This window comes from Cheilinus undulatus, linkage group 7, assembly GCF_018320785.1.
Source record: "Cheilinus undulatus linkage group 7, ASM1832078v1, whole genome shotgun sequence".
In the NCBI taxonomy this organism is placed as follows: Eukaryota; Metazoa; Chordata; class Actinopteri; order Labriformes; family Labridae; genus Cheilinus; species Cheilinus undulatus.
Window position 1 is genome coordinate 5,707,327 of NC_054871.1, and position 114,775 is coordinate 5,822,101.

The following is a 114,775-nucleotide window of genomic DNA, read 5'->3' on the forward strand; positions in this document are numbered from 1 at the left end:
TTTATGAGTTTTTTAATTTTTTTTTTTTAGATTTTAAGTTTAAAAATGGTCAAACGGTGCTCATGGGGTACATGCGACACGAACACAAGGTATCCTGAGAGGCTGGGTGATGGAGTGTATTTTTTACCCTTTCCTAAGCCACATCTAAACGGAGAAAAGTGTCTTCTCTGGATTCAAGTTTCGCAGTAGACCACAACATCAACTCAACGTGGATAAAATTTCTGTTCTAAGGTAAGCCAACATCGTATTTGAGGCAACGTATTGTCACTTTGCTGGAAAGAAATATAAAGTTATATTTAACATCTCTAACGTTAGCTAAAGTTAGCCTAACGTTAGCTCCTAGCTGTGTTGTTTGTTGTGTCATGTTGTTTGTTGGGAGTTCATTGGCATTTTTTGTTCTAGTTTTTGTACTTTGGGGATCGTACATCATTGTTAGCTGTTGTCCAAAGGGCTCTAATTAAACTAACATCAACCTCTGGAGCTTAGCTTCGTTAACTTATCTGTAATAGCTGAGATAACAAAGGTTGGGAAACGTTATGCTGAATGAGTCAATGTAAATATTGTAGCACCAAACTAATGGAGAGACACTTGGTAAAGATGGTAAAAAGGCCGTTAAATTTTTCTCATATTCTGCGTTAAAAACCTTAACTTCAGTGGCACTTTGATGCTGATCCTCTATCTTGTGGTCTGAGATTGTGATGGCAATGAGATGCGGTTCATCACATTGGCACTGGGACCTGTGAATTTGGGCTTGTAACTGAAGCTTTTTATCAACCTTCTCGACAATAAAATGATTAATAGATCCCTCCAATCTGTAGTTTAGACCCTTTTGGTGACTCCTAGATGATATGTGATCTTTCTGTCTCCAGAAATCATTAGTGGCCTCCTGTGAAATGTCTCCTACTGTGACACCTGCCATAGTGCCTGTCACTTAATGTTCATTGTTTGTCCGAGTGAGTGGAGGGGGCGTGGCTTAGCCATAGGTCAATTATGGCGGAAGACATCAGCGTGGATGCTGCTGAAGTGCCAGTTTTTAGAACTTGGCAAATTTACTCATTAAAAGAAGAACAAAGAACAGCAGTGAGTTGTTTTCTTTTAAAAAATGACAAAATTTGTGGGGAGCAGGTGGCCTAGTGGTTAAAGGCACTCCCCATGTACGCGGGCGGCCTGGGTTTGAATCCGACCTAAGGCCCTTTACCGCATGTCTCTCCCCCTCTCTTGACCCTATTTCCGACTCTATCCACTGTCCTTCCCTATCTAATAAAGGCACAAAAACGCCCAAAAATAAATCTAAAAAAAAAAAGACAAAAGTTGTGTACTGACATGTCTACAGTCGCCATGATTTGCGTTATGCAGTTCTCTATGGAATTTACTCCTTGGTAGCGGCTACGTCATGTCTTTTGTTGCTCAGATTTGCCCATAAAGAAGTGACGGACAGAACATTCATCCAATCACCCTCTGAGTTTTATTCAAAGGCTGAGCCCTTTCCCAAACACTGTCTTTGGTCTTTACCAGATGGATGTGCCAGGATCCATCTGAGGTGCCATGTTAGGGACTTCTGAGACCAATATAAACTTGTCTAAAAGGGGTAAAATATGTGACCTTTAAGGTAAGAATGAAAAATCCTTTTTTATATTTAGTCCTATAGAAGACCACAATGGCAATTTAACCCATAGTTCTCAAACTGGTATCATATAAATATAGGGACCACAGCACCTGTCAGCTTTGGGCCAATAAAAACTCAGATATGATTGTGACATATCATGTAAATCTATCCCTCATCACGCATCACTTCATCACCTGATCAAAAGGGAAATTTATTTAGGAGTGATTACATGCAATGAAATGTGGATCTTCCAGTATGATGCTGGGACAAAAGAGCAGTCAATGCATTGGAAAACACCATTATCACCAAGGATAAGGAAAGCACCACAAAGAAAGTCCAAATCCAAGACCACATGGATCATTTTCTTGAAATCAAGGGTATCATTTTGGAGGAGTGGGTTCCAGAAGGGTCAACGAGTCAGCACTATTACAGGTTCTAGAAACACTGAGAAAAGTCAGAAGAAAGAGACCACAGCTGTGGAAAAAAGGCTTCATTCTTCTTTAAGACAGGTCATTCTGAGCTCTCAGTAAATCAGTTTCTGGACCAAAAATAAATCACAGTCATGATCGTCCTCCCTATTTACCTGATCTAACACTGTGTGACTTCTCTTTTTTCGTAAGATCAGATCTGTGCTCAAAGGTTTGGAGTCTGTGTCAGAAGTTAAGAAAAGAACCACAGAGGTTCTGAAACAACTGTCAGAAGAAGACCGGCTGCACTGCACCTACTGTGACATTTCAGTTCTTTCATTTTTAATGCATTTGCACAGATTTCCAGAACTCTGTTTGCACTTCCTCATTATGGGGCATTATGTGGAGTGTAGTTTAATGAGATATATATATATATTTTAATCAACTGTTGCATCAGGTTGCTACTTAAGAAAACAGAACCTAGTGGCAGGGGTCTGAATACTTTCTAATTGCACTGTAACTGTTTATATGCTACATGAAAGTTTTGAATTAAAGTATCTACAAACATGTACATGCAGATGCTCATGCAGCCCTCAGCTCAACAGCGTGTGAGAAATGATGTGAGAAGTGTGTGTAGAGAAGCAGAGCTGCAGGCTCTCTTCTGCTGAGGCGCTACACACATTTAAGTTCCCACAGCAACACATTAGCACTCATCTCTGCCATGGAGGAGCCAGTAAACTAAACGCGTGTGCACTAACTCCTGTCTGCATGAGGACCAATGTGAGATTTAGAAGCTGAAAGAGAAGACAGTTTGGAGAAGTTCAAATATAAGTATGTATCTGGGTTTTAGAGATGGGGAACATGAGGGTATTTTGGAGTTTGAATCATTATCTGTTGGTGCAGACACTTAGAATAAAAGACATTTTTACTGTATAACAATTTTTTTTTTATTTTGAAGAGAATTTTCAGAGAGAGAAAACACTGCTGAGTGAAGATTTTATTTTTCAAAGGAGGACATTTAGTTTGTGACTATGGTGACTATAAACGTGAGGCAGTTTTCAAATTCTTAGAAGCAGAACAAAGCAAGGACATTTTTTGTAATGTGAGGACATTTTTGAAAAAATTAGGATTTCTTTCAATGCAATGACTTTTGCCAAGTGACAACCTTTCTAAGCCAGCTTTTGTTTTAGAGATTCTAGATAGAGAGAAATATGAAGACTTTTTAAAAAGAAGACTAATTTTTGCGGATTCAAGAAATCTAATGATAGTGCCCACTAGTGGACTGTTTTGGAAAGTGTAAGCATTTGCATAAGAATTTATTATTTTTGTAAGTGAGCTGCTGTGAAGTAGCAGGGAAACTGGGGACATTTATGTAAGACGTTTCATGCTTTCAGTAGGATGTTAAATGACTTAGAGGCAGACACGTCTGGCTGCAGATGTTTTGCTGGATTTCCCTATAATTAAGGGCACATTTGGGCAAAAATCCCAAGAGGCCTAGTCGTAATACACACATTTTAAAAAGCTGAGTTCAATTTCACCGGCAACACCCAGGCCTGATAATTGCCAAACTTGTTAAATCCAGAACTCCCTTAAATAGAACCTGTCTGACAAAGAGAAGTAGGCTAAAAGATCTCAAAAAGGAAATTCAAGAACAGATGAGAAACAAAGTTGCTGACATCTATCAGTCTGGAAAGGGTTACAAAGCCATTTCTAAGGCTTTGGGACTCGAGCGAACCACAGTGAGAGCCATTATCCACAAATGCAGAAAGCTGAAAAGTGGTGAGTCTCCCCAGGAATGACCAGCCTACCAAAATGACTCCAGGAGCGGATGGATGACTCAGAAGAACCAAGAACAGCATCTAAAGACCCTGAGTAGAGACACAACATATAGTGGAGCTGGTGGAAGCACTATCATTGGCTAAAACTGAAACCTGCTGGCTCTATTGCTATGACTGAACAAAAACGGATCAAACACGAATCTGGTGGAATTTAGAGGTTAAGTTCAATGTTCATGACTCAGCCATAGGAAAGACACTGGGAAAAAATGGCACCCATGGGAGAGTTCCTGGGCTAAAACCACTGCTGACCAAAAAGAACACAAAGGCTCGTCTCATTTGGCAAAAAACATCTTGATGATCCTGATTACTTTTGGGAAGATATTCTGTGGACTGACAAGACAAAAGCTGAACTTTTAGGAAGGTGTGCATCCCATTCCATCTGGAGTAAAACAGCACTTCATCCCTTAAATATAGAACCTGTATGACAAAATAAGTGGACTAACAGATCTCAAAAAGAAATGCATCATGGTGCAAACTGAAGAAAATCAAGAACAGATGAGAAAAGTCATTGACATCTATCAGTCTGGAAAAAGTTATAAAGTCGTTTCCAAGGCTTTGGGACTCCAGTGAACCACAGTGAGAGCCATTATCCACAAATGCAGAAAACTTTGAATAGTGGTGAACCTTCTCAGAGTAGCCAGCCTACCACAGTTACTCCAAGAGCGCATGGATGACTCATTTAGGACGTCACAAAAGAACCTAGAACCCAGGTCTAAAGACCTGCAGGTCTCCCCTAACTCAGTTAAGGTCAATGCTCATGACTCAACAATAAGAAAGACACTGGGCAAAAAAGGGCATCCATGGGAGAGTTCCAAGGCCAACATCACTGCTGACCAAAAAGAACACAAAGGCTCATCTCACATTTGTAAAAATCTTTATGATCCCCTAGACTTTTGGGAAAATATTCTGTAGATTTACAAGACAAACGTTAAACTTTTTGTTAATTCTGGAGTGAAACATATACCCCTTTCCCACTAGCCGAAAAACCCATTTAAACACGCTAACAGTCTGCTGCTGTCGGCAGTGGGAAAAGCTCTAATCCGCATTCAGACCAGCGTTGACTGACCCTGCAATGGACACTGGTTTTTATTGGCTTGCCTCCGATCAGCTCCAGTGGGAACGTCCCACCCGAGTGAACGTGGGATAACTTTGGCGTACCGCGCCTACGTCATACAATGTTCCTTTGTATCATCAGCGCTCGAATGTTGTTCAGTCTGCGCTGAGTTTGTATATTTTGAAAGAGGGACAAAAGTACAAAGACCGGAAAACAGTTGACCACTGTGTCCATGGCTTCCATGCTCCTTTCCATTGTTTACCTGGCAGTGTTTCGCACTGATGACGCACCAGAGGAAGAAAAAAACAGCCACGCAGCCCGTCTGCTGGCGATCAGACCCGGGTCTGCTGGCAATTGGAAAGGAGTCACTTGCCAATTGTTAGCGGGTTTACCCGCGTTTAAAAAACCCGCTTTTCATCAAAAGAACATCATACTAACAGTCAAACATGGTGGTGGTTGTGAGATGGGCCATGGCTGCTTTGTTGAAGGACCTGGACTGCTTACCAGAATTAATGGGACCATAGATTCTGCTCTCTATCAGAAAATCCTGAAGGAGAGTATCTGGTCATCAGTTCCTGACCTCAAGCTCAAGTATACTTGGGTTATGCAGCAGGACAATGATCCAGCAAGTCCACCTCTGAAAGACTTAGAAAAACAAAATGAAGGTTTTGGAGTGGCCAAGTCAAAGTCCAGACTTAAATCTGATTGAGATGCTGTGGCGTGACCTTAAGCAGGTCATTCATGCTGGAAAACCCTCCAATGTAGCTGAATCAAAACAATGTTGCATAGAAGGGTGAGTCAAAATTCCTCCACAATGATGAGAAAGACTCACTGACCACTATTACAAACGCTTGTTTGCAGTTGTTGCCACAAAGGATGGAAACACCAGTTAGGTTTTGGGGGTAATAACTTTATCTGATAGGGCCAGGTAGGTTTGGAGGGCTTTTCCCCTGTTTGTATTAACTCAGGTTATCTTTGTCTGATATTAACATTAGTTTGTTGATTGAAAACATTTAAGTGTGACAAATATGCAACAAATAAGAAATCAGGAAGGGGTCAATGCTTTTTACTGTATACTTGCATGCACAAAACAACAGAATTGCACGTATTACTTTCTGCACCTCTGAATGGATGAACTAAACATTTTTTCATGCAGTCGACCTTTAGCAACTTCAACACATCCTGCATTTGCCCCACAGTCACTCAGTAATTCTCTTTGAAATGAATTAAAGAATATGTTGACATGGATGTGAATTAAAAATCTGAGAGAATCAGGTGAGTGTGTGTGGATGGAGAGGCGGGCATTTGTGGAATCATGGCTCAAAGTTAATTCACTTTCACCGTTTGCCAAATGAATGAATAAAATATGACGCCCCAGTTTGTGAAGAGGGAGGGGAAGACTCTCTAATTGGAATTTCTGTTGGCTGAACGAGGAGAGTAGTGGGTAGACAAATTATTCACACACACACAAACTGCACATTTAATCAAGTTGCTCCATTAGGCAGCCTGAGGTGTTGGCATTAGTGCCGTCCCTCATGATGCAGGAATAAGAACATCTGCATTGATCGAAATAGGACAAAAACACCCTGTGTAGTCATTTGCTTTTTAAATATTACCCTATTTATACAGATTTCCACAGCTTTTTTCATAATACGCTGTTACTTTGCATCTTATTTTCTCTCCTTTCAATGAGCCTAACAGCTACAGAAATACAGAAAGCCAAACACTCAGCCCGAGGTGATAATTCTCAACAAATACTTGTGAAATATTTCCAAATGTTTGCACAAAATAAAAGCTGACAAACTTCTGGGAAATCAGCGGCACTGCTTCAGTCCTCCACGTCACACAGACACGCAGACAAACACAAGCCCCTGTCCGGTGGAGGTCACATGTGGGCTCACAGCTCATAAAAGTGGTGAGGAGAGGGGCTGCAGCGAGGAGGGGTCTAATATAAGTATACTGTTGCTGTAGCTGGTGACACAGTGACATTGATGGAGATATTTACCCTAACCTCACAGCGGGCTTGGCTGAAGAAGAGAGGATGCTTTTATTTCTTTCCAAGGATAGTCCAGCAGCTCCTCCTTTTCATGAGGACTCCATTCTAGAGGGTAGAAATCCTTTCAACCCTTTACACAATGACCATATTTGATAGAAACAAATGTAGAAAAATGTAGACAATCCTGGTAAAGCTATCACTGTATTCAATGATGGATGGGTACAATTAGCCTGCTAAACAATTAGACTCAGAACCCTCGATCTGCACCCGGACTACTTGTTTGTAATACTTAATATTTTAATCATCTCCAACCCATAGTCCCAGTTCAATGCTCTGTCCAAGCTGTAATGTAGCCAACCACTAGTAGCCTCTGTAGCTCCAGGCCAAGCTACTACAATTCTTTGCAGCCAGGATGTAAACAAACACAGTGAACAGGTAGCATTGATATCACCACTAAGCTGTAATCCTGTTTGGTAGTATTTTGATCTAGAAAATGAGGACATGGGGGGGTGAGTGTTACTGCTCATCAACTGAAAATTTAAGGCAAAGAATTATTCATTTTTTTGCATAATTTGAGGTACGGTTGATCTGATTGGCATGTAGTTGCTGTTTACTAGAAGTCTGGCTCAATCCAAACTGTTTCGATACTTGCCATCATCGCTTGACAATGCCTAATGTTGTGTTAAAAGACTGTTTGCATTAAGAACCACTCACAGTTACATGTTAACTCAATGATTATCCATCTAAAAAGTTTACAAAGAAGGGTAAATTATCATTTATTTGTTCGACTGCATTTAGAGAGCAAGTAACCTTGCATAGCAGATGGATACTGTTTCCGTGTTTCTTACTCGTGGATCCATCTTGCAAAGCCCCCGTCTGAACCGTTTGGGCCCGGTTAGAAAGTGACAGGACCAATCAGGAGTAAGAGGCAGTACTTTCAGGCACGGGGGAGCCGTGACATATGCAAGCAGCAACAAGAGGCCAGTGCCGTTATGGCAGAAAACAGTAGCGTGGATGCTGCTAAAGCGCCAGTTTTATCAGAACTTGATGACATTTCTTCGTCAAAAGACAAAGAACAGCATTTTGTTTGTTTTTTTCAAAAACAACAAAAGTCATGTACTGACATGTCTACAGTTGCCAGGGTTCGCGTTATGCAGAGTTCTGGCAGAGTGATTAATTTTTGGGGTGTGTAATTGTGCTGTCCCTAATGTCTGTGGGTTGAGGATTGAGGGAGCCTTAAAGACCCTGTAAAGTGAAAATCAAAATGTGTGTCTTAACACTCTATATATGTTGGAATATGGTTGCTGTAAACCTGTGAAAACACTGAGATCTACATGAGACTGAATTCTGGATTTAGACTCTTTCCTGGCTGGGTTTCATGTGGGTGGGGCCAAAATGTGGGATCATGAGGTCATGAGCCCACGGTGGGGAATGACCCCGCCCCTCTAACACTACAATATAAAATCACAGAGCAGTTCATCTCAGTCCAGTCTGTTGTTAGCTGATGTCACCGCCTTTATTTAAGGTGAACATTCAGTTAAATGCTTTTTTTTTTTGTTCATTGTGAGGTAAATTTACCAAATCTATTAGCCACAGTGGTCTAGTGATCATTTAAAGCATCATAACAGAGATTCAAGCCAGAAAACAGACTTTATCTCTTCTCTGGCAAAGAGCCAGGCTGCTGGTCATAAGGTCAACATTCAGATTGTAAAATTTTATTAATCTGAGAGGATTGTATTTCTCCTGAGTGGGCGTGGCCTTAGCTTGTATGACCTGTCATACAACAAACCTAAAAACTGATCTATTTTCACATTACAGGGTCTTTAAAGTTTAAAACATAAAGCCCTGTCAGCAGGAAACAGCTAACCTGATATGACAGATCAATTGAATATATTCACAATCATCCGGGAAAGCTCCCATAGAAAGAGTTTGGGAAGTGCACTTCCAAAAGTTTGGGACTTTTCAGAAAATGTGTTCACACAGCGAGCTATAGCTTTCTGCTGACTGGCTTAGATAAGTTCAGAGAGATACAGCGAGCCTGTACAAATGTGACAGTCTTTTTTGGGGGGGTGGGGGGGGGGGGATTGGGGTTTCCCTTTCAAATGTAGAAACCTCCAAAAATAGCTCAATTTTATTCCGACTGTGGAGAATTTTCCATCCTCCCCTGCCGGCTGATAGGGGCATTGTGTTTGTGGGATACAGCTCCTGTATTTCCTGACACATTATACTCTGACCTACATTTTACCTTTTATTGCATTGCTTTTCTTTTCCACCTTATTTCTCCCTCTTACAGCCGCTCTCTCTCTCTGACAGGCCGAGCTGGCAGTACAACTCAGATTGGTGTGAAATCGCCGCCTAACAGGCGGGAAATTGGCTCTGTTATTTTTGGAGCCGAGTCATGGGGGATCGTCGGACCATCATCCTCTCTCTAATGAGCAGGTGATGGAGGCGTAGCTGGGGAGGGAGGAAAGCCTGGCGCCTCATGCACCGCACACGGCAGATGTGTAGATGAGAGCAGAGAGGGAAAACAGTGCTGTGAGAGAGCAGAGGAGAGAGGAAGGGATGAGATGGTGTGATGAGATTTCATGTGGCTAATGTGAATATCAACATCAGATTAGCCAAATATTAATAACCTCTGCTGACATCAGCCTCGGCTGTAAACCAGCGCTAACGGGGCTGGACTTGGCCTGCACACTGAGAGTGTTTATGAGACGATGGATTCTGGGGGTTGGGCCGATGTGGCCAAGAAGCAAATGTCAGGAACGATATCATCTTTAGCCAAAGCAGAAAATTAGCTAGAACAGAATAGGGGGTCAGATGTTCAGTCTCATATTATGGTGCCAAGAGCTTGATACACTCAAAGAAATACATGGAACATTTTCTTTAAAAAGTGAAGCTTTAAATAATTCATTTTAGAAATTAGGGCATGACTTAAAAAAATGCTGCAGAATATGGAAAAAAAACAGATGTAGAAATATTTCACGTAGCTCCACCAACAATTAGAGGTGTTTCCCAGTGGACATTAAACCTCCATCATAAACCTTTTGTACTTTAAAATAGGGCTGAACGATTTGCATAAATAGTCTAATCCCCCCCTAATATTGCGATTGCTTTTTAATATGGGATTATTTTAAGGTCATCATCGTTTATTCAACAATTTCAAGCAATTAATAATTCTATATTGTAACCCAAATTCAGTCAGAAACACCCTCATATATTTTACCATTTTATTGCAAAATGGATGTACAGTTTTACTTGAAATTATTTCATGCGCAATTAATGAATAGTAGCATGACTCTCAATACCAGGGTGCAACAAGCTTTAAGCTATAAAGGAGGCAGCTGGGGTGGAAGAAGCGAAACGTTGCCAGCAGTAGCAGCATGGTGCATCAGCATTAATACAAGCAGGGATTAGTGAGAAGTACGTCATATTTAAATGGAGCCCTGTGTTGAGAGAAAGAGCTGTGATTGGCTGTGGGAGCTGGGATAATTAGTATCAGCTGATCGCAGCTGGGAGTATGAACTAATGCTAAGCTTCATCAGTATTCGAATTAACTAGGGCAGAATGATAAAAACCTCATTGCAATTATTTTTGCTCATGTTGCAAATTTGATATCAACTGCTTTATTTAAGGGGATTATCATTTTTATGTCACTTGTTCTGATTAAGAAAAATATATATAAAACATGAAAAGGAGGATTTTTAAAAACCATTCTAAAAAATGACAGTTGAATGTTTGCATAATGTGCATTAAATCTCTGCTGCTGCAAAAAATTCAAGTATTAATTTGACAGACATGACAAGATGAAAAAATATTGCAACTTCTATGACTTCTAAATTGCAACAGGCCATATTGTGATTTAATCTGATTTGTGAATAATTGCCCAGCCCTACTTTAAAAGACTAGTTTCAAAGTCGAGTTTTAACATGGAGTAGCATCCACAGAGTGCCCCGGTCACCTGCTTGCAGCACTTTGTAGCTCTGGCAGCAGGATGCATCAAGAACAGTGTGTGGCTTTACAGCGCGAGTTCACACACCGGCTTCTAGAGCTGTTTGATACCATGGCTCAGGATAAGACATGAAAGAGGAAGGTAATGAATGAAGCAAAGAAGAGAGGCCTAGCAAGAAGCCAGACAAGGCGACAAGGCATCACTGTAGTTATTGGTTGCGTCATCGTATTTTTTGCAGCTTTACCAGGTGCAGAAAGTCATCTATCTCAAGGTTATGTCTCAGACTCACAAATAGGTAAGTAAATCCACCTTACACCACAAAGTTGTCTCCTTTCTCCTTGATCTTCAGTTAGTTTAATAAGTTTGTAACTTTTCAGACATATCTCAACGAGACACCATCAGACTGGGCACACTAGTCAAACGTCTTGACCATGTCTCTGCTTGATTTTCAGTTTGTTTGCATGTTACCAAGGGCTTTCAGCACCATGTCTCACATGCAAAGAATGCAGAGAATTGAAGTCTTGCCTATTGTTTCTGCAAGCTGTGCACAACTGTCAACCAAAAAAGGCAGGCAAATGATGAATGGAGAGCCATATTTACCTTGCTGTAGCAAAAATGTACGTCCACACTGGTAGATTATGTTTCTTGAGGATGCTGATGAAAGGCATGGGCTAAAACGGAGCTGTTTCATTAAGTTGTTCTCTAAACTTCTACTGTTTTTTAAGCTTTCAGTCTCCACAACGGAAATGTTACCAAAAAGAAAAACACAGTACAAGTACACTTCCTGTTTGTGCTTTTCAAAGTAAAAACCTGGTTTAGCATTTTATTGGAGAAGCTCCCTTCGTTTTTACAAAACACTTATTTTGAAAAGTTACCTGCACGGTTCCACTATGCACAAATCAAGTCACTTATGTGGAACTTTACTGAGGTAAAACTGTAAACAATGGCAGGGCAGTGACAGTGGGAAGACGCGGCCAAGACACGAGATTAGTGTGAAAGCAGCAAAGGCAGGAGCCAGAGTGGACACCGAGGTACACCCACACAGCACCACACACAGCCAGCCTGTAATAGCCATAAGTCAAGCCCTACAGACATCATAGTAACAGCTGAATACAAACATAATCCTCCACATGCAAACAGTTTGCAACAACAGGCTGTAGACACTAGCATAGTCATATTCATACAAAATCCAGTAATAATACTGTACCTTGTCAGCTGACATAGATCTCTGGATTCTCATGTCTTTGCCTCATTCAGCACCCGCTGTCTATGAAGGGGATGCCATGGTTTTGATTTGGTGTGTCGTGAGTTTGTTTAGTTCCTTGTTTTATTGTTATCTTGTAATTTTCTCCTCCTTGTGTTTTCAGTGTTCCTTGAGTGTCTGTTATCTTATTTAGTTCTGCTGTTTTCTATTTTCATACTTTCTTTTAAATCTCCTCTGATCTCTTGTGTGTGAATCATGTTTTCCTCGTTTTTATTTCTAGTATTCAATAAATCATTTTGTCATGCATTTCTTCTCTTGTTGAGTTTCCCAAATTTTCTGTTTATTTATGTAATCCCTTTCCCTTGTGTCAGATTTCTGGCTTGACTTCCTTGTATTTCCCTCCACTGTGATCGTACAGTTAGTCTCCTCTGTGTTTGCTTGTCTTAAATCTGACCTGTGTCTTATTATCCCTGTGTGTATTTAGTCTCTTCGCTCCTACTCTTCTTTTAGTTCCACATACACCTTTACCTGTGTCTCTTTACCAAGCAATGTTTAATCTGAAACATGATACATTATAAATATAAACTGAGGATTTTAGTATGATTCTTTTGCATTTAACACTCATTTCAAACACTAAATACCAAAATTCTCACACAGGTACTTATACAAGTTGAAAAAGTGTGCCATTATTTAACAGCATCAGTTTGAGAGTAAGTGTAGTTGTAATCCCTGCTTTCACTATTTTACTTCATCCATAATCCATCCTTTTCTCATTACAGAGTAACACATGTTGTTTCTGATGACAGCACTGTCTGATCAAGGGACATCATCCACTTTATGTGTTTGTAGTAAGACTTTAATATCCATCACTGGTAATGAAAATATAATTCATTTGGCCTTTTTCTAAAGATGACGTCACACAACAGCAGAGAAATCGCCTTGGGGGGCTAGTAGTGATTTTTGTATTAAGAAACACTACCAAAAAAAAACATGTTTTGAGGTGGTCACCACTACGCCAAGCATTCAGAGTGCAAAAATAAAAACGTTCTTGATTCTTCTGTGTCCCAAAAGTAGCTAAATATTCAGGAAAAACAAGGGGGGCATGCATTTACATTGAGACAAAGAGTATGAGGGGGTTTGGTTTGTCATGGTCAAGCACAGAAGTGTCAGTCACAATCTCATCTTCAGCTAAAGCAGAAAAGAGAAGCATAAAGAGCTGACTATAATATTCAGTCCACTACCATCCCACCAGCACACTGCTGTGATACACCATCATCATTTTTTATTCAGATTCATGTGCAGCTCGTGCAGCGTGAAGCTCTGCAGAGACATCTTCAGTTTGTAAGAGCATTCATTTATTTCATTTGCATATGAATATGCTGTTTCAATTATTTCCAAACTTGAACATTCATGAGACAAGCCATGCATCTTTTTCCTGACTGGCTGCACACAGAGAGGATGCACAGTCCCTGGTTTCCCTGGTTTAACTGGTGCTCTACACATGGCTACTGGAACAAATCACACTGCTGTATGAACTCAGACAAGAATGCACTGACAGATACACTCACATACACAAAAAAAACACACCATACATCCCAGTGATCCTTTGGCAGGAGTCAGTTTTTGCTTTCTAACTGGAGGTGAAGCTGCACAACAGCTAAACACTGCCCCCTACAGACAAATGTTGACTTCTAATTCAATCCAAAAGGAAAGGAGTGATGAATTGACCTGCTTATATCAGTATTAAATCAGTAGGTACTATGCATTCATTTCCCTCTTTCAACATCTCCTATTATGAAAAGCATCATTAATCCCTCTATAATCACAAATAAAAACAAGTTTTATCATCATAAATACATTTGCTGACAGCTTAGAGTTATGGTTTGATTTGGTATCAGTGTATTATTCACTACAACACCAGAAATTAAAAATGATTTTAAAAAATGCCCAAGAAAGACTAAATGAATCATCTTTTATTTCAATGCCTAAAGTGCTTTGTGTATAAGATCTCATAACGTGTTTTTAGACCTCACCATCATTTTAATCCTGTAACAGCATAAGCAAACTGTTTCCTTCATTTTGAAATAGCTGTCCTTATCTTCATGAACCCACCCCGACACTGTTCATGTTGGGTTCTCATTACATTTCACTGATTATTTTGTGTTTTTGTACCAATAAGTCCTCCAGTGTTGGACAGTCTGGTCTGTGTGCAGCTGACATCCAGGGCGTGTTTTTATTTCTTCTCTGTCTCGTGGCGTTCCAAAGCAGGAGGCAGCGTAGTTCCACAGGGGCCATGAAAGTGGAACCTGAATCACACAATAAGAAAGGTTAACTGTGTTTTAAATTTGATGTGTGCTAAAAGGAAATGATACCTTCTTTGGATTGTAACTTACTGGAAGCGCATGGTGGCTGGTGTGTTTTCCATGTTGAATTCAGCCACAGGGACACCTCTGGCTGCCACCTGAGGAGCAAACATGGCCGCTGGATACACAATGGAGGAAGTACCAACCTGCAAAGAGATTTTTATTGACATTTTTGACAAATATTAAAATAAAAAGACATTTTTTAAAGATTTAGCTGGCTCACAGTCTATAAGGGAGCAGCTGCTTAAAACACAGTCTGTTTAGTTTGTTGCATAATTAAATCAAATTTAGTTTGTGTCCACATGGGGACATTTAGAAGTGGATTAAAATGTGTGATGAAAATGCTCTCTAATCTGAATTTCTGAGTCACAAATAAAGGTTAATCTGAAATCTTAAGGCAGTTATTCCCAACCATTTTTCCTTAGGGCTCCCCTACTTGTATCAAAGAAAGGCTAAGCCCCCCAGAACCCTCTCTGACAGATTAGATACCAATTTTAATCCTTTTCATTGACAAAATCTCAACATAATAGGCCTACTTACTTAGTAGGTTCTTGCCATAAAGCCTGTTTAAACTATCCATTATTATGACAGAGTAATAATAGATAGTTAAGTAAAGTAAAGACTTGTTATATTAGCCAAGAGTCATCACATCATCCTTACCATCTGGTCTTAGAGGAGGCATTTCTGAACAGTGGGAAAATCTAACCACAGTTTTTATTTGGTTTCTTGTGTTCTGATTGTAAAAACTGGAATTTTTTTATTTATAATGCCAAGATGTTAGAAGTCTTAATCTTGGAAATTTTGAATTTTTTTCGAGTAAATTTATGACATTTGGAGTTTGGTTTCTTGTAAATGTACAACTTTATATGAAATGCAACCTTCTATGGCTATGTTTAAGCGCTACATCTACCCATAACTCCGCCCTAAAGCTGTGGTTTTTGTTTTGTTTTCATCAGATTATTTTCCCATGCCCTTGGTAATGTCCAGAGCATTACCTAGGTTGTGTCAATCCTCCTTTCTGCTCGATGGGGCCCTCAGGTGGACGTACTCGCCATTACACGCCTTACTTCAGCCTCAAATTTTGGCCCAATTGAGCCCAAGCGGCAACCTTCGGTCCTAAAAAAATGAAGCCAATGCAGAAGTGCAAAAAATTGCTATACCGCGAGTGTCCACTTGAGGCTGGCTGCAGGAACACCAGAAGTTCCGTCTGCACACATGTTAAACAGCCGGTTTTGACACACAAAATAAACTGGTTTACAGCCTGGTTCAAAACACCAAATGGGTCTCATTAGCTAGTGTCTTATTGTGCTCCCACTGTACAGGGGGGGAATTTTTTTCTACCACAATCATTTGGATTATATTTAGGATGAAAGCTGATTGGCGTGTCTCATTTGATTGACAGATAGCTCGGCAGGCAGAGGCTCCGTTTCTGTCAACCAGAATGCTAGCTAGCAGGCTGACAGGAAGTCGCGCTTAGTGGGTGGGCCGTTAGGTTGATCCAAAGTTTGGTTGAGATCGCGATTTCAATATGGAAGCATCCACGGATTGGCTTCAAGAGCCGTTTGAGTCCGCCTAATGTAAGCACACGACTGACGTCACATGGGGTTTGTCCAATTCTTTCTACAGTCTATGAACGTGCCTAAAACTTCTGGACAGTACTGTATTTTTGTTGGAAAAGCCTCAAAAAGTTTATTTTGCATAATACGTGACCTTTAAACCATAGAGTCTTCCAAGGATTGACATTTTAGGTCTGAACTACAATTATAAATTGTATCATTAGCATTGATGGCTGAGATAAATTTGCAAATACTGGCTATATATACCTATATGATAAAGCAGTCTTGCGGAAGACCAGAAAGACCCAGAATCTAAAGTGCTTTAAGTCCAGTGTTTTCAGTTTCCACAGTCAGTGTTGGTTTGAGGTGCTACATCATCTCCTGCTGTTGTTCCTTTGCTTCATCAAGTCCACAGTCAACACTGTCAGATATCCACCAGGAGATTTTATGCACTTCATGCTTTCATCTGCTGAGAAACATTATGGAGATACTAATCTCCTTTACCAGCAGGATTTGGCACCTGAGAGTGAAGCCAAAACTAGCAGAAACTGGTTTGCTGATGGTGGTATTACTGTTTGATTGGCCAGCCAACTGGTCTGATCTGAACCCTGTAAAGAATCTCTGAGGATATGTCAAGAGGAAGATGAGAGGCACCAGACTCAACAATACAGACGAACTGAGGGCTGCTATCAAATTAACCTGGGCCTCACAATACCCCAGCAGTGCCACGGACTGATCGCCTCCATGCCAATTTGTGATAATGCAGTAATTTGTTTACAAAGGAGCCACGACCAAGTACTGAGTATAAATGAACATAATTTCCCAGGAGGTAAACATTTCTGTATTATAAATCCTTTTTTGATTGTTGTTTTTATAATACTTTGAGATAGTGGATTTTTGATTTTCATGAGCTGTAAGCTGTAAACATCAAGCTTTAAAAAACAACAGACTCTTGAAATATTTGGTTTTGTGTGACGACTGAAGAATATATGGAGGTTTCTCTTTTTGAATTGAAATATGAATTGAAATATTTGAATTGTATGCTACATGAGCACGACTGAGCCTTTACACTGCTCATCAGCTCCTGTCGGCTGTTGGCTGTTTGTGTGTATTTGTAGTAATGTGCATGAACAATAAACTTAAAAGAAGTATACAGGAAGTAAAAGGAATATGAAGCAGCTAAAGACTGCCCACTTCCCCACTGTGAACTGCCCATTCAATTACCTGCTACATTCACTCCAACACTCACTCAGACATCACATCGACTTTGTACCACAGGGCTGACAGGATAGAGTTTGTTTAATGTGCGGGTCAGCGGACTCAGACATTTGTGTTCTCACATGAAGCCCCTCTAGGCGATGAACAGGTTCAGGAGTGCAGTGTTAGTGTGAACGGGGCTCCAGTGACCTTGGCAGGTGAGGTTTCTGTGCACTCTATTAGGCACACGCACAAACCGACTCACACATACTAACCACGAGGCACAGGTCACAGCTGTCCAACACTTGTTCTGCTCGGGTGAGGATGTCTGAGTCCAGAGACTCTCCAAACCAAACCACAGCTGGTCTCAAGAGGCCCTGGCATCCTCTCTGCTCACACCTGAAACACACAAACACAGACAGACATTTTTAAAACAAACACCTTCTTTTGAGCAGTGCTATAAAAGAAAACATCTGTGTGTGTTACCTGGGCAGATGTTGCACAGGGATGTTGGCGTCATCTGTTTTTGGGTCTGGAGCTCTACAACAAGCAGTATGGTAAAAATAGTTTGTCACTTTAAAGGACAATTACACCAAATACCCAATAATTAATAATTTACATTTCTTCCTTAATATTGACATTTAATTTAGATACAAAACTGAGTGCATATTGAGAATGGGAAACAATTTTCTTGATTTGTGAACTGAATAAAGCCAAAATGATGTATTTTATTATGTTTACTATTAAATCTGTTATTTACATGTGCTGCACTGCTACACCAGGGTGATCTGAAACCATGACACAGAGCTCAGAGAAAGCTCAAGTGTTCATTCTGTCATATACACACTCATACAACACTGCTATACATTATGGAATATGCAGGAGCGCCATGTACAAAATGACCCACTGACATCTTAGTTAATATGACAGCATTTACACTTTTTAGGAGTTCATGTTCATGTTTGTAAGAATCCATTCACGTTATCTATTAAGCTAAAAGATTTTCTCAAAAAAACATTTCACTTTGACCCTTAAGAGATTCTAAGGACATTTTGTGCTGTTCAGTTTTTTTAAAAGCTATTTTAACTGTGTTGAAAGAATATAGCCTAAATTTGCCAGAGGATATTCATTTTAAAAATGTTTTAGAATTGTAGTCTAAGTTCCTTAAATTAGCCTAAAATGGCTAAGCTACACAAAAATTGACACATTTGTTCCTAAGGACAAAAAAATGTCCCACTGAAAAACAGTGAAAATACCATTTTTGAGCCCACAATTATCTGAACATAAACATATGCATTTCTTTATGTTAAGATTTCATTTTGGACTACCAGCTTTCATTTTTTAAATTTTACATTTTTCCACTAGATGGGGCTACTTTTTCCCATTCAAAGCATGCTGCAAAATATCACACTTTTTACTGTTTTGTGCAAGGGTGCCTTGCTACAGGAACGATGTTTGTTGCTATTGATGTTTGATAATGGTGTGTGTGAATTTTTTTTTTTTCGCTTTTGTTATTTTGTTCTCTTGAAAACAGTGGAGTTGTGTAAACATACTGGCCTTTAAAGGTTTAAAATCACAAAAATATAATTCATATTTGATATGAATATTTCAGGCTGAAGTAGTTTTAGAAGACTGACTTGTTTAAAGTTGAAAAAAATAGGATTATAAAATATTTTTACAGCTGATTTTGGGAGGCGGACACTTTTTGCCCTTAGGGACTACTGCATTAGGTTGTTAAAAGAACTCTTAAGGGCTAAACCAACAGACAGCTCAGTGGCCAAGTCAAAAGTCATCTATACCTTGTGTTATCAAACATGTCATTGTCCTTGATCCACTCGATGTGCCCGATTTTCTTTGAAAGTAAAAACAAGTCTGTATCTAAACAGGAAGTCGGCTACCCTTAAGTATAGCAGTACAAAAATACAAAATGAAACACAAAAACGTTTAAATGTGAAATGGTGAAATTTCAAAATGTCATAGATGGAGGATTAATTATGATTAACTACAGAAACTCTGAGATTAGTCAAAGTTTAAAAATTTTTGTGAGCGGACGTCAAAATAAGCAAAATAAGCTTGATTACGCTACTGTGAAGTCCAGATAACCTGCAAATGAAGCAGTGGGGCATTTCTGCTCCGCCCCACTCCTATTGTCTTCTCTGTTGCATTCTTTGAGATATGCAAGGAGCAAGGTAAGAGAGAGATGAAAGGGTATCAGGATTGTCGAACAGGATTTTTTTTCCACTTTCCTCACTCAGCAGAGTCTTTTTAAAGCTTCTTTTGGTTGAGAATCTTAGCTGAGATAGTTGTGCACTGATAATATCCATGTCTGTGGTTAAAATATTATGCTCTGACTTCTGTTAACATGAAGGCAAAACTATTCAGCTGAAAGCTGTCAAAGACTCATCATCACTGAATACCACACTTCTGCTTCTCTGTGTTCAAAATCAAGTGCTATATAATAAAAAACAATAAAAGTGATGTCAAATTTTACAAGGGGAAAACTGAAATTTGAAGGACAGAGAGTTACATTTTTAGTAGATTAAGAGTGGACGGTGAACATAAAATGCTGCACGATGTGGCAAGATGTCTGACACTCTTATGCTGTCTTGACAGTGTTCAGTTGAGGGCACCCTTGATCTATACAGACTGTATTTTGTTTTCTCTGAGGTACTCCATGACTGCTATACATCTGATCTTTGGTGGCACTTCATGACCTCCATATTTTGACTCCTTGGTGGCACTGCTTGCCCTCCATACCAATCATCCTCTAAACACCTGCACCTGTAAGGTGTTGACAAAAGCCAGAGCCGAGCTACCTGCTCTCTAATACATCAGCTAAAACCAGCTATGTTTGCAGCCACCATTCTTATTTCACTGTTAAACATTACTTTGTAATAAAGACCTGCTTGATGTTGATTGGTTTTTGCTCCTTTGTATTGCTTCCCCTGAACCAGGGTTGTAACAACCTATCTGAATAAAATTCTTGTTAAATTCTGAAAGAAAATAAGGCACTTCTGGTAGATTGAAAGCGAGTTTAACCACAGGAAAAAACTGAAATATCTAGAGACCAATAAATAGGTGAAATATCACAAGGTCCAGACGACTTCTGACTTGTCCACTGAAATGTCTGAGTTTTTAAAGTGAAATGAGACATTAAGGAGCGGTGGTGGATTTATTCTACATCACTGTGAGTGCAGCAAGTGAGTAGTATCCAGCTGCAGTCCTGCTATGGTAGCTTAGCTACTGTGCAACTGAAAGGAAAAAATAGCACAATTAATATACTATCATAAAAATAAGGCTTTAATTTTGAGCTTAAATTGATTATAACACTTCTAGGTTATTTTACATGTTTTACGTGTGTGTACACTTTTTTGAGACATTTAAATCACCTCTAAATCTGGAGAACAGTACTTACTGTGTAGAAGGATCACAGTTTAAATCAATTTACTGCTAACAGGGCCAGTACAGATTAGTTTAAATATGGCATTATCAGTTCTGATCTTTATTTGCATTGTAGCACAGGTCGCATGTCACTCTTTTCCCAGCAGAGACTGAATCAATCAGTGGAACATTTGAGCTATTAAAAACATCCATTTTAAATGTCAGATAAGCAGCGTTTTGAAGTGACATTTCATTTGGGTCACAGTTTTTCCTTTTCACAGCATCGTCAGGTTTTATTAAGCTCCTGACATCTGACACACTGAAACAGGCTTTTCCTTTTACACACTGGCATTTTGTGCTGAAAGGAAAGTGATCAATATCTGTTAGGACACATTTTTATATTGTTGAGAAAAATCGGCCCATTCAGCAAATGACACCAGATGAAGCTCTTACCCTTTGCCCTTCAGAGCGTCACAGATGGGGCTTTTGTAATTGGCGGCTTCATGACTGCAGCTCATGCAGCGTGTTCTAAACAGGCTGCCTGGATTATCAACAACAGAAACGAGAGGTTAGGAGGGCTGAAACAAGAAAAAAATAAAAACAGTTTATACACTTAAAGTATTTTTAACTAAAAAAAATATTCATGATGAACTAGTTGATATAAAAAAAATTGCACATCTTTGTGCATCTTTGTACTCATTTAATGATATTTCCATTAATGGTCAGGAATTTTATCTATAAACAGGGGAAGGGAAGCCTTAAATGACATGGCAAAATTGGCACAAATTAAAGTACAAACAACTTCTTATAAATAAAAAAGGATATATTTAACTTCATATTGTGTGAAAACATTTAATAGAGTCTCTCTTCTACTTGCCGTGGATTTCCAGGAGGTTTTTAGATCCAGCGCGTCGATGAAGCTCGTCGATATTTTGAGTGATGACTGTAACCGTACGTCCTTGTTTGCTCAGTCGCCCCTCACACTCTGCGATGGCGAGGTGGGCGGGGTTTGGATTTTTGGTGAGCATGACCTCACGGCGGTAGTGGTAAAACTCCCAAACACGGGAGGGATTTCTGGAGAAGGCCCCCGGTGAGGCAAGTTCCTACAGGAGAGAGCGGAGCTTATTTTTACCCTGACTGAAAAAAAAAAAAAAGAAAAACAGTGCTGAATGAAAAGTTCCCTTAAAAAAATTATCACTAAATCTGCTGGGAATGTAGGCCAAACCAACACAGCAGTCTTCCACTTCTGCTTCAGAATTGTAATGAAGTTTCAAAGAAATCAGGTATGTCGGTTTCCCCTCTGAGTCATTACTATTTTTAGTCAAAGTTAAACTTTCAGTGCACCTCCCAGGAATGCTTGATGAGAATGGACTTCTCAAGTGTGGTGGAACTAAAGAAAGCATTTCACTGAAAACTTCTCTTTATGAAATATACAATAAAGTTTTTTTTTCTCAAACACTGTGCTGCAGCTTTTTGCACATATTCGAATAAAAAAGAGCAGCAGCTCTTCTCTTGTCTCCCACTGGATGTCTCAACTCCTCACCCTGTCTCTAATGCTGAGCCCAGACACCCTCCAAAGGAAACTCATTTCATGTCCTTGTATCCTCATTCTCATTCTTTCAGTCATGACTCAAAGCTCATGAATGTAAGTGAGGGTTGAAACATAGACTGACTTGTAAATTTAGAAGATTAGCCTGTTGGCTTAGCTCCCTCCTTACCACAATTGTCAGGTACACAATACAACATGCCACGTTCCAAATTATTATGCAAATTGGATTTTAGTGTCATAAACATTCAATTTTTTATTTTTCATTTTAACTCGTGGATGGTATTGTGTCTCAGGGCTCTTTGGAAAACTGAAATCAACCTGTGATCATTAGTTCGCCAGGTGAGCCCAATAAAAGGACAACTACTTAAGAAGGATGTTCCAGATTATTAAGCAGGCCACAGGATTCAGCAATATGGGGAAAAAAAGGATCTCACTGCAACTGAAAAGCCTCAAATAGTGCAATGCCTTGGACAACAAAAACATTGCATATTTTATGAAAACATAAGCGTGATCCTTATATTGTGAACAACTTTGTGGCTGATTCAGAACACAGACGGGTTCATGAAGATAAAGGCATACTGAGGAAGGTTTCTGCCAGACAAATTCATCAGATTAAGAAAGCAGCTGCTAAAATGCCATTACAAAGCAGCAAAGGGTATTTGAAGCTGCTGGTGCCTCTGGAGTCCCACCAACCTCAAGGTGTAGGATCCTCCAGAGGCTTGCAGTTGTGCATAAACCTACTATTCAGCCACCCCTAACCAATGCTCACAAGCAGAAACGGTTGCAGTGGGCCCAGAAATACATGAAGACTCATTTTCAAACAGTCTTGTTTACTGATGAGTGCCGTGCAACCCTGGATGGTCCAGATGGAGGGGTAGTGGATGTCCCAACAAGGCTGCAATGTCAGCAAGGAGGGGGCGGAGTCATGTTTTGGGCCAGGATCATGGGAAGAGAACTGGTAGGCCCCTTTAAGGTCCCTGAAGGTGTGAAAACGACCTCTGCACAGTATACAGAGTTTCTGACTGACTACTTTCTTCCATGGTACAAAAAAAAAGAACAGTGCCTTCAGTAGCAAAATTATCTTCATGCATGACAATGCTCCATCTCATGCTGCAAAGAATCCCTCTGTGTCATTGGCTGCTATGAGCATAAAAGGAGAGAAACTCGTGGTGCGGACCCATCCTCCCCTGACCTCAACCCTATTGAGAACCTCTGGAGCATCCTCAAGCTTAAGATCTTTGAGGGTGGGAAGCAGTTCAAAATAAAACAGCAGCTCTGCCATGCCATGCTCAGCCATGAAAATTCAAGAAAGGTCATGCAGAGACTCACATTTAAGGATTTTTTTCAAAAATTACTCATATTTTAGCTAAATCGCTCCGAATGATTGTGTTTTTATTTTACGTTTAACAATTTTTTTTGCATTTGTTTTTATAAAAATGGGTAAAATATAAAAATTGAATTCATTAAAAAGATTCTGGTTGGTTTTTTTTTTGGAAGGCATCTAGCAACCCCTTCTCAGTTTCTGACAATCTCCAAGGGGGTCCTGACCCCCAGGTTAAGAACCACTAGGCAAGACAATGCTGGGAGCTAGGAGGTGTGAGTAAATCTTGATATTGATGACCTCCACACCAGGCAAATCAGTAAACTGCAGGAAAAAAAATAATTGTTTTGTAAAGCGTAAGAATTGTACTCAATGTATGTAGAATTTTTCTGATGATAATTGCAGCACACAGGTCAATTTAGAGCTTTTAAGTGCTAACTTTCCTCCATTTCTCTTCATTCCTCCTGGCTGTCTCCTACTTCCTGACCCTAAGTGCGTCATCAGAATCATGTGACTGCAAAGAACCTTTAGAGCCCATCTTCCTCATTTGCTACTGATGGTATCAGTGTTTACAGTGACAGCCTATTGTATGTGCTGAAATGGTTCTGCTTTGTGTCACTGCTCAGTGTGATGTAGATTTATTTCTGCGTTACAGTGGGACTACCCGCTGAAGATGTGTTTAATCTGTTTCATTTGTTTTAAGTCCAAGACCATTAAAAGCAGCTGATTGTGGCTCTGACTCGAGCTGCTGCAAATAAAGTCAAAAGTCAATACGTTATCTAATCAACTTCACACAGATTGTAGTTCAGCTAAACCTCAGTTAATTTGATAAACTTGCATTTCATTTCTGACAAGTCCCCCATTATTATGTCATTGAAATGCATTAATTATGAAAAGGCCATATCATTAAATGGGGTGCCTCAGATGTCTGGCAACTCAAACATCTGAAAATACAAATACAGGAGAGAAATGAAGCTTTAAACCAGATTTATTTCTGCGTTACAGTGGGACTACCCGCTGAAGATGTGTTTAATCTGTTTCATTTGTTTTAAGTCCAAGACTATTCAAAGCAGCTGATTGTGGCTCTGACTCGAGCTGCTGCAAATAAAGTCAAAAGTCAATACGGTATCTAATCAACTTCACACAGATTGTAGTTCAGCTAAACCTCAGTTAATTTGATAAACTTGCATTTCATTTCTGACAAGTCCCCCATTATTATGTCATTGAAATGCATTAATTATGAAAAGGCCATATCATTAAATGGGGTGCCTCAGATGTCTGGCAACTCAAACATCTGAAAATACAAATACAGGAGAGAAATGAAGCTTTAAACCAAATCAAAACTCCAACCGTCCTTAAATTAATAAACTAAAATAACCCTTTTCTGTATGGCAGGTAAAAAATACGTGGCTGGTTGATTTTCAAATCCACAGTCACCATGGCACGTTGACAAAACAAAAATGAATTTCCAACACTGGTGGATTCATACCTGTGCCTCCCATTTCCTCCAGTAGCCTCCAGCTCCTCTGAAGGTTGGGACTCCGCTCTCTGCACTCACTCCTGCCCCAGTGAGGATGGCTATATTCTGGGCTTTTGAGAAAATCTCCCTGAAAGCTGCCAGGTCTAAGCACAAATCATGAAACAAAGTATAAATAAAACAAAACCAACTGGATATGCAGAGGAATTTTAAAAAAGCGTAAAGACTACCTGAACTTGGTCTGGACATGTTCTGGGTGCCTGGTGGTCTTTTCCGGCTGGCACACACAACAGAGTTCACTACACCCCGACAGATGAACTGCCGCACAATCATCAGGCTATGAAGACTAAGGAAAAAAAAAAACATGATACTATTACTTTTTCTTGCTGTAATGTATCTGTCCATATAAAGTGTATGTCCCACATGTGTAATTACTGTGTTTAATATTAAACAGTTTGCACCTAGTTTTCTAAAGTAAGATGGCTGTAATTTGGAATTAGGAAAAAACTTTTAGGTACTATGAGTCTTATACTTCGATTTTTCTGGTTGTCATGGATCAAAGGAGGTTTAGCTGTGCAAGGAAATTTACAATGGTAATACTATTATCATACTAGTTTCAAATATAAATACTACAATAAATAAATAGATAAATAAATAATACAGTTATTGTTACACTATTTTTGTTTACATAGCAGCCTACATTGAATTAAGAAGTTATGTGTAAGTCCTGATGATCAATATTTGGTATCCCAAAAAGTTTGTGTCTGGATCAGATATCAAACTTAAAAATTATTCACAAAAAGACAAACAATCTAAATAGATAATGTAGCCTAATCTTGGATTGCATAAATGGATGTACATATCAAAGGCTGTATATTGCTTTTTCTTGGCTGCCTGATGTGTATCTGAATATTATCTACTATAAAGAAATAAAAAAAAGGTCAGTTATAAGTCAAACCCACACTGGTCATAAACCAAATACCACAAAGAAACTGTTGTTAACAACCAGCAATGTCAATATACAAAATATTACATAAAAATTACCTACCCATTTCATTTAAATTATGTAAAAATGATCTTAAAATAACTCAATTGAAGACAAAATCATATATTTAAGGCTCAAAATCTGAAATAAAACAATCAAAACTGTTCAAAACACAAAATTAAAAGTTAAAAGACTTTTTCAAGGTAAATATATGAGAAAAATTGTCAAAATCATGAGTTTTCAAGTTCAAAGTAAAAAACACAAAAACACTGAAACCCCAGAGGTCATAACGTGTATAAAACTGATGTCCAGTGAAAGGTAAGGCTGTGATTAGCCTGAAGTGTGGTGAATTTATTTTAAGGTCGTTGTTAAAGCTATAAGGTCACTTGAGTCAACATAAACACACAAAGCTAGCTTTAACACATTGTGTCTTTAGCACTGGAGTTAGGTTGGATAACTAAAGAGAAACGGCTTTATGACAATAGTTCCCTTCCCGTAGACGAGCATGAATCCTCCTCGTGCGTAGTGAAGAGTCAGTCGCTGGCTGTCTATCTGGCTAAAGCTAACAGGTAGCATGCTAACAGGCTAGCGCTGGTACCCATTGAAACCACTAACGGCTTTATATTACGCAGAGAGGATACCGCTGCATGACAGTTAATACCCAAAAATAATATTTAAGAAGTATTAATGACCACTATCTACCTGTTAGACGGAAGCAAGGATGATAAACTGGAGAGCCAGGAAGTGTTTCGGTGTTTCTGTCGTTCACCAGCTTAATGGTGGTTGGTGGATTAGCCTGGCTGACAGGAAATGAGCCAATCGGGTAAGTCAGCGAGGTAAAAAACAACGCCTCTTATAACGGTAACACCAGCAGAGGGAGTATTTGTACCACAGATGTCTTTTTATAGCATTACAGTTTCTATTTTAAACGCTTTTGTAAAGACGCAACGATGCAATCCTGCTTCTGTTAAAATGATTAAAAAATACAGCAATGCAGACAAACGGAAAAGGGAAAAGATTTTCATCAGACATAACTTTGTTTAAATATAAAAATCGTGCATAATATTCCAGTTTTTGATTGCTTTTCTAATTTAAAATATAACCCCAACTCCAAAAAGCTGGGGCGCTGTGTAAAATATAAATAAAAACAGAAATGATTTACAGATCTCATAAATCCATATTTTATTTAGGCTATTGTTAGTCTTGTCTGATATAGGATTCTGGCTGCTCAACTGGATCCTCTTTGCAGATTTTTTGTTTTATAATCTGAAAGGTTGCAGGCAGGCCAGTTCAACACCTGGACCCTGCCACTGTGAAGCCATGCCGTTGTGATGGATGTGGTTTAGCATTGTTTTGCTGAATATGCAAGGCCTTCCCTGAATAAGATGCTGTCTGGATGGGAGCATATGTTGCTCTTAAACCTCCCTAATTTTCAGCATTGTGTCCTTCCAGATGTGTAAACTGCCTGAGCCATAAGCACCAATGCAACCCCACCATCAGAGATGCACTGATAACAAGCTTGACAGTCCTTTTCCTCTTGTCCACAGGATGTGACAACCCTGATTCCCGAAAAGAATTTAAATTTTGATTCATCTGGTCACAGAACAGTTTTCCATTTTGCCTCAGCCCATTTAAATGAGTTTTGACTCAGAGCAGACATCTTTCTTGAATGTGTCCACATATGGCTCCTTCTTTGCATGATACAGCTTTGACTTTGACTTTGTGGATGGCATGGCCACCTGTGTTCTTGACAGACAATAATATCGGGAGGGTTCCTGAGCGCATGCAGTGATTTCCTCAAGAATCACGCCTGTTTTTACTGTAGTGCTTCCCAATATTTTGCCATGTCCCTTGCACACAAGATTTCTCCAGATTCTCTAAATCTTTTTTTTTTTTAAGTTTTCCTTTTTGGGCTTTTTATGAGGAGGACAGTGGACAGAATCAGAAACAGGGATGAGAGAGCTGGGGAGAGACAGTGCCACACAAGCTGGATTCAAACCTAAGCCGACCATGAATGGGGCTCGCCTTGAACCACTAGTCCACCTGCAACTCGTGGCTCTCTGAATCTTTCGATGAAATTATGGACTGTCAGTGGTGGGATATTCAAAGTCTTCACAATTTTTCCTTGAGGAACATTTTTCTGAAATTGTCCCACAACTTTTAGACACGGTTTTTCACAGATCGGTGAAACTCTGCCAATCTTTACTCCTGAGAGACTCTGCCTTACTAAAGTGCTCCTTTTATACCCAGACATGTTACTGACTTTTTGCCAATAAACCCAATTAGTTGCAAAATGCTCCTCCAGCTGTTTTTTTATTAGTTCTCCTTAATTTCCAGGCTTTTGTTGCACCGTCCCTACTTTTTTGACACGTGTTGATGCCATCAGAATCAAAATGAGCTAATGTTTCTTATTATTGGAAAAATGTCTCACTTTCAAGCAGTGTTCAGTGTTTTGTCGACTAAAACTATGACTAAAACTGTTTGTCGACAGCCTTTTTTTCCATGACAAAAACTAAGCTAAGACCAACAAAAATCGATCTGTGATGACTAAAACTGACAAAAACTGAGTTTAGTTTTTATTAGAATGACTAAAACTAGACTAAAATGATATCTAGTTTTCATGTGACATTCAAAATTCATGATATTTATCTACTGGTGGTAAATCTGTCAAAAACAATGAAGCTGTATCTATTCTGCCTCTTAGGTGTAGAAAGCAGGGACCCCAGGTTTAGCAGGGTGCAGAGAACACACTACCATGATTTGATACCAGATTTAGGCAAGAAAATAAATGCTTGGACTAAAAGTAAAGACTAAAATGTGAGGACTTTTTATGAACTACAACTAGACTAAAACTAAAATAAATTTCATTGAAAGACTAAGACTAAAATTAAAAATAGCTGCCAAAATGAGCACTGCTTTCAACATCTAACCTGTTGTTTATGTTCTATTGTGACTAAAATATACTTTTATGAGATTTTCAAACCATTGCAAATGTTTTATTTTCATTTTACACAGTGTCCCAACTTTTTTGGAACTTTAATTATAAAATTAACTTGCTTTTTCATTGAATTTCCTTTATAAAATTAACAAGAGTGGTTGGAAAACATTATTTTGGAGGGGAAGATCCCCATTACAATGTTGCAACTAAATGAAATGAATCTTTTATGAAGAGTTTTCTTGAAAGTATGCACATTTTTTCATCAATCTCTCAGGCAAGTTGTTCATACAGTATGTGTAGCTGTACTGGCACTAAAATACACATCATGAGCTTTTTTATTTTTGTCATATCCAACCAATAAACCTATGTTTTTGGATGGGAAGTCTTATTGTTATTTTATCTGCTGCGGCAAATTTTATTAAAAAACACTTGGTCTGCAGAGCTGCCCCTCTGATGTGCTCTGTTATAAACACAGGCACATTTCATTTCTCTGTCTCCACTAGAGGCCAGCATTGAATTAAGAGAGTCACCATCAGAAATGTAATAAAATTAATCCTGTGTGTTCAGGGATATTTGGATTGATTTAGATTTCTTTTTGGTTATGCCAACCTCAGCCAGGTCATACTTAAGACAGGGAAGATGTTTAAATATTTTCATTGCTGTAGGTTTTTTTTTCTTACATCAACTTTGCATTACATTTTCATTAAATTTCTTCCTGTTTCAGTTAAGTAAGTAACAAAACTGAAGCTTTAATCCTCTTACTAAGTCTATGTGGTTGTATTCATCAAGCACATAGAGTTATTCTGCAGTAGTTTGCATTTTAAAAGCAGCTACCATGTCTGATATATACATAATACTGACAGTGCTGTTGTAATACCTAGGGCTTCATGGAGTACACTTTTTGAATCATGTTTTCCCATTATAAATTCCATGAGCTATAATTAGAACAGAAACCTTTTGGTTCCTCATTGTTTTTTTGCCCTGCAGCCTAAGCACAGTCAGTCCTGTCATATCTACTTTCTTTGTTTCCCATTCTGAAAAATGTTGGTGTTTTAAAACTTAAACACAACCCAATTGGTGCTTCATGATTGGAGCTGACACACTGATATGCTAGCTTAGGAGTGTGGTAGGAAAACTGGCTGTTTCTGTATTTTTTTTTTTTCAAGCATTTTCCTCTGAGCACAGATGCCTGTGAGGTCTGCTATTTTTGCACCAACAGGCCAACATTGACAAAATATTGCCCAAAATACCCAACTCTTATGTAAACAGGCATGTTCATGCTGCAAAAGGGATGTTTTAACACACAACTGACATTTGTAAATCCAGTTTGAGCTTTTTTTTCTTTGTTAAAGCAATTTAATGTTTCCATGGTGCAAGAAATGACCATTTTCTAACACGAATTTAACTGCAAATTACTGTATTTTGGGTTATTCAGTGACGACTCAGCCTATAAAAACGCAACTTGTAGTAAGAGGGCTATCAGAATCCCCAAACCTTTAAGAGAAATCCTCACATTACATATTATTGCTCATAAAATCCAAGCTGCGCTTAATATAAATAAGATAAATGTAACATATTCTATGATTTTAAAGCTGCAGACACTATCATTCAAAATGTAATGTAATGAAAAATAAAGACTGCAAATAATTACAATTTTTCTGAATTAATCCTCAATAAAACATTTTGGATTACTCGGTTGACTTTCAGTATTTAACATTACAATTATTTAATGGTTTATTTGTTAGAGACAGGTATAGTGAACATAAAAACTGGGAATAGCCTTTTCATGCAAGCACTGCATTTATGCCAAATGCTAATTTGCAACACCAGTCCCTAGAAGGCTCTTGTGAGAAGCAGTAAAAACACATCAAGCATTGACATTGTTACAGAAATTCAGACATGAGTGTAGCTTTGTAGCTGAATTAACCTGGGTTTAGTAGAACTGAGCAGGTAGGATATTGGGTTTTTGCCAATATCCAGCATGCTGATATTTCCACATTCATTTTAGCAGATATTTTCAGGCAGATACATTAAAGTTGTTCAGACAAAAAAAAAAAAAAACTCCATGCTTAAAGCAAATTTTAGAGTTTAAAGGGGACATATTGTACCCTTTTAAGACAAGTTTATATTGGTCTCAGAGGTCCCCAAAACATGCCTGTGGAGTCTGTGGCTGAAAAAACACTCCAGTATTAAATTTTTGCATGTCTAAAAACCCCTCTGTTTCAGCCCTGCTCAGAACAAGCTGTTTCTGTGTCTGTGGCTTTAAATGTTACTGAGCTGTCTTACTCCGCCCCTAACTGGAAATGGATGTGGCCTGATGGATGTGGCTCTCCTGATCCCCCTCTCAGCTGCCAGTTGAGGGGAAGATCAGGAGAGGAGGGTGGAACTTCTTCCAAGCGGGGAAGGCCAACCGAACCTAGGGGCGGGGCTAACTCCCCACATGACATCATGAGGGGAAAATCTGAGAACAGCTTGTTTCAGCACACATTTTCTGACAGGTGGAGAAAGTGGGAGCGAATGGATTTTTCTGGTACTTGAGGGTATGTGGTCAGGCCAGGGGCACATACTTTTGTTAGAAAAGCCTGAAAATGTGATTTTTAAATAATATGTCCCCTTTAAGAAATTAGTATGAATGATAAATACTTTGTCAGCTGTTGTAGGTCTGTCAATTCTACCTAAAGTTCTACAAAATTATAAACAAGCTGTAATGATTTGTGTAATCAGTTGTTTGTAACAGAGCCCAGGAGGTTTATTTGGGGAAACACGAGAGTGAGTGAGGGATCCAGTGAGACGTGAGGGCTAGAGGCGTGAGGAGAGGCGGTGGAGGCTGTGAGAGAGTCCAGTGCGAGAGTGTGGCAGCGTGGCAGAGGCTGGGCAGAGCACTGACGGCATGTGGAGGCACTGGAAAGGCAAGGAGAGATCAGGGTTAGTCACAGGTAACAGGAGCACAGAGCAATCTTGCAAAATGTTTCATGGAGTGTCACAAAGTCACTAGAGAGCCGAGATACCACATGTGAGCAGGAATACTCTGGCGCTGGAGAGAGCTCTGAGCAGAGCTTAAGTGAATGCGGTGATTGCGGTGATTCCGTACAGGTGCATAGGTGCCAGAGACAATCAGTGCAGGTGACGCCCAGCCTCTGTGAAGAGAACCAAAAACACTCCAAGCAGGAAACAGTCCACAGGAACTTGTCAAAATAAAACTGGAAAATATGCTATCACCACACACACAAGACTGATATTTCATCCAATATGTCCGTTTTAAATACTGGCAGAAATTTTTGCATTGCTCATGCTGATGAATAACTTTTAAAGCTTGTATTTGCTGATACTGTCACCCAAATTTTGGAGACCTTTTTGGTCAGTCTGATGTATTTGATAAAAAAAAAATAGTAGAACTCAAGCCTAAGACAGTACAAGACGTGTAACAAAACAATGAAACAGGACAAAACATGCGTGTTTTATAGAGTCTCATAGATAATTTGGCACCATTTTTTTTCCCAGGCACAAAACTGCAACCCACTGAAAAGAGCTTTGTCACCCACTTTCGGGTCCCAACCCACCAGTTGAGAACCACTGGTTGAGCAGACTTTTGTCCAAAGCAATGTACAAATAGCACAGGTGTTCATGGTGTTGTTTGAAGAATGAAACTAACAGTTTCAAGTTATAAAGTTGCTGTCGAGGATCTTCTGCAGCTCCGTAGTCTCTATCTAGGTGCAGATGGACACTCAAATCTTAAAAATTAAAACTCAAATCTTAAACTTTAGAATGTAGCAGTAATAATTTCTCTTTTTTCTTTTTACTCAGGATTTTAAAGCTCCATTGTTGAAGCACTCAGAGGATTTTATTTCTCACTGACCAGGTAGTTAAACCATAGTGTGAAAGTATATATTATTAGGGCTATCTAAAGTTACCGCATGTTAAGGAGAAATCCTAACATCGTTTATTTTTTGGTCATAAAATCTGAAATGCATTTATACAAATAAGATAAAAGCAACACAGTCTGCTATTTAAAAGTGCAATCAAACATTATTTGGCATCCTGATGACACTTTACTACAAGGTATAAAAACGGCATAGTTACTAGGTGAAGATTAGCCATGTTTCATTTTATTTTTTTTTTAATTCAATTTAACCTTTATTAATTCAGGAATAAACTTACTGAGAATGAAAATCTCCCTTTTTGTGTGAAATGACAGCCTACCTATGGAGTATCATCCTTTAAACCATTTTTTAAATTATTATTTTCAGTAATTTTGGGAAGAAGACAAGAAAGAAGAAGTTATTTTAATGTAGATGAAGGTGAGTAGCCTGCAATCTAAAAGATGTGAGAAAAAGAACCATGTATCCAGACGACACTATCCAGAATGCAGTGCACAGTTTAGTTTTGCAATTTTGTTATGTTGCAGGCTGATGGTACAGTCATTTAAATTATCTTTTACACCCAACATGACAAAGATAAAACAACATTTTAGTTGTTTTTTTTTATTTTCCAAATTTATAATGAATTTAAAAGTAAAATAATGAAGCACCACATTGACACAAGTATTCAAAACCCTTTTCAACTTGAAATGTAGCTCAGGTTCCTTCTATTTCTCTTGATCAGTGCTGAGATGTTTCTACGCCTTGACTGGATTCCTGCTGTGGTAAATCAAACTGATTGGACCTGATTTGGAAAGGCACACACCTCTCTCTAAAATATGCATATCAGAATAAAAACCAAGCCGGAAGGTAAAGGGTAAAGGAACTGCCTGCAGAGCTCATAGACAGGATTGCTGCAAGGCACAGATATGGGGAAGGCTACAAAGAAAGTTCTTCTGCTCTGACGTTTCCACAGAGAACAGTGGCCTTCATATTCCCAAATATGGAGGGAACTTTTTGCAAACTCCAATCAGGCTTGTGTGTGTTTTGCACCGAGGAGAGGCTTCTGCCATGAATCTTAGATCGATGGAGGGATGCAGTGATGCTGGTCCATCTGAAACTTTATCCCATCCCGACAGAGGACCTCTGGAGCTCAGTCAGAGGGACCGTCCTGGGTCTTGGTCATGTCTTAACTACTGACAGTTATCAAAGTCAGCCAGCTGTAACCCAGAGGCTCTAACTGTTTTTCTGTTTCAAGTATTTGGAAAAGACAACAGCTGATTTACTGTAGGAGAGAATTTTCCTCACTATAATTACAAATGTCTATTAAAAAACAAAGCAATAGTTGAATACAGGTGCATCTCAAAAAATTAGAATATCATGAAAAAGTTCAAGATGTTTTCATTTCAGAAAGTGAAACCCATATATTATATAGACACATTACACATTGAGTGAAATATTTCAAGCCTTTTGTCTTGAAATGTTGATGATTATGGATTACAGATAATGAAAAAAATTGAATTAAGTTACAGTAATAATTAAGATTTTCCATTTTTTTTACGTTGAAAAGCTTAACAGGTAATATAAAACTATTACGTTTAAATAAATATCTTGTATTTACTGCAGCTCTGACTCTGTTTTCATTTTACAGGTAAAATGACTTTAGAATGTATTTTTAATGCATTTTGGTATAACAGTTTGGTCTCTTTTAACTAAAAACAAAAAGTAAGGAAATTTGTGTTTGGTACATTATTTCTTTGTTGTAACAATGCTTCTTGGTAATAAATCTTATACCGTTGGAAAGCCTGTTTATTACCCTTTTAAATGATGCCACATTTTTAAGGATCTTGCATTTGTGGGATGAGCAGCAGAGCTGAGTATGTGGGTTGTGCCCATGAAAAATGTGCCAAATCTTCTCTGCCAATGCCAAACAGCTTATTTTGCTGTTGCTATTGACTCTTGTTTTAAGCCTCTGGTACCCCCAGGTGCTGATTGGGAGCACCTGTAAGCATGGGCCCTGCTACAGTGGTCAGTAGATATCTGCTTCAAGAATCGGCATGCCACGTTTGACTGATCTAGATAGGGCCCGTCGGTTGGACAACTTCAAGCTGGTGTTCCACAAAACCAAGTTGCGCCATGTTTGGATATACCATATTACGGGGAATATCAGAGACGGGCTGCAAAGTGGGCATCCCAAGAAGACAACAAGAATACTTTTCTCTCACCCTGTCAGTAAGAACTCTGTCCTCCAAGATGACAACGCCCTCCCCCACAGAGTGGGGATTATCAGAGACTACCTCCAGAGCTTGGGAGTGCAGTCAGCAGTCCTGACCTTAACCCCACTGAACACTTGTGGGATCAGCTTGGGCGTGCTGTTCGTGCCAGAGTGACCAACACAACCACGTTGGCTGACTTGTGACAAATGCTGGCTGAAGAACGGGACGCCATCCCACAGCAGTGTGTGACCAGGCTGGTGACCAGCATGTGTTGTGGCTGTGTATGGTTCTTCCACACGCTACTGAGGCTCCTGTTTATTAAATGAATAAACTGTTAAATTGTCAGTATGTCTTGTTTCTTCAAACTTCAATCATCCACCAAACACCAAACAAGAGTCAATGGCAGATTCAGCTGTTTGGCACTGGCAGAGAAGATTTGGCACATTTTTCATGGGCACAACCCACATACTCAGCTCTGCTCCTCATCCCACAAATGCAAGATCCTTACAAATGTGGCATCATTTAAAAGGGTAATAAACAGGCTTTCCAACGGTATAAGATTTATTACCAAGAAGCATTGTTACAACAAAGAAATAATGTACCAAACACAAACTGCCTTAATTTTTGTTTTATGTTTTTCTGTGTTTAATTTTTGCTTTTAACTAAATTAACATTTTACGTTGGAAAAGTTTCCATAAAATATTTAATTAAGGTCAACATGTTATTTTTTTGAGTGTTAGGCCCCTGCCCCTCAGTTTGGCTGGGTGACCAGCTCTTGGAAGAGTCCTGGTTATGCCAGACTTCTTCCATTAGAGACTTATGGAGGCCACTGTGCTCTTTTCAGCCTTCAGTGCAAGATTTGTTTTAACCTTAAGTTTCAAGTTCTTATTTTTATTGTAGGTTTGTTACTCAATCATGACCGAATTTAGTGTAGTTTAACTAGCAGTTGTCCCATGATGAATAAGCAGTAAGATACTCACTTGTTCCCTGATTCACTAGCAGCTTGTTACACATTCATTGCCAAGTAATTTTGCCAGTAAGTGTGGATTAACGTGCAGTTAGTCACCCATTTGTAACTTTGCCAAACAGTGAAGGTTGACCAGCAGTCAGCCTACACCTCATTTGTTCCCCAGCAGCCTTATCGATGCACATTTTTGAGTAGGGCTACCTTACTGTAAACTGTTATGGGCTTGTTTTATTGATAAATGATATTTTATCCCATCACCATTACTGTGTGTAAAGGCTTTATCGTTCCAGCCCTGCTGTGGCTAAAGCGCATAGCCTATAGGGGAGCTGAAATCATGTGTTTGATGTGACTGTGCTTCAGTGCTTTTCATTGGCCGGTGTGTTCAGGTGGAGCTGACTTACTGGAAAGAAACACGAACAAGAAGCTGATCAGACCCCCTCCCTTCTCCGTCTCTCTCCCTCCCCTCCTCCTACCCCTCCATCACCATTACAACAGCCCGCCCCCCTCCTACACCGTCTGCCGGGGAGGGTGCTGCTGCTGCGGCGCTGAGTCTCTCGCAGTCCCGCCGGTCTCCAGTGGACGCTGCCCGGCTGGCCGAACATGGCGGCGGCCCCGGAGGAGGAGGTAGACCGCAGACCGATCCGGAGGGTCCGCTCCAAGAGTGACACGCCTTACATCAACGAGGCGAGGATCTCTTTGCACCTGGAGACAGGTAGGCTGACAGTGACACTGACACCGAGGCTCTGCGCTGCACGTCTGGGTGTATAAGCAGCCTCCACGGGGGGATATTAGGGGGAATCGGCTCTCGCTGTGAGAGGCTTTATGGTGTAGTGACAGTTCCCTCGCACCAGCATGACTTTGGGCTTTCATTGTGCAGCTCTGACGGTACCCATGGTGCTCAGCTGCACCTGGGTGGAGAGTACAGTGAGTCATGCACAGGGAGAGGTTCACGGTCTGGCTTTTATTCCAAATGTGCGTTCATGTGATATGCAAGGCACGGTTTGGCACGGGGAACCTAATCACCCCTATAGGACGATTGATTGCTGGTGCTCCAACCAGACTCCGCCTTGATTGTCGGCTGCAGTGAGATGCTGTGTGCGAACTTGGCTACTCATTGAAAATGCAGGTGTTATTTCTGCATTTGGAGCTAGAATGGTCAAGAAAGGATGTTCCTGCATGCCAATTCGTCCCCAGAATCTGATTTGTCTGCTTGTAAACGGGTTTGATAAGTTGTTGTTTCCTTTGTTGCCATGGCCACGATGGTACGCTGTCACGAAGCCTGGATCTTTGACACCCTGATATGGATTTACAGCTACATCTATGCTACATAAATCTGTGTTTAGGGATAACTACATTGTCCTCTGATCACTGTGGGAGGCTGCTTTAGTATCAGATCAGCGCGGAGCTGTCCACTGCCCCGTGGTGCTGAAAATGCCACCGAGCAGAACATAGCCTGGAGGATGCGCATGGATATCTCTATTTATGATCATTCACATTACATATATGAGAGTGGGGCTCTCCCCTTTTTTCCTATAAGGTACTGCATTGAGGAATGTATGGACCCTCCACCTGGTTTAGCCTGTGTGACAGTCACATGGCGTATAGCAGCATGGTGATCATGACTAGACTGGAGCCTATATTTTCCAGTTCAGACTGATGCCATCTCTAGAAGATTCTCCTGCCCAGCTATTGTTCTGTTTCTCTTTTCTCCAACACTTTCCTGTTTAACATGCAATACATGAGTCAGTTATTATATTCCAACAAGGCTTCACGCTGTTAATACAAATTTGATGCAAATGTTAGTGTGGGGAAGAGCACTAGGGATGTGCAGGTGGGGAGTGGGTACATTCTAAGATACAGCTCCTTAAATGATGTGAGGTTAGGTTTATTTTTTGGGTAACTGAAGATATGGCATGATAAAAGGGTAAATCTTGAATGTATATCTTGAATACTCCCAGAAATTCCTTAGAAATTGATAAATATAAACATGACTGATAAAATTTAACAAAGAAATTATATATTCAGCCTAACTTGAACATACTTTTTGTTCAGCAGTGTTAATTTTGGCAGCTATTTTTAATTTTAGTCATAGTTCTAGTCTTTAAATAGAATGCATTTTAGTTTTAGTCCCATTTTAGTCATTTCTACCCTTTTTAGTTTCTAGTTTTAGTTGACACCAACTCAAAACATTTTAGTCTAGTTTTAGTTCATAAGAAGTCATCACATTTTAGTCTTTACTTTTAGTTCAGGCATTTATTTTCCCTGCCTAAATCTGGTACCAAATCATGGTAGTGTGTTCTCTGCACCCTGCCAAACCTGCAGGTCCCTGCTTTCTACAGCTGAGAAGCAGAATAGATACAGCTGCATTGCATTTTGACAGATTTACCTAAATTGGAGAAATATCACAGATTGTGAATGTCAGATGAAACCTGCATTACATTTTAGTTTAGTTTCAGTCATTTTGACAAAAAACTAAACTCAGTTTTTGTCAGTTTTAGTCATCACGGATCTACTTTTATTAGTTTTAATCTAGTTTTTGTCATGGAAAAAAAGGCTGCAGGCAAATAGTTTTAGTCATAGTTGTAGTTGACAAAATTAACACTATTGTTAAGGATTACAAACTGAGCAATCTATCAGCAGAAAGTGTGAAAATTTAATAGCAATCAAAATCCCCTTCGATTTACATCCCTTTATAAGTCTTATAATATTTCTCCTTGAAGTTATCAGTATGACTGGCCATAGTAAAGATCAAGATCTATGACAAGCAATGGCTTGAGTGATATTGCCTTTAATGTATTTCTAAACATGTGCCATAATATGGATATACAGTGCTTAACAAATGTATTAGACCACCCTAACCCTAGCCAAAGTAAGGTTTATGCCACAGCTGCCCTAAATGAACAGCATTGGTAATTACCAAAATCATTTTTTATGTTTCTGCAATGGTTAATACACCAATACGTAGAAGCTCTTTAACCCAAATGATATTTTTAATGCTAAAATATAGTTATTATTGTTATCCATGAATTTTCAAATTTACTGATTTACCAAAAAAAAAAGAAAAAAATAGTAGAGCACATTATTATTTTTATGAATATGTCAAATTTTAGTTACTTGCATTCCTGAACAGTAAATGAGTTTTAGTGCTTGAATGTTATGCTTGATTCATTTCTGACTTCTCAGAGAAGCCCAGTGAGCCGGCTCAAATTTGGGTAAATTCAGTTTGAAATCCCTCATTCCTGTTCAAAATGGTAAAACGTGGAGAGCTCACTGAAAATGAAAGAGTCCCCATTAAAGCACTTCATGATGCTGGATGGTCTCTGAGACAAATATGACAGGTGGTCTAATAAATTTGTTAAGCACTGTAGTATGCTTATTCAGAGAAATTTAAAGAAACAATCAATAGGAATTTGGTTTGGTGCGCTTTGGCACCTACTGAAAGTCTCTGAATGTAACTGCAGTGTTGGTAAATACTCATACAACCCTCTTCCACCAAGCCAGTTCCAGGGCTGGTTTGGAACCAGTGCTTAATCCAGTACCAGTTCTTTGTTTTTCCATAGAACTGTATCAGGGTCAGGAAAGAGGCTCCAATGAAGAACCAACTCTAGGGAAAGAGCCAGTCCTCATCAGGGTCTGTCAGAATAGAGTGCCGTCTGTGAACAGCAGAGTTTCTGACAAGACAAGACAACGGTGAAAAACAAACATGGATGTAAAAGGAATGTAGCCGTCTCAGGCCCCGTCCACATGGAGATGAAAATGATGTATTGCAGTTTCGTTTTGAAAAAGTTTGCTGTATAGACGGGGTCGTTTCAGGAAATATCATGTAAGCACAGAACCACTGAAAACGCTGTAGTATAAATACCAAGCCTGTACGCGGTGCTATGTTACTGCCACGGAAAAGCACCAAAAGAGAGAAGAAGATCACAGAAAACTGACACAAACGTTCTCATAGTTGCCCTTCTGGTTGTTCTCCGCACTGGATTTAAGAACATATGGTATATTGGTTTCGCGGGGGTGGTAAAGGAGCATCAGATTTTGCTGTAAAAGCCATAACAAGCTCAGTAGCTTCTGCAGCATGAACACAGCGCTTTAATCCACCGTTGTTGTTTTGCCCGGACCCACACAGGCGCCTTAAGAGAGCTACGCTATGTGTGACGTAATCATTTCAAGAAAAATGCGGTTGGCCGTCCACACGGAGATGAAACGGTAGTCGTTTACAGATTTATGCACTCTGGGACCCGTTTTCAAAAAGTATCGTTTACAGTCACCCAAAACACCATTTCCGTGTGGATGAAATGCCGATATGACTAAAAACTTTTGCGTATACTCCTGAATTCATTTCCGTATGGACAGGGCCTCAGATGAAGTATAAAGAAACTGGAGTGAGCTGCAAGTGCTAGTGATACTAGGAAAACACAGACACACTGATGTTTACAGTAATCACAGGGCTCTCCAACCAGCTCCATCCCAATGGAAAAAGCAAAATGGGTCTCTGGTTGTTTTTGATTAAACCACCTGGAAACTGGCTGCAGCTTGAGCCTAGCACCAGCCCTGGAAGTGGCTTGGTGGAAATAGTGCTAATTCCCCCTCGCAGGCAATGTAAAGTTGTTGACTACAAGAGGGTCCTGAAGCAGGTTAAGGGGACTTTGGGCTGCATGGAGCGGCAGAGAAGAAAGATTCCTGGCCTGGACAGGGCCATTCTTTGCAAAGTTTGCATGTTCTCCCCATGCATGTGTTGGTTCTCTTAGGGAACTCTGGCACCCACCTGCAGTCTAAAGACATGCTCACTGTGTTAATTGGTGACCCCAAAGGGCCCATAGATCTGAGTGTGTCCGGCTATTTGCCTCTTCATATCAGCCCAATGACTGACAGACGACCAGTCCAGGGTGTGCCCTACCTCTGGGGATCAGATGATATCAGCTTCAGGCTCCTGCAATAGGAAAAGCTGCAAAGGTAATGAATGGGTGGGTGGACTGTGACTTTGCTAGTGTCTGCAAACTGTTTGCATGTGGAATTTGTGTTTTAACTGTTGCCATGATTCAGGTTCAGGTTACTTTATTTGTATCCACAGGTAGATTTGTCATGCACCCAGAGAACAGGAAGATAATTTAAACATTTTGAAATCTTTCTAAAAGTTATACAAAGTGCACAGAGTAACACCAATGATGCATAAAAAAAAAACCTTAGTACCGACCAACAAAAACAATAACATAATTCACAAATAAGAAACCTAGTATTCAGACCCCTTCAATTTTTCAATCTAGTTATGTTGCTGCCTGACTACAGTTGTTTAGATTTATTTTTATTCTCATGAATCTACACTCAGTAACCCATCATGACAAAGGGAAAACAGAATTTTAGAAAGAATGAATTTTTTTTTTTTAAAATCTGAAATGTCACATTGGCATGAGAATTCAGACCCTTTCTGAACACTTCAAATTTAGCTCAGATTCCTCCCATTTCTCTTGATTGTTGCAGAGATGTTTCTACACCTTGATTGGAGTCCACCTGTGGTAAATTATGTTGACTGAACATGATTTGGAAAGGCACAAACCTCTCTATAGAAGGCCTCACAGCTGACAATGCATATCAGAGACAGGATTGTTGACAGGCACAAATCTGGGGAAGGCTACAAAAAATATGTTGCACTGAAGTTTCCCAAGAGCCTGGTGGCCTAAGTAATTCTCAAATGGAAGAAGTTCTGCACAACCAGGACTCTTCCAAGAAGTGGTTGCCCAGCCAAATGGAGCAATCGGGGGAGAACAGCCTTAGCAAGAGAGGTGACCAAGAGCCTGGCAGTCACTCTGACTGGGCTCCAGAGATCCTGTGTGGAGATGGAACAAAGAAGGACGACCATCGCTGCAGCCCTCCATCAATCTGGGCTTCATGGCAGAGTGACTAGACAGGAACCTCTCCTCAGTGCAAAACACATGAAAGTCCTTAGCTTGCACATAGAGCTTTTTTTAAATTACAAGAGATTTTTAATCTCAGTGATACTTCCTGGTGAAATAAAGGTAAAAATAAATATTTGAAGATAACTGATATGCATATAAGCTTGGTTTCCATGACACTTGGAAATGCGCAAAATCGAAATAGCGCAATAAAAAACTGGTAATGGAGACACATGAATTTCGAAAAAACCCTAAAATATCGCTAAAAAGTTTTTACGCTTTCATGAGGAGGTTTTTTAGGTGTTTCGATATCGAAATATATCGCAAAAGTGCAATGGAAACACCTTTTCCGCATTTACAAGTCACGGGACGTGACTTACAGTGTCACGTGAACAGTCACTCCGAGACAACATTGCGCGGTATGTATAGACTGAAGAATAGACGAGACTTTTCTTAACATCATACTTCTACCCCTATGCTTGGCTTTTGCCATACATACGGACTTTACCTCTGGACTATCATCCGTTGCCTTCATCTTTTGTTCAAAATTATCAAGGCAACCGCCGTAGATGTAACTAAAACTGTACCAACATGCAACAGGTTTTGAGCGTCAAGCTTCCCTGCGGCGGATTCACGTGAGATGAGATTTTACGAGAATTGCAAAGCCTATGCCCAAAACTCCCTTCAAAGGAAACGCATTCAAAATGTAATTGTACTAAATCGAAATTGAAGGAAATTGCTTTTATTTTGTGAAAAACTGTAATGGAAACCCAGCTTCTGACAGTTACAGGACAAAATACAGCGCTGTGAAAAAAGTAATTACCCACTTCCTGATTTGATGAACTATTAATTTTCTATTCTTGCATTTTCTTCACACTTAAATAGGTCAGAAAATGAAACTGATTTTAATAAAAGACAAAGACAACTCGAGTAAATACAAAATACAGTTTTTAAAAAACTTTTTTCACAAAGGGCCAGGTAGGTTTGGATTTCTCTTTTCCATTAAATGAAATCATTGTTTAAAAATAAATCAGGAAGAAACCAAAAAACACAGCACTGTGTTTCTAAATTTGTCTGAATTATAAGGAAGTAGTAAGAGATAAAGGAAGTATACAAATAAGATTCTTATTTCTGTGCTTAGCCAAATGATCTGGTGAGGGATGCCTGATATTATTGGCATGATATCGTAATGGCAGATCTGAGCATTTCCGATGATATTTATAGCATATGTATATGCCATACATATCTACAGTATAGATTACACATTGGCAAATCAACAAATATACAACTGTATCATCAGGAACAGGTGGTTTCCTAGGACGCCACACACAGGAGGAGGCCCTCTGTGAGCCCTGAACATCATGAATGAAGCTCCAAACTTAAAACAACTACCAGACTGTCTACTCCCAGATCCTCTCCTCACACAGGAGACACATACTGTGTTCTTTACAATAAAACTAGATGTGCATGGGGCTGAGCAAAATACTCTTACTGCAAATTTTTCCCCTAATATTGTGAGTCCTTTTTGATATGCAGTTTTTTGAGCACCACATCTAATGTATTTTTCCATAAGCACAAGCAACTTATTTTTTTATAACTAACACAATCTTATAAGATAAGAGAAAGATTTTGAAAAAAAGTCTAATTGTAATTATTTTGACTCATATTGTAAGTTAGATTTTTGCAAAATATTCTGAAAAATGAATAGTTGAATCATTGTATGATGTGTAGAGTAGCATCTCTGCTGCAAATGTATGAAACTGTTTGACTGAAATGTAGATCAAAAAAATATATCACCTTCTTTGATTTAAAAAAAATGCTGCAGGAAATATTGTGATTTAATCAAACTTTTCATTCTTTTTTCAGACTTACAATATATATTTGTATTGTTAAGGCTGAAAAATTTGCAAAAATAATCTAACTGCTATTATTTTTCCCAATATTGCAATTGCAATTTAATATGCAGTTATTATGAAGTCCCTCAACATGTGGATTTTTCAACAAATTCCAGCAATAAATCATTTTATATTATAACCTACATTCAGTCAGGAACACTCATCATACATTTAACCATTTTATTGCAAAATGAACGTGCAGTTTAACTTGGCAGCGAAGGCTCTGCTCTAAAGATGGCTAGAAATCCCCAATATGGATGGATGCATAAATGGCAATGCTTTTTGAAAACAATGAAATTATTTCAGAAGCAATTAATCCATAGTAGCATAAATCCGAATATGAGGGTGCAACAAGCTTTAAGCTATAAAGGAGGCGGCTGGGGTGGAGGAGGTGAAGCTAGCTATTAGCTGACTTCAGCTGGGGGTATGCCTTCCGTGAACTAATGCTGAGCTTCATCCATATTAGAATGAATTAGTTATTTTTCTCATATTGCAAATGTGATACCAATTGCGTTAATGAGGCAACTCATTTTGACTTGAACAAAACATACATAATACACAAAAAGGAGGATTTCTGTAAACTGTTTTTAAAAAATTGACACTCTAATGTTTGCAAATGTGCATAAAATCTCTGCTGCCACAAGAAAATGAATGTATTAAACTGCTGTTTTGACACATTTCAAGTTAAAGAAATATTGCAACTTTTGCAATTTGTAAATTACAGAGGCCATGTTGCAATTTAATCTAATTTGCAATTAATTGCCCAGCCCTGGTATTGGTACTGTTATTAGCTGGAATGAGTTTGGAAATATTTGCACATCGGATAGTGCTGCATGATTAATGTAACTGCAACTGCAATCCTGATGTCAGACTGTGTAATTACATAAAAGGCTGCAGGTATTTTTGTATTTAGTACTTGAAAGGCTTGCAAAAATGTTAGAAAGACCTTCACATTTACAATAGTGCCAGTCTTGAAAAAAGAAAACCTTTCATTTTTTGGGGAAAATATTAAGTTATTTTAAAAGCAGTGCAGCAAAATTTTATGGTTTTGTATTTTTTTTTTTCATGAAACTTAGTATTTGAAATGTTTTGTGTTTAGAAATCGACACCATAACGATCATTGTTCCCTGCATTTGTCTTGATAGCCTGGCAACAAAACTCCCGATACCCTTTATGTATTATACCGTAACTGCACTCACAATATTGTTGAGTATAGCTGCAATTACACATTATTATTGCAAACGTGTGCAGCACTTATAGAGGAAAATCTGCCAAATCCTGCATCCCTAGATCAGATTACTCTCTCACTGGAGAGCCAAAATTCCCATGACTACAACCATGTGTACTTTTATCTGAATGCCTGGAGAAAATGCATGAAGAGGCAGTCTTACATAAATCTTAATGAGATCAGGAATTACTCACATGCCTGCTCTACAACATGCCTCCCCCTTTCTCCCCTCTGCTCCCTTTTAGCCTTCTTAGACCTTTATGAGTCATGGTTTTTAAGACCCACCTCCTTATAATCTCTCTCAGCTGCCCTCTCTCTGGCCCTCTTCAACAATCCTCCTCTCCATTTTGTTTCCCGTCACCTCTCAGCGACATTAGCCGAGCCTCCCAAATAAGAGAAACACTCGGCCTTATTCTGAGCTTTGTGCTCGGCTGTCTTTCAGGCATGGTTTGATTTAGATGGAGGAGAGGGAGAAGGAGGCGGAGGGTGGTGCTGTGCCTTGCTAACAGTGCTGCTCCTGGCTATTAGCTGAAAACAGAGCAGGCATGAGGCTGCAGCTGTGTGAGGCTGCTGGTGTGGCATCATGGGGAATCCAGCGAGGGTAGTGCCAGCCACGTCAGGAGAGAGACATCAGCCTTCACACCTCTGCTGTTTCCTCCCTCCCAAACCTGATTTCTTTGGTCTAATCTCATATTTTGTTCTGACACCGTGAAACCATCCGCCCACCTACTCCCCTGATCCCCCTTTACTCCATGTTTGTATGCTTAGCTGCTGTTGTTTTGCATAAATCCAGCCCACTCTTCCCTTTCTTTGATGTGTGTCACCATTCACATGTGGCCAATATTCACGCCATCTTCACTCTTCTTCCCTGCAGTGCATATGTGTGGGAGGCTGGCTGTTTGTGAGTAATAGATTTAGTAAACAAGAGTGTAGCACCGCCGTTCCTGCCAGACGGCTCGTCGTTGCTCTCTTGAGCCTGACCCTCCTCAGCCACACTGAGTGCTGAACCGAGACATGATGATCCTCTGCAGTTTGTTTCTTCATTTCTGCAGAATCATCACTCTGCAGCTCACTCTTTGTCTGCGCCATCCTGTCACTGAAATGTTTTATACAATTTTTAGAGCAGCGGTGTCAAATTCAGTCACAGCAGGGGCCGGATTCTGAATTTGGGTCTAACATGAGGGCCTAACAGGGTCAATATTTAACCATTAGTGTCAACCAAATGATTTTGAGATTAAAAGGTCAACATGATAAGTTAAAAACTCTAAATCTGAGATGAAAAGTCAACCTTTTAAGTTTAAAAGGTAAATACATGACATTGAAAGTCAAAATGATGTTTTTAAACAGCAAAATATGAGATTGAATACTGAACCATGATTTTTGATAGTCTAAAAATTATTAGATAAACATCTAAACTGTGATTTTAAGATAGCAAAATATAAGATTAAATTGCAAATTCACGAGTTTTAACAGCCAAATCATGAAAAGACAATAAAAAATCATGAGTCTTGAAGGTAAAAACATGACATTTAAAGTAAAAACAGTGTTTAAAAGGCAAAATTTGAGATGGAATACTGAAACCAAAATATGAGATAAAAGTGAAAGTTAGGAGTTGAAATGGTCAGCAACACTGAGACAAAATTAAAAATCAAGATGTTTAACAATCAAAATGAGATAAACATCAAAATCATGAGTTCAAAATGTCAAAATATGAAATAAAATAAAAAATCATGAGTTTTAAAGTTAAAAAATATGAGATCAAAATCAAAGTTAGGAGTTGAAAAAGGTCAAAACATGAGATGAAAGTCAATATCATGACTTTAACAGGTAAAAAAAGGGTTGAAATTTTAAAATTATGAATCTAAAAGGTAAAAAGATGAGTTAAAAGTCAAAGTAAGGAGTTTAAAAAGGTAAAAAGGTAAAAATGTGAAATGAAATTAAAATCATGATTTTTAAAGGTGAAAAAACTGAGATAAAAGTCAAAGTTAGGAGTTTAAGGAGATAACAATACTGAGATACGATTCAAAATCATGACTTGTAAAGGTAAAAAATTGAGATAAAAATTTAATATTCAAACAAACTTACAGAATTTGTGCTCTTAACCATGAAACCCAGCTTTGTTTTCTGTCTGTTCGTCACAGCAGAGAGTGGTGATTTATTCAGAGGCTTTTTTGTCATAACTATTGATCCACTCTTTGAAGACCCAGCATTAATCGTAAAATCAAATAATCCCACAAAAAAAAAAAAGAAAGAATATTTTTGCCTGTAAAAAGCTTATCCAGTCATGTCATAAATTGTTTGTTCTAACTAGAGCTGCCTGCATTAATGCATTAATTGCAGCACGATTAAGATTAACAGTTAGTTCTTTTGCATGCATTATTGTCTCTTTCAGCACACTTTGGTTAAATCACTGCAGTGTCTCCCTGCAGCCGAAATGTCCTCTGCTGCTCCTTAAAGCTGTAGTAAGCGATTTATTTTTTCTGTCGTATGCCCACAAAAACAACAGAACCCGCCAGGGTCTTGTTATTGAAGCCATCTAACAAAATAACACACTTCTGCAACGCCTCCTCACGCTGCACTCTCACTTGAGGAAAACCAGCGAGGGACAATGCTGCAGCCAATGAGGAGGCTAGAACGTGCAGCCAATCAAGGCTCAGGTCAGAGGGAGCGTTCCCATTGGCCGCTGTAGTAGATGCGCTTCTGCCGCTCAGCTCAGTAAGAAGTTGATACAATGGCAGAGTTACGGCGGTGTTCGGTCCTATGTAGAATTTATTCATGCTGAGACGAAGTGTTTTCTTGCCTGTGATTCGGCCATTGATTTCAGTGGAAAAGCGGAGAAAAATCACTCCACGAGAGCTTTGCCACCGTCAGTATTCGATTCAGCGGACATGCACATTCACAAGGAGGTATGTGAGAAGAGGCGGCGCTACGGAGCTCAAACAAGGAGAAAAACAGGAAGGGAGGGGGAGTAGAGTTGATTCTACATGGCTCTCATCAAATGTTACATACTCAAGCTTCAATGTCTAATTTCACTTTAAAAACACACGAACAGCTCAGTGGACAAACCAGATGTCATCGGTATCTTGTGTTATCAACATATAACTTTATAGTGTTCCTTTATGTCATTTTAAATCCAAAAGTTCTTCTCTCTTCAGACTTAAAGCACATCTGTATCCAAACAGGAAGTCAACTACCTGTAATGCAAAAAAATGAGATTAATCATGATTAACTATAGAACTTCAAGACTAGTTTTAAGTAAAAATCTTTTAATCATTGGATCGTCCTGGTTGTGACCTTGCAAAACAGATAGAGTAGCCAGACTCCATGTCTGTCTCCATGTGAGTCCGTCTTGCAAAGCTTGAAGCTGAAACACCTCTTCCTGGTCAGATAATGGCCTGGCCAATCAGCATCATTTGAGGAGAAAGGGGCAGTAGCTACAGTAACAGTAGCTAATGAAAAGCAGCCACAAAAAATATCACGAATGACTCAGTCCTGCAGACCTCCTTCTACATCCAGCCAGATGAAAGGAGACTAGAGTCTTAAGTCATTGAAAAAAAATTACCAAACGAAGAGGCATTTAAGAGCCAAAGGACTGACTTTTATTACAGAGCTGAGCCAAATGATCTAGATCTCTAAAAATGGACGTATTTCCAATCACAACAAACAAGGCTGGACTGGCATCTGCCGTGGAAACACAAGCAAGATCAGAGTTCACTGCAACAGAGAGAGACAAACTGGATGGTTCAAAATGGGTAACTTTGTGGAAACAGACCATACCTGAGCATTGCCTGGCATTGCCTAAGAACAGGGGTGTCCAAACTTTTTCCATCGGGGGCCACATACAGATATATACAAGGATGGTGGGGCCACTTTCATACCTCATACCTCACTGTGAGGGTATTTAAGCTAGTAAAACCAGTTCAGTGTAGGTTAAGATATGCTTAGTGATTGGTTATGCTGAAATTTATGACTGACAAGAGAAATAGCCAATCATTTTAATGATTTTAGGGTGACCAATCAGATTGCAGGGGCCCCTGGTTGGCCCACTTGCTCCACCCTTGAAATGTCACTGGTGCTGCTTTTTGCTGCCTAATTCATCAGAGCATTATAAATCAAGACATGATCGTTATTTTGGTTGCCAGTTTGTTCACCATGTAGAGTGTTGTCTCATTTTAGTCACAGAAAACATAATCAGGAAAATCTTCTCTTTAAAATGTTTGTTTACAGAATCAGAATGGTAGCACCTCCTTGTGCTGAAAATAAGAAGAATAAGCATGTTTCATGCTCTAATGGGGGCCATATTTCATTTCAATTTGAAAGACTTTGTTGCAGGCCAATAAAAAGTGGATCGTGGATCACCGTAGTTTGGACACCCCTGCCTTAGAAGCAGGCTTTTAATCCACATCTGAGATTTTTTCAGTGAATTTTTTGCCTTAATGTTTCAGGACATGAGTGTAATCCAGTTGTGATTGTTTTTTTTACAGTTGCAGACTGCACAAAACTTAGGCATTTTGATAGTGCTTCTCTGTGCAGCAATCATTTCTTGTCCACATCAGAAGTTCTTTGCTGTGACAGTGTCGTCTGCAAAGAATCTCCGATGAAACTACAATTTAGTTATGTGTAGAATATGTGGAAGTGGAGCCTAAATTACTCAACAACAAATTGATATCATAACATAAATGCTTCTTGTTGATTTTGGAGCTATGACATGAACAAACTACTTAAGCACAAAAAATAATTTATTTTAAAGTAGTTCAGCAGAGCCTGTAACAAATCAACTTAGCACAGGGATGTTGCAGACTGGCTACAAGACACACATGTTAAACAAAGCACCAGTGCCTTTGGAAACACATTTTAAAAATCAAAATAGTCAAATAAAGGCAAATAATAGAAAACTAGAAAAGCACTTGGAGAGCGCAGACCTCCGCCATTAGCCCTATCTCCCAATAGGGAAGAATCCTTTGAGAAATTCCTGGATCTGTCCCCATGTGCCCCCCACCACAGCATTTGCCGATTACTCCCTCCCTAGTGGGGTGGAAACACGGTGAGGCAAAGCATTGGCTTTGCTATGGGTATGCGCTGACAGTCTCACCCATGGTCTCACTGGACGACTGGAAGTCATGGCAGAGGGTGAATATTCCTCTATTCCTCCCAGCATTGTGAGTATTCTCGCTACAATTCGCTATCTTTCTCTCTGTTATGCTCTGACTTGTCTCCTCGACCAGGCGTGCGTCTTTCAAACTCTATAAACTCCAAAACTTTGAACAAAAACACACTCAAAATGCTGTTGGGATTAAAATAACTCAGTCCGCCATCTCCTGGTGTAAAATGGTAACAGCGCAGACCTCCGCCATTAGCTCTATCTCCCAATAGTACAGAATCCTTTAAAAAAATTCCTGAATCCAGACGGTGATCCAGATCATTCCCAAAATCTAATCAGTTCTTCCTTATGCCATTTCTGACATTTCCTCAAATTTCATCAAAATCCATTAACAACTCTTTGAGTTATGTTGCGGTGGTAATAAAAGCATTGGCACTACTTTTATCTCTGTTTTCTGTAAATTTTAAATGCCTGAGATTTTTTTAGGTGTAATTTCTCATTTTAACTGCTAATTTCTTCAAGCATATCCATTTCAGTGCCTTTATTTTTTGGCATTTCTGCTACACTCGAGCCAGTCCAGATCCCAAGCTGCACCGCTCTGCTCCAGCCATGTAAATCCAGGTCAGCGCGGTTAGAGCTTAGCCATTCTCACAAAGACCAAGACGCAGGCATTACCACGCTCTCATTCAAACACAGAGAGCTCTAATACGGACCTGAATGAAAGGCTGAGACAGAGAGGGCTTAAATGAGCGGAGGTGGAGGAGTAGGAAGAGTGTGAGGAGGAGGACAGGGGAGGTAGGATGGAAGCTTTTTAAATTGCGACGACATAAAGACGCAGAGTTGGCGGTCGTCCACTGAATATGGTGGGAATGTTGCACAAATAAACCGCCTCCCACCATGTGAGTAATACTCATTGTCTGCTGTTATGTGCATACATTAGTGAGGCCTGGAGCTGCAGAATGGCTGAGCTACCTGTGCAGAATACAAGAGCACACGGAGGCAGTGTGAGAGCTTTAAATGCAGAGGAGGACTTCCTGCCTCGCTGTCTCAAACAAAACCCCTCACTCTTCTTCTGCTGGCACGTGGATGGGCCCATTCAGCTCAGACAAGCTAACCTTTGTGCTGGGAGAGAACCTGAGCCATTCAACATGGGGAATGACTCAAAATGAAGAGGACAATGAAGATAGTGGGAAGCTCTGAGTTGCTGTGATGTCAGAGGACAGGAGCAAAAAGTGTGGATAATAGGAAAACAGTGCCAAACAATGCAGCCTTTAATTAAACACACATTGTGACATCTCCTCTGTCCTGTTGTTCAGCTCTTTTTCACATTTATGCCTGCTTTAGTTAAAGTTCATGACTGTGGCTCAGCATTAGTAAGATTGTCCTCCTCTAAGCCGTAAGTTAAGATAGTGTCTAAGATAAGACTATATATGATGAAGAATTACAGCAGGAAATCCATGGAATTATGTTATCTCCATTTATACCCCTGGAAATCTACAAAAGCCCTCTTATTAACACATCTTTGCTTAACTTTAGGGCTGTCAAATGACAGACAATTTTAATCACAGTTAGTCTAATAATTTCTTTAGTATTTGTGATCAATCTTATCCTTTTATCAGAGTTTGATCCAGAGGACAGACCAAGATCCGAAGGGGAAGTTTATGGTTCAGAGGGAAGTTCAAGTTCCCAAGGGACGTTCAAGATTCTGAGGGATGTTAATGAATCAAAGGGAAGTTCAAGATCCTGAGGGAAGTACAGGATCCCAAGGAAAGTGTAAGATCCCAAGGGAAGTTCAAGATCCTGAGTAAAGTTCAAGATTCCAAGGGAAGTTCAATATCCTGAAGGAAGTTCAAGATCCAGAGGACAGTTCAGGATCAAGAGGACAGCTAAAAATCCTGAGGGAAGTTCAAGATCCTGAGGGAAGTTCAAGATCTAGAGGGAAGTTCAAGATCCCGAGGGAAGTTCCAAGATCCCCGTTTCTAAATATACTTTGTCACAGGAATTGTGTCGTGAATCAGGAATTGGTGTGAATTGAAAATCTTTTCTGGATTAAATCATTTCCCCCAGATTTGGATTGCAATCAGATCATGAGATTCACATCTCTCAGCACTAAAGATGTGTGCAGAGATTCTGCATCCATCCATCCATCCAGGATTTAGGGATCAAGATAAAATGGACCTCATTCCTTAGCCTCTCTCTTTTGTCTCAGTGTTGTCTTTATCCCATGAACATCAGTTTTAGAAGTTATAACTGTATACATGTCAATAAAACCACGGGAAAAACTAAATTTATAACACTAACCCTTGGGCAAGCTGTACATCAACTGTTTTAGGTTAGCAGAGCTAAAAGAGTGAGGCCAGTTAACTGGTGAGGTTGAGATGCAGTTGAATCTCTGGCCAGTGTGTTGAGGACTGCAGCTGTTGTATAATGCTAATAACTGCTTAGCTGGAGCCCTGTTTAGATGTTTTTGCAGTTAGACCTCTAAATGACTTAAACATTCATTCACTGGTCATTCAGAGAATTAGGCCTTATTGACTTTATATATTTGGTTTATCCTGCAGCCTTTTGCAAGTGCAATTCTGACTTAAGAGTCTATGAATTTACAGTTTCATATAGCTGAACCAGTTCTCCTCAAAGTGTCTATTCCCCCATACTTCAGTCAAGTTCTTGTTTCCCCTTCATTATAAACCAGCAGCATAGAGTATATAATATGTAAATAATGTCCTGGCTTTACAGTTTATATAAAATCAATCAGTGTACATGCTATTTTGTGCTAATAGGAATGAATGCAGTCTTTGTGCTGATGGAGGGCAATCAATCGAGCGTTCTTGTAAACAAGGTTTGTTTACATTCAGTGCCATCCTTTAATAGGAGCTGGATTTGTCCTTGAGGTCTTTCAAACATGCTGAAAGCATCGCTCCCCTCATAATGAATAGAAAAGCAATATTTTTGAGAACATTTTTTTTTTTTTAAACTAAGAGATATGTGGCTTCCTCGCCTCAATTTTTGTTGGCATATTGTGACAGAGAGGTGTGTAACTGTGTTATCTGTTTACAATTGTTGCAGCTCACTTATTCTTTTATGATGCAAGGTATGAAAATGTACTTACAACATTATACTTCTGTTGATAAGATTGTTTTTAGAGCACATTTCTATCCGTTAAGATTTACCAAAAGGTTTACTAAAGCATTACTGCTTTAGTGGTAAATAAACTTTTCATGGGTGTTAAACAGATGATCTCTAAGGTAGTGGAGGTACTGATGACTAAACTATTTCCTCTAGTAACACACTGCACACCTAAAGCTCTTCCTCGAAAAAGTGTAAAGTAGAGAAGTGGGACAGTGTTTCATTGATGTTTGTTCCTCTGAATGTGTGTTGACAGCCTCAGACAGCGTGTCTGAACTTGTTGCTTTCATCACTCGTGCTGTACGTCACAGAGGGCAGCGGAGATAGTGTTAGTGATACCGGTGGTGAAGAGAGGGAGAGATATTTTAGTTTAGATGACGCAGAAGTTACGGAAACCCATTGTCTCATTGTTGCAGTGAATTACTGGTTATTTAGGTCACCTGTCAGTGCAAAATATGTGTCTCTTATCTCTGATATCTCCCATGAGGACATTAGAGAGAGAAGTTTTTTTGTGTGTGAGTGTTTTAGCTCTCCCATTGTTTCTGCTCTCTGACTGCAGAATTTCACTGGAAACATCAAAATGTTTAGTGATGTCTAAGCTTTACCCTTGTGTGACATAACTGACAAGGACTCCTTCAGCTCAGTTTACCCTTCTCTTCATCAGGACAGCTGTGGCTGAAGGAGTTGTACATTCACTGAGAAACTGACTGTTCAATTCCCACATCATCTTGCTGCCATTACAGGTGGGGATGGGAATTTTTCGCTGAAATATTCAAGAACCTTCATGATGTTATAAATAAGTGCAGGGATTATTCATTCTTATTCACCTTAAAGAATTCTTCTGGGATATTTTTGTCCAAACGCATAATTTTTCACTTCTTATTTGGCTGTCTTTTTGATGTGTTACTGCATGTAGTATGATTTTGTTACACTGCCTCCTAACAGCAAGCGTCAGACATCACACAGCATCACGTTTACTATCCACAGTGCATCCATTAAAATTTTTTTATTTTAAATGCAGAGAAGTAGATATTATTAATGCGCCACTATCTCCTCTCTGTAAGCTAACATTACCATATGATACACTTTATTGCCCCCTTAGGGAATTTGTCTTGGACTCTAGGTGCTGCACACATCAAGCTGATGATGAAACGACAGGTTTGTGTGGGGCTGCTCTTAAGGCCCACACATACTCGAGTGTACTGTGAGCGGAGCGAACTCCGCCCGGCATATCAGAGCTTCCTTAGTCGAGCACACTGCTGCATAGTAGTTTCCTGTGAAATTTCCATGAAATCCTACATTTCCCTAAACCCCCAAAGCAGATGGATACGCCAGTTTCCTTGTTTTTCACTGGCGAATCCATCTTGCAAAGCTCCCATCTGAACGGTTTGGGCCCGGTTAGAAAGTGACAGGACCAATCAGCGACGAGGGGCAGTACTTTCAGGCGCAGCAGAGTTGTGATGTAAACAAGCAGCAGCAAAAGCTGGTGCAGTTACGGAGGAAGACATTAGCGTGGATGCCGCTAAAGCGCCAGTTTTATCAGAGCTTGACAACATTTCTTCGTTAAAAGAAGAACAAAGAACAGCAGTGAGTTGTTTTCTTTTCACAAACGACAAAAGTCAAGTACTGACATGTCTACAGTCACCATGTTTCGCGTTGTTCCTCAGTAGCTGCGCACACGCAGCTCGATAGCGACTACATCACGTGTTTTGTTGCTCCTATTGGCCCGTAGAGATGTGACAGAACGTTCATCCAATCATCCTCCGAGTTTTTTTTCAATGTCACATTTAATGCGGGTTGATGTGAAAAATACATGCCTAGCAGTGTTCTGTGTGACACCAGTACGCGGAGCGGAGTCTGCGCGGTCGTAAAATTTGAGCTTTGCGCACAAGGGCCTTGCAGATGTCCGCTTTGAGTCTGTGCGGACCTCCATGGAGTCTGTTCCGCGTACGTTCAGCCCGAGTATGTTTGGGCCTTTAGTCCATCCTGCAGCCAAGCTTGTTTGCCCCGCTTCAACCTTCTCACACAACGCCGTCTCTGCCTCCTCTCCACTGGCTGCAGGTGTCGTGCTGCTCTGTGTCCTCCGTTCTCGATGGATAATCTCCGTCGGGAAAGATGCAAACTCCACTGGCTTACTTTGTAGTAGTCAAAGAAGCAGTCTCTTCTACACAGTTCCTCCTGGTATGAGTGTAGGACTTTGTTTTGCTGCTAGTGATGGAACGGTGTCAGCGCGCCACTACCATGCTACCTCAATAGGTAGCATTCAGTAGTCTCCTGTTGATCAGGCAGTGTTTCATGGCAGTTACTGGCAGTTGTTAGCCTTTAAGCTAGCCAGGAGTTGTAGTTAAGACTGAGGTCTTCTTTTTCATCTTTTTTTGTGTTTTTTTGACGGAAATTTCCTGTTCTTTCTCTCCAAGGTGTCTTGGACTATCCATCATCTGTGTTGTCATAGGTTTCAACATTTCTTGTCAACTTAATTGTGTAAGATATAATTCGAGTGCTTCTTTCTTGCTGCCAACTGCTCTGGTTGCCCGGCAACATTCTGATTTTGGTTTTGATTCAAAAGATGAGTTCATTGAGCTATTTGAAGGCATCACATGGGAATATTTTGTTTCGTTATTTCTATATTTACAGTAATTAATGAACAGACCTATCCTGATTAAGGTTAATGGATAATATAAAAGCAAAAACTCCCAGTCCGGGTTTGTACTAAGCAAACATACCACCCTGTCAGCTGTATTTACTTTCTCCCTCTTTTATAAACTCTGTATCCTTAAAATCAGGTCAGGCTGTGTTTCTGTTATTGTGCAGGTGTGTTGTGCAATCTGTACTGTCATTTCTAGTTCTTAATCCCTTATTGGTTGCTGACGGTGTTGTACTCCTCCTTGTTTTGCAGCCTGCCTGTGAGCCTCTCTGTGATATTTGCCCCCTCCCCTCCTGCCCGTGGTTGTTGAAAGTGCGCCCCCTTGTGGTTCGTCCCTGGGTGCTTTAGCCTTCAGAGTGGCTGCAGGACTCGTTCTCAGGAAGGGAAATACAAAATGCATCACCACTGGCTGTTTCCAAGCAGTTTTATAGCATTTAAAGAGTTTTTTTGTTTTGCTTTTAAATATGCTTCCTGAATGGGTGAAGGCCACCTATCAAAATGATGAGCTGTACACAGGAGACAGAAAAGAGAGGGTGACTCATATCTCTGTGATACGCCAAGTCTCACATTCACACATTTACAGTGATGAACACACAAACAGAGAGAGAAACGCACACACAAGCTCCTACAGGCTCTGCTGTTCTGTCACTTTGTATTAATTCAGCACACAGCAGGTCCAGTCAGAGAGGAGGGGGGAGGAAGAGGAGGAGGAGGAGGGGGATGCTGGGGCTTTTGAACAGTGAATGGCAGAGAGAGCGAGAGAGAGAGAGGAGATAAAGAAAACGAAGGAGAAACTTTGCGTTGCGTTTGAACTCGCAGTCTTCTTTTGTCCTTCCTCCTCACATCACACATTGTCTGACACAGTTCCCATGTGTTCGCTGCTGCGATGATGCCAACACATTTCTCGACAGATGGAGAAAGACAAAGAGCCCAGACACAGAAGCTCATGTTGTCTTAAGAAAACACTGTAAAACCAGGCTCTGAGATTTTAGCAGCAACCTTACACTGGGCTCTTTTACACTGCCCCACATCTCAAGACTGTCTCATATGGAGATGCATCCTCTACAAAACAGAGCAAATACTGAGGGCTTTAGACCAGGGGTGTCAAACTCAACCACAGCAGGGGCCAGATTCTGACTTTGGGTCTAACCTGAGGGCCTAACGGGTCAATATTTAACCAGAAAATGCCAACTTAGTTTTCACCAGAAATGAATTATGAAGGGAAAAAGCTAAGCACTGATTATAAATGGTTTGATATTTAAAATGTCAACAGGATAAGTCTAATCAATAAGTAAAACTTATTGGTTTAAATGCTAAAAAAATAAAAGACATTTAAAGTCAATATAATGTCTTTAAAAGGCAAATATATGAGATAGAAAGTTGATATCATCATTTTTGATGGTGAAAATATGAGATAAAAGTCAAAATCATTAGTTTTAAAGGTCAAAATAAGATATAAAACTCAAGGTTAGGAGTTGAAAATGTCAAAATGGAAGAAAAAAGTAAACATCATGAGTTTGAAAGGTCAAAATATGGAGATAAGATTCAAAATCATGAGTTTTTAAAGTCAAAATATTGCTTAAAATTTAAAATTGTTGATCTGAAAGGTCAAAATACAAAAGCAAAAGTCTAAATTATGAGATGAAAAGGTCAAAATATGAGACAAAATTCAAAATCATAAGTTATAATGGTCAAAATGTGAGATAAAATAGAAAAATTATGAGTTTAAAAGATCAAACTTTTTCTCAAAATTTAAAACTCTGTTTCTAAAAGGTCAAAATAAAAGACAAAAATTTTAAACCATAACTTTGAGTAATAATTGTGAGATACAACATTGAAAATACGAAATTAAAACAAATTTCTTTTCCACGTTCCTGACTTTTAATCAAATCATTTCTACTCTTTCTACTCCGGGCGTCCTTAAGGGCTACGGAGACATCGAGGGTTGCAAATGAACGGCAAAATGGTCAGCTTTCAGAGGAAGAAAAGAGTGTCTATGCTGTATGGTTCAAAAGTTATCAACGCTTTGCTAAACTGTGTCGCTTCTTGTATACGACAACCCTGTCTTCAGAGACTCCGGGAAGTCAGCCAAGTTCTGGGCTCACTAGAAAATGTTCTGTAAGAGCTATGAATGCATGGAGGACATATAGAGAAAGGCACAATACAGAGCTTTCACAGGAAAAACAAGTTAGTGCCTATAACTTAGGGTTCAAAAGTTACCAAGCGATTTACAAAGGGGTGTGCCTCTGGCACGGATCCGTGCAGCTGGAGCTCTAAGGGTTAAATAAATTTGAATTAAATAAATAAAATATTAGAAAAATGCTTACTAACTGCATAATGTATTTCCTCTCCTCTAACTTTATGCAAGAACAAGAACCTCAATCACTCAGTTTTATTTATCTCTTCTTGTTTTCTCACCCTTATTGACATTAAGTCGCTTTTGATACAGTAATGACACTAATGATGAATAAGAAAATTGAAAAATATATATAAAGCACTTTTTGTTCCAGGTTTCTCCAGGCCCCCTGCATATGGTGTGCCCAGGTTATCACCCCTCCCACACATGGGTTAGGGGTTATAAGTTTGGCCTCATGTTCATCCTCTGCTTGGGAACCTGATATTTCAGGAACACTGAATGATTTTCTTCAAACTTTGGTTTCTTTTCTCTCTGACCAAGTGTTAATTTTCGCAGTGATTTTGAATTTTATTTGTAGTTTTATTCTTTAAAAGAAATGAATTTAAGTTTTAGTTCCATTTTAGTCATTTTAGTTTTAGTCTAGTTTTAGTCGACGAAACTCAAAACATTTTAGTCTAGTTTTAGTCCATAAAAGTCCTCACATCTTAGTCTTTACTTTTAGTCCAAGCATTTATTTTCTTGCCTAAATCTGGTACCAAATCATGGTAGTGTGTTCTCTGCACCCTGCTAAACCTGGGGTCCCTGCTTTCTACAGCTGAGAGACAGAATAGATACAGATGCATTACATTTTGACAGATTTGCCCACAGTGGGGAACTATCCCAGATTTTAAACGAAAAAAAAAAAAAAATTACAATTTAGTCTAGTTTTAGTCACTTTGACAAAAACTAGGCTTAGTTTTTGTCAGTTTTAGTCATCACAGATTTTTGGTAGTTTTAGTTTAGTTTTTGTCATGGAAAGAAAGGCTGTCAATGAACATTTTTAGTCATAGTTTTAGTTGCTGAAAATGACCCATGGATGAACTGATTACATTTTGAAGGTTTCGATAAAAGGTTAAGGTCATTGCATTTCTTGTGAGTGCATTATCACACAAAAAAATTTGAAAGATTTTCTTCCAATGAAGCACAAATCTCTACTCTTACTCAAGAATAAAGTCATTGAATTTTAGAGGCCCAAGATCAAGGCCAGAAACCACCTCAGCCCTTCCTCTTGACCCACCAATTGTATATTTTGTGGAGGCATGAGGAAGTGGGGCACCAAGTCTAGTTTATAAAGAGTTTCCTAAATCATCCCCCTGAACCATTGTGTGTTTTTAATTTAAGCTGTGTAGGAAATTTGTAGTGGGACTATTTTCTGCAGCGTTTCACTTCCAGTTTTTAAAAGTTCCCATTTCTTGTGGGTGGACCATGTAAATCCATTTATGTGCACCCTTTCTCTTCGCCCCATCCTACTCTCCGTCGTCTCCTGATGATTGTTGCTGTGGGGTTGGGAGAGTGAGGAGTTGTGTAGCATCCCTGCTGTGCAGATCATCATGTACATGAACTTCACATTTAATCTCTGCACGGAAACAATTAACTCCTGTCACCCAGAGCGCCATATCTGGCTCTTTAGATTTGGCATCTGCAGTCTAAATAAGATATTTTATGGGTGGACAGGTGACCTGGTGGGAAAGCGGAGGTAAAAAAAAAAAGCAGAGTGACAAAGATTAAACAGCCGAGGGAGTCTGTTTTAGACTCCAAACAGCCGGTCTCCACCTCTCTGTCTCAGTGCCAGAGTGCCACATTAATTTTGCACACTAAATCTCCATCAGGATCTTAGCGCTCCTAAATTAGCAGCAGCACCATCAAAGGCTGGAGGATGATTAATATTTTTTGACTGATGCAGATAGAGAGCCAGATGGGATGGGAAGGTGATGTGGGGGGTAATGGATAGTCATCAGAAATAGACAATAGGGTCGTGGACAAGAGAGGAGGTTATGTGGTCGTCCAGTATGACATTAATCATTCAGACAGTAATTAGCTTAGATTAAACCTCTTACCACATGATGTTTCTGGATACCAGGGGTGTGGAGGTGAAGAATGCAACAACTGTGATGAATGAGGTTTAGTATTCAAAGCATGAACATGAAGACTTAAAAGCAACAATTAGAGTAAGAAACTTTAATCCATAGCATATACTGACTGACTTAATAAAGCAGAGAACAGCAGTACTCCACTTTCAAAGCACACCCACTGGGAGAGGAGCAACGGTGCATTAAATTGTACATGTGTTTGTTAAATAAGCAGCATTTCACTTAAAGGCAAACGTTTAAAAGCAAGTCTGACCTCTGAATCGTTGGTTAAACGTCCAGCCTTCTACGCTCAGGTGTAACTGCTGTGTTGCAGTGCTTGTGTTTTTAGATTGTTCTTGTGACTCCCACTCCTGCACTTTAAAATGTGATCTAGCCAGGGTGCGAATTGCCGGGGGGGATGGGGTGGATTTCCCCTCTTCTGGTTCTACATGCGAGTACAAAAAGGACATTACCAACTTCTGATGCGAAGAGAGAAATTTCTGAGATTTATCTTAACAGTGAATGTTTGTGGGAATCCTGATGCTCAAACCCCGCAGCTGCAGGTGCCAACTAGCGAACCGGCAGGTGCTGCTGTCAAACCCATGTCATGATCACAGACTGATAGAACATCCTCTGAAACTTAGCGAGAAGCAAAATCACCTGATCAGAAGCTAACCTCTCTTCAAAAACCACCATCTAGTCCAGTAAAGTCTTGAGCTGGTCAAATGAAATATGCAGCAGCAAGATCATACCTGTTATAAGAGGGCAGATTTTCATCTTTCAAACTGATATATATAATATTTATTATTTATTTCATGTTGAGCAAAATGGATTTTCGATAGCTTATAATGAACAGACAACTTATTTACAATCATGGTTCCAATAGACGTGGTTCTGATAAGTTTAGAATTTATAGTAAAGAGAGCAGTGATGATCCACTCCGCTGACTAACTGGTCCATGTGCAGTGAGCGCATGTTAGAGTCTTATATACAAGAGAGAATCGGACCTGAACTATTTATGCACCAGGCCGTAGACATGTCTGTTTCTGCAGGTGTAATTGACATTGAACATGTATGTTAAAAGGACTTGAGGTAGCCTTAACTGGACCCTCCAGGAAACACCTTTTGCACTTTCACACTGACTTTGCTTGTCAACATTGGAGATTGCCACTTGGGTCCAAATCACTTGAAGTTCATGAGGTTTTTTTTTTTAACATATGCTGCAGATTGCATCAGACTACAGTGGTGAAAGAAGCTTTACAGTGTAAACCACTGGGGCAAGTATACCCAAGTCCAAGTACATCCACTTAAGGTGCTTGTTTTTGTCACTGAGAGGCTACAGATTAAGAATCCCTGCAGGGATGAAGCTTTTAAAGAGGCTGATGCTTTTTTTTGTGAACATACTAGCAGAGAAATCACTTTGCATCAAAGTCTCAACACTCCACTGGAAAAATAAACCGCTATGTTATGTTTCAGTGGTTATGGTGTTGTGTTGTCTCTCCCTTTATAAGTCCCAAAACATTACAAACAAACGTGCAGATCCATAAAGCATTAGAGCGGCTCCTGTAAAGTAAATGTTTGAGTCAATGGAGTCTATCATCTGAGGGATATAAAGCTGCTGTCTCTGACTTTAAAAAAGCATCATATTCTTTAACAAAAGTGACTATCTCTGTAGAGCTCCCTTCTGTTATGTTGTCAGACACTTAAATTAACAAAGGAGCCTGTCAGTGTGTGAACAAGCACTTTTGTCAGCCTGTCTTTGATCACACACATTTTCCCCCCAAAGATTACAGAGCAGCCATTAATGTCCATAATGTGTTGGATGGCTGTGGAAGAGAAGTGAATGTAGTCACTGTGATATCGCAGATTGGTTCACAAATATGGAGCATACCAGTACTCCAGCTGTTATGCTTCAGCCCTCCTGGATTAAAGTGATTATATTTGAAGGAGAGTGCAATAAGACATTTGTATTTCCTGGTTACCTCCTAAAGCAGTGGTTACCAGTGTTTTTACCTTTCCCAGCCCTGAATCTTAAAGCTAAACCCTTACAAAACTCACATGGTAAAGAGTTGGTATATTCCTGTCAGAACCCATTTCAAATATTTTCATTTCTAAAACCCCAACTAACAACTGTTCTAACCAATAGATCTTTCATAGATCTTTCGTATTCTTTGTGTCATTCCCTCCCACTTCGTCTAGTCCTGTATTATTACCTCCACCAAGGAGGTTATGTGATCGGCAGGGTTTGTTAGTTAGTTTGTTAGCAACATAACTCAAAAAGTTATGGACGGATTTTAAAGTGGGGGTATTATGCTTTTTTTCAAGGCTTTACACCATCTCTCTGATACCCACGTAGTAGCTTTACATGGTTTACAGCTCATAAAACTCCTCATGTTTCTCACACTGGCGTCCTGAAAAACCCTTATTTTAACCTCCATCTGAAACGCTTTGTTTTCGCTGCTGTCTCTTTAACAACCCATACTCCATACTTGGAGTATGGACACCCAACATTGTGACTTTATATTTATGTTTCAAAAATAGGAAAAGTATAATACCCCCTCTTCAATGAAATTTTCAGGAAATGGCAGAAATGGCATAAGGAAGAACTGATTAGATTTTGGGAGTGATCCGGATCAATGCTGGATCCAGGAATTTGTTAAAGGATTCTTTACTATTGGGAGATAGGGCTAATGGTGGAGGTCAGTGCTCTCCGAGTGCTTTTCTAGTTCCATATGGTACTGTAACATCTGTTTTGTGTTTTTTTTTTAATTATTTAGACCTTTGGATAATTACGAGTAGACAAGACTGAAAGCACCAGAATCCCCGTTAACAAGCCTCAGTGCTGAGATGTGTCTCCTCCAAGTTTAAATTTGGTCAGCGTTGCCAGGCAAACTCCTCTACTGAAAAGTGAATCAAAGCTCTGGCAGGTAGAGAGAGGTGAGAGTGATTAAGTCAAGGCTGAAGTGGATCTCTGTCACAGTAAGACATAGACGCAGATAACAGGATCCCTATAGATTGTATAGGGTTCTTTTTTGCTGTTGCAGTCAGGATGGAGTTTGGGGATTTCAGCTGGCCATGAGGAGAACATTCATGCACCATAAGACAGATGCTGTTGGAGGGGATGGGTAATGAAGAGCTCAGTGTCAAAGATCAACAATATTCTGGCATCTGTACAGACTGAAGTCTCATGGATGTTCTGCTGTCATCTCTGATGTGACATGCACACCTGTGGTCTAACCGAGAGCTGCACACTCTATCATGCATGTGTGTGTGCATCCACATGTCTGTACGTGTAGGTGTGTGCTGGTGGATCAATCTGAGGCGTGGAGTCCATTACTGTCAGCAGCACATTGAGCTGTAACCTGCCAAACCCCTCTGTGCCCCCACTGAGCCCCTCGTCTGTGCAGGAAACCTTTCTGTGACTGAAACAAAATGACATCCACCCACAGCATCCTCGCACTGCAGCTCTATTTCTTCTGTTTCCATTCAGAGGAGAAGGAGAATTTAAATGTAAATGTACAAGGCAGAAGATAGCATGAAATGAGATGTAGCTCTCTGGTTAGAGAGAAGTAAACATAAGAAAGTGAAACAAAAATATCTACCTCTAATTAGTGTTTTTGTGAACGGTTTCATTGTGAATAATCTGAGTCAGCAGAGTGTGAACGCTAACAAGGAAACTGAATTTACTCACTCAAAGTTCTTTACTAAATTTGCATAAAGATAGAAAGATACAGTAAAAATAGAACACAAAATAAACAAGTAAATGCATAAATATTCAGGTGCAGCTTGCAGGAGGTTGTTCTATTTTCTGGCACAGTAGCATGAGGTGTGAATGCTCTTATACAGACAGAGAGTCGCATCGGCTGTATAACGTCATCATAAAAACAAAACTTCTTCTTCAGGCTTGGCTCCACCCCATAAACTGTTTCCTATATCCATTGCATGGATATATTTCACATCCATCAGGGAAACTTCACTTACAGTTTGAGAAGGGCCAGGCTTTTCAAAAAATTCCCAGAGGGTGATTGGACAAATCTTCTGTCTGTCAGAGTCATTACTGGCCAATCAGAGAGACAAGACAAAATGAGGTAGCAAACACACACAGCTCCAGAGCTTACCTGAGCTATATAGGCTAGAGCTACCATAATGTTTGAACAGCAAAGCATGCTCCTGGCTAAAATTCATACTGAAGCCTACAGGGAGACGTGCAAAAGACACACCTGCTAAGAGAAGCCGTTATGTGGAAACAAATATGTTATGCAGACACAAGAACGACTGGGGATCTCTCAGAATTTACTCGAGCAGCAGCTGTGGTCATTGCCAAAGACAACAAATGCACACTTTTAAAGTCATTTATACTCTTCACACCTCATATGGGGAGGCACCCCATGTGCCCACTTCAGTCCCATAAAAGTACATTCCTTGGCTACTATTTCTGGTAGCCTGCCAACTCTGAGCCAAACTTAACGTAGCTGTTTTACATCATTCCAACAGAAAACATGATATTTTCACACGAACAGAAGCTTTCAGTGTGGCTCTTTGCTCTTGTTTTAAGAAAACAAATGTGGTTGAGGCCTGATCAAACTGCCTCGTTTCTTAAGCTACATCCAAGCTTATCGCTACCATGGAGATAGCCATTCATACACTGACTAACAGTCAGTTAGTCACCTAGTCACCAGTGGTCCGAAACTCAAGCTCAAAGGAATCATGTGCTTGGTGGGACAGCTCAGGGCTTGTGCCCTTTTCTGTCCATGGCTGGGTTTTCTTAACCTGACACGCCAGATGGATCCATCTGGAAAACCACTCATATACAGTGTTTGGGAAAGGGCAGAGGCTGTGAAAAAAAACTCAGAGGATGATTGGATGAACGTTCTGTCTGTCACATCTTTACAGGCCAATCAGAGCAACAAAACACGAGATGTAGCCGCTACCAAGGAGTAAACTCCATAGAGAACTGCATAACGTAACTGCAGACGTCAGTACATGACTTTGTCGTTTTTCAAAAGAAAACGACTCAATGCTGGTATTTGTTCTTCTTTCAACAAAGAAATGTTGTCAAGTTCTGATAAAACTGGTGCTTTAGCAGCATCCATGCTAGTGTCTTTCACCATTACTCCACCGGCCTCGTTGCTGTTTGCTTACGTCACAACTGAAAGTACTGCCCCTCGTTGCTGATTGGTCCTGTCACTGTCTGACTGGAGACAAATGGTTCAGATGGGAGCTTTGCAAGATGGATTTGCCAGTGAGAAACACAGAAACGAACGCATCCATCTGCTTTGCAAGGTCACGGTTTTCATTGTTGGCTGAGGAAGAGGGAGGCAGAGGATTCAAGAGGACAAGACGCATTTTATGATCACAAACTCATGCCGAAACACGTCAGCAGTAGTGATGGGGATCGTTAATTACCTCCGCCAAAGAGGTTTGTTTACAGGGTTTGTTAGTTTGTTAGCAACATAACTCAAAAAGTTGTGGACGGATTTTGATAAAAATTTTCAGGAAATGGCAGAAATGGCATGATGAGGAACTGATTAGATTTTGGGAGTGATTCGGATCACTGTCTGGATCCAGGAATTTTTTAAAGGATTCTTTACTATTGGGAGATAGGGCTAATGGCAGAGGTCTGCGCTCTCCAAGTACTTTTCTAGTGTTTATTGAGATTGATACCCTTATCGATACTCGTTATTGATCCAAGTCCATATAACTTGCACTATCAATACTTTTCTATTATTTGGTGGAAAGACAAACTGAGGACAAATATTAACAATTGAAGTGGTCTAAGCTGAGTGCTTGAGTTAAAAAGACTCAGTCTTTCACATCTTTTTTATATCCCTCAAATATGAACACATTCTTCATATTCAAAACTGTATTTATTGAAGCTTCTTGCAAAACTAAATTTTCCCATTTTTGTGACATTTAAACATATAAAATATAGAATATAGTCGTCTAATTTACCGAGGTTACCTGAATGCATCATATTCTCTGTCTTTTAGCTGTTAAGTTTGCTAGTTAGCTTTTTTCTGCTGATTCCACCATGGATTTATTCACTGGATTAATATGTTTAACAAACAGGGCTTGCTACAAAAGTTTGGGAGCACTTTTCAGCATTTATCTGAACAGCTGAAGAAGAAAACTGTTCTGAATCAGCTGAAGAGAATGAAATGAGTGCATGTTACTCCCAGCACAGGTGGAGTCTGTCTTTCTTTTTCATGTTGTTCTTTGCTCTTTATTTCATACAGAAACGTGGTCTAGTTCTGATAAAACTGCTGCTACACTACAGCTACAATACATCCAAGCTAACTGCTGCACTGGAGGCAGCTATTTCTACTGGCTCACAGGAAAACTTAACCCCAGCTGTAGCTACCGCCTCGTTCTCCACACATGGTGCTGATTGGTCAGAATAATTTTTGGTTTTGCACAAACATTGTTGATTGGATCTTTTCAAGACGGATGTGCCTGATGGCAGTCTAGCAAATCCATCTGATTTGCAAGGTTACAGCTCAGCAGTTTTTTATTTTGACTCACCTCAAGAATGACTGCAGGTTGTGGTCAGCGAGAACTGTTGCAAAGGTAACTCTAAATGTCTCCTCTCTCCTCAGATAGCGTTGTATCTGTGTAGCACGGGCTCAGTTCAGTGTTTAAGTCTGTCTCTGAGAAATTTAATCTATTGTTATTTCAGTCTGACTTCAGGCATATTTAAAACATCCGGCTTTAGTCAGACTATTACTATAATTTGACTTTTTCTAACTGCATGACACACCAACTGCGGTCATCAAATTGTGCTTTTATAAAACATCTGAACACTTCCTGTAAAAGCAGTATGGACCGATCAATGCTCTGTTATCACTGTATGTACTGTGACTCATACCTGCTGTCCTTCCAGCCTTGGCTTCCAGTCACAGCAGACAAACTGTACGTCTCAGAGTGTGAGTGGAAGAGTGAGACTATGGATTTATTGATTGAACTCACACCAGCAGTGCTTTAATCTCACATCTCCTTCTCATTAGAGAAAGCAGAACCGGTCAGAGAGTGGTATAGATCAGAGCAGTCATCAGAATCAGAGTGAAGGACTCAGCAGAGACCTGGGTGCTACCTGAGAGATAAGGATGAGGATTGTCTGTCTTAGGGCAGGCTACTGGTCAATTTTTAAATCTCAGTTTTAAGAATGTTTATTGCTTTAGGCTGTAAACCAATCTCCATCTTGTTATGCTCACCTCTCACTTAGGAACAATGAGTCTGCACTGGTGTGGTCGATACAGGATTACACTGTGGAAATGAATAACTTCAGCTCATCCTCCAACTTCAACCTTATCTTGTGGTTGCCTCTGATCATTGTTGGTGCCAAAAACCTGCTCCTACACAGGTTGCCATGGTATTTACAGTATTAAATGCCTCCGCTTATTTTTCTGTGACAGCATTTCCTTTAGCATCCTGTTGAAAAACTCTTGTGGCCTGGTCCCCAAACTTGGGTACTTAGGCTTAATCCCAATTCTCCCCAGAACCCTCAATCTTAACCCTCAGTCTCAAAATGCACGTTCCCATGAAGTGTGAAGGTTGTCCCAATTCTCCTGAGAGTTAGGTTGAGGGATGAGTTTGAGGGCTTTATCTCCCTCAGTTTTGTTCCTGGAGCTCCCTTGGTATTGAGGGTTATCACTCAAAGAAAGATGGCGGTGAATGCAGGAAAGAAAATGAGCTACAAATGTAAATTTCTTTGTTAATAGACATCTAAAAATGAAAAAAAAAAAAACACTCCAATATCTTAGTTTAATGTTATTTTATGGATTATTTGCCTTTTTGTAGTTTAACATTTACTTTTATTTTTACAATTGTTGCCGTCGTGCCATCGCTACTTCTTTCTCTGAATCAACAGACTATGCAGTTTTAGCACATTACTGCCCTCTACAGTCTGAAATCATAACTGCTATTAAGGGGTGTCTCATTTCTAAGTCAGGAGATGGCCCTTTCACTTGGTTTTGAGGGGCGAGTTAAGACTGAGGGTTGAGCTTGAGGGTAAGATTGAGGGTTAAGGGGAGAATTGGGATTCAGCCTGAGTCTCAGTGTGATGCTGGAGTTTGCACAGCGTCAGAAATGATATACTGTCGTCATGGAGCATCATTAGGATCAATTCAAGTAAATCCTGACTTAAAATAGTCATATTTCATTTTCTGCCAACTTCTGTTCTGTCTATTCTGTTTCTGTAGTGCATAAAAATCTTTCCATTTTGCCTCACACACGGCAGACTTGAGCTTAGCTTATCACTTTTTTCCTACACCTGACTTCCCCTGAAGCCTGCTGGTGCCCCCTATGGGAAGCCTGTCTTCCATTTTTAAAACCACCGCACTAAATGATTCAGCTGCACACCGAGACGAGGGATGCAAATTTTGGATTTTTGCCAATATCTAATATGGTGACATTTCCAAAGTTAATTTAGCCAATACCAATATAAATGCACCTTTATTTTTACTGTGATAAACTCCAAGAGGCTGTTTTCACTGAGCGGTCTGGTTCAGTCTGGTACGACACAGTACGCCTTTATTTGCATTTCAAATCAAATGTGTCTCCAGAAGAAACCAAACATGGAGGATGATCATTGTCATCAGCTGGTCCTAGTTTACATTCTGTTTGATAGCAATAACCAAAAAAGGAGAAAAGACAGGGGAATTTGCACTCTGAAGTGTAAGCTTCTGTTAGTTTTGTTAATGCCTGAGCTGAAAACATCTACACCATCCAGTTGGTGATGCTTCTTGGTCTGCTCACTTTCTCTCTGACTAATGCACCAGAGACAGTCTTGATGTGCAATCATAAATATTGAACATGCTTGATTTTTATGATTGCAGATGGGAAGGCCAGGGCTTTCCACAGACGTACAGAGTAGTCAGCCTGTGGAAAGAAATTGCGATGAGGGGCAGCCTCAAGCTTGACATGTCAACACATGTCACTCATTAGCTAAGGTCAAGCTCAATGGCATCTTGGGTTTTGGGTTTTTCACCCCTGGTAACAAGCCCAGAAATGGCCAACAGTTTTTGGGCCATTGGGACATCCACAGGACAAGCAGGGGCTCATGGCAACTCTACTGCCCGCTGATACCCTAGGGGCATGATGGCTTTATCAGGCCCCCCACAGTTTCCTGTCCGGCCCCCAGAAGATCATTAAATTCAGAAAAGGAGGAAAAAAGACGTGATTTTAAGAGTATCTTTTGGCTTTAAGTGTCTGCAGCTTTTAAATCCATCCTAAAAACAATTCATATTGAAATAGTTTTAAAATGACTTAACATTTGATCTGTTTTTACAGAAATTCACTTGAGAGACATTTCTAGTAAATTTTAAGATAAAAAGGGTTAAGAATGGCAGAAATGTTGCAAAAATGGCCAGATAGAGTGATAAAAAAGGGGTTAGAGAGTGGCAAAAAAAGTAATAAGTGTCAAAATTGGTTGTGGAGTGGCACAAAGTGACAAAAATTGGCATGAAAAGTTGCAAAAAGAGGTTAAAATGTTGCAAAAATTGGTGAAAGAGGAAAAATTGGGGAAAAGATTCTAGAAATGGATTAAAAGTGGCAAAAATGGTGCAAAATTAACACCTTAAAACCTACCATTGTGTAAGTCCGCCAGGACATATTCTTACATTTTTACATACTGTAGTGCCAATTTTGGGCGTAATTTTATTTGCTTTACATCAATATAACCCTTATATCCCAAGTTTTAATAAAATGTATTGACTTATGTCTTAACTACTACAATAAATTGCTTAAAAGTGCAATAAACCTTTAAAAACAAAAAAGAAAATCATTTCTGTTTTTTCACATATATTTCAAAAATATAGAAATTGTATAGCTGCATCCCTCAAATTTGTAAATGTAAAAAAGTTGGACAATATCCTTTGGAACCACAGGAAATTTATATGGAGTCTGTAGATAACTTGCTTTTTGAGATCTAATCAATTTTGTAACCTGTAAAAAAAAACAAAAATAAATAACTGTGCAAAATTTACAAAAACAAACTATTTACAATAGTGCAATCATTTTTTTTATGTGTGCCAGATACTTATGAACACATATTTTATGCAAAAAAAAAAAAAAGGTCATCCATCAAAAGTGCATTTGAAAATGAAAGAAAGTCGTTTTTACTGAGTTGTAACTTCAGAATAGAGGAACACGTGGTCTTGTTTATTAAGATTATTATTTGCGCTTTATTGTGTATTTTTACAAACCATTCACTGCAATGAAAAAATGCTCTGAAACATGGTAAATGTCTGAAATGTTAGTGTAACTCCCCAGATTTTATATGCAAAAAGAATGATTGCTCTATCTTATCTAGTTTCAAATCTACTGCCAATGAAAAATGAATATACTAATCATAGCACCGGCGCTACGTTGGGTTCTATAGGGTTAATGAAAAGATGTTACAAATGGGCAAAGTTAGATGAAAGAGTGGCACAAATGAGATAAAACATGCAGGACAAGTGGTTTGAAAGGGGTAAAAGAATGGCAAAAATCAGTTAAAAGTGGCAAAAATAGCCTGGCAGAATAGTGAAAGGGCATTAAAGAGTGGTACACAGGGGATAGAATTTGCAGGAAAGTTGCAAAAAGGGGTGAAAGAGTGTCAAAATGTGTGAAAAGTTGCAAAAATTGTTTCAAAAGTGGCATAAATGATTAAAAATGGGTTAAGAGTGGCAAAGATGTTGCAGAAATGGCCAAATGAAGTAGTGAAAAGTGGTTAAAAAAGTATCAAAAATAAGTTAGTATTAGTGCTAAATCACAACAATGAGGAGATCATTTTCATTCTTATTTTGCAAATAAACATTTTCAATTCAGTTTGTTGCATGGCCAGGCAAGGCAAGTTTATTTGTATAGCACATTTCAGCAACAAGGCAATGCAAAGTGCTTCACACAGGACATTAAAATACAATGACAAAGGAGAAAAAGAAACACAATTAAAGCATTTCAACAAAGCATGTAAAAGGTGATTATTAAAAACAGCAAATGGTTGAAATAAATCTAATATGTTTTGTCAAATTATTCTATTAAGTCAATGTCATATAATTGAGTGAGTAGTTGGCTGTTTTGCTGACAGCTGGCACTTGTGAAAGGCTGGGAAGCGTCCGTTAAATAAAATCTCCATATATCAGCCTTTGTTGTGATAGAACCATGATTATAGATGTAGCTGATTCATCAGATTATTTGGACTAATTATGGCCTGGAACAAGCTTCGATTCAGACCTAAAACTGGGACCTGAAATAGTCGTTTGTTGCCAGTCTAGTTTGCCTTTAGAGGTCTGATGAAGGAGAGGAGCTCAATCCTAACAGGAGGCACTGCTCACTAAAACTCTACCTTTTCATCTTTTGGTACACAACGCTGGTCTTTGAATGTAAAAGCCTTCATAATTCATCAACAGCACTGAGGAAATTGCAGAGTATGCTTTTGATCTTGCATTTCAGACCAGAACATAAAAACCAGCAGAGTGAAATGATTGAAAAACATCCTAGAGTTAGTTTGCAGCTCACGTGTGGGACAGCAGCCTCCTCTGATTACATGCAGACGCTGACTCCTCCTCACCAGTCTGCACCCTGTAGCTCAGAGTCTGTCACTGTTTTTTTTTAATCAGATATAAATGAATTTCAGCCCTTAACGGTTGTAAGTGAGCTCCACCTGCTGGTAGAGGTGTGTAGCTACAACCTGTGACCCTCCATTGGCCTCCTCAGATCAAACCTGACTGTCTCTGTTGACTCACTTTGATCCATCAACAAAGCTGACACTGTCATCTGGGCCTGGTTGATTTTTTTCCCTTGTTTTTTGTTCTGTTCTAAATTTAGCACAGATAATGAGATGCATGCAAGTATGTTTCTCTACATGGGATTCAAGCGCTGCTGTCACACAGTAGGCTGATAGGAAGAAGAGGAAGAGGATAAGAACATGATGGAAGAAAATGCATAATGTTGTAAAAATGGTCTTTCTATGAGTGTTTGCTCTCTGGTTTTCAGCAGATTATACTTTTAAGAAATATTAGACTGCCTCTTTAGGAGAGAAGACTCTCATCTCAGCTTCTTTCCACTGGTTTCTTTGTTTCAGATTTCTGAAACATATTTATTTCAAAGCTTTCAACCCCTAGATTTGTTTAAGTCCAAGTGAAATATAGTAATCAAAGGGTCAGCTGATGGTCCACTGGCTCCCCTTGCTGCCAATACGTTGGGAAAAAAAGGTGCCAAAGCGGCCTCTTAGATACTCTTATGATAGATAAATGTGACAAAGTGCCCTTCAGTGTGTCCTAGCAGTGGACAACATGATAAGTGGTAGTCAGGAAAGCATAGTCCATGGCAAAGTTAAGCTGTGATAAACATATTTTATATTTGACTTGAATTATAACCACTCTTATCTGAGAAAAAATATCTTTATTTATGTTGTAGTACAAGCCATGATCTGCACAAACATGAGACAACTGAAATCATTTTAAGGTGGAAAATATTGAAATAATTGCAAAAATTTGCAAATTGGGCTAAAAAGGCAAAGATTGGCCAACAAAAGTGGTACTGAGTCGCAAAAATGGTTTAAAAGTGGCAGAAACAGGTTCAGACCTATGCCTACCACTGACCTAATTATCTATATCAAATGTTCATTAATTTTAAAAAATTTAACCCTTGAATGCCAGTTTTTCTGTCATGATGCCACCATGTTTTTTGATAAAAAAAAAAAAAGAAACAACAGAAAATTATTTTCAACGCACTACATGCAAAGAATTTTTGTGTTAAATTGTCAATGATCAGCAGAAACATGGGATTTTAATGCATTATTATTTTTGGACGATATCCCATACTGCCTCTCAAGCTGCTCAGTGCAGAAATGTGCTTTTCACGTGGGAGCAGTAAAAAAAAAATTATTCATTCTACTTTCATAGAGCTAATTTTTTTCACCAACAACCAAACTAATTATTGATATAAAACATTCATTATTTTCTTAAGATCTTAACCCTTTAAATCACTGATCATCAACTGGTGGCCCGAGGGCCAAATCAGGCCCCCCAAAGATCCCTGTCCGGCCCCCAAAAGATCATTAAATACAGAGAAGGAGGAAAGGAAGATGTTCTGGTTTTAAGAGTATCCTTTGGCTTTAAATGTCTGCAGCTGTTAAATTCATCCTTAAAACAACTGATATTGAAATAGTTTTAGAATGATTTGATTTTGATCTGTTTTTACAGAAATTCACTTGTCAACCATTATTAGTAAATATCTTTTTAAAAATGGGTAAAGACTGGCATAAATGATGCAAAAATGGCCAGAGTAAGTGATGAAAAGGGGTTAGAGAGTGACAAAATGGGTTGTGGAGTGGCACAAAGGGGCAAAACTGTGCAGGAAAAGAGGTTAAAAGAATTGGTAAAGAGGAAAAAATGGATACAAAGTTTAAAAAATGTATTATTAGTAGCAAAAATGGTGCAAAAAGTAATGAAAAGGGGTAAAAGTGTCAAAAATTAGTCAATTCTGGTTGCTTAATCACAATTTGGGAGGGCCCATGCTCTGGGATTTTCAGGGGCTCAGACAGTTCTGTGGGCAGGCCTGTCTCTTTGTGGCCTGCTGCATTATAGATAACAGGGATAGATCTGACTGCTAATACCTAAAAATGTCCTGCCTTTTGAAAAGAAATACAAACACCAATGCAATAACATGTTAATTAGACCAAATTATTTATTTCATTTGTGTTTATTTGAAAGTCCAGCCCCCAGAGTCTCTGTCAAGACTAAATCTGGCCCTTGTGCAAATGTACTTGATGACCCCTGCTTTAAATGCCAGGTTTTTGTTAGGATGTTGCCATATTTTTGATGAAGAAACAGAAAAATGTGTCATTTTTAATATAATAAATGCAACTTTTTTTGTTGTTGAATTATTACAGCCTAGTCTATGTCAATGATTAGCAGCAACACTGATTTTTATGCATTATTATTTTTTGCATTTTTAGCACGTTTTTTCTCCATATGCCAAATATGCTCAGAATGACGCCATCTGGTGGAGAGTAGTAAAAATGATCAATTCCAAGGCAAAAGTCCAGATTGACACCCAAATATACTAAAATGCATGTTTTGTGCTTTAATGGAAGTGATATCAAAAACTGCAGTTTGAATGAGTTTCAATGGAGCATTTTTGCACTTTAACAGCTTGAGTGTAACTCTTGCTTATAAACAGTCTATCTTAGACGTAGGCTACTGTAGGAGCTGAGCTAGAAATAACAAGATCAAATTATAAAATACACACTCCTGCAGAAATACATGTCATATACATGAACATGGCCAGAATGATCAAAAAAATTAAGAATGAAAAGTGTGTAAAATGCACCCAACCTGTCCTAGGGGTTCAACGATAAATACATGTCTGTTTAATAACTGAGGTACAGAGGGTATAATCACATAATAAAACACACTTAATCTCCACCAGAGGTTCTAATTATTTCACTATGAATAAACACTTTTTATGTGCCCTGCCCTCACACATTCTGAGTTCACATCTGATTCCTTCTATTAAGACTTATTTTCAGGGGCGTAGCTAAGGAATTTAGGGCCCCTAGAAAGAATATTACACAGGGCCCCCCTTCACTGGCTTGCCAAGCAACAAATGTTGCCTCATTTTTACAGATATCTCTGCATTTTAATGTATTTTTGAACCATAATTTCCCCATTTATCAGCATTATTTTTACTAAGTTTACTTGCATTATTTTGCATTGCTGGACCACACCATTTAGACATTTTTAAGGGAGGAGCAGGTGCCCCCAGTATTGTATTTACTCTATTTATATTATTCCCCCAGAAAACCTTAAATGAAGGGAAACTTTGACCCCAGAAGTTATCCATTGCAAGTCACATTAATCAGTTCGTTTCCCAGATATTTACAGTTGGCTCTAATTGTCAATTTTTAAATTTGTCTGTATATTTTCATTGCCCTTATTTGCATTTTTCTGCCACTTTTAATCATTTTTTACTGCTTTAAGCCCAACTTTGTCACTTCTTTTCATCCAGTTTTTGAGTCTTTTATCCTGCTTTTTACTATTTGGAGTTTTTACCCATTTTTCCGACTTTTCACCCATTTAAGATGCATTTTGCCATTAAATGCCACTTTTTCCCCAAATTTTTGTCACTCTTTGCTGTTTTTTGCCCATTCTCCCACCATTGGCTGCCTTTTGCCTATTTTAGTCACTTTCCACTCATTTTATATCATGTTTTTACCACTTTTTGACCATTTTTGCCACCTGTAACACATTTTTTGTCTCTTCTCACCCACATTTTGCCACTTTCTGTCCTTTTTTGTCATTTTTTCTCCCCCATTTTTGTCACTTTTCACCCAGTATTTGGCTTTTCATGCTGATTTCAACCCTTTTCAACCTTTTTTGCTGCTTTTTGACCATTTTGCCCCCTTTAACTTATTTTTCATAGCTACTTTAACCCATTTTTGCCACTTTTTACCACTTAGATTATGGTTCTTGCAAAGGTGTTTTTCGACAATTTGGCTCTTTGGCTGAGCAGGGTTAAGTAACGCAGCTCAATTTAATACAAATTTCAATCTGGTGACCAATTCATTTAGTCACTTTTGATTCAATAATGACACTAAATGCTAAGAAAAGTAAATAAAGTCATACTTTTCATTGTGGGCTTCTCCACGGCCCCTTCCTACTGTGGGCCCTGGTAATAAGTACCCATTTTCCACCCTGTGCTACACCCCTGCTTATTTTACTTGAGTAAGCAAATGTAGTGTTTTCATATAATAATTCATACTTTCCATGGAGCGTCATATGTTTGTTTAAATGAGAGAACCTATAGGAGCTGGGAATAAGACAAATGACAGTAACTTGTTTAGTAAAATCTCCATTTATCAGCCTTTGTTTTGATAGTCAGGTTATAGATGTTCTAGCTAATTAATAAAATATGGTCTAAAGGGGAAAAATCCCTATATAAAAGATCATGGGGAACTAAAACACTGTAAAGGTGAATAATAAAATTAAGTATAAACAATTCAACTTGTCTTTAAAAAGTTGGCATATGCAGCCTTTCAGCAACTAGAGGCACTAGTCCTTCCGTTCATTTTGTCAGCCCTAAAGGACCCCCTGCTGACCTTGGGCTTCAAGCAATCATCTGCCATGCCTGTTGACATGCAGAGTCTCTGTTTAAAAAGAAAGGTGCAATTTAATTGTATATTTTGCAAGAAATCCTCACAGCAAGGCTCTCCTGCAACTTATTCCCATTAAATTTCTGCTTCAAGACATAAAAAGTCATTATTTTCCATCTTATATAATAGATGTAGATATTTATGGATTACTGCACATCTTATTTTCAGTTGTATTTCTCCAAAAGTTCAAAGTGACATCATTAAATCTTATTTTTTGACAAAAAAAACCCAGCAATAACCCAAAATTTGTTAAATTCCTGTCATAAACCATGAAGAAAGACACAGATTTTCACAATCCAACAAGAAAATTTGTCTTTTGACAAAATGTAATAGTTATAAAACGTATTTTCTGCAAAATCAATGGTTAATATTTTCCAATGAGTCATTAACGGAGGTTGTTGGAGGTTATTGAAGTTATAACTCACTCAGAAATATCTTAATTTGAAAGATTAGACCGGAAGTTTTGTTGTCAACGTGGCTATCTTGTTAGCAGTGGCGCGTAAATCAACGATACAAATAAGCAATTTATTTTCTCATTGAGCGATCTTAAGCAAGCAAAGTGTTGAAAATTTGATCTAAAGGGTATTTCAATTACTTTTTCCTTTATTATCGACCATTAATCTATAATAAGTAAAATTTTCGTCGCCAGTGTAGCGTGATTGTTGGTCGTAATCGTTGTTTTAGCGCCATCAAGATGCTTTTATTTCGCAAGGTCGGACCGGAAGTGTTGTTGACAGTATGGCTGACTTGTTGCTCGTGGTCAGAGCTGCCTGTTAACCAGTTGAAATCCCTCCACCGGAGCAGAGGGCAGGAGGGTTCAGCCCTAGCAGTCCAGCGGCTCAAACATGGCGGGGTGTGAAGGCGCCGTGAGACACTCTTGGTCCGAATCTGGTTCCACTGCTATCGCCGGGTCTCACTCTCTATCCGGATCCGCATCCGAGGAGCAGAAACCGAGGAAGAGGAGGAGAGGATTCTGCCTGAGCAGGATGAAGCCTCGCGGCAGCTCCGGCGGTCAGCAGCAGCATCAGCCCGCCGTTAACAACAACAACACGCCGTTCATGATCCACTGCCAGATCGGTAAAGAGATCAAACACATCTGCAGCAACTGTCGAGGAGCAGAGCCGCCAGATGGTGAGAGGAGCCGCTTCTTTTTACTACTAATACTTCTAATAATACTACTACAGGGTCAGGGGGAGGATGAGGAGGAGACAGGGGGTGTTTTTACTCTTCTCCTTTAGATTATTATTGTCATGTGTCGCTGTGACCGCTCCCTGCCTGCCTGTTCTTCCCGGGGGAATCACATCAGCTCCCAAGGGTGCTTTATATCATTTTGATGTCTATTTGCCCTTAATTTAATTCACAAAAGCAGTTTATGAAGCTTATTGTATCAGTTTGACTTTATTTATGATGACAGTGTAGTTCTTTCTGAGCTTTCAGGTCATGATGTTACATCACTTGTGTGGTTTAGTTTTGCTGCCTTGTTGCAGAAAATCAGCATCACATTTTAAAGACATTACTGAAGATTTTCAAAATTGATTTATGCATAATAGATTACTAATATGTTATATTTTACATATTTCATCTAGGGCAGTGATGCTCAACATGAGGCTCTTAATTTAAAACATCATTCCCCCAGAAAACCTTAAAAAGGAAAAATTTAAATTGTCCATTACAGTAACATTAATCAGTTTGTTTCCCACACTTATACAGGAGGTTTTAATTGTCAAAAATTGTCAGCCTCCTTTTTTTGTCTGCATATTTCCATTGTCCTTATTTGCAATTTTTTGCCCATTTTTATTCAATTTTTACTGCTTTTAGCTCATCTTTGACACTTTTATCCAACTTTTGCATTTTTTTGCCCCTTTTTTTTGCCTTTTTTTGCCACCTTTTGCCCATTTTAGCTGCCTTTTGCAATTTAATGCCACTAATTTCCCATTTTCCACTCTTTCATGCTTTTTGCCCATTTTTCCCACCTTGTTACTGTTGCTATTTCTAATTTTTTGCCACTTTCTGCCCTTTTATACCACTTTTCTCCCAGTGTTTGCCACTTTAAGCCCATTTTGCCACTTCTTTTTGTCACTTTTCTCCTGCTTTTTGCATTTTTTTGCCCCATTTTGCCACTTCCCACCCAATTAAGCTGCCTTTTGCAATTAAACGTCACTTTTTGCCCATTTTTCCCACATTGTTTTTGATTTTTCCCATGTTAGTCACTTTTCACTCATTTTTCTCCATATTTTCTCCACTTTTGGACTATTTTTGCCACCTATTACTAATTTTTTTGCCACTTTTTGCCCTTTTTTGCCACTTTTCTCCCAGTGTTTGCCACTTTAAGCCCATTTTTGTGACTTCTTTTTGTCACTTTTCTCCTGCTTTTTGCACTTTTTTTGCCCCATTTTGCCACTTCTCGCCCAATTAAGCTACCTTTTGCAATTAAATGTCACTTTTTCCCCATTTTTCCTCACCTTGTTTCTGATTTTTGCCCATTTTAGTCACTTTTCACACATTTTTCTCCACATTTTTGCCACTTTTAACTCATGATTTGGTCACTTTCCACCCATTTTTGCCACCTTTAACTTATTTTAAGTGCTGCTTTTCACCACTTAGATTGTGGCTTAAATATTTTAAATATCTGAAAAGGAGATGTTTATCTAGATTTGTCAGGTGAATGAGGCCTAAAGTAAGTATTCAGAGGGATTTCTGACTAGAAATAAGATGGACTGATGTCCAAGTTTTTGCAGGTGTAGCTAATTGTTGTTTTAGCGAGTGCTGCTCCTTATTATCACATTAATGAAGTCAAAGAATAGCAGATCAGTGCTGGTCTCCACTAGTCTTGATGGAAAATCCAGAGTCCGGCCAGTGCGAGACTGAGACAAAACCGAGTAGAAATGCTCTTGAGTCTGAGACAAGACCAAGAGATTCAAAATTTGGTCTTGAGACCAGTCTCAAGACCCAGACCATTCTTGAGTACTATAACTCTACTCCTTAGACTATTGCATTTCTGTTTGTCTGTTTGCCAGTATTAACATTTTAAAGGTTTTTTGGGGGGGGGCTTTTTATGCCTTTAGTAGATAGAGGAAGGACGTGGATAGACTCAGAAACAGGCAAGGGAGTGGGGAGAGACATGCGGTAAAGGGCCACAGGCCAGATTCGAACCTGGGCCTCCTGCGTACATGGGTAACGCCTTAAACCACTCAACCATCTGTGCACCCCAGAGCTAACATTTTAGCTACCTAAAAAGCTCTTTCCTTTAATTGACCCATTTTTTTATTTGCATCTTTTTAAGGTATTTCTTGTGAGGCCCACAATACCAAGAGAGAGCCTATCTGCATGGAGAGAACATGCAGACTCTGCACACAAAGGCCTGATCTGATCTGCTTTAAGCAACAGCTCACACTACAACAGCGTTCACAAGTTTTATTAACTTTTTAAGTTCCAATGTGCCTGTTTGCTGTTATACATATTTATCTCTTATCTTTTAAAAGAGGTTGCCACTGGTTGTAAACCCAAGGCAAGAATTGGTTTCCGATTCCTCAAACTGGTTTCCAGTGTCAACCTGGAAATTGTTACCATTAAGCCCTGCCAACTGATAATCAATAACCAGAGAATTTGTATGATTGATTGACAAGTTAATTTAATTTAAACCCCATCAAAGCGTTTCCAACCACAGATCAATACATGCAGAAGATTGATGCTGGGTTCCTACTGCGTGGTCAGCCTCAGACGCCTGAATCTGAAGCAGAGATCATTGTCAGCATTAGCTACAGCTCATTCTCAGTAATAACAACGAACCACAAAAACAGCAGACACACAAATGGACCAGGAGCCTGAGTCAGGCAGATAATGGAGTGAGATGTTTGTGTCCTGGCAGCAGCTTCTCTTGTTCGCCTGTTTGGAGCTTGTTGTGGAGTGAGTCAGTGGAGGTAAACAGATTGAAAGAATGTCTCCCTGCAGTGTGAGGCCGATTCCTCTGACTCACTGCTGCAGGAAGTGCACACCTGGAGTCTGTTGACCATGAAGTAAGTAAAGAGTATAGAACATCATAAAAAAGAGGCATCCTAGGCTCCCCAGGACTCTAAGAAGAGCTTTTTAGATGTTTAGTTTCATCCAACCAGTCCAGAGTTACAGAAACCTTAAGCAGATCCCCATATTTTATTTATGTTTATTTTAGGGCTTTTATGCCTTTATTATAGGAAGGAGAGTTTATAGAGTCAGAAGCTGAGGAGAGAGTGGGAAAAAGCTTGCAGGATAGGAAAACAACCTTTGTATTTAGGATGCTCAGACATAACCACTAGGCTATCGGCACCTCCAGACATTTTTTTTAATATTTATTTTCTTGTGATTTTTGAGACCTCATGTTCCTAAAAATGCTTATTGTTCTAAAAAAAATGAATTTAACTGGTTATCACAGGAGAACCAGGAATGTTATCCAGTGAAATGTAGGTCAAGATCATGAGAAAACCACAGGAATGCTCTTGATATCCCTTTAAAAAGCATTAAAATAAATCACTTGGATTCCTATCCTCCTAGTATGTCTTTAAAAACACCACAGATGTTCAGCTGATATCATAAAACAGACCGAGAAAGCATTAAAAGCTTCAAGTTTGACTCATTGCAACCAGACAGAGCTCTGCAAGTTTACTCTAGCACAACTTCTGTTGGCTGCTGTAGTAAGCTTATGAGCTGAAATAAAATCTTGTTTATGTGCAGCTATTTTAGTATACAGTGTTATACTTTAGTAATTTTTCACCCAAAGAGTCTAGTCCAGACCAACTAATTGGTCTTTGGGGGAAGAAAAAGAACAAACCCCTGCTTGTTATGCATCCCAGTCAGTGACAGTCTCCTCACTGAACCCTCTGGGTAGTTTAAATAAACTTAAAGAAGAGTTCTGCACCATAATGTATTGTTTTTAATCTCACGTGCTGCACTGAAATAACAGCTGACTCATAGATGACCGGTGTACATTGGTCTGTATTCATATGATTTACACGATCACAGCATGGTATTGATTTCAAGTTATTTACAATAAATAACTTCAGCTCAATGTACCTCATTCACCAACTGTTCTTAAGAGGAATTTATTCTTAAAACACACTCGTGCACTTTTTAAGAAAAGTCTAAAAGCCTAAGTCTTCTAGATATTTTTTTGACTTTTTTCTATTTCCAGGAAACAGTTCGCGACCTACTGAAAACATTCCAGTGACCCACTTTTGAGTCCCGACCCACCAGTTTAGAAACACTGCTTTAAAAGATAAAACCTTAACACACATAGAAAACTGTTCTCTGGGTCCTAGATCTCTGGATGTACGAAAATAAATTGAAATCTTGTACAAACAGTTGTGCAAAAAGATGCATGCCTTGCATGAAATCCCCTCACAGATGTTGTAGGCGCATTGTTTGCGTCATTTTTTGAGAAATGGAGCCGCATTGTCGACCGCTTTAGCCTGCTTTTTTGTGACTGTCTCCACTAGGGGTGAGGGAAACAATTGATACAGTATAGTATCATGATATTTTGCCCGGCAATATGTATTGTAGACTATCATATCTTTTGCCAAGTATCGATTTTTTTCAAATTAATTGCTGGTATGAACTGAAGTCTATGATATTGGATAATTAGCTTCAGTTGTGCCTCTTGTCCAGTGAGGTCGGCAGAGTTGATGGTCATACAGCAGGAAATAATTAGCAAAATCAATATGGCGGCACTAGGGAAAGGGTTTTAGGATTGCATGAGCAACATGGACATGAGACATGGGGTTTGGAATAAGTGCACCATGGAAATAAAATACTGCAGCAGTATGATAAAAATGAAGGCAGGGCTAATACAGTTGAAAGAATGGTGTACTAGAGATAGCAATTTATGGCATCGCAATACTCTGTGTTTTGCAAAATGTTTAAAATCACAATAATATTGAATTTGGCATAGGTATCATTATAATATCATATCGTGTGGCCACTAGTGATTCCCACCCCTGCTGTCCACCATGTTTGCTTCCTTGACTTCTCTGTTCTAGCTTGTTTCGATGACTGCCATTCCCGAGGCCGTGTTTTACGAGGCACATGGAAGAAAGTCATTGATAAGGGAATTGCTAGGATTAAATGTAAATGATGTCGATGGACTGAACCAACTGGAACCGGTTCTCGATTCCTACCTCTAGTCTTAGTGCATGCAAACGTGCAGTATTTGAAACTACATCCACCTCATAACTATCAAAGTATTTCAAAGTATTCCTGTAATCCTGTGTGCCCTCTGTGTATGCTCACTGCCCTGCAGTCTCATGCCCTTATATGGGCATAAAAAGGGGCATTTTCTATGCTAATTAGCAGAAGTGTGCATGTGCTTTCAGCTTACAAGCAGGTGAAATTATGCGATTTTGGGACACAAACAATTGAGTAGTTTAAGAGTAAATAAAAAGAATAATTAAAAGAATTAACAGGAGCGAAATTTCAGTGGTTTCAGGTTGTGTACAGTGTTGTTCAGATGGTGACTGTATGCACCAGTGCTATGCTGGGAGCACTGGTAGGATACAGCAAACTTTGTGGATGAAAATAGGTATTAAAGGTGCGTCTTTCAGGCTTGATTTATGGTGTATTAATTAAGTCAATTGTCAATTAAGACAGTGTAGAGGAAATTGCAAGCTATCATTGGTAGTAAACAGTAAGAAATGACCCAGTGTTGGCGGTCTTGGACTTAATTATTGAAGCTTAAAGTAACTGGTACTCTAACCACCCATGCACCTATAAAGCTTTTGTAAGAGGCTCTGTTTATTTTAAAATGCTTTTTCATTTTTATTGCATTTATTAGACAGGGCGGCTGAAGAGAAAAACAAAATATGAGGGGAAAGACAGAGGGGATGAAAAGTAGCAAAGGACCCAAAGCTGTTGTTGTACCTCAGGCTGCTGCAGCCTCTTTAAATCTTTAAACGGGGCCCCAACTCTTAAATTCTTGGTCAACCAGCACCAAACATCAGGCTTTATAAAAAAAACCTTGTAGAAACTAGTGTGGACCAGTGTCTTTGCAGCTTTGATGCTTTGCCACATGAAGAAGTAGATGAAATGACCCTTTAAAATTTGATTTAAATAAACAAAAGTAAATTTCATACTGTGCTGCTTGCAGTGATTTATATCCAAAACTTTGTACAGCAGCCCTGAAAGACTTCATGTTGGTTTTCGTGAGAAACTCCTCCTGTGTTTGTCCAGGGGAGCTCTCTGTGAACTCTGAACTTCACACCAGGCTGTTAGGCAGAGAAACCACAGACTGATGCTGTTGTTCACAGATGAGTGGAGGGTGGAGACGGGCTGGGATGGAGAAAAGTTGGATGTTGTTGTTGAAGGGGGCCTCTCTATCATAGCTGCTGAGCTGCTAAAGATCTGAACTGACATTTCTGTTGTAAAGAGACCACCTCAGTGATGACATCTCCTCCCGTCTGCTGCAGCTTCACGTTGGTTGTTTTTCCTGACTGACCACTGCTGTCATGTTGTCGTATATGCTTCTCTATTTCTTGGAAATTGTTGTTGCATTTTTACCAATAATGATCTTAAATTCAAGTACTTTGAAATCAAAAAATGATTATGTAATTTCAAATTTTAGTAGTTGTCAGATGTTGATAGAGTTTGACCGGAGAAAAATAAGTGCTGGCATCCAAACCAAGCCTTACTCTGCAGGATTCAGTGTTTTTAATTTATTAATATTTTCTGTTATATTTCTTTATTTGCCAGAAATGAAAAAAGTTTTCTCTGAAACTTTGGTTGTATGCTATACTGTACTGCTATAAGAGATGAAGCAGAGTTAAAATGTCTGTTTTTGCAGCAGAAATAAACATCTTTGGTTCTGGAGTTAAAATCATTTTCTCAACAGCTGATTTGATTTCTAGACATATTGCCAGAAATATCCAAGTCAGACCAACCCATACAGCTTCACCAACCAATGGTGGATGTCTCACAGACTTCATCCAGCACCTTTACAGTTTTTTTTAGGTGGTAAGGTCGTGCTCAAGTCAAATTTGATAGGGCTGCTTGTAGGGTTGGGTATCGTTTGCATTTTTTCTGATATCAGTGCTAAATTGACACTTCTTATGCAATATTTTTTTCCTAAATGGTGCCTGAATTACTATTACCTATTACCTTAATTACTATTGAGAGAAAAGAAAGTGTGTCGAAAGTCAGCGGGAGAATAAAAGCTGTCAGGGTATTGTAAATGATTTACAGAAAGTCATACATTCACCCCTTTTATTGCTAAATGGATGCAAGGTTTTACTTGGCAGAGAAGGCTCTGCTCAAAAGATGATCTCTGGGTTAGCCAAGCAGTATGCTTTGACTTTCCAAGGGAGCGCTTGGCTAGAAACCCCCATATTGACAGATACTAGGGCTGAAGGATTTTGGAAAATAATCTAATTGCGATTTTTTTCCCCCAATATTGCAATTGCAATTTGATATGCAGTTATTCCTTAACTTTCTTTAATTCTTAAACAAGGGCTGAACAATTCATTAAAAATGTCTAATTCTGATGATTTTCACTCATATTGAAAATTGGATATGAATTATTACATTTAAGGTTTTTTTTCATTCTTATATTTAATAAGAAAAATGTACAAAAATGAAGAAGGTAGGATTTTTTTGTTGAATAGTCTAAAAAAACAACACCTGAATGATTGCATGATATGTCCTGCATCACATCTCTGCTGCAAAAAAAAGAGTTTCAAACTGGTATTTTGACCAAATTTCAGGTCAAAGAAATATCGCAACCTTTGCAATTTGAAAATTGCAGCAGGTCACATTGCAGTTTAATCTTATTTTTGATTAATTGCCCAGCCCTAATGGATACATTTATGACAATGCATATTGAATATAATAAAATTTGTTGAAAAGCAATATATCCATGCATGAAACCGGAATATGAGGGTGCAACAAGCCTTTTGCTATAAAGGAGGTGGCTGGGGTGGAGGAGGTCAAGCTTTGCCAACAGCGGCATGGTGCATTAGTATGAAGGCAAGCAGGGATTAGTGAGAAGGGTGTCATGGTTAAATGGACCGCTGTGTCGAGAGAAAGAGTTGCCTGATTATGGCAAAAAAATCACAAACATTTTCATTTATATTGAAATCACAATTATAAAACCCAGTTACTCTTTGATTTTAAAACAATGGCAACACATGCACTTATTGAATTTAGAAGCTCTTAACAGTTTGAAAAAATTAATTATCCTGTGGACAAACCCACTGTGGCACAGCAATAATTTAATCATGATTATCTTGTTTTCATGAGCGCTGGAAGCTAAAATCTTCATTGAAATCCAATCCCAGTGCTAGTTTTTGACTAGCAATATTTGTGTCATTAATCAAACCACATTCTACTCTATAGAATATTAAGTATTAAATGCTCTGTCTGTTTTAATGTTTGTTATGGGATTTGATTTTTACCTTTAATAGTGATCAAACCATGTCACATAAAAGTAGTCTTCTCTGATCTGCCTGCTCATCTACATCGTCTCTTCTGTATTTTATCAGTTTAAATATGTCTCTTCTGTATTTTATCAGTTTAAATATGTCTCTTCTGTATTTTATCAGTTTAAATAAGTGCTTCAGTGTCTGCTGCTGTGTTTGTGTGTTTATATCCTCTGCTGCGGGCTGAATTGCTGCTTCCTCCTGTTTTTTTATTCATTGCCTCCAGCTCCGGCCGTACGCCCTCGTTGTGCAGAGTCGATGTTGTGTGTAATGGGACAGGTGTAATTCCAAATGGAAAAACTGCAGCTGGTTGTATAGAAACAGCCCCCGGCAGGATTCTTTACAAACAGCTCCCTGCAGGACCACGGCAAAACCTACAGCTCAGGGTCACACCTTGGATGGAAATGGAAAACCTGGAGGAGGGAAAGGCTAGACCTGAAAACTTGTTCTAAAAAAGATCTGTGTTTCCCTGGAAATTCACTGCAGCTCTTCTGGTTGATCCTCTGTTTTCATACCAGCATTTTATTCCGCTCTGTCCAACAGCGTTTTTCTCAATCTTAAATAGCTTTGATCCAAACAAGCTGTACCTGACTTGATTAAACCCCGCCCTGAGGAGGATTTGCCCCCTGACATTTGAGTCACAAACATGTGATGATCTGTGTCCCTTATCTGTGAGTTTAAGAAGTGGTGTACACCAGTAAACCTGCTGTACGGTTGATGAATTTTTTTACAGTTCAACCAAAAATGACATTAAAGGCAGCCCAGCAAACCTGGAGATCATCAGAGTTAAAATCACATCTTTATTGAGCTGTATTCTTTGAGTCTTTAAACATAGGTCTGAAATAGAAAGTAAGAATTGATTTTCTTGAGCACCTCTATCATTAAGGGCGTGTCACAGATAAAATTTATGATGTGCTGGATTGATTTCTTTTGATAAATGTGGAGTCATGAGGAGGGTAGGATGGATACAGCAGGAGGGCACCTTGGACTTTTCAAGTGTGGGACTGAGCAGATGATAATTTTGACTATGTTTTGTCTTTTCACTCTTAATCTGGCTAAAGATGTCCATCCCAGATTTGTGAGTTTCAGTGAAAGTATTTAGATGCTTTTACATTTAGCTTATGACCAAAAAAGGCCCTGAATTTATGAGCTATGACTATGCAAACATGTTTTAAAGGTTGCTTTCTTAAGCTCAGATCAGATCAAAGATTTCCACAATTTAACCGTTTCAGAACAACACAGGGGACAGTCAGAGCTAAGTGAACTGAGCTGTTTCAGCTCGATTCAGGCTGGCTGATCCTGTTGCTTGTCATATCACCACTGGCTGGTTTTAGGATGCTGCATGCAGATAAATGTAAAAGGAAATCTTGTTTTAAAAGGCCTTAAATGCAAACAAATATTGGGTTGAATCAGAATATTTATGGCAAAAAATATGTGTGAATTTCAAAAACGATTACATCTATCTTTTTATAAATAAGCCTCTCACTTAGACGCTGATCAGCCTGATGGACACTTTTGCGTTCTCCATCAGTTGTGCAGATAGGCAGTACATACTGTGCTATACTTGCTGACCCATGAGAAATTCAAGGCTAAATCTGTTCATAGTTAAATGATTGTTCTGAGCAGATAAAGGCCGGCTCAAATGACACAAATTCCATCAGATTCTGACCGGACTGCAATGTCGCAGCTCATTGTCAAACCTCTGGCTGGATAATGAGTGATCTTTAGTGTGATATAATAATCAAGACGCTCCACGACCACAATTCAACAAGACTAGCATGACAACATTTTTCTTGTACTGTCGTCTAGTTCAGTGGTTCACGACGTGGGGGTCAGGACCCCCTTAGATGCCTTGTAAAAACTAAATCCTGAATCCTGAACTGAAACCTCTTTTATCACTTTTTATGCCAGTTTTTTTCCACTTTAACCCATTATTGCCATTTTTGCTTATTTTTTGCAACTTCTAACCCACCCCCCCCAACCATTTTTTTCCATTTTTTTTATCCCATTTTAATTCTGTTTTTAAGAAATTGGACTTACATTTTGAAGAAGGCTATTTACTACAGCACAAAGAATGAAAACATATATTTGTTTATTTGCTAGTAGAGTTTATTAATCAGGTAAAATATAAAATATGGATATCACAGCTTAACTTTATAATTGACCATGATTTGCCTGAACTCTAGTTTGGCTGGGCCCCAGAAAGCACTCCCTTTTATCCCCCTTATGGGCGGCCTTTCTCCACATGACTACTCTTGATTGTGCATGGCAGTGTTCAACCACCTTCAGGTACAGTGGGGGTTCCCTGTCTCTGGCACCTTTATTTTTGGGGTCGCGGGCTGAAAAGGTTGAGAACCACTGGTCTAGTTTGACACCCTGATCTGACATCAATGACAGGAATCCTGACGTCGACCTATAGGAGAGCATTTGCTCCTTATCTTTCTGTCATCATTTACCAGAGAGATTAAACAAGGCACGGGTAAAGAAGATTGAGAACTAGTGAGTCAGAAGTTTTATTTTTAGAGTTGTTTACCTGCCTGTTAATGACCTTGTTGTTCCTGTTCTGTTCTGTTTGTTTGTTTTCCAGCTGAGGAAGTGGAGAGGTTGGCAGCCATGCGCTCTGATTCGCTGGTTCCAGGCACACACACGCCTCCCATACGGCGGCGAAGTAAATTCGCCACATTGGGACGTCTGTTCAAACCGTGGAAGTGGAGGAAGAAGAAGAGCGAAAAGTTTAAACAAACCTCAGCTGGTAAGAGCAGGAGATACTGTAAACACTGAACACATCTATGATGACCCATCCTGTCCTCTGGCTCCCTGCAGAAATCTGCTCCACTCACCTCTGTGACAGACGGCTGATGAATGTCTCCCTGGTGCTGCTGGCAACAGAAGCATTGATGAATGTCAGCTCAGGGGGGCTGAGCCTCAGAGCAGGAGGTTGATATAGAGCCGCAGCAAAGATCGACAGTGTATGATTATGATTATGTAAGGGTGGTGGAACAGCAGGAGGCTGAGAGGTGGCTGATCAGGCTGCTGCTGCTTCATCAGGGAGACACAGCAGTGCTGAACCAGCTCCTTACTGGATGATTTGGTTACTTAATTGGCTTTAATTTTAATGGATTAACTCAGCCCTCATGAATAACAAAATCTATAATGTTGTGGATAACACAGAGTTGATAAACAATCAGCTCTTTCTGATATTTTCATATTGTCCTATAAGAGGAAAGGCAGTAAAAATGCAGTAACTCATTTACCATTCCTTTTAGAATCAGTGAATAAACATATCGAATATTATATTTTGTTAGTACTGAAGCATTACTTCATGATTTATAAGTTTCTCATTTCTTCTGTCCTGTAGTCAAGTTTATATTTATTTAGCCTTTAATAAGCCAGCTTAGTCCTGTAAAAACAGAGATCTTTTTGTAAGAGAGATCTGCGTAAAACATGGATGGATAGGACTGAACTTTGTTGGAAAAAAGTTATAATTTCTTTGACAGTTAGTTAAAACAAACTTCGTAAAAATGTGTTGCTTTACAGCTTTTTTTCTATCAGAGCTGTTATGTATCTTCTTACTGGATAAAGATATTCAGCCAGAAACAGAAATAAACAATCTCCACGAATGTGAAAATAGAAAAGGAAGAATAATGGGTTGGTAGGAACAGGAGTCAAGTTAAAAAAAAAGTTAAAGTTATAGACCATTTACATGAAATAAACACAGCCCAGGCGTAAACGATAAAAGCTGTTAATTACAGCGTTTATCACGGATGTAAACGCAGCAGCTGTGTAAAGTGTGAACATAAAGGTTAACTGCAGCGTTAAATAATAAGTGTAAATAAATGAACTCCTCCTCCAGAGCCACGTTAGCCTCAGCATTAGAGCAGACATCACTTTAAACACACATGCCTAGCTCTCAGATACAATATGCTCTCTGCAGAAAGCTGTGAGATGGAGGGAAGAGTCTGATCCTGAAGTTGTTGTTGTTTCTCAGCTGGCTCTAACATCCTGTTCTCCGTGAGAGAAGCAGCAGAGAGGTGACGAGAGGCTTCCTACAGTCAATCTGTTCTCCCAGCTGTCACAGCGGGTCACTGAAACCTGCTTCCTCCCTCTCTAAGAATGCAGAGTACAGTATGCTCATACACGCAGGTGGATTCACGCTGGGGGCTCCATGTGTTACAGCTGGACTCCTGCCATCAGTTAGTCCAGGTCCATTAAATTATGTTGGCATTCATCCACAGTCCATTATGGCCTGGTACATAGAGGATGTGCATGTTTTATTGAATGTTTTTATTACAGGGCCTCCCCTGGTGTCAGCTGGTTTTTTTTACTGCATTTGGATGACTGGCTATCTTTTATATCTGAGGCCAAAACTAGATGTTAATAAGCCAAAACATTGCAGTAGACCTGTCACCATAGAAGAATCCTAATCTTGGATATGGTATTAAAAATAAAATATTTATATACCTTATGATAGCACAGCAACACAATTAAAGGTCCTATTATTTATTTATTTATTTATTTATTTATTATATTTACCAAAACTTGCAAACATTTCAGAATGTTACCAAAGTACTGATGGAGTTTGCTTGTAATGTTTTTAATGGATTCATTCCTCTTTAATGCTCACTTGCCTGTTGTTTATTCCTCATTCACTACTAAGGAAGTAAACAAATTTGTGTGTATCTTACTGTAAGTTTCAGCAATTTTCAATATTATAAACTACTGTAAAACTGCTTTACTTAACTTAGGGTGGGCTGGAGACCAGTTTTTGTGGGGTCTTTTATTCACAAACAAAATGCCTAAAAAATCACTAACTTTACGGCCCTGTTTCCAAAATAGCTGGGACGCTGTACCAATGTAAGTGAAAAAACAATGCAATGATTTTTAATCTCATAGACCTGTATTTTATTCACAACAGAACATAAGTGGGGCCATTTTAACATTTCATGAAAAATTATTTGCTTATTTTGAATTTGATGGCAGGACAACATTTAAACTAAAGGGGCAAAAAAAGGCTTGAAAAGCCTAATCAATTTTGCATCTGATAAGGTTATGACTGGGTATAAAAGAAGCACTTTACAGAGGCATGATCTGTTTGTTTAAATCTATCTAACCAGGACAGCCTCATTGAGATCAAGAATCTCATTTATAAGAATGTCCTGGCCGAGACAGGTAGCAGCACATTCATCAGAGTTACAGACAAGACACATAGCCCTTACAAACACAGACCAACCCATCCTAAATCACAAAGCACATCTACAGCCTGATGCATCCTTCTCCAACACCTTCAATCAGCTTAAAGATACCAGCTTCCCTAGACACAGTCTCCCAGAAGATTCCAGGTTGCAGGAGCAGCATATCTGAAACTCTTTTTACCTGCTTCATGACGGACTTTGGGAACAGAGAGCAAAAATAAGTCTTGTGACTGAGTGAAAGAGTGAAGACTAGAGCTGCCATCACTTTTAACCTGAATAAGACCACACAAGTATGATGGAAGCAGATTTAGAATAACCTTATAAATAAGGATATCCCAGTGATTTAGCCTGCTAGTGGTCGATGAAGGCCACTTGCCTCGGTCATACAGGGAACAATGATGAGTTAAGGATTTATAAGCCTCAGAGCCCCATGCTATACAGTATCCAAAGACTTAAAGCACTGAGAAGATGCATCACCATCATCAGTCAGAGGCAGAAACATGTCAGAAGTCTTAACTTAGCAGTGAAGCTGCAATTTTAACTTCTCTACAAGATACTCAACATGAAGCTTAAAAGTTAAATTCATGTCATTTTTAAAGCATGGGTTCTTTAGAGAGTGCAAATTTCCATTTGGGTCTAGCTCTGAGAAAGTTGAGGAGCCTTTGTTCCCAGAAAAAGATTGTCTTCTTTTAAACATGTGATACTGAAGATTCTGACAGCCTGAATTTGCAGGTTTGCTCTGTTTGATTCTGTTTGATCTACAGTCTGTTGGTTTCTTTTGTGCTAAACTTCCTTCATTTTCTTCCCTTTATTGTTAGGTCACTGGAACAGGAACTTGCATTTTTCCCACAATGCTTTGTATTGTTCTAACCTTTTTCATTTTCCTCATTTCATGTAGTTATAAGGTCAGAGATAATATTTACATTTTTTGCAAACAACTCACGTTATGTACAGAGTGCTAAAGAGGAATAAAGTGGCATTTATGCATTTGATAATAATTCAGAATGTCTCCAAAATTCACATGTACATAGACTAATCTGGGCGTTTTATTTGCAGATAAATAAAATGGATTAAGAGAGCAATGTCTGCAAAAAAAAAAAAGATTTTTTTAGATTGTAAAAGATGCAATTAAAGCAAGATTACATTAATTTTTGAATTGCAAAATGCTGATAGGTTTGCTCACTAAGAGTTGAGAAATTGGGATGTTTAGTATTAAAGGCATTCTTATGATTGCTTAAAACGCAAAATATTGTTATTGACAGATTTAAACATTTCTCCCAATAAGTACTCTACCCACTGTCCTGTCAAAAAAGGCTGAAAGGGCAAAAATAAATATTAAAAAAATACATAAAGAGAGATGTGTAGATGATTCATATTTCTACCACCAGGTTTTCAGCTGCTTTCATAACACCTCTGTCTCTGAACTGTTAACAGAGGCTCTTCAGAGATCAGAGGTTCAGGCACAGGATTATTACAGGACAGTTACAATAGCAGAGGCAGTAAGGACCATCTGACACATGCTTCAACACCAGTAAATGCTCCTTTAAGTATACAGCTCTCCTGTTTATTTTACGTCATGTCGTCTCTGTCTCCTCAGTGCTGGAGAGGAAAATGTCCACACGTCAGAGCCGAGAGGAGCTCATCAAGAAGGGAGTGCTGAAGGAGGTGTATGAGAAAGGTGAGGGTGGAGGAAACAAAGATCTGCCATGTAGGGAACTGAAAAGTGTTGGTTTTATTTTTATGATGAAGAACAGGTTGTTAAGGTGTGCAGTGACCAAGGTTGTAATCATATTTGATTTTTCATTAGTTCTTATTTTCATTTTGTTTTTACCTTTTGTTTATAATTTCAGTTTGGTTTTAATTAGCTTTTACTGCTGGTTTGATAGTTTTGTTTAATTTTTATTTTGCAAAAATGCGTCATTTTATTTTAGCTTTTATTAGTTTTAGTTTTTTTGGCAATATGGGATACTGGTCAGAGGTGAGACCCAAAAGGGCTCTACACTTTCATTTTATTTATTCAGTTTTAATGTTTGTATACAACTCAAGACCTACAATTACCATTGTGTGAAGTCTTCTTTAACCACACCTATCCGTTTTACTCTCCAGGCTTGGGTTTACATATTAAACCAAGCCTAACATATTAGTTAGCATGATGCTGTCAAAGACTGAAACTAAGGAGATTTTGTGTGTAATTTTATTTCATTTAAGTTATTTTCATAAATACAGACTTAAGTTTTAGTTAGTTTTCGTTTTTTCTGCAAAGTTCCTCAATTTGGTTTCAGTTAACTAAAAATGTTTTAACATTTCAGTTTAAGTTATTAAATTAGTTTTAGTTATCTAAGTTGATAGTGACAGCTTCTCATAGTAAAAGCCTTTATTTACCAGGATGCAGTGTGGGTGTTTTTTTTTTTTTTGCGTTGGTCTGAAAGACAAAGAAAAGCAGCAATTTCTTGTGTTGAAGAAATTTCCGGCATTGATTTTCTGCCTGTTTTTCTTTATTGTTTGTCTCAGTAAAAATAGTGTTGGTATTTTTCTTGTTTTTGCTTCAGCCCTCCTGTGAGCCTAACAATCCTAACTTTCTTTTACTCACTTGCGTTTGACTTTAACAACTTTTCCTGATCTCTGTCTGTTCAGATGGCTCTGGAGCCGTTGTACGAGAGGAGGTGAAGATGGAGAACGGGCGCTCTCCAGTGCTCAGCTCCAGCCTGTCAGAGTCTGAAAGTACAGAGCTGATGGAGGGAGCGGCTGCAGCTGGAGGTAAACAGCAGAGACACTGCACCGCTGACCCTTTATTTTTAAGTTAATATCTTGGTTTTAGAGAGTTTGATTTCTCTCTTTCCTCTCTTCAGGTTCTCTGGAGTTTCAGTTGTCCAGTGAGAGTGCGTGTCAACAAGACCATGCTCAAAAGTCCATCCAGGCTCCTCCAACAAAGAAGGCCTCCGTTTACCCGTCTGATGGCCCAGAGTCACCGCACAGACCTCCCACGCTACACAAACAACCTCCTGCGCTGCCGCCCAAACCCTTCAACAGGCTACCTAACCACATCACAGGTATGCTAGTCTGTGTGCTCATAGCTGCATAGGGTTGCTGTGAATGCACCTCTCATGCTCATCTCTATCTCCGTGCAGACGGGGCCCCGGTGAAGCTGCCGTGTATGTCAGTGAAGTTATCTCCTCCTCTACCTCCAAAGAAGCTCCTTATCTCCGTACCTGCAGGGAGCATGGAGCCCTCTCCGCTCGCCTTCCAGAAGTGCCCCGCCCCTCCCAGCCATGCTCCAATGGGTGGCCACTCCCTGCAGTACGGGACACTGCCAGTCCCTCTCCACCCTCCCAGCCGGATCATAGAGGAGCTGAACAAGACCCTGGCTCTCACCATGCAGAGGTTTGAGAGGTGAGGACCAGACTGTCAGCTGTGGCGCAGAAATAAAAACCCCGAGTCCTCTTATCTCACAGATATTAAGAAAGCTGAGACGTCAGTTGAGTTTTTAAAGGAGCTTGTAAAAATTGCTTCTGTGAAAACTTCAGAGGGGATCTTTGAAATTTTGTCAGTTTCAGCACCCACTGTGGACAAGAAAGTACCTTTTTGCTGTCTTTAAACAGTCACTACCGTAACATGCAGTAATGGTGTGTTTCCACCAAGAAGTCTGTTTCAGTAAGCGTTTCCATTATTAAAAGTCAAATGGGGTCCCAAAATTGTCAAGCCATGCTATCCTCCTTTTTTGCTCCTCTCCTTCAGCATCTCAATTGGATTTAATTCCGGGCTTTGACTTGGCCACTCCAAAACCTTATTTTTTTAGGTTTTTTATTTTATTTTATTTTTTTTAAGCCATTCAGAGGTGGACTTGCTGGTATGTTTTGGGTCTTTGTCCTGCTGCATAACCCATGAGCGCTTGAGCTTGAGGAATTCATTGTTTCCATCAGTCACAGCAAATGGTCCAGGTCCTGAAGCAGCAAAGCAGCCTCAGACCATCACACTGCCACCACCATGTTTGACTGTTGGCATGATGTTCTTTTTATCAAATGCTGTGTTATTTGTACACCAGATATAACGGGTCGCACACCTTCCAAAAAGTTCAACTTTTGTCCCGTCAGTCCACAGAATATTTCTTCCAAAGTCTTGGGGATCATCAAGATGTTTCTTGGCAAATGTGAGACGATGGTTGAGTCATGAACTCTGACCTTAACTGAGGCCAGTGAGGCCTGCAGGTCTTTGGATGTGGTTCTGGGTTCTTTTGTGACCTCCTGGATGAGTCGTCGTTGCACCCTTGGAGTCATTTTGGTTGGCCGGCCACTCCTGGGAAGGTTCACCACTGTTCCCAGCTTTCTCCATTTGTGGATAATGGCTCTGACTGAGGTTCACTGGAGTCCCAAAGCCTTGGAAATGGCTTTGTAACCTTTTCCAGACTGATAGATTTTGATCACTATGTTTCTCATTTGTTCTCGAATTTCTTTGGATTGCGGCATGATACGTTTCTTTTTGAGATCTTGTGGTCAACTTCACTTTGTCTGACAGCTTCTATTTAAGTGATTTCTTGATTCAACAGATCTGGCGGTAATCAGGCCTGGGTGTGGCCTGTGGCATTGAACTCAGCTTTCCAAGAACTGTGGTTAATCACAGTTAACTCATGATTTAACAAGGGGGGCAATTACTTTTTCACATTTTGTATTTTTTTCCCTTAATAGATGAAATCATCATTTAGAAACTGCATTTTGTATTTACTTGGTTTGATGATCTGAAACATTTAAGTGTGATAAATATGCAGGAATCAGAAAGGGGGTAAATACTTTCTCACAGCACTGTAGCTGTAAAAAGAAAAAGGCCCAGCTAAATACCTGTATCAAGCCTTAACTGGATTTCAGCTTATCCTTGCATATAGACATTTTGCATGTAAACATAATATTTGTGATTTTTTTGCCTCAAAAAATGTGTTTGTTGGCAACCTTGCCTGACAGCTGATGGTATCTTTTGCTTTCATAAATCATCAGAATTAATATATTTTCAAGCTGTGCCATAACCACCTGAAAACAGAGTCACTTACTTCATATTAGAATAATTATCTATAAATCCCCAAACTTGTGAAATTCTACAGACAGACTGTTTGGAAACTCCTCAACTTTCTGCAGAAACGTCTGCATGAAATGAAAAAATTCTGTCAGTGATGAAATATAACACATGGAAAACAGTTTTCATCCCTGTGCTCTTTTATTAACTGCAGCACACTGGTTTATCCTCTCCCACAACATCCATCACTATGATTGGTTGCCTGTCAGCACAGAAATATAGAACAAGCAGAGCTCTGCTTACTGATGTGCCTGTGAGATGTATACCTGTTTGTCTTTGCAGACCGCTCTCTCACTTTGCACTCACAGTATTGTAATGTTATCTCTCAATGACTGTTTCTTTAAATCAGTGATAGATGACTAAACAGGATTTATGTAAAGATAAAGGTCATAGATACTTCACTCTTATCGCACTCTTCTGTTCATCTCTCATGTTTTTTCCTCCTGTGAATTTGAGCACACACCTCTTGACTTTCCATCCTGCAGCTCCATGATGCACGCCGTTCCCACGGTGATGATCGAGTGTGACGACGACAAAGAAAACCTCCCAAACGAGGCAGACTACGAGGACCTCCCTGGTATGTATAAAGATGAAGAAGAGGAGGAGGAGGACGAAGAAGAAGAGGAAGAGGAAGATGATGAGGAAGAAGAGGAGGATGAGGAGGAAGATGAGGATGATACATTTTTTACAAGTAGGTATCAAACTCTGTCCTAATGGTAGACTACTTTCTTCATTCTCTTAGGTTCTGTCCACTTGCCACTCCAATCAGGCTGCACCACATAAAAACTCTTCACCCCAACTTCCCTCAATTTGCCTTCCATTGATGAAGCCTACATACATTAGAAATGATTTAATTAAACAGCTTCCATCTCACTGGTATACACTTTTTAATAGCAAATAAACTTCCTCACCATGTATGATTTCAGAGTCTAATGTTGTCTCATGACACCAAGTATCCTCCTCCCATCACATATGATCTCCACAGTAAGATTGACACTTCCTTATGATGGCACCACCAGTCCGCCATGACAGTATTACCTGTGCCAAGGACAGTTCAGCCACTGCCACGCCCTACATTAACTAAGTTACTTATTTATCAAGAAGGGCCATTCAGGCTCATATTGTAGTATGAAGTACGTGCATGTGACATCATGTGTCATGTGACAGTGCGAGTCTTTGTAGCTCCAGAAGGCAGGAAGTTCTTACTTTTGAAAGACAACAGAAGAGGAAAAGCAGCAGACAGCTTTATTTTAGCTGAGAATTGTTGTCTTTGTTTTAATGATTTCATTTTAAAGGGGACATATTTTTCCCCTTTAAGACAAGTTTATATTGGTCTCAGAGGTTCCCAAAACATGCCCATGAAGTTTGTAGCTGAAAAAACACTCCAGTATTAGATTTTTGCATGTCTAAAAACCCCTCTCATTCAGCCCTTCTCAGAATGAGCTGTTTCTGTGTCTGTGGCTTTAAATGTTAATGAGCTGTCTGGCTCCACCCCTGACCACACCCCTCTCAAGAAATGGATGTGGCACTACTGATGTTGCAATATTACAGACACTTTGATCCAAAGTTAAGGACCTGACTGGGTTTCAAACCATCAATCTCCCAGACCAAAATCAGCAGGGTCACTCACTGAGTTACCCAGGATGTCAGCCGGCAGCTGAGAGGAGGATCAGGAGAGGAGGGCGGAACTTTCTTCCAAGCCGGGAGGGCCAACCGAACCTGGGGGTGGTGCTAACTCCCTACGTGACATCATGAGGGGAAAAATCAGAGAACGGCTTGTTTCGGCACACATTTTCTGAAAGGTGGAGAAAGAAAGGGTGGAAGGGAGTGGATTCTTCTGCTATTTGAGGGGATTGTGGACAGGCCAGGGCTACACATTTGTTGGAAAAGCCTGAAAAAGTGATTTTTGCATAATATGTTGCCTTTAAAGTGATACGCCTGTTGACTGCTTATCATAACAAGTGATAAATTTGACTGCAACTTTACTTGTACTGATTTAAACAGTTAAATTTATTGTCAAACATACAATTTACGTAAAATACGGAAGGAAACAGAGATGAAAAGAGAAATATTACATATAGGACAACTGTATCATTCCACTTGTGAGAACAATTTCATTTCTTTTCATTTCCATTTTTATCCAAACAGTAAACTGATCAGTCAGTATTTCTGAATTTGTTTCAATGTTTTAAAATATTAAAGTAAATTTGTTAAAAATTTTATAAATCACAACCAATTGAAGTGATAAAGTCGGCATGTTGCCATATTGTGATTATTATATTTATCATAATTACGCAAGTTAGACACAGTTTAGAGAGCTTTTCACATGATGAGCTGAAAGAAAGATAGAACCAGAGTAGACTAATAAAATTAACAGAGATAAGAGAATTAACGGAGAAATGGATAAGTAGGGAACAAAACAAAACAAATTAATATCGTTTTGAAATAAAAGGACTGGAATATCATTCATCTAGTCGTACTAACTGCAGAGTTCAGATTAAGAGAAATGTTTCTTGTTTTCCTGATGTTCGCAGTCACAGTTCCACGTCCAGAAGAGTTGAGACTGATCTTGGTCTGTAAGGCACAGGCTTACTGCACAATACTAAACTACATTTTTCTTATTATTTACTCATTATAGGCACACTGGCCATGAAAGTATTACGGAAGGACTCTCTGGCCATCAAATTGAGTAACCGTCCATCCAAGAGGGAACTGGAGGACAAGAACATCCTACAGCTGCAGTCGGACCAGGAGAGACTTGAGTCTCGACAGCAAACAGCCACAAAACTGACCAGGTGAACCACACTGAGCCAGAAATCATACATGTACACTTTACTCTACATACAGGCCTGGTCACTCTGCAGAGGGCTTTAGCTCCATGTTAGCAGTGACTGATGTGACCTGGCCGCTGAGGGGAGCAGATGATGGATGATGAGTCATAATGGAGTGAGGAGGAGAGAGATTAAAGCCAAGGAGCTGCAGCAGGACGAGGAGACGTGGGGGAAATATAGAAAGTGGAGTCCAGTACAGTGAGGAGTATGAAGACTGAAAAGGAGAGCCAGAACTGTAGCTCAAAATATTCCTTACTGTTTCAAGTCCCCCTAAAGCAAAATCATAAATAGAAAACCTAGACAGTAAGGTCTGGTCAGACCAGAATAATTAGTCAGTTAAATCATTAGTTCACAAAAATACTTCCCCTATAGTATATTTAATGTCTCCAAACCATAACAGTCTCTCCCTGTCAGAGATTCTTCCTGAATCTGGCCCAGCGATGATGCCCTGACAGAAAACACACAAAAACAGTGCAGAAAAATGCTTCCTGAAATAAACGTGTCACTGTTTTTAGGCGGTTGAGTCAGAGGCCGACAGCGGAGGAGCTGGAGCAGAGGAACATACTCAAGCGTAAGTAATGTAACCTAAAAATAACATTAATAGTAGTAAAACAATCCTCCCTGTGAGTGTGGTCATGCTCTCATTCTTCTTTCCTCTCTTCAGCTCGAAATGATCTGGAGGAGCAGGAAGAGAAGAGGGAGATCAAGAGACATTTATCCAAAAAGGTGAGATGCACAGGTGGAGGCTTTCATAACTTTAGCAGTAAAAATGAGCATGGTTGCTGTGGTGACTGAACTACCACCCTCCTGAATGGTTGATGGTATCACCTGTTATATCATCTTTGTTTGTGTGTCAGAGTGAGTGTGCTTCAAACCAACCAAAAGTTTGCTGTGGAGAAATACATATTTTACTCTGTGTTGGAATGACTCTTCCATATGTATTTTTTTGTTATAAATCCATTTTTAATTCATTTTTCAATTTCTGTTAGTTAAATAAGCCAGGGCTAAGTTTTTGTTTAAATTAGACACTAAGTTTTCTGTCATTTTTGTTCCATTCATACAAATTAGGGATGCACCATCATGTTTTTGCTGCTGATAATGATCATCTCTGAGTAAAATCTGCTGATGTAGTGTTTTATCAGCTGTTTTAGCAGTTGTTCAGTCTACTTAGCTCTGTAGTGTCCGAGGACCCCCTATAGGTGGCAGTGTTAGCTGACAAAAGAGCACGAAATTCACCCTTATTTGCCCAACAAAACACTTTTACTTCCTTTGCTCAAGTGTGCAGAACAGAATCTTCCCAAGGAGCAATGCCGCAAGAATCCTACAGTAAAGGCCTTTGCACACTGAGCTTATTTCATCCCAATTTTTCACTCGTTAAAAAAGAAAACCGAGCTCATGTTGTTATGATCATGTTTGCACACTGACGCCTAGATTTTTGTCTGTCATATTTTTTTCAAAACAGGTTCAGTTTTATGTGAAATTTTGCATCAGTTCAAGTCAATTAAATGGATGATTGATGATTCAAAACAGTGCCCACTGCTTCCTCCTTGTTTGCTCACCCCCGCCTGCCTGACCCCTCCTCTCTCTACCCTCTCTCTCTCACACTGAAACCTCACTTTAAACACCAAAGTTTGTTCATTTATTATGTGGATATCAACAATGGAAATATAACAGATAGATGGGTGATTGATGATTCAGATCAGCGCCTGTTGCTTTATTCCTGCTCGCTAACCCCCGCCGAACCCCTCCATCTCCATTTCTCTTCCTCACTTGCACCAAAACCTTACTGCAAAGACCATAGTTTGCCGGTGTATTTTGTTGATGTCAGCTATGGAAATATAACAGATAGACATACGTTTGTAGCCTACTCACAGTTCATAACAGAGACTGAATTGTAAAGTTACTCTTCATCTCTCCAACTTGTCTCAGCGCTATGATGCATGAGCGTGTGCTGTATGAAGCTCTCTGTCAGGATGGATCCAGCAGGATCTGGTCTGTAAAGATTTAAATGACAGACTTTTTTTTTGTCCTCCAGCTCAGCCAGAGGCCAACCGTGGAGGAGCTGAGGGAGGCCAAGATCCTGATCCGCTTCAGTGACTACGTGGAGGTGGCCGAGGCTCAGGACTACGACCGGCGAGCAGACAAGCCGTGGACACGGCTAACAGCTGCTGATAAGGTCTTATAAAGTTCAAAAAGATTTACTGATTTAAGAAGTCTGCAGGATTTTCTGGTGTTGATTGAGTGTTTGTGTGTTTAGGCTGCCATCAGGAAGGAGCTGAATGAGTTTAAAAGCACAGAGATGGAGGTTCATGAGTCGAGCCGGCATCTGACCAGGTGAGACAAAGATGAAGCCAATTTATAAGATTTATATGACTAAGTACTTAGCCATGGTTTTCAGTGTCAACACAGTACTATTTTATCATGTATTTAAAAAACAGTGGCTCCAAAAAGACTCTTACCTTCTCCTTGTCTTCTTGATCTCTCTCCCTGCAGGTTTCATCGGCCATAAAATGGTCCAGTCAGACCTCAGCCATGCTTTACCCTCCGACACCGAACCTCAAGCGTTCAGATCGCTAGCTGCTGCCCTCATTCTGATGGCTAACCTCTCCAGTGTCGACTTTAACTCGACAGACTGGACATGAACACAACCTGTGTGTGCCATCTTCATTGAAAAGCGAGGGCGAACACTTTAAAGAGACGGATTAAAACTCACCTGGCGTCTCCCCTCAGAGGAGATTTTACTGACTTCTTGATATTCAAAAGCTTTTCATTTTTACGACGAGGAGGGGGCCGTTTGTTTACTTTGCAGCACTTTTGGACGTCAAACAGAATCTGTGCCAATTTCAAGGATGTAAAGGTGAAGATGGGACTTAGTTTTATTTTTTAATTTTGTACAAAGGGATTGTTTTGTTGCCTTTCATCATGCTCTCATTCTCATTTCTCAGCCTGACTTCATCTTTCTTTGAGGGGGTTTGCTTGTGTTGGCACAGATGATATGAAGGTTTTAATTCACCGCAGGAATCAAGATACGACAACAGATTATTGCTGTTGTAGGCAGCTGAGTCTCACGCCTGATCTGATCAAATCTCAACAATTCTCTCCAAGACAATAGCCGTACAAATTAAGATCTTCTGACACTATCACATCAATCAACAGCAATAATTTCTACATTGTTCTTTATTTGTTTTTGGGTTTGCCTTCAAACTCATTCAAACATCAGATCTCCATTTTCAAACCAAAGCAACTTTACTTGCTGTGGACGTCGTGATCTTGAATGCATCCCAGAGTTCAGTAACCCGCTGTGTCACTGTGCCTACAGTATTGTTTACAGGGATTTCAAAATTGCCAAATTTACTCATGTCATTTGATACAGAATATTTATCTGTGGACACAGAAATGTTGCCGAACTCGCTGAGAAAGACGTTTTTTTATATTTCACTTTTTATTATGAATCTTCTCAGTGCAAAACCTGAAAACTCTGCCATCCTAATTTCATGTTTTTATTGTTTACAGTCCATCTATGCTCACTGACCACTTTATTAGGTACACCTGTTCAACTGTTCATTAATGTAACCATGAGCCTGTAACATGGCAGCAACCAGTGCATATGGGCATGTACAGATGTGGAGTTTGTCTTCTGGGTTGTGATTTTTACTGGTCTAACATTTAAGCTTGAGCCACCAATCTGCTTGATACTGCAGATAAAACATTAAAAGTTGTGTGCAAAGTTCAAGTGTAAGATATGGTTCAGTAAGTAGTTGGTTGTCTCTTAACTGAAGGTCAGAGGATTGATCCCCAGCCTGTCCTTTGTCATGACGCTTAACTATCATGCCTGAGGTGTATGAATTTGTATAGATGCGTATGACTAGGATAAGTCGATACTAATAGCCACTACATCATCAGTATTGCCAGACTCCCATTTTCGTCAGTACTATTTTTCTCCTGGAAAATTTTACATAATCCATGCCTGCAGCATTGCATGCACAGTGTAATTTTACTCCAACTGGCATCACCCTCGCTGGCTGGAGGTGAAAGTTCATGCAGAAATTACAAGATCATGCAATAATAAGTATAACTTGAGAGCAGTACGAAAACAACATATTACTTTCTTTTTTGCTGAAGTTGATTTCATTTGAGTTCATTTTGATATTATTGTCATTTTTCGCTTCTGCATCAGGTAGTTGATAAGAGATTGTTATGTCATAAAATTCTGTTTTTCCACCTCAAAAATGCCCTTGTGTGCCACTTCCTAGTCAAGATATGTTGATAAAGTGATGGGGTTTACAATGAGCAGGCCGTGCATTGTTTGTATTTTGAAACTAACGTGATGCTTTGTTCATTCTTATTCCTGTTTGGGTCTGTCTGCTCTACGTGAACTTGCACGTTTTTGCAGCAGCTTCTGCTAAAATAGACTTGGTGCGCATCTTAAGCAGAGCGCACCAGAGTTGAGCTCCCACCAATCCCGAGAGATGGAGCAGGGCACATGCTGTGGAGTTGAAATAAATGACTGGAATGGGAGCAATTCACTCCAGTGTGCTTAAGGGTTCAGATTGCTTTGCATTAGAAATATGTGAATTTGACGGTTAGCAAGTATCCAATCAAAATCTACTCCTAATGAGAGACGCGTCAAAACTTAACTTCAACAGATCTGCATTATGATGCTATTTTAGCAAACTTATTCAATTTTTGGGGCTTACGAATTGCTACCTAAGTGGGGAAATCTTGCCTAGAAGTTGTTTAACCCTAACTGCTGGAACCACCTGACTTAAGAACAGCTCATCAGTGTTCTAAGATGTATAAGGAGTTTATCATGTGTTTTCTAACATTGTTTCTCCTTAAACCTTGGAAATGGGTGTGTGAAAAAATCCAGGTATGGAATACTCAGACCAGCACCACTGGCACCAACAACTGCATGTTCAGAGTCCCTGAATCACCCTCCTTCCCAATATGATGCTTGGTCTAGACATCCGCGCATCATTTTTACATCTACATGCCTAAAAACAGTAGCTGCTGCCATGTGACTGACTGATTACATGTTTGAGATTAAGAGCAGTTGAACAGGTGTACCTAATAAAGTAACCAGTGAGTGTAAGGGTCATGAAATGGAAGTGTTGACCTTATAACTGGGAGACCTGGTCTATCTGTTGTGTGCGTGTCTGCGTGTGTGTATATACAGGAGTCGGTCACACTGCTGCCTCTTGTATGTTTCAAATGTTTGAGAGATTCTCAGAATTATAAAACTTGTACAGAACAAAGAAAGAAAGTGCGACTTTTCAAATGTTTTTTGTAAAGCAGAAAACTGCATGTGAGTATTAATTTATTGTGAGTCTTCTATGATGTATGCGGTTTCTTAAAGAAAGAAACTTATTAAAAAATAAGTTTTATCAAACAGGTTTTGTGCGTTCACATTCATCAGCTTCTTTGTTTCTACTGTTCATTCATGCATTCAAGTCTTTTCTGCACATCGTTTATCTTCTTTGGGTGAGGGCTGGGAATTGTCAACATGAAAAGTAGCTCCTGACTCCTGTGGCTTTATTAAAAGTCACTGCAGATGAGTTTTCAGTTCATTCATGCAGAAACAGATCTCCATGGTTTGTCAGTCTCTCTGTGGAGTTAAGAGTAAGTCCTAGTGCATCCTGGGAAATCACCAAAGAGCATGTCTTTGGTTGGTGGGAGGAAGCTGGAGTACCTGGAGAAAACCCATGCATGTTCGAGGAGAGCATACAAACTTCGCACAGAAAGGCCCTGTCCGGGAAGTGAACCTAGTACCTTATAACCCCTGCACAGCCATGCACCCCTGCCCCCAGTTGGGCACCGCATACTAAAAACAGTTGTGACTTCTGGAATCAAAGACTCAACCAGTATTCATCCACTGAAGCTGCACCAGAGACGACTCAAAAAGGTAACAAGATAAAGACACGAGCGATCAGGGCAGGGACATTACTCTGCAGCGAAATGAATTACAGACTTTCCAGCTCTGCAGAACTAAAACAAGTTTAGGACTACATGAAATACTAAGTCCAAAATACTATGTACCTTTCATTTAGGCTGGTGGGGGTGCAATAAAGTGGCGCAGCACTGAATCCATGTTTTGATTAAGTCCAGTAGGCATCAGACGTGTTGGCACCGGTGCCACTTTGGTACCAGACTTCAGTACTCATCCCTACTTAGATCCCCGCAGAGCTCCGTGTGACTACACAGCGTGCATTGGAGTGCCGCAATACTTGTGCCACAAGTCGATGGCTTTAGCGACGATGGCGTCTGTGTTCTCCTGTGGTATCTGGGGAAGGGAAGAAGATTACCATGGTTAACAATGTGGCTCTCAACTGGTCTAGCCTCAGGAACCACTACCACCTCCCTAATGACAACCACAGACCAAAATTTCTGAAAATATTCAACCACTCAAAATTCAGCGAAAAATAGGTTTATGAGATGCAATTTAACTGCAATAGTTTGCAGCCTTTTGTCAGCTGAATACACCCCAAAGTCCAGAGTGAAACTATGTAGTGTTTATAAAATTTCGAGACAGCAAGTGCCAGTGAGATGACTTTATCAGGGGTTGAAAAATTAACATGGTATTATTCATAGATTTCAGTCACATGACCACTGTTTGCATCACCCGACAACTGCAGAAAAAGGAAGTTATTAATTTGAGCTGTACGTTTTTGTCACTTTGGACCTTACACAGCACTAGGAACACTATTTACATCAGTAATATCAGAAAAGTGGCAGCAAAAACTTAGCTTCAGTGATGTATATATACCAGTATATCTGCCTTTGTGGGGTATTGTTCCCCTTACCAGGGGTGTCAAACTCAAGGCCCGGGGGCCAAATCCGGCTCATGGAACAGTTAAATACGGCCTGCAAGATGGTCTCAAATTTCTGTTATAACTGGCCCATCACTATGAGATCTTCAGATTTCCTCAAGTATAAAAATGTAAGCTTATTGAAATCTAAGAAAAGTAAGGAGTAAAAATATTTAGAGAAGAAGTCAGGAATGTGGAAAAAGAAATTAATTTGTGTTTTAATTTCACATTTTCAATTTTGCATCTCAATCAGGACTCAAACATGGGATTTTGACTTTTTATTTCGTACTTTGAGCATTTCAACTCATAATTTTGACTTCTCATATAATATTTTGAGCTTTAACATTCATAATTCTGATTTTTTATTCATATTTTGACCTATTTAACCAGTTATTTTGTATTTTATCTCATATTTTCAACTGCAAACTTTAACTTCATAATCCCATAGTTTGACCTTTTAGACTCACAATTTAAAATTTTTAATCATATTTTGACTTTGAATTTCATGATTCCAAATTTTATTTGATATTTTGACCTTTTAAAATCATGATTTTGACTTTCTTCCTAATATATTTGCCTTTAGAAAACATTACTTTTCATTTTCATCTTTTGACCTTTTTGAACGAATAAATTTACTTTTCCCAGATTGTGAGCCTTTAAACGCATCTTTTTAACTTTTTGGATATCAAAATCGCTTATCATCAGTGCTTAGTTTTTATTTCATATTTAATTACTGGTGAAATGAGGTTAAGAGTTTATGGTTAAAAAGGTGACCTGAATCCAGAATCCAGCCCCTGCTGTGATTGAGTTTGACACCCCTGCCTTACACCGGCACAAAGATGAAACCCTACAAAAGTATCAGCATTTTTTATGTGTTTGGGTCAATAATGCTGTAGTTTGGAAAGTGACAGGAAAGAAATTCATCGTTAAAGTACAGGGAGTGTTACATAATCATCTAATACTGGCTAATTCACATTACTTTTAAGGATCACTGTCAGCTGTCAGTCAGTGTTCTGATGCTGTAATGTCAGTTAAAGACAGTCATATTTCGATCAAGTTCACACAATATGTGATGTTTGGTGATTATGAGAAGTCTGTTTGGGGCTGCTGTGTTGTCCTCTAGCATTAATCTGCTTTTTGCTCCTCTCTTTTTTTCCCTTCCCTGACTGCATTCTGTAGAAGTACAATCAGAGCTTGTCTCTTCAATAGCTAATGCATTCAGTTAAACATTTTTCTTTTATTTAAAAAATAAAAATGTAACGGGCCAAAATATGTAGGTAGCAACTGAGACTGTCAGCTTCTCCATAGCATACGGCCGCAGGACTCTCTTACTCATGTTTTGTTCCTGACTCACCAGTTGAGAACCCCTGGTTTAAAAGTCATCAAGATTTTGATTTTGTTGGCAATCACAACAGTATTCCATAACTTGTTCTGTAATTTACTCACATTGCACAGAAACTTGACAATGCCTTCAGGCCGGCTGATTCCCATCAACATGATCTTATAGCTGAGCAGGATCTCCAGAGCCACAAACACTAAGATCTTACAGGAGCCGCTGATCACCTTGTCCCACACCCTGGAAATAATCAAAGGACAATCAGGAGTGCATAAAATCTGTGGGTGCAGAGAAGCCTTAATAATGACAAAACATTTAATGTTAAAGGTTTGACAAGATTAACCCTGGATCCAACAGAAAAACTGGCAGCACAAGGTAAAATGTTGCACTGAAGTTTCAGACTTTACGTCAACTGCTAGCATTATTTCCAACATAATTTAAAATGCCTTTGGGTCTCCTGAAAAGGCAATAAATCTAAGCTTCAGTATAATAATAACTGGAATTAATGACTGTTTCGCAGTACAGGATTACTTGTAAACACTATAAAGGCCATTTGCTCTAGTCAATTAACAAACTCAAAATCAAACTGACCACTGTGGCCCGGGGATAGTGAATCTAACACAGGATCAAAAATGTCAATGTCCATGCAAAAATATAGCTTCTTAGGTGTTTATTCACAAAGGTTTCTCACAAACAATTGGCATTCTCCTGGTGGGCTCCTAACTCATGCCTTCCTGGTAAAAAAACCATTCACCTTCCCTGGTGCCCATTTTACAGACGTCACAAACTTGTGCCAAACTACCAAATATATCAAAACAAAATCCCCAATCAATACTTAAATACTCTATACGATAATATTAGTGATATCAAAATTATTTCTCAAGTTCATGCCAAACAATTAACAAATAAATGTAAAATTATTAAACTAAATGAAATCATGTGAATAGCTCCCTAAGAAATTGCTCCCTAAGTGGGATAAACATCCTGACAGGGACGGGTAACAAAATTTACTCCTGTTCAGTAAATCACAATGGGGCATACAAAAAACCTGATCTCCGAGGTCACAAAGAATATTTTCTATTTAAATCCAAAGACACTAGCAAACACATGCAAAATGCACCTAATACATACGACAAAAAAGAAGTTCCTGCTCATAAATTTTGCAAATAAACCAACCCCTGCAAAGATTTTAGAGTGGAGTTTAAGTAAAACAAAAGCATCTAAAGCTTAATCTTCAAGCATTCACTTAGTAAGGATCTTGTCTTTATAGCTGCCATGCATAGAAAATAACAATTTTAGTCTGTCCATACAGAAATAAAGGCAGTTCAAGTCAAGTCAAAGTCTAAATTTATATGAAAAGCATGTTTAAAAGAGCCTCAGTTGACCACGACACTGACTTGAAACTTCATATAACAATGAAACACTAGAAAAAAACAACAAAGAGAATTATAAAAGATGGTCAAATGTTAAGCTCAATAAGTATTAATATGCCCTAGACTCTTTTATTAGGCTACAGCTCAAAATTTACAGCCCATCTTTAAATTAGTGTAAGTCTGTAACTACAAGTTCTATATGAACTATCAAGGCACAATAATGAAGAGGGCACTTGTGAAATTTGTTCAGAAGTGTAAATATGTGTATATATATGTTACTGGATCAGAGAATCAAGTTGGGAAATAAAACATTTCATTTTTGCCTATTTTTTCTTGCATATATATATCCCATAGAAATAATGCAGTTCAAGTCCAAAAATCTCCAGTAGGCCAAAGCACCACATCTTGACATTACTTCTTTCAACTTTCATGCCACTAGAGGGTTATCAGGACAAAATAAGAAAGATGTTAGTAAAGAAATATCCAGGCAAAATCCCCTCCTGTGCCATTTGGGCACAATTTGGCCCAATTTGGCACTGTCTCTGCCATTAAAAAAAAAACAGCACAAAATAAAATACAGAAAATTAAAATAAACTGTTGAAACAAAGGCAGAGGCTGAGAGACCATGTTTGTGTCTTGGACCATCCCACAGGGGGCGGAGGTGTCTGGCTACGTAGCACTATGGGCACTTTGATATGTGGTCATTGATTTGAGTCCTTTTCGAGATGGATGTGGTGTAGGTAAAAATGGTTTGTTTGGGCTTGTAGCTAAGCTTCTTCTGTTTTATGTGATGTGTAATATGACTGTTTTTGTGAAACAATAGAGTGCACAGAGCAAGTTTGTTTGGATCAAGCTGAGCAGGAATCCCGCTAGGGCTTAAGAGGTTAAAAGCCAACGAAGAGATAAGTCAAGAAGTTAAGAACTAGTTAAGTTAAGAACTAAAAATGTTTCAATGGACTAAGGAGCCCAAGTAAATTTACAAATACATTTATCAATTCATTGAAGAAATTACTGATATCAATACTTATATAAAATTGTAGTTCAGATCTACAACTTCAGTCCTTAAAGCACACTTTAAAGTTTTTGAGGAATGAGAACAAAGAGTAAAAAAACAGCAGACATAGGTCTGTTGGTCCTGCCTAAAACACTACAAACTTTATAGAACATAAATCACAAATTATTTTACAGCCAATGCATCAGCTGTAAGTATGAGCTGTAATCTGCTAATATCAATAATCAATTATCTAAGCTTCTTTGTAAAGACCCTTTCTTTGGAGTTGCCATGCAGAGTAATAAATGCTGGTATTAATATGCCAACAGTATCTTGCATCCCTAAAAAACAATGCATGAATGATTAAATCAACTTTTTAATATGACACAGACATGTAAAATGACATGGTTATCATCTTAAAAGACTCATTTGTTGTAGTCTCAGCCCGGTGTGAGGATAAGGGCAAAATGTGATTTGAAGATCTTTGTAGAAAGCTTTAATAGCTTCATGGCTCTCTGTGAAGAACTACTGATAAATCTCAGGTTGCTGAGGAGAAATAAAGGCCATCTGAATCGTTGTCTAGAGTGTTTTTTGTGTTTTGCCCCTATAATCTGGTTTGTAATGGTAACTAAACTGACCTCTGCAGGCTGGATTCAGGCAGACATCCGGCAAAGCAGCGTCTAAACCAGAGGCTGTATGGCAGCTGAACGAGCGCTCCGCTGTTCTTCAGGTGGTTCAACAGTCGAGGTTCCTCCTGACTCAGATAATGCTCCAGACTCTTTGGCTGCACCAGGACAGAATGGCAGGAAACAACAGTCTGAATGCATAGTATTAAGAACCCCCCCTGAGTCAGGAGGACTTTGTCATGCAGGTTTGGCTGATTAATAAACTTTATTATTGCTAAACACCACAACATACGGTGTGAAACTTTCTGACATAGTTGACATTTTCAGACTAATCATTGAAACCCACTTAGTGTAAATAAATTTTTTTTCTACAGTTCAAAGCATCACTCACGAGGTGAGGTACTGAGTCTCCAAACTTTGTGTGGTACTGATTCACAAAACACTTGATCAGCCAATAGCAGTCGACAGGATCGTCTACTATCTCCTCCATGGATCGACTGATAGACAGGAAGTCCTCGTTCTCCTCATCCTGAAACAATGCATAGTTGTTAGACAAAACAGCTCCAAGACATAAGACAGGCAAGGTAAAATACAGGAAAGTGCTACCTAAAAGGGGTAGTGTAACTTAGCAGATGTTTCCTTAAGTATAATAGTACACCTCACATCTCTTATGCAGGGACCTATTGATTAACATCTGGCCCTATTAAACCTCACTCATGGTAGCTTAAGAGCCACATTTCCACCTTCCCGTCCACTTAGTTCTACACAAAACCTTCAGCAAATCATCTAAAAGAAGTGACATATCAAATCCTACATGAATGCCTCTGCACAGCCTCAAACTTTCAACACACATCCATCATTTTGATGCTTTTTATACTCTCTTATGACACATTTCTCTGGAGGTATTTCATCTTACCGGGGCGGTGGTCTCTGAGCACCGTGGGAGCACCTGGCTCTCCAATTGGAACATGCGAAGGTAGATGTGGGTGGAAGGTGTGGAGGGGTTGATGTATCTCATCACCTCAAGAGCCTCCAGGATATCCTGGTACTGCTCCTTTCTGTAGCCTCCAACCAGAGCATGAGAGTCGCTGTGGGGTGGAAGGATACCTGCCAGGGGTCAGGAGAGTTTGTTTATTTGGATACTACTGAGCAGGTTATCCCTGTAGCATCACTTTGGTTATTTTAGTCACAGCAAAGGTTGTTTCTATGAATGCTGATTTATTTATTAAACACACACTCTGACAAATTATTTAAACCATTTTAAACCAAAAAAAATACAAACTCTCACCTTCTTATATCCACGTATGAGGTGCTTTTTTAACGTCTGTGAAAAGTTCTCTTCAGTTTCAGAGGGTGACCATTTGACTATATTTGATTTGTTAATTGTTTTAAGATAAACTGGTATTTAAAGTGGAATAATCTGTATGTAAGACAATTATTAGTTGCAGCCCAGCAGACACTTACCTAACAATACCTTCCACACATGGATCCTGTACATGGAGGGGAGGGGGAACCTCTGACTGAAGGTGCTCAGCTTTTCTAGATCTGTTTGGAGATACAAAACATTTCAAATAATGTTAAATTTGACTAACATTCAACAGTCCTTTCATCAGAGGTTGCCAAATTGGTCATATGTTGATACTTTCTGATTCCAAGGGGTTTTAAAAACATCACAACCTCACAGAAGGTAATTAGAAATGTACTATATCTTTAAAAAATTGCAAAGCTCCCATCAAATTTGTCACCCGAATGCAGCAAGAGAAAGAGAGAGAACTGTAACCCATTCCCATGTTGCACTGTACTCAAATGCTGATGTTTCTCAAGCCTTTTTGCCATCTTTTAAAGATGTCAAAGTAAGGTCCTTACATATCTTACAAACAGGCAGAGAGCAGTGGGGGTGAAAATGTCTACCTTGGCTAATGTACTTGTGCAATTTAGACAGTCTGCAGAAGTTTGCCAAAATATTATGTAATTAAAAATAAGTAAGGATCTGATATTGTATGCCTGGGATTTAAATTTTTGTCAGTGTGGTATTGAAGCAGGTATCAACACTGCTGATTTTCACTAAAATTGCATGGAAGTTATTGTAGTCTCAAACCAGAGTTGTGAGTTTATGCTCACAGCTTTGACTTATTACTAGTACCTTAATCTTTCAGCATCTCACGTTTCCATTTGATTTGAGTCAATCCTTTGGGTTACTGTTTGATTCACAGGCCAGCGAATTCTTAAATATTGACATTTCTCAAGTCCTTTAGATCAGTGGTTCTAAACTGGTCTACCCAAAGGACCCAAAATCACCTTTTTGATTTGAAATCAAAACCTGAACTCCCAAAATGCGTTGAATTAAATTAAGTGAAAATGTTGGGCTGCACGGCTGCGCAGGGGTTGGCGCTGCTGCCTCACAGCAAGAAGGTCCCTGGTTCGCTTCCTGGACGGGGCCTTTCTGTGCAGAGTCTACGCTCTTCCCGTGCATGTGTGGGTTCACTCCAGGTACTCCGGCTTCTTCCCACCACCAAAAATATGCTCATTAGGTTAACTGGTGACTCTAAAATTGACCGTAGATGTGTGTGAGCCTGGTTGTTTTTCTCTATATGTCAGCCCTGTGATTGACTGGCGACCAGTCCAGCGTGTAGCCCACCTCTCGCCCAATGACATCTGGGATAGGCTCCAGCCCCCCACGGCTCCAAACAGGATAAGCGCTGTTGTTGTTTTGGACCCTAGACTGGAAAATATGACTGAACAAAGAGACTAGACATTTTTATTCGATCTTGAGATATGAAGACAGTCATATGAACACAGACTTTCTTCAAGATTTTTCTATCTAAGATAAAAGGATAAATGAGTCAGGTTCTCAAGAAAACAACCAGAATTTACTCCATGTCCAGCAAAGCAGTGTTATACAAAATATTCAATAATTGTTTGAGAATATTAGTTGCTGAAACTAGGGCTGAACAATGTGGGGAAATAATCTAATTGCCAATTTTTTACTCAATATTGCAGTTGGTATGCACCTATTTCTTGAGAATGTATTTTCAAACAAACAGGTGATTAATTATTCTATATTATAACAAACAACATTAGAATAAACTATGGCTGAACATATGAAGCAATATCTTATTGTGATGATTTTGACTCAAATTTGATATGAATTGTTGTAGTCAAGGGAGTGATAATATTCATGTGTTCTCATATTTGATAAGAAAAATGTACAAAAATTAAGAAAGTTGTATTTTTTGTAGACTATTCTAAAAAAGGCACTTGAATAATTGCATGATACGTAATTCATAACATTTAGAAGTTTTAAAGTAGTATTTTGACACAAATTTCAGGTTGAATACATATTGCACCTTCTGCGACCATGCTGGGATTTAACCTAATTCTCGATTAATTGCCCAGCCCTGGTTGAAACTTTGTACTGCTGCCATTCTTGATCAGGTCTCCCTTGAAAAATTGATCTTTGACCTCAGTGGGACTAACATGGTAAAATGAAATGAAGCGGGCGAGTTAGTTCTGTCAATAATTTCAAGCGCAATGTTTCACACCTGACATGCATCTTAATCAAATCACATGACTCACATCCTCCTAAACCAGTGGGGCTATTTAATCCGCAAGATTTCCGGTCTCTTCCTCTGCCGCAATCGCTGCTGCCTGGATCAACACTGCGCTTTCGCGTTCAACCCACCTCCACCCCAGCATCAACCTGTTGACTCCGACTGGGGGTTTAAGCTGTTATCTTATCACCTCTCAAATCTGCAAGGAGTGATGAAGTTGGAGCCTGATGCATATTATGTTATGCATAATAAATGCTTAAACAAACTACAACTTGAGATTATTGGCTGAAATAAAGATGAATATGGATGCATGCCTGCCCAGGGCTTCTATACATCCTGGATTCTTTACCAAAAATGTATTATCAAGTAAATTTTCCTACTCACTGTTTAATCCAGACCACTGAGAACCACTGTTTCCTACATCTATTACAGGCGCCAGACCCTTAGACTTTTTTAATGCCATGGTATTGCCACATTGATCTGTACTGTTATTTCTACAAGCACCTTACAACGGTGTAAAACATCTATATTACTGCAACTCTTCTCCCAGTATTGTGGGAGTGGTAAACCTCAGTGTTGCTGCATAAATGCTTCAGAGTGTTAGACCTCATAAATGTGAGCTGTTACCTACCTAGAGGATTATCTTTGAGCAGTATTTCCAGCGATTTCTTCTCCTCTACTCCTCTGAAGCCCACTTTCTCATAATATGCAGAGCGGAAATTTCTCTGAGGGTCGTCTGCCATGCTGTAAAACCCGAACGACATTTCAAATGCACTTTAAAAAGCAGTCTTATATAACATTAGCTGTCAAATACACAAACACAACAACATTCTGTCAGTAAATAAAGCTGACATTAACCACACCGTAAAGTTTGCCATCTATGTGAATTACACAAATAGCAGATAATATTTCGGAATGTCTCAAATAACGTGAATCTCTTACCTTGGTATGGTGGTTCAACAGGGGACGTTAATATCCACAGTTATTAGCCTAATAGCATAATTAGCGCCATGACATTAATATGCGCTCAGAAATGTAAAATATATGAGACGTCCAAAGCAGTGTGGGCTTTAGTGCATGATATAACTGTTACTTAAGCGACATTAGGGCTTCCTTCATTTTACCAAAGAAAAGTTACACGGATAAGCAGTCCACGAGATCTACTCCATGCTAGCTGATGCTGCTGTCATCGAGAGCTCTCTTCTTCTTCGTGGTAGTTATCGATGTAGTATAAACCAACGTTAAAGGTACAAGACGCCACCTACTGTACGGGAGTGGTCCTCATGAAGCAATAGCCTGTATTAAAGCCTGTATTAAACCACAGGGCTGCGAACTTTCCAGAAACGTTGGGAGTGAGATTTTAGAGCAGTGTTACCATAGACTGTAGAAAGACTGAGTATTACTGAATCCTGCTAAACCAAAGAACCAAACTGTTGAAAAATACCTTT

At 39.3% G+C, this 114,775-nt stretch overlaps 3 protein-coding genes across 4 annotated transcripts; 1 reads left to right on the top strand and 2 right to left on the bottom strand.

Annotated features, from left to right (window-relative positions):
* Positions 1-13,275: 13,275 nt before the first annotated feature.
* sirt5 (sirtuin 5) lies at positions 13,276-26,698 on the bottom strand. The gene is made up of 9 exons (XM_041792051.1): positions 26,586-26,698; positions 25,129-25,244; positions 24,911-25,044; positions 21,429-21,654; positions 21,005-21,092; positions 17,657-17,710; positions 17,446-17,569; positions 14,448-14,563; positions 13,276-14,360 (listed from the first exon to the last, which is right to left on the bottom strand). The coding sequence occupies exons 2-9, from the start codon at positions 25,229-25,231 to the stop codon at positions 14,288-14,290; spliced, it is 918 nt and encodes a 305-aa protein (XP_041647985.1). The 5' UTR covers positions 25,232-25,244; positions 26,586-26,698; the 3' UTR covers positions 13,276-14,287.
* A 9,751-nt stretch (positions 26,699-36,449) lies between these two features.
* Positions 36,450-103,719, top strand: phactr1 (phosphatase and actin regulator 1). 2 transcript variants are annotated; one of them, XM_041791104.1, is made up of 13 exons: positions 36,450-36,573; positions 88,148-88,312; positions 92,350-92,430; positions 93,387-93,509; positions 93,602-93,802; positions 93,881-94,142; positions 96,299-96,504; positions 98,452-98,608; positions 99,160-99,215; positions 99,309-99,370; positions 100,680-100,820; positions 100,902-100,978; positions 101,138-103,719. In XM_041791104.1, the coding sequence occupies exons 1-13, from the start codon at positions 36,462-36,464 to the stop codon at positions 101,151-101,153; spliced, it is 1,659 nt and encodes a 552-aa protein (XP_041647038.1). In that variant the 5' UTR covers positions 36,450-36,461; the 3' UTR covers positions 101,154-103,719. The 2 variants fall into 2 exon arrangements, with proteins under 2 accessions (XP_041647038.1, XP_041647037.1); XM_041791103.1 differs by lacking the exon at positions 36,450-36,573 and adding an exon at positions 76,924-77,257.
* Positions 103,720-103,922: 203 nt separating this feature from the next.
* On the bottom strand, positions 103,923-114,517 carry tbc1d7 (TBC1 domain family, member 7). The gene is made up of 8 exons (XM_041791105.1): positions 114,270-114,517; positions 113,959-114,071; positions 111,241-111,321; positions 110,693-110,883; positions 110,168-110,305; positions 109,789-109,934; positions 106,897-107,026; positions 103,923-104,924 (listed from the first exon to the last, which is right to left on the bottom strand). Exons 2-8 carry the CDS (start codon positions 114,068-114,070, stop codon positions 104,838-104,840), a joined length of 885 nt encoding a protein of 294 aa, XP_041647039.1. The 5' UTR covers position 114,071; positions 114,270-114,517; the 3' UTR covers positions 103,923-104,837.
* Between the last annotated feature and the right edge of the window lie 258 nt (positions 114,518-114,775).

Excerpts from the sequence above, each read along its gene's own strand:
- sirt5 (XM_041792051.1), bottom strand. The coding sequence starts at position 25,231 with ATGATTGTGCGGCAGTTCATCTGTCGGGGTGTAGTGAACTCTGTTGTG. Across the intron at positions 17,711-21,004 it reads GACGCTCTGAAGGGCAAAGG|AGCTCCAGACCCAAAAACAG; the intron begins GTAAGAGCTTCA and ends TGCTTGTTGTAG. Across the intron at positions 17,570-17,656 it reads CCTGTGCAACATCTGCCCAG|GTGTGAGCAGAGAGGATGCC; the intron begins GTAACACACACA and ends TGTGTGTTTCAG.
- phactr1 (XM_041791103.1), top strand. The coding sequence starts at position 76,972 with ATGGCGGGGTGTGAAGGCGCCGTGAGACACTCTTGGTCCGAATCTGGT. Across the intron at positions 77,258-88,147 it reads AGGAGCAGAGCCGCCAGATG|CTGAGGAAGTGGAGAGGTTG; the intron begins GTGAGAGGAGCC and ends TTTGTTTTCCAG. Across the intron at positions 93,803-93,880 it reads GCTACCTAACCACATCACAG|ACGGGGCCCCGGTGAAGCTG; the intron begins GTATGCTAGTCT and ends ATCTCCGTGCAG.
- tbc1d7 (XM_041791105.1), bottom strand. The coding sequence starts at position 114,070 with ATGGCAGACGACCCTCAGAGAAATTTCCGCTCTGCATATTATGAGAAA. Across the intron at positions 111,322-113,958 it reads GCTCAAAGATAATCCTCTAG|ATCTAGAAAAGCTGAGCACC; the intron begins GTAGGTAACAGC and ends ATCTCCAAACAG. Across the intron at positions 110,306-110,692 it reads GCTCAGAGACCACCGCCCCG|GATGAGGAGAACGAGGACTT; the intron begins GTAAGATGAAAT and ends GCATTGTTTCAG.